At 41.3% G+C, this 144,179-nt stretch overlaps 2 protein-coding genes and 3 non-coding genes across 5 annotated transcripts; 4 read left to right on the forward strand and 1 right to left on the reverse strand.

The window, feature by feature from the left end:
• The first annotated feature begins 9,728 nt into the window (after nt 1-9,728).
• trnat-ugu (transfer RNA threonine (anticodon UGU)) lies at nt 9,729-9,800 on the forward strand. The gene has a single exon. It is a non-coding gene; the product is annotated as a tRNA-Thr (tRNA).
• An 889-nt stretch (nt 9,801-10,689) lies between these two features.
• Nucleotides 10,690-10,761, forward strand: trnat-ugu (transfer RNA threonine (anticodon UGU)). The gene has a single exon. It is a non-coding gene; the product is annotated as a tRNA-Thr (tRNA).
• Nucleotides 10,762-11,193: 432 nt separating this feature from the next.
• On the forward strand, nt 11,194-11,265 carry trnat-cgu (transfer RNA threonine (anticodon CGU)). The gene has a single exon. It is a non-coding gene; the product is annotated as a tRNA-Thr (tRNA).
• Nucleotides 11,266-16,096: 4,831 nt separating this feature from the next.
• On the forward strand, nt 16,097-84,441 carry slc25a26 (solute carrier family 25 member 26). Its single transcript, XM_022219518.2, has 10 exons — nt 16,097-16,261; nt 18,264-18,420; nt 20,870-20,988; nt 29,884-29,988; nt 32,047-32,094; nt 58,451-58,495; nt 62,713-62,782; nt 68,589-68,653; nt 75,179-75,252; nt 84,017-84,441. Exons 1-10 carry the CDS (start codon nt 16,229-16,231, stop codon nt 84,138-84,140), a joined length of 840 nt encoding a protein of 279 aa, XP_022075210.1. The 5' UTR covers nt 16,097-16,228; the 3' UTR covers nt 84,141-84,441.
• Nucleotides 84,442-91,646: 7,205 nt separating this feature from the next.
• Nucleotides 91,647-129,004, reverse strand: lrig1 (leucine-rich repeats and immunoglobulin-like domains 1). The gene is given in 19 exon segments (XM_022219508.2): nt 91,647-93,622; nt 94,185-94,295; nt 94,298-94,471; nt 94,702-94,836; nt 95,742-96,176; nt 97,692-97,973; nt 98,885-99,238; nt 99,533-99,696; nt 99,898-99,969; nt 100,424-100,495; nt 102,293-102,373; nt 104,528-104,671; nt 106,364-106,507; nt 107,013-107,156; nt 108,245-108,388; nt 108,697-108,834; nt 116,036-116,110; nt 117,002-117,073; nt 127,993-129,004. Coding segments are annotated over 19 exon segments (3,147 nt in total). The 5' UTR covers nt 128,196-129,004; the 3' UTR covers nt 91,647-93,419.
• Nucleotides 129,005-144,179: the final 15,175 nt, after the last annotated feature.

The raw sequence follows: 144,179 nt of genomic DNA on the forward strand, positions 1-144,179 counted from the left end.
CTTCAATTTCCTCTTTGCCCGTCATACTGAGAATTTCTAAATCACAGCCTTTGTGTGGTGTTGATATTTGTTGTGTCTGTAAATGTAACCTCTTTAATGTAGGTGACCATACATATGCAACTCTTTAAAAAAATATGCGTTACACTGGAGAGTATTTTTTAAACTTCTTTCAATCTTACGGTGAACAATGAGGCCATATCGTTAGCAGATGTGTTCGGTAGCGTGGTCATTAAGCTTCAAGAACTCTGCAGTTCTTTTGATATTGTTTGCTGTGCTTTTCACGGCAAATGATGCATCTTTTATTTCTTTTTCTTTATTCATTTAAAATTGGCAATGTCTTCAGATTCTGTTGATGCTGGACTGACTTCAAGGACTGTGCTTTTGAGCTTTTTGCTCAGATTTTTGTTGGCGTGGGATGTTAGTGATTTTCTGTCTGTTGTGTGTTTTAGATTGATAACAGCTGATAATGAGTTTGATGAAAAGCAATGGGAACCTGTAGATGCCTGGCTGTGTCTTTACACTTCCTTGTAAACTCATTAATTGTATGTCTTGCATACCAGGAAGAAAACCCAAACTACCTAACAGTGCAAAGAACTTCGCATGATTTTGACCGGTATTGCATTAAAAAGGGAAAGGTTGCAACATTTACATTCCCATAGAGCTTACTTTGATTTCAGTAGTTGTTTGAGATTAAAGGCACTGTTTAATCCCTGTGAAGTGGATGTTTTTTTTTTCTGACTGATTTAACTTGGAGATATAAAGCAGTGTTCAACAGGAGGTTGCTATCTAATGAGGTCTCCTTTTTCCAGGAGCTGCATGAATGTTGATGGAGTGATTTAAAAGAAGCTCACCTTAATGATTGGGTGGATTAAAGATTGCAGAAAAGCAGCCGTGATCACAGATTCCTATAAGGTAAGACGTTTTGACTCGGCCTGGAGATGTACAGGAAAGCAAAGTGTCAGGAGGGCGACAAGGCTTCTATTGGGTTGTTCCTAGTGGGCTGCCAGTTCAGCTCCTAAACAGGTCAAAGATGGGTTCTACATTACCATAAATGTAGAAAGCATGTCTACATTAATACATGGAAAACAAAAGAATCTCCAGTGGCAGGTTTAACGCAACCAGATTGCATAAGATTTGTGTATAACTGAGAGGGTGTCAGGTAGAGACACTAACATTTGTTAATTTATGTCAATAAATTCTTTTCAAAGAGAACAAAGACAGTCCCACCAGTTGTGTTATGTCACCCAACACTACTCTGTGTCACCCATTATATATCATAACGGATCTCGAAATCATAAAAAAATGTTTTAAAAAATTCAAGAATGTGTTCTACAAATGAAGGCTGCCCTGTCTCAGTTATATTGATGGAGGCAATTACTGCAAAGATGCACAGTGAAATTAGCATGTTAATTGGTTATTATCACACAATCCAGTACACTGGTCCCAAAAGACTTTCCTGCTGTCGTGGGCTTGATGGGAGCACTCCCATGCGTTGAAGAGCGAAAAGACACAATACATAATGCTTGACAGCTGATAAATTGAAAGAAGATGAATTATACATGCAGGGATAATGGATGGTATTTTGACTTTATGACACTGTGTCAGTTAAATTAGGCATGTTTTACTGTAATGGATGAATCGTGTTTGCTTTTGTTTGCTTAATGTCATTATGCAATTATCTCTAAAATTGTGAAATAAAATGTGTTTTTGAGTGCATTTTTGTCTATTTTCTACCCCCATTAGCTATTGTATGTTAACAGTAGCTTCTCATCCTCCCCATTAATATTTTCAATAATTTCAATGCACATCAATCCCATCGTACTCAGAAAAAGACTCAAAACATGATCTCACTTCAAATCAATCAAATCTAATGAAATATATTATCCAGGTTTCACACAAAGGGAATTTCCACACAGCATTAAACCACTAGGTGGCACTCTGACACTGCAGTAGAGCAGCCCAAGCTGTCCAGATGTTATTCAAATCCAAAGGTTAGCTTTTCCCTTAGTGCTCACTCTCTGCTATTTAAAGGTCATCATTTGCAAGCAGAGGACAATCTGATGTAGCATTTATGTTGCTGAATCATAATCATCGTCTGCAACAGGGCGAGGAGATGATCACTATCACAGTTTGGATGAGGCTCTAATTTTCAGACACTCGCAAAGTTCTCCGATGTAACCTGAAGATGAACGTGGTGAAAAGAGAAGGCCATGCTAATGTTAAAGTGTCATCTTTAATAGATCTCCCTTATGGGTTTTCTCAGCAGCATTTACATCAACAATTAGAACATTTTCATATTACTAAAAGTGTCAAATTGGAGCCATTGTATCAGCTCATGAAGGGATGAATCAAATGTCAGCGTGACAGAGGCCTTATGATACAGATCCATATTTCTATTATGCTCCAGATAGGAGTGGATTGACAAGCATGTTTGTGCATATTTTACTGTAATGCAGCTCCTCCATCTTCATTGACCCACAGAGGAGGCAATAGGGATGCCTCCATGGAATATGGACACACACACATACACGCACATATACGCTATCCCAGGCCTCCTCTCCTATTTGACGTGCATGTCCTCGATCGATCTGTACAAAGCGAACAGTTCTGTACACGCGTTTGCCACGACAGCCACTCCAAGACTTCTCATTCTGGCTGAGACGGGGGACAAGGTTATTGATCCATCTGCGGCTATACCTGAAGGGCATGACTGCCAGCGAAAATGAAATCTACTTGTTCACGTCTGCTCCCTGTGCTGCTGAGCATGTAACACAGTGTGGCCGATTAGCACTTCAACTGCGTACATGACACTGTCCATCGCAGGGGAAGTTTCAGCCCTTTTTAGTCAGAGGAACAATGATAGGGAGAACATCAAAACTGCAGATCCTGACAGTGTGTTAGGTTTATTAGCTGAACTAGAAGGAAGAAGAACAAACTTTTAGTGTGCTCTACCTGCATCGGGAAGCTTGTAGAATGAGAAGTGGATTGAAACAGCAATCAGGCTTCTTGCTACAGGGAAGCAGTTGTTTGACATTTGCACTCACGGGGAAAAAGCAACCGGTCTTCAAACTGAGCATCATTCCTCATCAGAGAAAACTCATTGGACGGGCATTGGATTTCCCAGAAGGGGTTGTTCTTTTTTTTTTCTTCACAAGTATCATGTGGTGAAATGGTGCAAAAGGCACTTACATTACAAGGACAGCATTGCACCCCAGTGCTTCTCCGAGTGGTGTCCCATGGCTCAGTGTTGCTCATTGTGACTGATGGGGAAATGACCTCCACCAGATCTTAATTTTTCAGCAATCTATACATGTATGTTCCACCTTCCGGCCTCAGGGGGGAGTAATGAGTTTATAATGTTTGAATGTATCAGATTGAAGAAGACAAGCAATTAGAAAGTTACATATAATTGTTTAAGTCTTTCCAAACTGGTTTTTGTTGTTTTAGTTTTCCATTGACGGCATGCATGAGAAAGCTGTGCATTGTTGCACTATTGGACTTTACGGAGAGCTAAACTATTGGAATTGGCATCGGCCACTAGAGGACAGTCAGGCTCGGCAGGGAAATCTGCCACTTAGGCTAAAAAGACAGAACAGCATTAGTGAAGTCAGCGGGGTGTGTGGAGCTTACACAATATTCTGTAATGGGAAAGGAGCAAAGTATGCAAAATAGGGATCGCTGAAGAAAATGTTGTTTTACTGGTTTAAAATTGTTGGTAGATGAGAACTAGCAACAAAATTCCCCAGTATGTAATCCATACTGTACGGTAGAAGTGCATCCTTCAGTAGAAAATGCAAAAGGCAGCAATAGGCTGAATTATAAAGAAGTGAAACTTGGTGAAGTGATTTATCAAACAGTACAGGATGCTACAAACAAAGCTCCCATGATTCATTTTGCAGCTTTGTGTGAAGTACTGCAGTTTGGATGCTCTCACTTTCTGCTTCTTCAGTGCTTAGGTCATGACAAATGCAGGTGTCATCTGTGACTAGGAGCCAGAGCAGCAAAAGGCCAGTCAGTTAATACCAGCAGAAGGAGAAAGTCAGCCACACTAGTTGTGATAAATAGATACTGTAGCTCCTTTGAGATAATTTTGTGGTAGATGCTTTCTGTGAGGAGACTAGCTGCACATTTCCCCTCCTTTTACACCAGTCAGCACATTTCTAGAAAGAAGCTTCAACCTGCTGGCTTGTTTTGTTTTTGTTTTTTTAAATCTGAGATCACATTTGATTTGATTTATAAATTGTAGGCATTTACAAACATCCATCCAAAATCACACAGTCAAGAAACCAACCAATCTAAACGATCATAATTTGCACAAAGTGTAATCATGAAAATATTTCAAACTTGCATAGATCTTTTTTTTTCTATTTTTTGTATTACTGATTAATACCTCTACAAGCTTTTGCTTTTACACAGGCATATTTTTAAACAAAACATCCTGGTGTAATACCTCATATGGAAATATTTATGTATAGTACCTGACACAGTGCTGTGAGAATAGGTGTGTTTATGTGAGCCTATGTTATATATGAGGAACCAAGTAGGTTAGGCACAAAAGTTAAAGTCCCTCTTCAGTCATTGATTTAAATCCTAAAAACTCATCTCCACCCACTCCTCTGCAGCCCATATTGAAGTAACTCATACATGCATGTTGGATTCAGAAACAGATTCTGCATCATCGTCGTCATCATCATCATCATCATCATCATCATCATCATCATCATAATAATAATAATAATTCCACCTTTGTTCACCAAATTTTATAAAAGAAGTAAAATCTGTTTTTTTCTGTGCATGGTTATGTTGTTCAGTAAAACGTGTACAGTCTGGGGTCTCACATTAGTTTTAGAGTTAAATAAAAGTCTTAATGAAGGGTAGGGTCATTCATTTCTACAAAATTTTAAGTTTACTTAAAATTTTACTTTAAGTATGCCACTCCAGAACAAGAGACTTGAGGGTTTTTTCTTTATCACATACATCAGGACACATAGCGTCCTGATAGTTTACACCTCTGCCACTGTACACTAAAAGCAATTCTTGTGTCTAAAAATGTGAAAACAGAGCACAAAGTGTCACCAGAAATGCACAAAAAATAACTAAAACACTGCAACAAGTACATAACCTTGAGGCAAGGAATAAATACAGTATCCTTCAGTGGAACTGTCTGTTTAACAGTCTGAGTGTGAGTAGAAGCTCTGACACAGTCCTCCAGTCTGAGTATGAAATGTGGCAGGAACTAATGCAATTAGAAAGGGCTTAACTCCTAAACCAATAATGATTGAAGTCATTACAATCAATGTGTCAATGGTAACCTTGTACATGAATGCCGTGTTTAAAAATACAAGCGGCAAAACAGAAAATAATACAGTAATATATTGTCCCTAAAGTGTCAAAATCAGAATTTCATCTATGACCTATAACAGAATGTGAATGAGGTCCTGACAAGTGATGCCTCTATTGTGGCTACTAGACATCTACAACATGATACATCTCCTGACCAATTGAAGGCCATCACAGCTCACTCTGCGTGACAGCCCTTTGCTCAGCTCACCTGCACTTACTGACACCCTGACACGGGGGATTCACGAGTGTGCATCGTGGTAAAATTGATCACAAGAATCCATATCAACCAGCAAAAGCCATTGCAAAAGCAGAAGAGAAGGCATCAAGAGTTCTTCGCCTTGTCTGTGATCTATCTATCTTTAGGCAGAAGCTGGGCGAGGGATCAATATGCTACAGGCGGCTCATATTTCACTGGCGGCCCAGCAGGGATGAGGGAGCGGACGGGGGGAGAAAATCGGAAGGGAAAGATGGGATGATGACACGGCTTTGCAAGGCTCTTGGGGGTCAATCCCGAGAGCAGATAGCAGAAACAGGTGATGTGGATGCAACCGAAGGTGAGAAAAGGGAGAGAGAAGTTTGCTTGTGACGTAGGAGTCAATAGTGCCGTGCAGGCTTAGGCGCAACATGGACGGCGGCACAGCCTGACAGCTTGTCGATTCAGTGAATTTATAATGAATGTTCTTTTATTCTCCGCTTTCTCTCTAACCTTTCTCTTCTCCTTTACTCCCTTTATCTCACCTCCCTCCTTCCGCTCCCCTTGTCACCTCCCTCCTCGCTTGGTTTTGAGTATGGCCAAACCCCACACCCACCCCCCACCCTGTCACAGACTCATGTAGCCTATCATCCTGAGGGTAAACACGAAGAGTTATATGAAAGGTGCTTAGTCGCATTTCCTTCTACCCCTGCTGTTGTGGTGTCCTAATGATGCAAATGTTAGGCCGGCTAATGAGCAGGAGCTATGTTTAGGCTGAAGTTTGCCGCGCTGCTCGACCACCCTGTCTCATGAATAATAGCGCCGTGTCAGAGTCAAGATGTGTGTTCCTCTCAGCTCACAAATAACGGACCATTACAGATGGTGCTTTCTGGAGTTACGCACATGAGAAAAAAAATGACAAAGGTTGGTCTGTAACTGTGTCCAAAGGAAAAAAATCGGCATTAAAAATGAAAATTCATTTAAACTATTAAAATGTAAGCAATCTGTCATGCCCTAAACACACATACACACACATTAGCAGGCAGAATAAAAAGTGTATGAAAACTTCACATGGAACTCTGAACACCCTCTCACCTGCGCAAGTCACATAACCTTTTGACTCCGAGTTCATTCCGGCTGTCACCTAGACATGCCTCTAAAGGGGAGCGAAACCAATAGATGTTGGCTCTGTGTTATTACAATAAACCTCATGGCTGCTTGCATTTCTCTCCCTCCCCTCCTCGTAGCTTAATCCTCCGTGCTTTTGCCCTTCAGTTTTTCAAAGACAGCCTGCAGGCTAGAATTGCCCTTTGCTGACTTGTGGCTGACAGGGAATAAGTTCCCCTCTCGTCTCCTCCCTTTTATCTCTGAGATCATACTCTGAGTGGGTCAAGATCAATGGTGCTCCCTGCAAATCTGCCCAGACTCTAGGTGCTTCTCATTGACCTTACACAGGGGTAACTGAGCACTCCTTCTCTCATTCAGTTGGCTTTCGCATTCAGTTCTATGGATAAATTCACCTGCTTTCATCAAAAAGTCACGGACCGTACCGGTGTAGAGTTGTTCTGGTCTAATACCAAGTTCTTCTTGACCTCAAAGTGTAAGCTGTGTTCCAGACATGTATCTAGTTGAAGCCATTCAGGAACACGTGAGGTGAAGTGGGGAAGTAGCTTGCAAGTGTTAAAATGTAAACTTTTCATCACTAGCTAAGAAATAAAGTGGTCAGAAGCAAGAGTCAGCCAACTTAAGCGCTTAAAACAAAACTCCACAAGAATGTTTCAGGGGGGAAAAAACCTACTGAGAAACTTATCCAAAGTGGTGAAGTCTAAAAAACTTAACCATACAGTTTAAATGCCACCTGGAGGTTTGGTGACAATGTATTAAGATTTAAAGGCAAACAGGAGCTGTAGCAGAAATGACAAAAATCCCAATAACCAAGGACATGCTGTGACAGAGTGATAAATGGCTTTACATGATGGAACTGACAGGACTCTGGACAATGCGAACATCTCGACAACAATGCGAAGAAAAAAAAATCAATTTCAGGTATGGCATGGAATTAATGTGCTGTATTGACTATGCTGACAGACAACTTAAGTCTGCCTCAGGGATGGGCTGTAATGTAAAATCAGCAGCACAATGAATGACCAATGCATTCGCTCTACAGAGTAAAAACATGGTTATACAACACAAGTAAAAGAAACCACAGCAAAAAAGAAATCTTTACCCTGAACTCTGCCTTATAAAGCTTTGCAGTGAGACAATAAAAGAGCCAGAAGCAGAGTCTATGTGATGCTATTGCCGTCCTCAGGCTTAATACAGATCAAGACAGCAGTCCAGTCTAGATCCAGCTGGGGCTCACAGCCAACGGGATCCCTGTGAGACCCGCTTCAACAAGATGGATGACGGGCATCGAGCATCAAACTGGGCGCACTCAGCCCAGACATCATTGGGTCCGGGCTGAATAAAAAGGTGGTGGCCCCTCGCCTGCTCTTCCCTAATAGGAGGCGCTGCCTGGCTGACAGCAGCCCATAAATAACCGAGTCGGTGCGTCACTGGAAAAGAACAAACTCACCTGAGCACACCCACTCAAAGGCATCACGAGGGATGAGGTGAGACGCAGGAATATAAGGCCAGTTGTGGCATGACAACAGGGATGTGTGAAGGTAGGTCACATAGACACATTGCATTGTTATTCTTTTATACATTATGGTGGTCTAATAAAAGCTGTTACACCTTCACACTATCATAGGTTACTTTAAATTAGCTGTCCTGCCCTCTGGTGTTGTCAGTGATGAGATTGAAGTGTTATAGGGAGCTCAGGATGAAGCCCTTTTTTTCTTATCAATACAAAGACCTATTCACTTGTGTGAGTCTCACTCAGGTGAGTCCCATGAAGTTTATGAAGACAAGAGGTCTGACGATGAGGGATCCATCAATCCATCCATTCTCTATACACCGCTTTATCCTCACTTGGGGGAACATGCAAACTCCATGCAGAAAGATCCCTGGCCCAGACGATGAGGGATGTTTTGAGAAAAAAGCATTTAGACTTTGAATTATGCAGACAAAAAAATCCCAGTCTTACCATGAACCAGCCTGCTAGCCAGAACACTGGAAGGGGACTGACAAATGGACAGTTCATTACATGACAGACTGAGCTTCATAACTGCTGGGATTACATTAAAAGACAGCAGTGGAAAATAACTATATGTTTTAGAATCTTACTGAACTATAGTTTGAGTTACTTGTACTATACTTGAGTATTTCCATTTTCATAGCTGTTTTACACTGACTGAAGTCCCAAAATGCAGCCGGATAATAACCCATTTGAACCGATAGATACTACATCTACATCATTGCACCTTCATTACCTCCGCCAAGGAGGTTATGTGACACCTGTCGTTTGTGTGTCTGTCTGTCTGTTAGCAAGATAACTCAAAAACGCCTGCTCAGATTCAGATGAAATTTTGAGGGGATGTAGACTATAGTAAGAGGAAGAGCTGATTTAATTTTGGTGGCAATCTGGAAAGGATCCTGGATTCTGGATCACTTTGAATTTTTTTAGTATGTTTTAGTATGTGGTCCAAAATATGACAAAAACATCATAGGTTAGTATGTCGTCCAACAAATTGGAACAAGGTGTCCAGATGGCTCAACTGGTTAAGAAGGTGATTTGTAAACAGAACTGTGTCAGAGATTCAGGTTCAATTCCAGCTCATGAGCCTCTACTGCATTGGATTCCTGTTTTCCTCTCTGTGGGAATGTCAATATCCTTGGCGGAGGTCTGCGCTCTCTGAGTGCTTTTCTAGTTTTGGAATGCAATGTTCTTGTGGTGGCCAAATGGTAAGGTGTTGGTCTTGTAAATCAAAAAGCATGGGTTTGATCCCCGTCCATGCCTTTATTTGAAGCCCCAAAATGCAACTGTATTTAGAACCCATTTGAAGGGGGTTTGGATCTACATAACTATCAGTTCATTTGGAAGTGCATTAATTTTTCACGGATTTTTGGAAACACGGTTAGTTACATATCACAAAGACCATCTTTGGAAGAATACAAGGCCGTCAAACTTTCACATTAACAGTTCCATCTCGTTGTTCCAAGCAAACTAAAACAATACGAAACTAGGCAATGAACCCTTTGTAACCTTTCTGGGGTAGGTGATCCATACTAAATGGCATCTGTTTGTGAAGGCATGGTGGCCAAATGGTAAGGCGTTGGTCTTGTAAACCAAAGATCATGGGTTCAATCCCCATCCATGCCTTCATGTTAAAAAATATTGTAACTATTTGAACCTCAAGCTCCACCAGACAAATGAAGACATTCACTCCATTGAGTACTCGATGTACCATTGTAGCAGGAAATTTAACCAAGCCTAAGCTTAGAAACATAATACTAGCTGTTTGACACTGACTCAAGTCCCAAAATGCAGAGATGTTTCACCCCATTTGAATTGGATTCAAACTACATCTGCATTAAAGGCATTAGAGGAGATTTAATTTCCTATGACTGTGAACATAGCATGCGCATGCGCACATACAACCTCTCCCTCTCCCCCCTCTTAACATTTACGAAGAAACGCCCCCCTCCAGAAACTTGCGTAGCACTCGTGAAGTTGTCTTTTACGGCTGGGTCCCCCTGGATCTTTATCTGCCATTATGTAAAAAACGATGAGCAAAACAAGTCACCAGCTAACTACAAAGCTGTACCAAAGCAACACATACAGAAAACACGTAAGTCCAAGGCGTACGTAATCTACGTAACTAGGCCTGAGCCGGAAGATTTTTGATCGACAGGAAAGGGAGCAAACCAAACGCCTCGGTCCGAGCGCAATGATTGGCTGATGCTTTTCAGGTCCTGCCATGTCCACAGTTATTTATTTATTTATTTTTATTCTTTTAGAGACCATACATACAAGTCCACTAAAGGTCAGTATATTCATTTTATGTGAATCAGACAAATTAAACAACAAAAAAAAACATCCTCCATAATGCCTTTAATACATCTTCCTTTTGAAATGCATTAACTTTTCATTGATTTGTGCTTAATGGAAACACAGTTAACTACATATCACAATGACCATCTTTGAGAAGAACACAAGGCCGTCAACCTTTGGGGTAGGTCATCCATACTAAATAGCATCTGTTTGTGAAGGCGTGGTGGCCAAGTGGTAAGGCGTTGGTCTTGTAAACCAAAGATCATGGGTTCAACCCCCATCCATGCCTTCATGTTAAAAATGAACTTGTAACTAATTGAACCTAAAACTCCACAAGACAAAGGAAAACATTCACTCCATTGAGTACTTGATGTACCATTGTAGCAGGAAATTTAACCAAGTTTAGAAACATAACACTAGCTGCTTGACTCAAGTCCCAAAATGCAGAGATGTTTCACCCCATTGGAATTGGATTCTATCTGCTTTATGTCTTCCTCTTGAAATGCATTAACTTTTCACTGATTTGTGCTTAATGGAAACACAGTTAACTACCTATCACAATGACCATCTTTGAGAAGAACACAAGGCCGTCAAACTTTACTTTCACATTAACAGTTCCATCTCATTCCAAGCAAACTAAAACGATACTGAACGACACAATGAACCGTTTGTAACCTGACCTGGGGTTGGTCATCCATACTAAATGGCAACAATTCGTGAAGGCGTGGTGGCCAAGTGGTAAGGCGTTGGTCTCGTAAACCAAAGGTCATGGGTTCAACCCTCATCCATGCTTTCATGTTCATTAAACATCCTTACTGCTTGAACCTGAAATTACACCAGACATATTGAGTACTTGAGAATTCCTCAGAGAAGTTGTGATTCCACTGGGAATTGAATCCAGGACCTTCTGCACGCGGGCCACGTATAGTTAAGCTTAACTTTTCCCATTCATTCTCTATGGTAGTTCCTTACAGTACGGATGTAATATATTTTTGGCCACTATGGAGATTTGGGGGGCGCTGTTTCACCCTTTTTGGTAGCGCTTAAAAGCCCCCTCTTCTTACTGTATGATTGCCAGTCTGCAGCATGTAATCGTGTAGTCTGTTGATTTTAACTCTGAGCATGACTGGAATTGATTTCGGCGATCTACATGACTTTAAGTTACTGTAATTGTGTCGGGTTTTTGTGTGTATTTTGTAAGATTTGTAACAGTTTTTAAAACAGAAATGTGACTTTTACTAGGGGGATGGATATTGTACTCAATGACATTTGCCATCTTAAAAATGTGAAAAATAGTAGCTTAACTGAGCAATATTTTCCCTGAACTAGTGTTACCAAATGACCAAATGAGTTAAGCTTTAATATTAGATTTACATTTGAGAGACTCAATGCTGAAACAATACTTGATATGAAAAAACACAGGTTGATACTCAATATCTGATTAATCTTAAGAAATGTTCTCAATTTTTGTATAATTTACAGTAAATTAAACACATTGAGTGTAAAAAATACATTTACAGTTTTACTGAGGCAGTATCTATTAGGGCATTATTTTTGTATGTGGATATGCAATTTTATGTCTTCAAATGGAATATTTGAAATAATGTGATTAAATTTACTGTAACAGGACAAACTACTACCCTTTGGTATTTTTTGGGCCAGATAATATTATTATTATTATTATTATTTTTACCTTATAATACTTAATTTTGAATTAAATGTATTTAAGTATTTAAATTAAACTATTTAAAACACAGGAAAGTTTAAATATTCTCAGTACTGTAGGGAAACTTTTATAAAGAAAGCCTTACCATTACTTGTGTGGCTTTAAGTAGAGCCAAGTTGTCTTTTTACACAGAATAAAAGCATAACAATAACCATACTTTTACATAACCACAATAGTTTTTGTACTCTTTCCACCCCTGGTATTATTGATTTTGGGACAGCAAAAATATTTTCCTGTGTCTAAGAGTGTAAACAAACTTTGCAAACCACACGTTAATTTTGATATACTCTTATAGAATTAATGTCATATTTGTATTTTGTTTTAGCTGTATGTTATGCTTTCTAATTGTAGACCCCTGCATATAATAATCAGGCCTTGGCAAAAAAATACTCTGCCATCTTCGGAATTTGTCCCAATTTAGTGTTTTCTTGTTTATAACTTTACTGCATGCTTGTGCTTTACTGTGTACATAGGAAAATGAAGAAAGGGGTCATCATTTTTCCTGGAAAGATGCTTGTGTCCTTCAGGAGGGGCTCATCAATTTAATAATATCACTAATAACTTTTTAGTGTGACTCAGCATTCAGCTACTTTTATGCTTTTTTTTTTTTTGACCATTTCGTCATTTTAACTCTTTATACTCTTGATTTTTTCCATTTCCAGCAATTATCATATTATTTAAAATTACCATTTATTATCACTTATCATCAAATAGCATTCCTCAGATTTCTTTTTGCTCTTGTTAATCTTTTATTTTTATCTATTTTGTAACCCTGTTTTGAAAAGTGCTGTATAAATAAAGTTTATTATTATGATAAAGTTTATTCAGAGTTTCACCAGTTTTTTTAACAAGAGATCTAATATTGTTGTGAGAATCTATTAAATTATCACACAGCAGAATGTTATTTTAAATTAGATCAATTTAATAAACAGAATACTTGAAAACATGTTAAATGTCAGCCACAGTGGTGGGAAGGCAGCACAGCAGATGGTAATAATGACTGTCATTCTTCAGCTCAGTGTCTTTTTTTAAGCATGTTTGAACAGCCTTGGTTGTCCTTTACTTTATCCTCAGGAAGGGTCGGGCCACCAGTTGACTTGAAACAATTCACAGATCTCTGCTCAACATGTAGATAACCTGCAACAACAGATAATATTCCACAATAATATTTTACAGTATATTGCAATCGTAAAATTACACCAATGTACAAAATGCATAATTACATATGTTTTCAATGTATTCTTAAAAGTGAGCAGGATTATAAAAAACACGTTATATTTACTCTCTGTACTGTAATTAAGTAGCATTTTGTGTAGTTATGAGTATTTTTGTAAAATCAGTACCTTTGCTTAGATTTCAGTAATTTCTATGGGAAACATAAAACTTTACAATTTTTAACATAGAGTCTGAGCGCTGTTTAAATGATAAATCATGTTATTGATCAATAAACTTATTAAAAATTATACACAAAGAGTGGAATGGCTATAATACTAAAAATGTTAAAACTCAACACTGGTGTGACTTAGTAAATAAACAACAGAATGTTGCAAAAGAATTTTATCACATATTCAATTTGACTGTTTATTTACAAAAGCACCCTAATTTACAAATGCAAAGCAATGATGGCACATTTTGTGCACTATTTTAAGCATGAATTAACCTGTATTTTCTTCTTTAAACCTTATTCATATCATGATTAATGAATTATATGGTAACAGAATTACTTGGCAGTAGTTATAACATAATTTAAGCACAATATATACCTTCATATGCCTTATTTATTTTGAGGTGCAAATATTTTTGCATGACTTTGTGCAGTTACAGATTAATAGTGCTTAAATGGTTTTACTCAGATCAATTCAGCATTTGTACACACAGTAATTACCGTAAATGTTGAACACAAACATTGATCATGATGTGATTTGAACTGGTTTCGATCCCACGCCTGGCGGACGGCATCTGACTCTCTAAATTCTCTGCTACGGGTATACGTGGCTGGCCTCCGCGTGTAAAGCAGATGTGATGACCACTACACTATGGAACCCCTGCAACTTTTTAGCTCGCCAACCGTCCGGGGCCTCAGAAGTCTGGCTCTGTAGAACAGGATTGCACTGGACATGATGTTCACCAGTCCTGAATGTTTTGCCATGTTTTGCAACTGATTGCGGTACTTAGATTTCCGATATTTTAGATAACATGACACATGTTGTTTCATACCTCAACAATCTACTGCACAAAGAGAGGAGACTCCCACACTCATGAAGGATATCTGGAGGTCGTCGCTGTTTAGACGCTGTAAAACTTCAATAATAACCCCTTCGATACCTTTGTTGACTATAGTAATGGTGTTTGCTTTTCTAATGTATTGTGCTAGCCATTGTGCTAAGGCTATGCTTATTTTTTTGGTTAATTCTACTTTTGGCTAATATGTACAATTGCCACTTCTGAGAGATGGTGTTTATGACTGAACTCCATCATTTTTTTAGAGATTATGTGTGAGCCATTCAGCTAGCATTACTTGTTTTCTCCTAGTATTTACTGACCAATTGCTGAAATCATGTTAAAATCACAGCTAGCTAACAACTGTATATTGCTCTACTACTAATAATAATCAGTTGTATTAGTCTTGACTGGTGGTTATGTTTCCATTTAAAATCTCTGATGGTGTTACTTTTATTGTCAGAAATTGTATCTTGTGTAAGCTTTAAGTGCTCACAAAGAGGAAAAATATGATGGAAATTTCTAATTAAATCAAAATGTAGATGTCACTACATAACATCATGCTCATGTGGTGCCTATAAGACATAGGGTAAACTGGGGTAAGGTGCTGCCTTGACATACAGAATTTCTGATGCAGTTTTTATGGTACTGTTAAAGTAAGGGCAGCATCAAAATTTTATTTTTTCCCCCCAAAGAAGTAACAAAGCTGAATTGATCAAAATGATTTACTTAGTAAAATTTCCCACTCTGGGCTTTTTCCTTCACCACCCAGGGAAAATTTCTCTTTTAAAGATGCAACATTTAGTTTCATAATAACAGAATTGTAATTACCAAAGGATTCACTTGTCCATGGCCTGCTTAATCTGTCCATTTGCTTTGCCTCAGGCGAAGACAAAAATATGGCAATAAAGAGCTTGTTTGGAGGCCCTGAATGTTCAAGCTATCAGTCAGAGACACTAACCAACTTGTATCCTGTTTTCCTTGGCTGTAAAAGAAAAAATTGTATTCTTTTCCTTTCACTCCTTCCTCTCAGCTCATTTCTGAACAACTGGTGTGAGTCCATCTGCAGTTGCTAAATTAAACTTACAGAAAGACACACTTTTTGAGTTTGGGCTTTATTCAAAGCTGAAAAGTTTGCAAAAAAAGTATTATACTGTTTAATTCACATTTTTACAAGTTATTCAGATTTTTTTTGTCCTATTATTCATCCTTATGAAAGGGCAAGATGGCTTTGAAAACAGCTAAAAATCAGAATCAACCACAAATAAAACATTTCATTATCATCATCAGCAACATGCCAAATTCAACAGGCACAAAAGCTTTGTGGCACGAGAGACAGTTCTATATACTCTATTGATTGACTAGGCTGTGCAAACAAACTCAATATAAGAAACTCACAAGAAGAAAATAAGCTAGAACTAATTAAATATATAGTTTTTATAAATTCATCTATATATTTAGTAAATCTAATAAATGCATTTGCTGATAGTTATAGAGATCTTTATGTAAACTGTTCACATTAAAAATTTGCATATTTATGCCACTATAGCACATTCTCTCCTTAGTAATTTATTCGTTCTGTGCTGTTCTTTGTAGAAGCAAACAGTGGTGACATGGGTAAAATTGAATGAACCACATTTAGAGCGACGTACGTCATTGGCATGCGTCGTGACGTCGCGCGGAAGTAGTTCGGCAAAGATGGCTGCGTCCTTGACAGGCGTGTTTTGGTTTCAGTGAAGTGTCAAACATGCACAGCAGTTGCTGTTTTACGGGTTACAAGACTGTCAAGGATTGATTTTGAGAGCGGAATATGGACAGACGAGAGTTCGTCGCGTCTCTGATGGTGAGATGAGCATTTTCGAGAGTCGAGCTTTAGATAACTGAGCATCATCTGATGTACCTGCAACAAACTGACACCGGAGCAGTTCTTTGTAGCTTAAACAAATTTGCATGCAAAATATATTAGACGAGTTAAAACACTAGTAACCTGCTGCATAAGTCCATAACAAACGGGGATTCTTACTCGAACATCTTTTGAATGTAACCTGATACACTGCACCATTTTCAAATTATTTCAGAGTAAAGATGAATATGAAATGTCTTCCAAGTAAGGTCATCCCACTTTCTTTGTAGTGCTACAGCAATAGTTCTCGGGTTTACAGCTACAATCATATATAAAGATTTGTCTTGGAAATAACCGTTTTCATAAATTGAAGTTATTAGTAATTTAAGTGACCGACCCTGTAGTCCAATAGAAGAGATGCATGTGCTGGAGAGGAAAACAAACTTCACCCATGAAGTCCCATAACACAATAACCCAAATAAATAGTCACTGTGCAATCTTTTATTGTTACTTGGCTGCCTGCTGTCATATTTTAATAGTTACTTTACTGTTTAGAGACATTTCTGTATAGGAGCATACACGATAATGTAACTGCTGCAAATATCCTGTTGTGAGATTGTTAAACGGAAAAAAATCAGTGATAAAACATTTCATGTGGTTTCAAAATAGTTTGACTTCAGTAAACAAATTCGAATTTTACAAACAGTAAAATAATATCCCATGCTGTGATCAACTTTATCATATTATTTAAATAAACATATACATTTGCAGCAAAAAATAAAATCTTTGTACCAAATTTAGAATAACACCTTTACTTAATACCTTTGCTTATGTTTTTTCCTTTTAAAGAAAACTTTCAAATAAAGACTTTTAATTAAAAATGTTTGTTCTTCGGTTTTGATTGGATACTAGTGTGATGTGCAGCCAGTCAAACGCTTCTTTCAGACACGGGACATGGAACATTGCAGACTTCATCAACACTTCTTTTTGCCATTTCCAACACTAATGATCAAATACAAATTCACTATAAACCAAAATTTGGCACAGGCGTGAATAATATTGGATTTTAACTGTAAGTAAAGTTGCCCTGTCTTGACAAGGTGCAACAATGACACATAACACAAATGCATCAGTAGTGGTATAATGTACAAATAATATAGTACAATGAAATACAATATGGGCTGCACAGTGGCGTAGTGGTTAGCACTTTCGCCTTGCAGCAAGAAGATCCCTGGTTCGAATCCCCAGGGTGGGCCTGGGATCTTTCTGCATGGAGTTTGCATGTTCTCTCTGTGCATGTGTGGGTTTTCTCCGGGTACTGCGGCTTCCTCCCACAGTCCAAAAATATGCTGAGGTTAATTGGTTACTCTAAATTGCCCGTAGGTGTGAATGTGAGTGTGATTGTTTGTCTGTATATGTAGCCCTGCGACAGACTGGCGACCAGTCCAGGGTGTCCCTTGCCTTCGAGTCAGCTGGGATAGGCTCCAGCACCCCCTGCGACCCTAGTGAGGATAAAGCGGTGTATAGAGAGAGATGGATGGGAATAAAATATTGAAAATAATGTTTAATACTGAGGCATACAGTATACTAATAATGGTAATATAGAATAATGGTGGTATTTATAGTATTGACACTTTTTGTACTTTTTCTGTCTACCTACCTTAGAACAAATAGCACATATTTAAAGATAGTAACTAACTGGTGAGCTCAGTGGAGCAGTTACCTGCTAAAGAGTATATTTTTTGCTTTAGGAGTTGGTAGAGACCAAAACAAAAGAGCAGGTTGAATATTAGATTTAGTCTAGTGGGCGGAGCTAATTTTTATATTTGTAAATAATCAACTTTTTTCTGCATATAAAGCTAATATTACAGTGTTTTGGTGTTATATTTACGTCTCTGTTAATGCACATTTAAGGGGGAAAAACACTGAATACATATTTCACCGCTAAGGTTAAAGGGTGTGTATTTCAACATTGTGTCTCACAAAGTGACTGTCTCTGCAGGCAGGAGGCTGTGCGGGGATGTGTGTTGATCTGACCCTGTTCCCCCTGGACACCATTAAGACCAGACTGCAGAGTCAGCAGGGCTTCTACAAGGCTGGGGGCTTTAGGGGCATCTATGCTGGGGTCCCATCTGCTGCTGTTGGCTCCTTCCCCAATGGTGAGGCCTTCATTGTCATAGCTGAATTTAGGTTCACTCATTCACTGTTATTTGTGATGGACATTCACTCAGAGGCACATACCAAACAGGTATAGGTCATTCAGCCAGGACCTAACCTTGTGCTGTTCTCATTATAATAATGACTGAGGTAGGTGAACAGTGCTTATCACATATTTGTGGATTTTTTGCTGCTTTGTGGCTGTGGGTTGTATAGATCAATTTGGTAATTAACAACTTCATTTTTTTTGTTCATTTTTTGTGCCTTTAAGTTTTCACCTTGTATTCTTTCTATGTATCTGGAGTTGCTGACTTTTCAACATTTCTGAACAAGCAAACACTTCCTCTTTAGAAGAGTGTCTACAGATTAAAAAGCTATACTCAAACAAATCAAATGTAAAATCGACAAACCACAAATATGTAATATTCATAATTAAAAGAAACAAAGCAGATAGGTCACATGGAATGAAGGGAATCAGCGGTTCCAGATGAGATGCTTTTAAATTAAAACGACCTTAGGGAGTGACCAGTGTAACCTCTTATTTAAACCCTCTGACATCGGGGGTCTATTTGCTATTGAAATATGTGTTTTCATCAAGATCTTAAGAGCTCTCTAAAAGCTTCACAAAAAAGACTGTAAATGGCAGTGGATTTAAAAAGAGCTTTATTATTTATGTCATCTGGAAAATCATCTACAAGTGGCACAAATTTCAACTAACTGCAATTTTGTTGAGGACTAGTTGCTTCAGGAAATTCAACTAAAGAGCAGATTGTTTGATGCAAAAGAAGTCTCCAAGACCTGCACATTTCATCACAGTATTTGAAGGTAACTCCCACGACTCCTGTGTCACAGAGCATGTGTCGACAATCAGAAATCTCAAATACGACCTGAGTGGAAGGTGTACCAGGAGAAAGCCTTTGCTATAATTATGAAAGAAAGAAAGAATTTTGATTAAGGGATTAATAGTAGCTTATGAGGCCAAGTGTGTATTTGCTATATCACATCTACAGGTGTTTTTGCTGAATAGATAACTAACAAAGCTTTATAGTGTTGTTCAAATATACCACCTGTAGGAGATGTTTCACAAAGGATCACATGTTAACTTGTTCAAATGTGCCAAAAAAGCAACCAATGATCATGGCATGTTTTTATTTCTATATCTAACTCTTCAGACATTTCAAGCAAAGTTCTGTTCTCTATTTGTCTCACGGGTGGATCATGCTACTCTTTTTTCTTTCCCACTTTTGAGATTTGAGGTCTGCTTTATAGCAGACACAATGAGTCGATTAATAGCATGGATTAAATGAGTTGTTAATCAGACAACTGAAGAAGAAAAAAATGCCAAATATTCCCCTTCTCTAGCATCTTAAATGTGATGATTTGCAATTTTTAATGTTTGTTAAGAACATTTTTAGACATTTTAATACTCGGAACCGTAAAATAACTGATGCTTTGACGCTTGTCCTCAAATGGTTTAAATGAAGCTGCCTTACCAGGACCTGCTTTGTGCTTTAAAATCCTATTTAAATATGCCTTTTATATATATTTTTTTATATACTGTGATTGTTTTCTGAATGCCTTTTCTGTTTTGTTTTGTTCTGTTTTGCTTTGTTTTATGTAAAGCAAATTGATTTGCCTTGTAGTTGAAATGTCCTATATATATATAAAAAATAAACAACTTGGGTTGCCTTATGACTTGCCTCTGCAAAATCTTTTCAGCAGCTTATTACTATCTGTATTTTAGTGTTTTCCACTGGCAGATAGTGTTTTACTAATGGTCAGCTTATCTAGAAGTAGCAGATCACCAGCAGGTTGGAAACAAATGTGGTTACCACACAGCATTTAATCAAAAAGCTAACATTTTGAATTGTTCTGTTTGCTAATGCACCATTCTGTCTCCCATTTCTCCTGCATTTCTAAACAGGCCTTTGAATCAAAAACAAGTAATAAGACTAATAAATACAAGAATATTTTAAAAACGTCACTTTGAATTGAAGCAGCTTTATTTGAGTACTGCAGAGCAGAAATAGAAGCACTGGTATTTGATAGTTACTAGAACATTTAGTCAACAGATGGGTAAACCTTTTGAATTAATGAGTCAGTATGCGTATGTCCACAGCCTTTTACAAGAGCATATCAGAGAGAATGGAAAAGATGAGATGCTGGAGCCATATGTTGGTTCTTAAAATGTAGTCCTGTCATTTTTTTATTGTTGGTTTTTTGGACACTGACAAGAAGAATTTATTTAACTTGTGGGAGGAAGAGAGAACTGAACTCTTTCCATGTGAGACATTTTTAACTTTCTTAGCCTTTACATGTGTTGTAAATGCAGACACACATCCACACACACTCACCTCAGCTTCTCCCCTGTCAGCGGTAGTGAGGGATATTAATTGCCCTATGCTGGTTGACTAATGGGCCTTAAATGGCTGTGGTTCTGCTTGGTTTCAGCCGCTGCTTTCTTTGTCACCTACGATTGCACAAAGTCCCTCCTCAGTGCCGGCGGAGTGCTCGCAGCACCACATGTGGCACCTGTCACTCACATGCTGGCCGCCTCCCTGGGAGAAATAGTAAGTCCTGCAATCCCTTTCATTCTCCTGTCTTTTGCCTCCTCTCATGTGGATTTCTACCCCTTTTCCACTCTGCCAGCACACTTTTAAATCGTTTTCATTTGTTTATGCCTAACTTATTCCCAGTCCTTCCCTCTTTAGAAGGCCAGCTGTGTTACGCGCTTGTTGTTGCTCGTCTGTGTTCCTGCCCTTGTTGTTTCTTTCCCATCGCTGTATGTCCCAAATGAACACCACCAGCATGTCCGATAATGTTGTTGCCTTTTTTAGATTTCACTACTATTCCAGGGGGCGGTTGGGGTGGGGGGTGGGCGGGGGTGATGGTGAGTTTGTGGTTTTGGCTGTAGGCCTCGGGGTCCATCTGGGTGAGTTAAGAGGGCTTCCTCAGAACGGTCCCAGGCTTTCCCCCACCAGCTGGGTAAATAAGATCTCATTACTGCCTATTGACTCATCTGCTTTCCCAGCTCAGACCCCCAGACTCTGCCAATCTAGTCTGGGGAATTCGGGCTTGAAACCAGTGAGCAGCAGTGCAATTTCCTCAGCCCGTCCTCTCCCGGTCGCTCACAGGGAACCACTGCATTCAATCCGCATGGGGGCCGCGGGTATTCACACTGGCATTGAGGGGGTACAGAGGAAAGAGGGATGCCCCCCTGCTATACCCCAGGATGTCTGTGAAATTCTAGGGCTTTAGTATTCATGGCTTTTGGATGGATGTAATTTAGCCAAGTTTTGCATGTTTATGAAATGAGATTATTTCTCTTTGGCAGGGTGTTCACCCTACTTGAGTTTATCTGTGTCTCTGACCCTCATAGTGTTCGAAAGACGACGCCGTGTCACTCTCAGATTCACATTTCAGGGGAATTGCATCTCGTTTCTGTCGTCTAAGTTGTTGCCATCAATATAGCAGTTATTGCAAATACTAGGTGTAGTTCTTAACAATTGGTATTAGAGATGTTATTTTTTTTAACCTAATAAACATACTGACCAATAATCAGAAAATGAGGCACAAAATGTGTTGTACGTTAGCTGTAGTATGTGGTTGTACTGTTTAATGAGATGGAATACTGGCTTATTTACTGTGTTTAATACTGCAGCGACCTGACAATTCGGTTGCTCAGACTATGGGTAGTTCTGTGTCGGCAAGCAGATAGTTTTTGGAGGGTTTCGCTAGCAACGGTCACCATGACAGACACTCCTGTGGTGGTTACTGACTTCATTCAGAGCAGGCGGAGCACAGCAAAAACAGTCTCCCTATAGCTGAATTGCTAACATAATCAAGCTGATGTTATGGCAATTACTATGTGTTCATGGTTAAAAATGTCTTGTTCAGCATATGAAAGAATGTCTACTGAGTTTTATTAATTTTAATGACTGTTTATTGATTGGCAACGACTGTCGGATAAAAAGATTATGAAATATTTCCATCGCTAATTAGATATTTTTTCAGCTTCTTGTCTGCATCACAGTCAGACGAAGGTGAAAGGTGAAGCAAAGGTCATGACTACTTTTAACCCCATTCTGGATTTGGGCACATCAAAGGCACAAATCCACAGAGTGGGGCTGAGCAGAGCAGGGGCGGTATCTCACCGCATTCTGGCAACTGAATTCGTCTTGTTCAAAGACAGTAATCTTCCGGCTTAGCCATGAAAGGCCTACCCTAGTGCTGCCCTGAGTTGCATGCGAGGTCTAAACGCCTGCACTGTGATGCAATAGCTGCCACATAAGACTCTGTGTCTCCTCAGTCACTGCTAATGACTTTTAATTAAAAGTTTTAGCGCGCTGAGGGTCCACACATTTAACAGTTAGTTGATTGTCTAAGCCACATGTATGCCTCAAATGCAAAGTTTTGCTTCTTATATCTGTTTATTATCATGTGTTTCTGTTACTGATGCTGGGGGACACACTTCTGCATCAGAGCAGCATCTTGTTTTAGCACTCAATAACTTCTTTTAGCACCATCCTGCAACAACCCTACAGCCTGCTTGCAACCCTTATGTTAACATTTTTAAAAAAAATTTCGATCAATAGGACAAACCGCTGCGTGCTTAGTTTTTCTGTTTTGTGTGTGCTTTTTTTAATACTACACTATATTGGACAAGTTTGTGACAGAAATTAAGGTTGCACAGCACAGTATACCGTTTCAGCTTTGATGTTGCTATATATACGTATGCAACAGTGCAATGTGAGGTCAGACAAGTTAACTCCATCACATCAGTCTGTGACTTTCTGCTGCTTGATACGAGAAGAAAACTCCCATTGTTCTCTTTCTCTGTGACTAATCTACAAGAGAAATCTGTTTGAGACAATGTCGTTTCCCCAGATTTATGGGTTCTTAGATACACTGAGTATTGAAAAAAAAAATAAAATTTTTTTAACAAGGTACGCAGTTTGTTGACATGCATTCTGTACATGTGCACAGCAGAATGTTTGAGGAACAGAGAGAAAAACTGAAAAGGAGGATTTAGTTGCTAAACAGAAGTGCAATATCAGTTGTATGGAAATATTTTGTCCCTGACTCAAAAGCAGGTACTTTGTCGGCAATGTCTCGTATGACTCATTTATTTTACCATTTCAAATGGCACCAGAGAGCTCAGAATGGCGAGCATAAAGCTAGACCTGAATGTCATCCAAAGCAAATCAGCTATTTTGAATGTCATTTGCCATATGAGAAAGGTTCCAACATTTTTTTTCCAACTTTGTTCAAATATTTTTTTTATTTTCTATGCAGATTTTCCCTCCATTACAAAATCAACCCAATCACTCTAGAACGATTTATTCTTTCCAAATAGAGATAATCACATCATCTGGTGAAATTTCCTGTATTTTCTCTTCACAGATAAACTAGATATGAAATGTCTATGTTTTTCCAATGGCGTCCAACCTTAATTTGAAATAAGGATGATCCAAAACAGAACACAAAGCAACATATAACTGTACTCAGCTGGTCAGTTAACTTGAAGCTTCTGTTATTCATAAGATTTCAACTTTATGGATTCCTTTTTAAAATGGTTGTGGCACACTTGGTAAGTTGAGGGGATGTCAGACTCCATCATGAGTTGACTGCTCAGTCTGGTGTGTATATCTAGATTTGCTCCACCATCACTCATCTTATAGGGTGTTTATACAGGAGGCACAGCAGATGTTTTTTCTTAAATGGTCCAATTTTTAAAAATTTAATCAGTCCTACCAGCTACACAAGCTACAGTTCACAATGGTACTGCATCTGTTCTGTCAGATGCATCGAAAACACCTCTAATGTGTCGATACACCGTCAACCTCTGTCATGTGTTATTGAGGAAGGCAAAAGTCTCACCTGCTGTATGCTCACATAGCTTAACCTATCTCCTACTGCACGTTTTTCTACTTTGTCACTACAAGAGCTGTTTTTATACAGTGGTATTTGGTCCAATAAGTTGAACCTTAAAATTGCATTTGACAACAAAATGTTCCATTTATTTATTCAGAAAGGATAGAACAAACACACCTGTGAGGAAAAATGTTCCACAAAAGACATTTGTTATGTTTTAAATGTTGAAATAACATTTAGTTCATAATGAAGACAAAGTATTTGGGCATCCGATACTGGCTCCAATGAAGCCTGTGTTACAATGTGTTAGTATTTAGTTTATCGTCCTTTGCCTGACAACATCTGGGCCTGGAGTCGGTTTCAGTGTAATAGCTGTGCTGAAAGTTTTCTTCATGTTTCAACCAGCAAATCTTTCAGTTCATTTGCACCAAAGTACGGATGAGTGGATTTATTCCTCTATGATATCCCGTAGGTGCTCTGTGGGATTGAGGTCAGGCTTCGCTGATTTTCTCCTCAGAAAAGTATCCTTTCAATAGGCAGCAGTTAGGCTTGGGATCATTGTCCTGAAAAAGATCTGCTCTTGTTGCTTGAATATTTTCGTGGCTGAATGAATGTGTGCTCATTGGAGTTCACGGCTCCATCAGAAGCCCCAAACTTTGACTCTCCAACCTCCACTCTTCACTGTACCCTGGTTGGAGTTCCTGGTTTGGCTTTCACTTCTACCATAAGATCCACGTTGGTTGAATTTGGACTCATCAGAAAACAGCATCCAAAAGTTGGTGTCTGTCTGCTTCTTTTTCAGATGTAAACCGATCTAATTATTTGAGTCCATGGATGGTTTCCCCTGTATCATTTAACTTCTATACCCATAATCCTGTTTCTATTAGTCTCATCTGAATCTGTTCATATTCTGTGAATTTTAAGAGGATCTTTGTCCCTATTTATTTCCTGTTTTTCTTGATCTTTCTCACAGTTATGAGAGCTGGTGTGCTGCTGGTTTTCCTGAGGGTTTTTCTACTCTCTGTTCTCTGTCACAAGTTCTCCATTTTTGGACTTTTACTCAAAATACCCAACAGAGAAGAAGAGAAGAGTTTTTTTCCCCCCTAAAGTTTCGACAGGGAGAAATTGTTCTAATACGTTCTTGTGGTCATTTAGAGGGGCATATCGATGCTTTAAAAAAGTCACCACCTGATTTATTATTTTGAAATTTTAGTGGAAACTATACTCAATGCATTAATCAATCAATCAAATACCAGTTTATCTAACATTTTAGTAAAAAGCTTCATGAAAGTTTGCTGATATTTTTTTATTTTAGTGGCGACGGTCTCCTTTAAACCACACAGACACAAATCCTGACAACTGTTCTGTCTATCTATCACCGCTTTCCAAATCTAATTGACTGAAACAACTTAGAATCAACGCAAACTCAAGTAGATTTTCACACCAGTGTGTTTTCGTTCTGTTTGGCAGGATAGTGCAGTGTAGCTTGTTTTCAATGTTTTTGTTGCTCTTGCCCCCGCTTGATTTCTTCATATGGGGAGCAGCTGGGTTTGGTCAGGTTTTGGCACACAGGACCTTAAAAAATAGCTTGTTATTTGGTCCTTGTCTGACATCCCCACTCCACCCCTTCATCAAGCCATGATTCTTTCCCCCAGGAGTCCACTTAGTTGTGTTTTACCAACTGTTTCCACAACATTCACAGCAGAAGCTTCATGGCACTTATTGCTTTGCTAATTTCATCTCCAAGCCTCCCTCTGAGAATGATGCGCTTGACTTGGCACTGAGTTACTAGATGTGGACTTAAGTGAAAGTCTCTTATGGACATACCACAGGGAGTTGTGGCTCAGATTTTATTCTGTGCAAAGAATGAAATGAAAATTGAAAGGAGTAGAGAATGCTTGAATCCAAGCAATTTTTTCCTTGATTGCAAGGAGAGGATTGTTTTAATATATAAAGCAACAACAAGACTTATCACAGAATACACTTAATGTGATAGACTTGTGATTATTGTGTTTTTTTTAAATTATAAATGAAGAGTTCACAATATAATAAAGTTCCTTCAATAGATTTCTGGATCACAGGTGGTGAAAAAAACGTGCTTTGGTTGAAGACAGGAACTTCCTACAGCTGTTGCATTCTGCTCTTCATATGTCAAAGCTAATCTCATTTCTGCATTAACCTACTTAACACCTGGCTTCACTTGTAAACAAAAGCAGGACAGATGGAGAAAGAGGACAGAAAGGAGGACAGTCTGAAGTTACAGAGAGAAAGAACGAGGGAGGGTCGAGACAATGAGAGAAATCCCCTCCGCCAGAGGTGTGCTGGTGTTTGTGCGACTGCAGTGGTGGGACGCTCCCATAAAGAATGTGTAAGCTGATGGCGTCTGTCAGGCTCTAGCAGGCTGTTATCCAGCCATTAGATCAGATTTATCTTCATTCCCATTCGCTCGACGTCTGCCCTGAAAGCTCATTTGTCAAGGCCAGGCAGCGGGCTTCTCTCGCATCTACAACCGTCCTGCCCCCCTCCCTTCTTGCCGCCACACGTCTGTGGGAGGATGTACTGGAAAATACAGTGTGACATGACAAGATAGGGGGGCAGCGGAGAGGAGGGAGCACAAGGGAGGAGTTTTTGGGGGGAGAAACTGGCAGCCACTTAACTTGGCGCTGAGAAATAATCCATGCATCGCCTTCGAGAAGCGCCACGCTCTGTGATTTATTGGCTGTTGTTTCAGAGTTGGAGACATGCAGTGTCCTCATCTCTTCCCTTTTTCTTCATGACCCTTTTCTCCCCTCTCTTCCTTCATTCCTTCTTCCTCCTTCCTTATTTCAGTCTTCATGGTGCTGAAATGCATTGCAAGTATTGCGGGTATTAGCCGACGTCATACATACAGAGAAGTTAGCCTTTGAGGCCTTTTGGCACAAATATTTGTCCATATGCATCTGTCTTTTTAGACAATTTGTTTGTGGCTTTTTGAACTGTAATAACAAGGCAAAAGTTCTATCTGATTGTCGTCAAAGAATGAAGTTACCCTACAGTCATCCGCTCAAGAAATTGGTCGTTTTCCTCAGTTGTTTGTGTGACTGTGTTTAAGTGGTGTCTTGTGTCTTGGTCATGTTTTCAGTATATTTTGATGACAAATAAATCCAAATAATTGAAGTCCTTAACAGTTATTACAGCGTGTATGTTCTTCTAACCTGTGACTGTTGCTGTTCTGCTAATCACAGTCCTGACTGACCACTGTGTCCCGATGGCCTTCAGCTGTAAAAGACTGATAGAGCCAAAGAAAGGAGGACGGAGGGATTTAATGACTCAGTCTGTTGCTTGATTTGCTGGCTATGCCAATAATGTGCCGTGAGTCTCTGCTGATTTCCCATTCCTTACTGTGGTTCCTCCATGATTTAATGCCGGCTCCTTTACCTTGTTGTTTGGTGGCCGATGCTGTTGACTGAAATCACGTTCTGTCGTTTGGGTTAATAGCAAGATGCCAAGGGAGGCTGAAAGGCTTCAATCAGAGGCAGGCAGCTTCCTAATGAAGGCTGTTTGACGAATCCAGCAGCTTGTAAATAAAGATAAATGGAAGCAGGAATTTAAAAGACTGCCAGTGGATTTATAATAAGTTTACAAGCCAAAAGAAAGCATTGGCAATGAAGGGCGAGCAAAGGAGGTGAAGAACCAGATGCCAGCCTTCCTGCAGCTCTCCCCTGAACATGAGCTAGCAAGATATAAATGAATTCTTTCTTTCTTTCTCATGTCATTCTTTACATTTCTTGATCCTCTGCTGTATCACATTGTGTCTCCAGTGATTCAAAATCACGCTTTCCCCCTTTTTGCTGCAGTTTCCACCTCTCTGAAAAGCCCTCAGAGGCTGCACACTTGATCTTTTATCTACTCAGTATCATTCCACCACCCCTAGGTGCACAAATGACTCCCAAATAAACAATGTCCCTAATTTATTTGGTATAATCTCTGTCTCATTCTGGCTTCCCCGCTGCAGTGACAGCAGAGGAAAGGCCGTCTTAACTCCAAGCCTCCCATCCAATTACATCAGTAATTACTTGTCATAGCCACTTTCTTCCCATTTAGCTGCCTTATTCTTGTCCTTTGGAGAATTGGTTTGGGGGTAAACATGATGTACAGTGTATTATAAATGGTAACTTGACCAAAGGGGAGGGCAAATGAGATCTCAGAGATGTGGCCAGTTTAGTTATCATGAAGAGGGGGAAGTGTGGCCACATGGTGGTAGTGTTGCACCATGATTAGGCTGCAGCTACACTACTGTCATACTCATGTGAAATACCAGTAAGAATTGCACAGAATTCTTCATAGAGGCTCATTCAAGTCGTTTGTTTTTGCTCTTATGTACAAAGATTGAGGTTTATCTGCTCACTGTGTACTGAAAAGAGGAAGATCTCCATTGCCCTGGAGGAAAAGTGACACTGTGAAGGTCAAAACAAAGTTGAGAAATGGACCAAATACTAAGCAGTTGTCAAGAGGATTTAGATACGGCTGGAAAACTTTGCCTGTTCAGTCACACACATTCTACTCCAGCTCAGGCTGTGATTTTACTTCCAGCGCTGCTGATGTCTCCTTTCTCCTTTTGCGCTCCCCACTGATGCATATTCTTGCTCACAAGCTGCCCTTGGTGTCAGACTGAGGAGATAACAGAGAGGACAAGTGTCCAACAGAAGTGAACTCTCTAACAGCTGGCTGGGTGTCTTTCTCCCCCCTCACAGCGAAACAGCCTTATGTTGTCTCCCAAATGCTAAATCAGTATGGATAGCTGAGTGGAGAGGGAGCAAAACAGAAAAAGGATGCATTTCATCTTTATTGCAGTGCCTCTATCACTTTTTCTGTCTTTGCCTCCCTCCCCACTTGACGCTGCCGTGGCGAGGGTGGCACCGGCAGCCTGGCATCTGTGTGACTGAGGGGAGTCGCAGCGGGAAGGCGGCTCACCAATCGCTCTGTAAGATTGCTTGCCGTTAGCCGGTATTTCCACTCTGATGCAGGATAAATGGGAAATCAAGTCGCCAGGTGGGCAGCTGTGCCTGCGTGCCTGCCTGCCTTTAGGACGATGGGAGTTATGAAGCATAAATATTCATGTCTATCTTCACTAGCTGTTGGCAGTCCATATTCCTGTTGACATATGGTGGATGGGTTGGAACTTGAGCAGGGAGTGTGGTTAGTGAGGTGTGGATCTGGATCTTTAGGTGTGTTTGATGAAAGCTTGTTGTTTGGACACAGACATACAGTCAACCTGGTGACATTTTGCGGTGACATGGCAACTGTTGCTCTGGTGTCGTGTCCGTTGTGTGTACGGGTTTGTAAATTGGCTAAACTGCACACTCACTAAAGCAGTTCTCAGCCTGCCAAGTTGATCTAATTGCTCCCCTCATATCATGGCCACCTGCCGCATAGCAAAGACATACACAAGGTGATATCATGTACAACAAAAGGGCACTGAGGGGAGTGGTGCATGTGTGTGCAAAGGGGTGGAGTATTTAAGGGATGGATATTTAAAACCCTTTGCAAATTCAGGAAACAACTTGACACAATATGTTTTTTTTTTTAACTTGTCGTTTTTAATCCCGTAGGTGGCGTGTCTGATCCGGGTGCCCACAGAGGTGGTCAAACAGAGGACCCAAGCCTCTCCCTCATCCACCACCTACAACATGTTGCTGGCAACACTCAGAGAAGAGGTATCTAGCGATCAAAGGCTTCCTTAAGGATCATTTTATTTCATTCATTTTAATATATTTTTAGTGGTTTTTGGCCATCATTCATTTTGGTATTAGTACTGCTGTGCTCACTGGCTTAATTACTGAGAGAGAAGAAGTTTGCAGAGAAGTCGTCTCATCAGGGCAAGTCAGATGATCAAAGAGGCTTTAAACATACCAATCCTGAACCCAAAATGCTAAAGGGGTGTGCTTGGAAGGAACTAGTTCATGCACATTAATTGTGGTCACTCCTGAAAGTAACAGTGTTTGTAGGTGTTCCAAAAGGTTGCGTTCCAAGGTTTAGAGAGTTTGTATTTGTCGATAAAGCGCACTCTGTTCACACATGCTGTTTTTCACTAGATTGAAACTAGACAGAAAGTTGAAGTTTACATACATGTCTTCTCACATTTATTTGCTACTATGTAGTGAGGACTTTCAAATGTGTAAGTTCTTTGAGAGAAGCAAAAAAAACAGTCAAATTCTTTGTATTTGAACACATGCTTGACTAGTAAAGCTGAGTCTGACCAAACACAAAATTTTAAACATGATAGACAAGGACTCAAATATTGATGTTGCTGCAAAGAAGTCACAAAGTCTAAATTGTGGCTGCTTCTCACACATCTTCTTGACAGCACAGAAGATCTATATAGTCACCACAGTTTCACAGTGGGTCTCTCAGGATTAGTGCCACCAGCTCAGTATCTGACCAAATGTAAAATATGGTAACAAGCTCAAGTTCCCCACTTTGAGACAAAAAAAAAAGGGATAGGAAAGTCTTTTATTGCGGAATATTATGACATTCATTGCTTCATTTTAGCCCACTAGATGTTTAGGTAAAATTCTGTCAGGTTTAGCATATTAAGCATTTAGTTGTAGCCGGAAATGTGTTTAGTAACACCTTTAAACTGAGTCAAAATCTCATCAGTTTATTAAGTTCAAGCAGACATTATGCCAGATATGAAGACATTCCATGAAGGCGTTCAATAGTTATCATCAAATAGACTGTATATAAAAGATGGATGTAGCAACTGTGGCATTGCCAGTTGGGTTGTAGGGTATTGTTTTGAGGGCTCAAGTTTGTCTTTTGACTCATCTTGGTCGTTGGAAACCAGACCCCTCTAAAACAAGTTGGATTACTCAAGACCACTTTGCATGATAATACAGTAATAGCCTGTCAGTCACAAGGTAGCCCTGCTCTAAAACATAATGTATTTTTTCTTCTATTCTGCTCTCAAGGGAGAAGCAGGATGACTTTGTTCATAGACTTCTATACAGTTGGACTTCTGTATATACCCTTGGCTGTTAGAAAGAATGCAGGTTTAAATGTTGACACTTTATTTTTCAGTAACAAATACTACGTCCATCTTTTTTTTTTATAAAGACTGTGGTTCACAAGAGAATGAGATGGAAAAATGAGGGAAATATTTGTGTAAAGAATGAACAAAGAGAATCTGAGAACTTTCTTAACTGCACCGCTCTTAATCGTTAATGACCGCGTTCAATGTGTGTTAGCGCTGGATTGTCACTTTCATTGAGTTTTATAAATTGTCAGGTGCAGTTGCATCGGTTCCAAATTTACAAAGGTGTGTTTACAGAAGGTTTGAAGATGAGCGTCAGCAACTTCTTTAGTCGAAGCATACCTACATCCCCTGTCAAAAGTTCTGAGACGGGTTCTAATTTATTTGAATGAGAAAGTGTCTCAAAACTTTTGACAGGGGGTGTATATACATTTACCCAAATCCAGCTCTCAGCAGTTACATTGGTGTGCAAAATATCATCAACAGCAATGAAGACCAAAACTATAAGAGCTTGTAGTAAACTTTGCTTTAGCAGATGAATCATGCTAATGTTTCTTCTGCCCATTAGTGTAAAAATATTGAACATTGCAACTTAGGAAATAATCATGCGGTTTGCTTTTATTGTTTCAAAATGATTTTATTTCTTACATGCAACATTTCTTTATTTGTTGAGTTTATTCCAATCAGATTATGTCAAATCAAGAGTGTGTTTCTGATAAATGTTTTTGTTTTCTCTGAGCAGGGGGTTCGAGGCTTGTACAGAGGATACGGCAGCACAGTTCTCAGAGAGGTAGGATGTTTTCTTCTCCCTCTATTACGCACTTATGCCTTTCTACCTCTCATCCACTAGTAAAGTCGCAAACAATAACCCTGTTTCAAAGCAGTTTGTGTTCTTGTTTTGTTTGTCTTTGGTAAAGTTTGGTTTCGGGTAATTGCAAAATACATTGTATAGATCATCCTGAAATCAATTTCACTTTTTTGTACTTAAAACAGTCACTCAGCTCTTTGAAGAAGCCTTGCTTAGTGAATTTTTTTGATAGGTTGGACGGATATTGAGGCTTCCCAATCTTCTGACTGAAGACATTTTAATTTCTCTTGGGCTTTATAGAATTTGGAAATATTGATTTACAGGGTTTTTTTCCCCTCACTTTCATCCCAGTCAATTACTTGCTTGAGATGCTCTCGTTTATTTTAGAAGTACATCTGATTAATTAATGCAATTAGTTGCATTATAAATGCACAACAAAACAAGGATAAATGAGCGCAGGGCTGCTCTCCCTCGAAGCCCACTCACCTTTTTGTAATGAAAAAGCCGCTCTAGTTCTTTGATTCATGATCCTCTGTTTAATTGTACCTGCGGTGCATAATAACACAAAATAATTGTGGTGAACGCTGTATGGATCTCTCACTTTTAGCTCCCCCCTTACCTGCTAAGTTTCAATAGAACTGGAAAAGAAAATGAGAGCGGGAGACGGAGGGGGAGAAAGAAGTATATGAAGGTGACACTTGTCTTTTTTTGGGGGAGGTGGGTGAGGGCGTAATCTAGTCCCCTCTGCTGTGCTAGCCTGTACTTATTTTCTGCCTCACTAAACTGATGTTATTCACGCAAATTCCATCTGGACAGCCAGGGAAAAAAAGGACAACAAGACACTGTGATTTCTCCGAGGGGCTCTGAATAAATGAATACATTTGGAGGCTGGCGCATGGCCTGTGTGCATACTAACACTGGCAGATGAAACGCAACGGTGGCGGCGGGGATTTGGGGCGTAGGAACGGCAAAGGATGCTTCGTGGTGATTGGCTTTGACGTGTGTCAGGAAGGTAATTCATTTTCTCTCGGCCTCCTTCGCTATCTGCCTATCTCTCTCCTTTGGCCAAGAGACCCTGTCAAGATAAGTTTGTTTATGTGGTATGGCATGGCGCCTCCTCCCTTCGCTGGCCCGCTAATTGGGGTCCTTTCTGTGCTATATATTCATTAGGCAGCCTTCACAAGGCATTTCTGATGGGCATGATATCACATTTGCGCAAGACGTGTAAAGATCCACTCAGATCGACTTAGAAGGTGGAGTAAAGGAGTAGAGGTGTCGCTGCTTCTGTGATCTGGCTCTCATTATTACACCAGCCTGCATCCAGATCACTGAACCTGTTGTTTCTGCGTGTTATAAAAGGCTATTTACACAGCAAACCCCAACAAGACCCCACATTTTACTTCAAACCTAGGTTTATTTCTTTTTCTCTTGCACAGCAAGTTTTCTGCTCAGTTAGCTTCTCTTGAGTTGCCACTGATTTGTGTATGAATGATTCAGAGAAAATACAATTCTTCTATTTCCCACATATAAGCTGATGATGTCTTGGTGTCATTTTATTGAAACACACAAGGTTTTCTTTTTAGTCCAAACAATACTCTGATTAAACATCATCATCTTGTGATGGTCGTCCTTGTGTCAGCATTCCCCATGCATCTCCTTTTGGACCACGCCATCTTTTACCACTAGATGGCGGGCCAAGATTGGTACTGCCCTATAAAGCTTGTTCCTGACTTTCTTTCAATTCACTCTTCTCATTCTCTGTATTTATCCCCCCCTTCTGTCTTCCTCCCTCTCTGCTCCCCCATCATTACCAATCCAGCTTTATAACATTTATGCACAGCAGTTACAGAGGGTTTTTTTTTATGGCAAACCCTTTATTTTTCCCGATCTAAAGCGATGTACGGTGATCTCAGATTTGATCTAAACTGCTGCAATCTGACTTCCAGTAATGAGCCCGAGATGGGTTTTTAGATTGTAGTTTAGTAATGTGCTGGTATGAGAGCTATGAGTGACAGGTGTAAGTGAAGCTGAGAGCGTTGCCTCAGCCACCTGGAAAAGCCTCTAACTGATTTTAACCTGCAGCCACTCTCTCTATATGTATATGTCTCACATTTTTGATTATTTTTTTTGTTGATACTCTGTTCGGTCTAAAAGTCAGTTAATCTGAATCCACTTTTGTCTAGGCTTTAAATTGGGAAGCACAGACACGGAGAGGTAAATGAACCTTAAGTGAGAGTTAAGTCCAATGCTGGGATGTCCTCCATTTACTGGGGTTATACATAGTTTTCTCTGAATCAGCCTCTAAGTCCTCGCACCTACAGCTGGGACCTGGAAACCCGAGGTACAGGATCTGGCAGCAGGGCTTATGAAACACCTCTCCATCCAGATTCCTCCCTACCACACCTCTGTTTCCTCTTTATCCATAGCCTCTTCAATCCCTCGCTGATCCTCTCTCTGCTTCCTCCATCAGGGAGTTTGGCTGCAAGGAAAGACTTGCTAACTTGGCTTTTAACTGGCACCAACGGACCAAGTGACATTGCTCCAATGCCGACATTTCTGCAGCTGTGGCTTGTTTTACAACTGATTTTAGGGCTTTGGAGTTGGAGTTTTGAAGATCAGCGTGTGACTTTGAGCTACAGATGGGTGACAAATGAGAAAAGATGAGAAAATAATAAATCATTTAGTGTTCTAGTTTGATGTTTTCCTCAAGCCTCCAGTCCAGCTTCAAAAGTAGTTTAATTTACTGTAATAGAACATATTTCCTCATTTATTACGTAAATTTGATTAAATGGGCGCTGAATCTTCTAAATTGTGTAAAACATTGACCATTCAGCCCTTTTTCATCTTTGGAAAGAAGAAGAATAATCTAGAGAGTAGGTAGAGATTGTACTGTTGCTGGCAAAAAACCTTTGCGCAGTCACTTTATTGTGACCAGACGCACATTGAAACGCACTACATTACAGGGAGTTTTCACCTAACAGTCTCTCTTGGACAGAGTGCACAATGGTGTAAATACTGAAGTAGGCAACAAGCATGCTCCTAGTGCACCCTTCTTCGTCTGGTTTTGAAAACTTTGGCTTTTACATCCTGAAAACTGCAAAATTCTTGAGCATATACCCAAAGATTGGATCATCTAAGACTGCTGGCTGTTGCAGAATATGATGTTCATGGAGAAATTATAAATAGACACCTACCTGTGATTGGAACAGCATGTGTAACACAGATCCCATTGCTGATGTAACGTTTTAAAGTGGTCTACGTAGGAAAATTACTGCTCCCACATTGTGGAAAACAACCTTAAAAACATTAAATTTAAAGCAGGGAATTATTCTATTCCTTGCTTTCTGATTTGTAATTATATTTCCAATTATAAACCTAAATTACAAACCTCAAACCGTAGCTGCAAATTAATGCGATTGGTGACTGTAATGCACCCCGTGCAAACAGTCTAAGTTATAAGTGTCCAGAGCAGTGAGGGGTTTCTGCTTCCTCTGCTGGGATGCTGAGGTTAATTCTGTCTCAACAGGAATGCAGCAGAGGAGAGGTGACCCCTGCATGGCCCTTTTTTTTTGGAAATTTGCCACTTTTCACCGTCTGTGATGCAGGTTCAAAAAGAAGACGTGAGGGGAATCACTCTAATATCCTGTCTGTGTGCGCACTGATCCACAGAGGCTCATGTTTATACACCCTCATATGACTAAGAGAGAGCAGAGAGAAGGAAAGGAGGAAGGGCAGGGGAAGCAAAGGTTGTTTATTTTCCTCTACCTATGTAAAGGCAGGATTTGTGTGACACGTGTAAAGGAGTGAAGGCTTCCTGCTGCTTTGTGTTTCGGAGTTGTATCCTGTCAGAGCAACTCCCATTAGTCTCTCTGAGCCAGACTGCAAACCAGCTTCGCAGGATGACTTCAGCACCTTAAAAAAGTTAACAAGATTGGATTAAATGAAATGGAAAATGCCACAAGACTGCACAGGGTGGGAAAAAAAGAAATTAAACCAAGAAAAATATGAACCTGTCACTTGAAAATGAAATATAATGCCTGCCAGCTAGATGACTGTGTTCACCTGTGCTGTGTCTTTTTCTTGTTTCATTTTGTCCTGTTTGTATGAGCCACTTTAAATTTATAACTGTATTTACACAATTGTAAAATAAGATCTTTATCAGCTTTTCCAAGGTAGGAAAATAACTGCCAGTGAAATGCAGTTGAGCATTGTTAATTTTAAAGATAGAAGTGAATGTTTTGAAGAATGTGAGCTACTTGTGCTACCGTATCTGTTTACTCAGTGAGGCTGAGAAAACCTGTTGACCTCTGTGGATTTGATACTTGACCTGTAGAGGTGTGTGTGTGTGTGTGTGTGTGTGTGTGTGTGTGTGTGTGTGTGTGTGTGTGTGTGTGTGTGTGTGTGTGTGTGTGTGTGTGTGTGTGTGTGTGTGTGTGTGTGTGTGTGTGTGTGTGTGCGCGCTCCTGAACCGCAAAAGACTGTCCATCTTGGTGTTTAGAATGTGGCATAGCACATGGTTAGAAGTGGCATTGAATTTTCAGATTGCACATACGGTATATCATATACAAATACAGATGTACACAGGGACATAGTTAAAGGAAAAAACTTGTGTTTGGGTCAAGTTAAAGCAGACTAACGATCCAATTGCTTCATGTTTTGACATAGAAATTGAGTTAAAAACCTCTAAATACATAAATAGAGTTAGATACACCATGTAGGAACATGCCTCAGAACATTTCTTTCATGTCTTTTTGCCAATTTTTGTGTAAAATGTTCTTCCTCTGCAAGGCTGCAAGAGAAGCCACATCTTTCTCAGCGTGCGTTGAAAGTTTCAAGAGGCTGTAGTGTTAACTCTCAGCCGCTGTGCTATCTGATAAATCCTAGTGAGAGGTAAATTTACCTTGTGCTGCAAGTATATCAGGCAGTTGGTGTTATATTTGTATCTGGGCTATGATTAGTGTTAGAGTGTGTGCATAAAAAAAGACAAAAAAAACATGAGAAGTGAGGGAAAAATGCTGAAAGGTGTGAGTGGAAGGTACGGCTCAGCTTAAGTTCACATCGGTGGTTAAAGCTCAAACAGACCACCATGAAAGAACCAACCCAAACAGCATGTGTGAGATTTGTTATTATGGCTGATTTGAAAGATAAGTAATCTGCAGGCAGTTGGCTTTGTAAGCCCACTTCTAACTTTCATCTGCCAACTAAAAGAAACAAGGGAAATTGATAGTATGAGCTTAAACCTTTTGGTTAAAATATTTTATATTCAAAATGACAAATGACAACCTTTGCCTATGATGAAAGAAATTCGGAGGCAGCTAAAGAGAAGCGTATTTGTCTGTTCATATTCTGATCTTGAGATCAGAACTCTATTAGCTTCTTTCTTCACTGTCCACCTGCTTGAGTTATGGAATATAATTTTAAATGCTGCCTCCGCCTGAGTTGTTTGCAGGTCAAGTCGACCCTTGTTAGATGACTGATGATCTTCTTAAACTACCTCTTCATCACTGGAGGATTCCTATCACTTTATCACAGATGCCACTCCAGGGATTAATGGTTTTTACTCCCACTGCTACGATGGATGACGAATGAAGAGGACAATTTTCAGAGTGACTGGCTGCACCTGTCATTCACATTAGTTTAGTTGTGAGAATACAATCATATCTGCACATTTCTCTTTTTCTGTGCCTCCTCATACATCCCTGCTGGCATGAATCCACCGTATAGCAGCCTCCTTCATACGTTCAGACCCTCCGAGGTACACACTGGCAACGGGACATCTGCTGCAAATCTGACTAAACCTCAGTAACCTTCCTTAGATCAACATGTGGTCGTATTGATGAGTTCTGCAGTTGGAGGAGCTTAAAGAGTAAGCTGCCATTCTGTTGGACCCCCACGTGTGCCTTTTTGCTCAGTGCGGACTTGGCCGGGCGACAGCGCAGGACTTTCTGTGCTTCCCCTGTTCAGGATGATGCATTGGAAGCCCGTGCCACTGAGACCCATGGATCACACACTTACGTTGAGTACGTTTGTCCCCGTTGAACACTTCAATCCACTCAAAAATCCATCATTGTGGCCATAATTCACAATGCAGGGATTCTCTGTGCATTTCTGTGTTTTTGTGTGAGAGACTTATGACTGAATTCTATTGCCAGACATTTTTCCAGGAAAGAGAGACAGTTGTTTTTGACAGCTATAGTTTTTATTTCCTCTCTCTTCCACCGTGGATGTGTGAGTGCCGAAGACGTGGCCACAGTGGCCTTGTTAGTCTGCGTGTCTCTCCTGGTCTCTGGGCTATGTTTGCTTCCCGCAACTTTGTGCATGTTTGTCTCAATCCAAGCAGAAAACCTTTGGTGCGCCACATGTGCTTCTAATAACACACAGCCCCGACGGCCTGGCAAGGGACTGAGGGTGTGTGTGTGTGTGTGTGTGTGTGTGTGTGTGTGTGTGTGTGTGTGTGTGTGTGTGTGTGTGTGTGTGTGTGTGTGTGTGTGTGTGTGTGTGTGTGTGTGTGTGTGTATACATGTGTGTGTTGGGTTGGGTGGGGGTCTAGAATGGAAGGAAAAGGGACAGCAATGTTTTGGATGTCATGTGGAAGGAAATAAGTGTCAAGAATATGCTCCTGTATGTTGGTGCCAGTACACAGGATTGAGAGTGATGTATTATTCCCCTGACAGTCATACTTGGGATGCAGATTTAGTTTGAATTGGACGCCTATTCCACTTGAGTTTAGCAGGTTTTAACGAGACATAATACCCTAACTGCCCCGTTACTGTACTACCCATCTCAGTCAATTAGCCCATTTTAACGTCGCTGTATTAGAAAATAAACTTGAACATGAGTTAACCTTTTAGTCAGAACCACTCTGAATAGATAGATTATAACAGTAATATCTTATATTTATTGTATTCTGGAGTGACAGGAGAGAGTGAGATTGGAAGGAGTGGAAGGAGGATAAATCAGTGCTGCGCTGAAGCCAGACATAAGGAAGCACCCAGTAATTAGAGGTTAACCTACCTCTTTTTTACAGCACCGCTACTCTCACATGAGAACCAGTGATGCACATCCTTTTCTCTCCTACTTTCCAAAGCCAGGCATGTCTCATTTCTTCGGATTTGCAGTAACATCTAATTGAAAATGATGATAACTGATGACCCCTTGGGAAATCAATCGGCTTTTGGAATGTAAATCACATTAAACCCAGACAGTGATTTTTCAGTCACATTACTGTCTGCATGGTTGTTTTCTAGTTTTTCTCTTGTGTAAGTGCCCTTTTTCTCTGACCGTCATATTAGGCTCTCCAGAAGCAGAACCTGCTCCCCCCAGCCCGCCATATGCTTGCCCCTGTTCCCCCATCCACAGCCATCGTCTCGCTGACAGCGGTGCTTACGGCCCGAAAGCATCTGGAACAAACCACCTAAATGTCAAGGGTCATGCCGTGATGTCACTGCTTAATGTCCATTGGAAAAAGAGAAATATAAAGTGTCACCTACACCAAAAGCATTTACCTCACTCAACCCCAGCTGAGGTTAGGAGTTCAAACCAATTCATAATTCAACACTCATCTACCTTCATCGTAAGCTGAAGTAGTTTCTTATGTGAACCAGGTTTATTTTTCTTGCTACAATCACTAAAACAATGTAAAGTTCATGAAAGATTTGACTTTTTTGCCTTTGCCAAAATAAATTGTTGAATAACCACTTTGGACCAAACTAAAATAATTTATCTCATTAATGGTCTGTCATTAGAAATACACTGCATGTTTGGCTGAATAGAGTAATGACCAAGACAGGAACTTCAAAGTAAAGACATTGAAGTTACTGTAAGACTCAGGGTTAAATCAAACATCACTGAGCTTTTACTCTTGTGCCATCATCAGGTCAAAAGTTTGTCCAGTACTTATGGTTTATGGACAAATACCTGCAAAACTGAGAACAGCATCAGTTGTCTTTTCTGTTTAGTGCTAATAAGAAACACACTAAACTAAAAATGATGATGGTTAACATCATTGCATCACTATTAACTTGTCATTTTGAGCATTTGTGCCTGATTGTGATTTAAAAATGGGGGGCTAAATGTTGAAAGTCAAAGAGGATCTGGGGTTCTCACCCCTGACAAACAAAATGAAAACAAATTTTCATTATTTCTACACTGTCTAAACTTTTGCATTCAGTCAGGAATTAGCTCCCTGCACTAGTCAAGACTAATGTGATGGAGTGTGCTATGAAACTAAAAATCTTAAGAGAATAACGTACAAATGGGTGGATCAGGCCAGAAAACGATTATTAGACAAATGGCTATTTCATTTGCCAACAACATTGTGTAAGTTTAGCCAAAACTGAAAAACTATTTTTCATTACTGGATCTCAGTATTGAAGTACTTTCATCCATGATTTATTGTTTGACGTACTAACCTAAAAACCTACTATTGGGAATTGCAAGGAGCATTTCAAGATGATCTGCATGGCATGAGAAGAGTAATTCTCCCACACTTATTGGTTTTTGGACCACTTTTGAAGCTTGAAATTTGGTGGTCGCCTTTTGAAATCAGACATGACGAACCAGATTTGGATCTGACTGTTCAACCTGACAACGTGACACATGGTGATACTGTAGTGACCTGTCAATCACAGGTAGCCCCTTCCCAGAACATTACAAACTTTTTAAATGTTTTACTCAAAATGACGCCATGATTTACAAAATAAACATCATGCTGCACTCAGAAGTATTGAAACTAGGCCCTAAACTAACAAGGAAAAAGTTAACTAAGGTAACAAATCAAGTGAGTAGTAGGGTAATTTTCTCATAGACTACTATGCAGTCTGGTATCTTTTTGCAACCTGAGGAGTCGCCCCCTTTTGGACTTTAAAAAGAATACAGGTTTAAAGCATTTGTGCATTGGCTTCCATTTTCAGACCCAAAAGATGCAATGATCTTTTGTTGCAGTTTGTCAGCAAAAAAATACAATTTAAGCTTCTCGTGTCTCTGTTAGATTCTGCTGAAAAAACCTACTCTCTCAGTGACAAGCTGAATGATACAGTAAAGCAGTTTAGTTGTCTTATCCATAAAGGGTCAGTACTTTCATTTTCACTAATGATAGTGCAGCTTGCCATTATGTTGTGCTGCCTTTTGTCAAGCCCGTAAACGGATTGATCAGGCCCGTACATGGTCTTGTTTGACTGACTCATCTGTCTGCAAGTTTTTTTTCAGGCTAGTTGTGTCACTGCCAGTATACACTTTTCTTACCATGGGGATTCTGTTATTTCCAGCTGTGCTGCTGCTGTGCTTATCTGATTCCCAGCTGATAAGATGTGCTTCCACGTGTGTGTGAGTGAGGAACAGGGAAAGCAACATTTCAGTTGGCCTTCAGGCAGTGGTTGGTCAGCTGGAATGACTCTAGTCTGTGTTTTATTGCTGTGGGCATTGCTCCCAGAGAACATGCTGCTTGTGTGTATGTACCTCAACCATGTGGGTTTCATACAGATGTGTGAATGTGCCATGCTGGACATATTAAAGTGAGCAGTCTTATTCTGGACCTTCCTGCCTGCTTTACTCTAGATTGCTCTTTTTCCTTTGAAATCTAGCTGTCACACCATTACTGAGGCTGCCTTTAATGCTGTGTTCAAACTACACAGTATCAGCCTGGTTAAAGGCCAACCCATCGTCAAACGGTTTCTGACCTTAAAATGATGGTTTTATCCTGTGTTGTGTATGACAGAGGGTATCCACCGATGCTGCATCATGATCATACTGTGATGGCAATACAATACTGCAGCTAGCCAAACTACTGTCTGCTTTCCATAATACCCTTGTTTCATTGGAAATGCAGTTACAGGAAACTAGTCAGCATATAAATGTTTTGGTTGGCAAATGTACGACCACAACTGTGTATATACAGTTAAAACACCTGAACTTCTTCCTTCATGACAGGTTTTGCTGCCCTGCTAACTGTCATAATAAACCCAGGAGCATTGTTTGTCAGTTTCACTTCCATGACTTCCTACATTTATCTTGTGCACTCTAGTTTTAATTTTGATCAGAGAAAGGGCATGTATATAAAAGACTCATACTGCCCCTCATTATGTATGTTTTTCTTTATGAAATAAAAAAAAATCTGAATAGTTTTATCTCTAAAAACCTTATATCATGCTTTTGGGATTTTCCATGTCTGTCATTCAGTTATATAGCTGTTTTTTGTGCAGATCTCTATAAGATCTAATATACGTATAGAGCAAAAGGTAGTTGCTACAGGGACTTCTTATCTTCCACAGAAATCACATGTCCTTGAAATCCAGACTTTTCTTGTATTACATATTTACATCATCATGTAACACATTTGCATAACACCAGCCTACCGCCTAATTTGGCCCTATGAACTGACAATGAGCAGACATTATATCCTCACTGGAGCCGCTTGCTCGATCTATGTCTCTGCCTTTTCTCATATATCTGGTGTTACAGTTACAGACCAATCAGAGTAGACTGGAGTTAAATCAGCAGGGGTTAAAATTGAGGATTTTAAACAGAGAGAAGAGCTACTGCACCAATGTACAATATCAGAGAACTGTATTTTAAACTTTAAAACATGTAGAAACACATTCTAGTCAACCACTAAAATAAGATTATACACCTGTAAATGTGCACAATATGGGCGCTTTAATGGAATGTATGCTGGGCAGCATATATAGCACATGTCTGCATAACTAACAGAGTTTCTAAATACAGTGCTATTCAAAATTTTGGACCACTACTGTAAGATTTTTCTTTATTTCAGCTGCTCGGCCGGAAAGGAAAGCTCTCGATGTGTAACAGTCGATGTATATTCCAATGCTCACCTTTTGTCATGACTCTGGGTACTGATCAAAATATTGAGTTTGCAGATACAAGCAGCTGAAATGAGTTTCCCTTGTAGGGTGGCAGGGCTCAGTCTTTGAGATATGATGAGGAGTTCAGACATCAGGAGGGAGTTCAGAATAGAGCTGCTGTTCTGTTTCATCAAAAGTAGTCAGCTGGTGTAGTTCAGGCATCTGATTATGATGCATCCTGGACCTTTTTTTATGAGACTTTCTGGGCATGTCCAACAGAGAGGTAGACCTAGAACTCACTGGAATGATTACGTATCTCATCTGGCCTAGGAATGTCTTGAGATCCCTAAGGAGAAGCTGGAACATAAGACATCTGAAATGCTCTGCTTAGCCTGCTGCCACTGAGACACAACCCTGGATGAGCACAAAAACATGGTTGTATCAATTATTGGATGATTTGCTGGTAAGAAACTGTGGATTGACTCGCTCAATAGCTTCCAGCCAGCTGTGCAACTGGTTTAATTCTGCAGAACCGTCGCCCTCCTATTCTGTGCCTCAGTCTTCATCACCAACATGTTTTCTCTCCGTCCGTTCTCCCACGTCTCCCTCCCAGCTTTAGATGATCCTGAGGCAGCCATACATCTCTCTTCCTGTCAACAGCTAATTGGTTGACCCTCAGGGCTTCCTGTATCCACCACATCACCATTCACTGGCGAATATGCACTCTGCCATTGATACCATCCATCAGTGGCTATGACAGATCAAACTGTCATGTTTTAACCCAGTGCTCCTCCAATATCTCACTGGTCTGACTCTGTATATATATATAACTGTTGGATTAAATGCAGCACATTAGCTCTATGATATGTTCAAATACCAGCTTGACAATGATATATGACAGTTTGTTTGCCTTAACATCCATAATGCATGCTTATATGAATCCAGCTACTGTTTGAATGAGTAAATTCTCAATATTTATGTCTTGCATGTTTTACTTTGGACATGGCATCACAGTGTTTCATTAGCAGCAGGCTTGACTGCACATCTTCCTCTTAAAGACTATAGAGGAAAAGCATCAGGTGTCTCCTGATAAAGTTTGTGTGCTTTGCCTTTGTGTCTTGGCCTGTTCTGCTGTATCACGCGTACAATTTGAAGCAACAAGCTACACGAAGCTGCACACAGGTGGGAGGAAGAAAAAAGTCTCCAGCACAACATAAATATTATTCAGTCTTTCTGGGAAGCATTTCTCTCATGTCGATGGAATTGCTGTCTTGAATCTTTGCCAGCGCACTGTTTTCTCCCCCACCACCTCCACCTTCAGGCTTTTCCTTTCCTCCCTCTCTCTCTTGCTCTCTCCCCCTCCACCTTAGAACAAGTCTTAATTTGTCAGGAATATTGCTGCACTGTGCCGAGATTCGGCAGGCCGTGGCGGCTTATGGGAACCGGGGCCAGCTGCGATGCGATTGGCTCACAGGAGATGTGCCGGCGCTCAAGACTCTCCCTAGTTTGGCTTGTTTAAACATACGCACACACTCCACACTGCCCTTGGCATTCAAAACTGTCAGGTGGAATTCTTCAGCAAGTGCAGTCACACTCTAGTTTTTACAGCACAGAGGAGCTGGAAAGGTTGAGATGAGTGATTGCACGTCGCTTAAGGCTGAACACTCCTCATAGTTACACAGTATAGGCCTTAAAGGGACATGTTGTTCATGCTGCAGGATGCGCACAACTGCCCGCCCTCCAACATTCCCTAATCTGTGACAAATTTAGGTTTTGTGGGGCTGCGCTCGGCGCAAGGGGAATCATCTTTTGTGCGCGCTGTAGGTTTAGCTTGGATAGGCACATGATTTGTGCGAAGTGTGCCTCAAGGGAGCATCAAGACAGGTGTGTGTGTGTGTGTGTGTGTGTGTGTGTGTGTGTGTGTGTGTGTGTGTGTGTGTGTGTGTGTGTGTGTGTGTGTGTGTGTGTGTGTGTGTGTGTGTGTGTGTGTGTGCATCAAGTGAGACAGCATGAAGGTCTGTTTTCTGTAATCGGGAGAGCAGGCTTTAGCTTCCACTATCCAGCACTATACAACCACCAAGAGAGAAGTAATCCAACCTTCTCTCTCTCTCTCTCTCTCTCTCTCTCTCTCTCTCTCTCTCTCTCTCTCTCTCTCTCCCTCTCCCTCCCCAGCACTCTCAGTTTCCTCCTCCTTCCCTTTCTCCCCCTCGAGGCCCCTCTGATGAAGTGAGAGGCCAAACACAGGCCCAGAGTGCCGGATCAGGCTCCCTCTATCGATTGACTTTTTTTAAAATGTGTTTGTTTATTTATTTAAAAGACCTGAACCCCTTCGTCCCTGAGGTGTACTTAGGTGCCCCTGTGTGCGCATACACACACACACACACACACACGCACACACACTGGAGTGTACACATACAATTTCCTCCTATGCTTCTGTGTTTAGACAGGGGTTTTTGCAGCGTCACAGTGTCGTCACTGCAGTAACTAGGTGTGACATTAATTCAGATGTTTAACTTGCACAACTTGGACCCTGTGTTTTTCATACGTGACATAAAGCCTGACCATAATAGGAAAATAATTAACAGCCTAAACATGATTTGAACAGGGATGTTGTTGGAAATTTCAATAAAATTCACTCTCTACCATTTGGATGATAATAGCGTTGGATGATGATGATAATCATCAAGCATTTTATAGTATACACTCACCAGCCACTTTATTAGGGACACCTGTGAACCCTAATGTAATCCAATACAACAGCACTGCTATAACTTCTACTTTAACGAATCTTCTACATTTTCAGTTTTTATTCTCATTTATTTTCATGGGGTGAACCAGCTGTCACACACACTGGTAAATGTAATGTAGTCTAATACACCTCCACCCTCTGTGAGCTCCCAGATTAACATAAAGTCAAGTTTTGACCTTTCTGACAGCATCAACAAAATTTTGAAATGTAGATGCCTCGTGAAAAGTATGATTGATGGCAGAGCTGTTGCACTGGATCGCATTAGATTTCACATGCGTACCTGTCAGGGGAATTGTTTTCCAATGATTCCATCTATGTTTTAGTTTTTTCTTGTACAAATTCTGATTTTAGATTGTTCAAAAGGTCCCCCCCCCCCCCCCCCCACACACACACACACACACACACACACACACACACACACACAAACACAATTTTATTAATGAAATTGTTTCAATACAGTGTTCAAATTGTAAAAAAAACAATATGATGAAGTTACAATGATGACAGTCAGGGTGCAAAAAAAAATGATTTAAGAACATATAAAACAATGCATTAAAAACAGATTATACTCTATTTTTTATTAAATGAAGCTGTACCACTGAATTGTGTCCATACAATACTTTTTGTTTTGTATATGCTGTAGAGAAAAAAAAGCATCTTGAATGATACTTGTACATTATAATAATTATATTTGCAGTAAAGTTTCTTGTTGAGTCTTTGCATTGGAAACATAGAACATCTTTTTTGACAGGTTGTAAACAAGTTAGTACAATGGACATCAGAAAAGTTTCTTTTTTGAAGTGCATATTTGGGCTTTTGTGTAATTTATAAGTGAAATACAGATTTACCTTTGGAAAATATAAACACATTTTTTCATGTATTCATTTATTTATTTGCACACATTTGCCACATTGTGAGATATATAAGGATAAAACAAACAAAAAAACCCTAAATATATATTAACTTGATCTCCTGGTCACAGCTGGAGTTTTTCAGGAAATAATTGCTGCCCCCCACTCACTGTTTTCTCAGTGTTGCAACATGCATCCATGCCGCATATCAGTCATACTTCATCAGAACAGCATTAACCAGCAACATGCCTGGGTGTATTTGTTTTTTTTAAGATTCCCACACTGGCTGGCATGAACTCCCTTGTTGTGCAGTTTCTAGTGATTGTTTTTGTACTTTTTGTTTTCGCTGTGCCTTTGCGTGCATGTTTCGTCTTAATATATTCCTCCGAACTGTCCAACAGGTCTGGCTTCTTCATGCTCAGTGACTTTTGAGGCTGTGGTTGAAACGCTTGGCACAGTAACATGTCGAAGTGTCCAACACCACCTGCCTTTCTGACATGATTAATGCCTTTATCGACTTTCGACATATTAAAATCCGATCGCTGTCTGTTTGTTATCAGCGTGTCACCGCAGTCGGTTCCTCGTCATACTTTCATGACACACAGCAGATGGAATGTGGGTGTGTCTGGATGTTAGTGTGAGAAGTGTGTGTGTGTGTGTGTGTTTGTGCTTGTGCTTATATGACTTTGGAAAGTGAATCCAGCTTGCAGCCCTGTTGCATTAGCAGGTAATAAATGTGGACTTAGACTGTGGGCTTTACTCTGCCTGCCGAGCCCGTATGTTTGGGTTTTTCGTACATGTGTGTGTGAGTTTCTTGGTCTTCACTTGGCCCAGAGTGATTCTTCACTTTGACAAAGGCTGCTGCTGATTGCTTCACCATCTGACACCCATCTGCTTTCTTTTAAAAGAACTCCTTTCCTTTCCTTTCCTTTCCTTTCCTTTCCTTTCCTTTCCTTTCCTTTCCTTTCCTTTCCTTTTCACTACTTCTTAAAATGACTACTTTAACACTTGGAAGGAGCCATTGTTTGTTTTATTTTGCTTATGAACTGAACACATCTTTTGAAATGGTACATTTGGTAAATTCCAAATCCACAGGTTTAGGAGTAGGAGGAGGCCAAATGGATTTGGAATGGTCATTCAATATCAAGTGGTAACAGAGGATCCAGTAAACTTCTCTGGCTCGTGAATCATTTGCTCATTTGCTCCACATCTGGTGTCAAGAATGGAGCAGAATGTTGTGGGATTCAGGATTGCACCACAGTGTCTTGACTGAGTTTAGAATGCGAGCAGCGGTTATTTGTGTCTGGGATTTCATAATGTAACAGTGAAATCTGTGAGGGCGTCTTTTACTCTCATAATTGTCATTGTATCGACAGTAAATAATGTCTTCAAACCAATACTGGCTTTTTGAAACCATATAATGCAAAATTTGACGTTTTAGAATCGCGAACTTAACCGACCATGCCTGTAGCTCTGAGTGCTTCAGAGAAAACACATGCAGGGAGGACGTGCAAACTGTATCTAGAAATCCCCCCAAGGAGCCCAGCAGGATTGATACCAGAATTTTCTTACTGTGAGATGACTTGATGCCAGTGTTACTGATGATTTGGATCATGCCGTGATGCAGCCCTGCTAGTTGTTTTTTTCTGCAGTGAATTATCCATTTTACAGATGAATGTTCCTCAGAAACAATTCCTAAGTCACTGCATTTAGGGACTACTGTTGCTGCAACCTTCACTTAGCTTTTATCCTATAGCAGGATGATAATAAAGTGCATTCAGACCATTCTATAATGTAGAATAGGCTGGCTGAACAAGCCTGCTGTCAGATGTGCATGGTCCCCAAGCGATGAATTCTCTAACTTTGATGACCCCTGACTTTTCTTGTGTTTCTACCAGGAAAGTTGTTTGTGGTTAGAAAGTGGAGCATCCCAACAATCTCTGAATAAATTGTAAAAACTTTGGTAATCCTTTCACCTAGCAGCATCCTGGCATGCAAAAGATGAAGTCCTTTCGATTTGCATGCTAACATGCTAAACTTAGATGGTGGTCATGGTAAAGCCTATTGAATGGTTGTTATTGTGAAAACATTTAGTTCAGTACTGCTCCATAGAGTGACTATGATGTTTGTTTGTTGGTTTATGTCTGTGTTACCAGGGTCAGCTTTCTAGTATCATACTGTGAAACCCGTCTGCATTTTAGAATTTAAAATGCTAGTTAAATGGTCAACCAAATATTATTCTTTTATTGCTGATTTTAATAATTCTTTGGTCACTGTAAGTCTCTAGTGCACCTTTAATGATAAATGGAAGGTACAAAGTAGCTGTACATCATTTTTATAGCAGCGTATTATGCTAAATATCAGACATGCTGAGACAAGTTGTTACATTTGTTTGGATAGCAGCAGAATTTTGGCTTCCAGTGAAGTTGGCTTTGGAATGAAATTCCACAGTTTTTATATGTCCATATGGTGTTTTTTTTTTTTTTTTTTTGTATTCTAGAATACATATCATGAGTGATATAAGCAGTCAGCGCCACGGCTGAGCATTTCTACCTTGAAACTGCTCTATGCTGATGACAGTTTTAAATAAAGAGATTCAGACAGCAGTGTTTTATACTTAACAAACCTGAGGACACTTTTCCATCAACTTTTTGGGGTGGGTCTTTCTTTCTTAGAGGAGATACTAAGAAGGAGAGACTAGTTCGGTTTTCATTTGCAAAGCTGGCCAAAGAGATATTGTGAGTCTGTATCTAACATTAACATCATTAAAGTATTCAAGTTCAAGGTTCATGCCATCTATTACCATTATTACCATTAAAATAATCAGCTCTTTTTCTTAAGAATCAGTTTGCAATAATTCCAATTTTATCACTTGACATTGTGTAGCTTAGAGTAGTTTTACAGTGTGTGAGTAGAAATGCTTGAGCAAGCGAGCCGTAGAAGTCTTAGTTAAAATAGAGGCTGGGAGCAATTTATATATTCACAAATCCACATATAAAAGTTATCGAGTTTCATGTGAGCCATTTTAAGACGGGTTGAGATTATTTTCATGGAAAAAACTTCTAAATCTATAATTTTGATATACAGAGATGAGTTTTTAGGGATTTATTCAATCCACGGGAAGGAGTGTAAAGTACAAAAGTGCTGAAAATTTACCGGTGAGGTACTGTTTTGGAAAAGGAATCGAGTGGGGAAAAAATGAATAATGTCTCTCGTCTGTTGTTTTGGCCATCAATACACTTGTCTGCTTGTCTCTTATTATCCATCTCCCTTCCCATTTCTCTCCTTCTAAATGCTCATCAGTATGCAGAGGCTGCAGTATGACCTATTAAAAGTCATTTGTCAAATTGCAGCCAACTGGCCTGCCTGCAATCAGGCTCAATGTGAATATATTTTGACATGTGTTTTTCCTGCCCTCCGCTGAGTGCCTAAGGACCTGTGACAGCCTGGAGCCTCTCTGAATACTAATAAAGTTAGTGCTAATACAGTTGGCAAGGACGCATACACTTAGACACACACACACAAACAGGAGCACTGTCAGCAGAATGACACAGCAGACACAATCTCCATATTCCTATAATATCATACCTGACAGTCACAGCAAGTGGCACTGTCACCTTTGATCACTCGCAAAATGCACCAGCCAGCGAACACATAATGCCGCTCTTCATACACACAAACACACACCAGCGGAAATACGATTAAGCGCGCCAACATATTCATAGAAAAATGCTAAGGCGCACACATGCAGGATAGCAGGTTGGTGTGTGTTTCCCAGCAGTGGAATCCTCTCCCTGGAGGACGCTGGGATGACACAGATGTTTGTGGAGCAGATGCTGCTGGAGTACAATATTTGTCTTTGTGGTTTCAGAAGTTGTTGAGCTGTAGTTTGACTTAATTTAGTCAAAAATGGGTGTACAATTGCAAATATAGCTCAAAACCTCAGAGGTGAACCATTGTTATTTACTTTGGAGTGCAGCAAGGCAGCATGACACGTGGAGGAGGTACACTAAGGCTGATGCAAACAGTGAAGAGGAAAATGGAATTTTGACAGCCAGATGAAATAAAGGGCCATATAGACATACATAAAAAAAAACTAATTTCCAAGACCTGGTGAGACATTTCAGGCAATGCAGTGTGAAACAGGTGAAATTAACTGCAGAGTCTGGTCTAATTTATTCAATAATCCTTCCAACAGTTGTCAAGACATTTCAATGTCAGCTGCAAATGTCAGCTGCCTTATGGTAGCACTAGAGGAAAAGTCAGGAAAACTCCAAAAGTCAGTATGATTTATACTCTGGGCACCATGAACATGTATACAAAATTCCATTTAACAGTTAAAATATTTTAGTGTAGACCAAAGTGTATTCGACATTGCTATCCCCAGATTCGCACTTCTAGCACGACAAGAAAACTCAGAAGTTCTTCAGTTACTCCATAGCTCTAGAAATGACTGCCTCGGCTCCTTCAGTGTGTTCTGCTTGTGTGTGTGCTTTTTGTCAGGATTTTTATGTCAAGTGACAGGCCATGTTCGCAGACCTCAACAACGTGTTAAATGCACTGGGTGTGTTCATCTCCCTGGTTATCGTTATGATTCGGTTGTTGCTCAGGCAGCCATAGAAATCCATTGATTGGCTCAAGCTGGAACTGAGTGAGCTAGCAAAGTTTTGGCAGGCAGAGAAAAACCTCAGTCATTTTCAATGGACACGAACATCGCTGCTGCTCTGCCTGAAGGAAAGCGTTTTCTCCTGCAAACTGATCCCTTAAATACCAGCTGCGTGTTTAATCGGTGAAATAATACACTGAAACAAGATAGCAACATGCTGTCTGTTATTGCAAGTGAATATTTTGATGATAAAATACACTGTAAAAATAATTCTGTTGAAAAAATATTTACATTGATTCTGTACAACTGTAGTTTTCCAAGAATGTAAAAAGTGTGAAAATAATACCATGTATCTGTATGATTATTATATTGTTTTCTGATATAAATGTAGCAAAATAGTCTAATTTTCTGGTCACCCATTTTTAAAAATCCAAAATGCTGTTTTTAATACTACAGATTTTTGATGTGAACGTTGTTCATATGGAGTCACAGGAGTGCCATAATATAAGAGAAATCTGTTAAAAAAAATAAGGAAATAAATGTGTAAATATGAAGAAGAATAAAATAAATAAAGAAATGTGTTTAAAAATAGGGAAATAAATGTATAAATATAAAGAGGAATAAATATAAGAATGAATAAATGAAAATATTGAAATATAAAGGTGTATTTTGTTTTTGCTTTTCCCTTTTCTCTTTGTTTTTTTTTTCCTTTAGTTTTTCCATTTTGTCATTGCTTTTTCCATTTTGCCTTTGCTTTTACTTGATGGACTGAGCTGTCAATCAAATTGCTTTGGGCGGGACTTTCTGTCTAGGATGAGTAGTCATGTTTGGCCTGAGTTCAGTTTGTTAACTAACATTTTTTCTGGGATTTTCCAAGCAATTATTTTTAATCTAAAATAAGAAAGAGCACTTTTAAAATGTATTCACTGTGTTTCAATTCCTGATAAACTTTTTTTCTTTAAATAACAATAAATATCTGTTAAAAAAACAAAAAACAAACAAACAATGTTTTATGCTGATTTAAATGCAGTGGCAAAATAGTGGGATTTTACAGTACAAATATTGTAAATAAACTAAATACCATTCAGAAAAATACTGATTTTTGATGTGGTCATCATGTATAGTTTTAGCTAGTATTTTATGGTTAACATGTACAGTAGGTATGTACTTTTTTGTGATTTTATTACTTTTTGTCTATATTTAACAAAACTGGGAAAATCTGTAGCATAACAGTAAAAATGTTTTTAAAAATTGCTGCCAAAAACTGTTTAAAAAAACATTCATCCTTTACAGTGTAGTGGGATTTTGTTTGTCGGTGGCCTGATGATGTTGACATTCTTCTCCATAATTTAAAGGAATTTATGAAGTTCTGTCTTTGCTAGGGTTACTTTAACTGCTCTGGACTGAAGGGCCACCATCCACACACACACACTCACACACACACACACACACACACACACACACACACACACACACACACACACACACACACACACACACACACACACACACACACACACACACACACAGTGAGTTCAGCTTGGCATCGCAGCATTAAATAGGCCGTGGTAGCTGAGGCATTATATGAGGCAGAGGGATGAGAAGGAGTCAGCAGTGAGCAGCATCCAGCAGTGTGGAGTTTCTGCTGCTAGTTCCTTCATGCTAGCGTAGCGTGGAATCACCCTGGCTGTCTGCATGGCTGTGTGCTAGTCTAGCATGACATCGCTAAGGTCCCGAAGTGCCGTCAACACTCGAGGCAGGACCCCGCTGTAACTGGAGAATATCAAAACCATGCGCTTTCCCCCACTGGTGAACAGTTAGAGAAAGTGTCCCCTCTTGTCACGAGGCTCGACACCTGCAACCGTTTACAACCAGGTGGCCTTTTACAGCGTCCTGGAGCAGCACACTGAGCCCTCAGGATTAGACTTCAGCTAATGATTATTTTCATCATAGATTCAGTTGACATTTGTTTTCTGGAGTTTCAACTGTATTTCAAATTTTCAACAGTTTCATCAGAGTCACAATGGGCATTTATGTGTTTTACTATCATTCCATTGGAGGCCGTCAAAAATCACTGTTGAAAAAGGCACATTCCCCTCATTGAATAATACAGAGGAAAGAAACTTAACATTTCAATTCCTTCTGTGTCTGACAATGTTTTTGTATGTTATCTAAATTTAAAGTTGATGAAAGAGCTGCTTAAAGAATTGCTCTACATTACTGGTGTGCTGTGTGCGTGTGTTGTTTTTTTTTGAAGGAACATCAAGTGGGTGTTGGAGCTTGTCATAGAATCACTCATCAGGCCAAATACAGTGATTTTAGTTGTGGCTTTGGACTCAGCAAAACAGAGAGAAGAAGGATATGAGCAACACTGAGTCAGTCAGGTGCTATGATGGTGCACATATCTGTCTCCAAGGTTACCCCACCTCAAAAACAAGCCAAAAAAAATCTCCACCGATAAAGGGGATTGCAGCTGAGTTGTCCATTGCACAGTTTGTTCAGCTTAACCGAAATCAGGTTCCTTTTTGATTGTTCACAGTGTAATAATGCAATATCTGTCTATGGAACTAACAGAGAAGGCAGAAACATTTGTCCAGGCCCCTTCCCTTCTTCTACCACTTCTCATTCTGTCGCTTCATTTCTCATTCAGCTGGGAGATTTATTACATCTCCACCATCAGGTTAAGGCATTACATCGGTAGATTAGAGCTTGTTGATGCGAGATGAGCGGAGAGCGTTTTAGCGCTGGAAAAAATAGCAGCGGAGTGATTAGCTCACATATCCCCCACCCTGCGAAACTGATTTCATAACTCAAATAAACAAACGCACACAGCTGGATTCTGCTGTACGTCACCTCATGTCAGGTTCATATGTGTTTCCAATGTGTGTTTGTGTGTTTGGTCTTAGCCCTCCCTTAACTATAAATGGCTTATCAATTTTAATCAGATCTCATATGGTTTTCAGATGTTTCATCTCTGTCTTGCAACACACACACACACACACACACACACACACACACACACACACACACACACACACACACACACACCTTGCTCTGTGCCAAGGGTGTCAAACCAAGTCATAAATCACTGGTGGATCATTCTTTCCAGATCCTCTTCTGAACCCATCTGTCTTTCTCTTTCTCTCCCTTAGCACTTATTTAAAAGAAAAAAGATCCTCTCTGCACTTTCTTGCACAAAGAGCGAATCAAATTCTTGTTTTTATTTTTTATTTCTTGAAATTACACCAGTGTGCCCTTTATTTAACTGCCTCTTTCAGCATCAAATCAAACCTAGATACGACAAGACTTTGACAGAGATTGTGAAATGATAATTAAATTTATGTCAAGGCCCTGTTTTTTGAAAGGGGGGTTATCCAGTACTGCAGAGATGACCTAGTTAGCTGCCACTGTACCTGCACTGCATTCATGATTAAGTGACACTAAAATTCCAACTTTGCTGTATCTCGTGTGCAGAAGTAGTCCAAAAGTTGCAAAGTATAAATATGACGTGAACTAGGACATGTATTGACTTTATTAACCTTCAGTTTACTTTAGCTCACATCAGTACAATATGTTCTGCTTACATTTAGCAGTAGTATTCATAACCACAACACCCCCCCCCCTCCCCTCCCCTCCTCTCTCTCTTTGTCTCTGTCTTTCTCTTTTTCCTTCCTGGAAGAGCAGAACTCATCAGGGTGGTAATAAAAGACAGGTGCACTTTTATAACACTCTGCTTTCAAGGGGGCTGGAAACCAGACTTACAGTATGTCAAATAAAGTTTTTAGATAATCTCCAAGGACTGAGAGAATGTGCTTCTGTCTGCCCAGATAGACCAGATGGGCAAACATTTCTGTCTGTCCACGTCCCAGACCCGCTTTATCAAGCAACAACCAAGTTCTGCAAGCAGCGTTTGAAGGTTTGAATGCTCTAATGGAAGCTACGAATGTTCGAGTAACGGCACCAACATGGCGTTACTTTCAAAGAGATGGTGCATGCTGTCGGATTACCACAAGCCAAACAGCAAGTGTGGTGAAACTGTGGCTTCGATTAAACTCCCTCCCAGACAAGCTGCACACATCACGATGCATAGTTTTTCCTATTATAATATTTTTGTAGTCTGCAGGTGTCTACTTGGAAGACTTCTGTACACATGTGCGCAGTAGGTCGTCTCTACACATACACATGTACACTGCTTCCAAACACGTGAACTCTTGCCCTTGTTGCAGATTTTGGGAAGCACCCAAACGTGTCCGGAGTTCTACTTTCTGTATCCATTCAGTACGAGAGAGTCTGTGAGGGTCCACGTGATGTAAATGTCGCCATCTTCCGAGTGGTCTGACTTTATATTACTTTTGGAGTCCACTTGGAGCACTCTGTTCCATAAATGTGCAGCTTGTATCTACATGCACAGACTACAGCCCTTGTGGCATTGTCACCACACGAAATGTCCCCTAAATTTAAGAATCCTCAGCACGGCTTTGAGCCCAACCATCAGCTTAACTTCAAATCTGGTACAATATCTCACCTGCTGTACCGATGAATCAAACAGAATTAATTTTTTTTTCTCCCACCCAGTCCCCTCCCTTAACCTGCAACATAGTCTTGCTCTATTGCTTTAGCTTCATTCATGCTATTGCTTTAGCTACCTTCCAGCAGTTCATTCACTATCTTTCCCTGCATCTAGGGTTTTTTTTCTCTAAACCTGTCTTGAGCTTTGCACATGTTCTCTTCCTGTCAGTAGTGTGGTGGAATGTCACAGAGAGCCATAACATCTGCCCATCCCTCTGCGTTGTATAAGTTTAGGCCTTTTATCTGTTTCTTCTTCCTTTTACCTTGCTATCTGCTCTTGAGTACTCATGTGACGTTGTAGTGCTTCCCGAATTTCTTAAATTTTGTCCCCCTCAAAAGGGAAACTGGAGAAAAGAGAGTTTGTCAACCTGAATGAATTCTATCCAAATGAACATATATACTTTACCTAAAAATTACTAATATATATATGGATATATGTATATGTCATGGTAGAGACTGCGATTTGGTAGAATTGGAGTTTCTACCAGTAGAGATTGCGATTGGAGTCTCTACCAGTAGAATTGGAGTTTCTACCAGTAGAGATTACAATCGCAATCTCTACTGGTAGAAACTCCAATTCTACCAAATCGCAGTCTCTACCATGACATATATATAGACATGTATCAGTGTGAGTATATATATGTGTGTGTGCATGTGCATAGAAAAGACCTTTGAGCTTGTATTGTGACAAAGGAGATCTTTTAAACCTGAAAAAATGCAGGGAAAAAGACAAAAAATATACTGGTTGTTTACATGTGCTGAATGGTTTGCACAGATGCTCACATGCACTGGTAGATTACGGAATTTTCGTTACACAGACTTTAGCAGCGTGACCATGGATGTTGAAACTAGAACTGTCACTTCATGGTTTCTACAGGACTGATACAGATTTACAGCAGACGCACACATAATTCTATTTATGCTGCGATAAGTATACATTGGTCTTCCGTGTACATGGTGACGTTGATCCGAATATCAAACACAAACACCGGAACTCCTGTAGATATTTCTTAGAAGCTGTGACTGTGACTTTGTACTTTATACATAATATAGCAGCTGGGTACAGATTTGGCTGTGGCACAGAGTCTACGTGATTATTCTGAGGTTTGCTGAGCACTTTCTGCAGACATACATTTTAAGGAAATGTCCTGCTGTGTTTGAGCACCGTTGACGGGAGGCACCAACAAATCAAAGCCCTTCCAAAATCTGGCAGCAGCTACTTAAATTACAGCTGTTTTAATGATGAACTGTAAAAGTGTGGATGGCAGTAAAATTTCCTCATGCAGTCTGTTCTTAAAGCCAGCATTTGTTTCAAACATCATTTGTCTTCCTACCAAATATGCAGTCAGTTTGTGTACAGTCGGCACAGTTACAGATTTTAGGCTGCTCGCAAATAACTTGGATAGATGATGAAATTTACATCTTGTGTAATCTTGCGGAGAAGTAGACATAAAAAGCATCAATGGACCGTAACTTTAGAGAGTCAGTTATTAATGATTAGTACATTCATATTCGACTTACTTTACAATGTTTACATTAGTACTGTGCTGGTTGTTATGGATAGATTTTAACTGGATTTGTATGATAGGATAGCAGACTTTCTGTGCACAAATATTTCATTTTTGACTGTAGTGTGGAAGCTGTTTACAGTAAAGTCATGAAAAGTTTTCATTTAAGACAAAAAATATTTCCTAATATGTTGTCTTACTACGCATTAGACTCGATAATTGCCTTTTATCAGTTCACTAAGATGTGCTCAGTAGAATTTACACTGGCTTTGTGTCTTTCTGTTTATTTTTTTAAAAAGCCTTTAATAAAACCACAAAGATGTTTTAAAGCTCTCCAACACTTTAAGTTAATCCACTTTGGACAGAGTGTTTATATGAGGTCAGTTCTTTTGTACTAAGTGCTTAATAAGCTCATTAGGACGCGTAACACAGTTTGTGCATTGTTTTAAGCCCTGGCTGACTCAGAGTTGGATCGTTTCAGATTTTACAAATATACTAACGTCGTCTGAACGTGTTGGAGTGGGCGGCGCAGACGGAAGAATGGTCCTCTTGTTGCTGTGATCAAAGACTGATGACACAACTCAGTGTGGCTTTATTTATTTCTCTCTTTGCTCTTGTTTTTTTTCCCTCTCTTCCTTCCTGTCCTGCGCTGCCGATCCTGCAGCGCTCGATGACAGGAGACGTGTGTGTCCGCGATGTGCATAAGAGAATATACATGTCTGTGTGAAGTAGTGTCTTTGTGTGTGTTTATGGAAAGTGTGCCCATTTCTGTGCATGTGTCTGCATGCTGCTGTGTGTGTGTGTGTGTGTGTGTGTGTGTGTGTGTGTGTGTGTGTGTGTGTGTGTGTGTGTGTGGTCTGACTGTGTCATTCGCCCCTCGCCTTGGCGCTGCCATCGATTTCCTCCCGCTGTAACTTCCTGCCTGAGCCGATTTAGTGTTTCCAGCAGCAACACACACACACACACACACCACCCTAGATCCTCCCTCCATCCCTCTATTTCCAACTTTGCTTCATCTATCCATCCATCTATCCATTCAGATCTGCCAGACCACAGCCCGTCTCATTCATTAATCATCAGCAGTGAGAAGGAACAAGGGAGCAGTCAGACGAGTGAGAGGAAATAGAGAAAGGTGGCAGGAATGACAAGTGCAAGAGATTGGAGGTTAAAGATGAAACTTAAACCTCCAGGAAAATCAAAAACTAATGCTGACATAATCCTGATGATTCAAACTTTGTCTGCTTCCCTTTCAGATCCCCTTCTCGCTGGTGCAGTTTCCACTCTGGGAATACTTAAAGGTATGCGTCTGCTTCATAGCAGTTCATCCAGCTTAGTTTGTTCCCTCCGTGTTTTTATTGTTCATCTATTTTATCCCTCCACTTTCCACCACCTCTCAGTGCTATCATTTACGGTGATTATTCTCAGTGATAAATCTGTAGTAAAGTCACAACGCTACGCTTACGCTCTGACACATTTACAGCAGGCTCACCCTCTGCATTCCCCTGTATCATTGTGGCAGGCGAAAATGGGACTTTACATCCCGCTTTAATGGGTTGTCATGACCACCATCAAACCAGCCTTCAATTTATCATGAACTCTGAGCATATCCAGTCCTTTATATCTCTCGTCCAGCTTTTTTTCTGCTCTCTTCTATTTCTCTCCTTGCTCTCTCTCTCTCTCTTTTCGTTGCGGTGTCCTGAACACATAAAAAGTCGTTTCTCTTTGAAAAGACGGCGTTTTGTTGGAGTGACATCATGTCTCAAGGGTGCGAGAGGTGGACAGTGAAACATTCCATCAATGTTGGGAGCTAACGGCCGAGCTAAGGCGAACAATACGCCGCACAGCTGTGTGCGCATGTATGTATGTGCGTTTGCGGGAGTTAGAGTTTGTCGTTCACAAGTGTCTCTTTGTCCCTCAGTCAAAGGCCTTCTCTCTCCAGGCCATCTGGACACGTCCGTTGGCGGAGAGCTGAACTGCTGGAATCTGGACCTTCCTTTCTCTCCTCTCCTAAGAACTAACGAGGCATTACGTTCTCTTAAAACGTCAGATAAGCCGTGAGGGCAAAAACCAAAAAAGCAGCTACTACGTGCGAGCAAACGGCTTTTTACTGCCATTCCTTTAGAGTGACCACCATGATGTTCAGAGGCTTTCTCAAACAAAAATAATGTGATTTAGTTTGAAAAATGCCAGAGTGAAGGAATTTGAGAGAGTGCATGTGTGTGGTATGATCTCCCATCTGCTTTGTGGGATTGTAATGTGCTGCGTTATGGCCTTTTTTATTTCACACCGAGCCAACACAGCTGTCAGAGAGAGGAACAGAGAAGGGAAAAAGAAGAAAATCCAACCAACCCAGAGGCTGCAGGCCTTTAAGGAGAGGAGTAAGCAGCTGAATATTTTTGTAGAGTGCAGTAATTTCAGCTGGTCCTTGAAATTCTGGATGTCACGGAGAGGCATATTCCAAGCAGAAGAAGTTGGGGATTTTTTTCTAAATGATGAGAGAATTTACACACTGGTCACTGCACAGAGATTTACAGCCTTTCTGCACCACACTTTGATATCCATGTGAATAATTCTTGCAATTTTTTCACACGTTAATTTCACAACATTGTGGTTTCCACTCGTCCACTTGTTTTCCAACTGTCGAACAAAAGTCACAGTTTACTCCATCTGTTCTGACCTCAAAAATAACATGAGAAAAGCAGGAGGGTGTAACACTTTAAAGTTATGATTGAACACCAACAGAGACCCACAAAAAATCCAGGGAATTTTGAGTCAAAGGCATGATGGGAACTCAAGTGAGACACACTTGCAATCCCTCCACACAGACCCAGCGCCTCCTTCCTGTGGGAAGTCGTCCAGGTGCAAAACCTGACCCTGACACAAGGGTTCACAGGTCATGAAGTTTGTTTTCCCAGGTTTACTCCTTATTATTTATTCATGAAATGGAGAATAAGGGAGGGGAAGAGTCAGAAAAAGAGAGAAACGGAGGAATCCCCCAGCGTGAGGCCTTTGATGTGGAAAACAAAATCTCCTTTTTAATCTGCCCTCTAATGGAATACACATGACACATCCTGAGCTCATGCACACTGTCTGCCGTTCCTTTTTTCTTCTTCTCTGTTTACTTGTTTGTGTTTTTTTTGCGACGTCCACATGTGTGTGGGATCGAAGGAGAATGAGATAACATGCAACAGATTAAACTCGCGAGAGGGGGGGGGATGGACAAAGAAAATATTAGTAATCACTCCATGCTGTTGCTCAATTGCTCTCCCTGAGAAGTAATCATACCTCGCAGCGCCCGAGGCAGCCCAGCTGTCCACGCGCATTTTATACAGAGACTAACCTTGCATAGTCGGCCTCCTCATCCCTTCGCCAAAACTATCGGGGGGAGAGAAAGAGACAGCCTCCCTTCCCATCCTGAGTTCAATCTCAAAACAAAAACATCAGGTGGTTTCACTCAGTAGCCACTTGTGTTTGACCTGGCAGCCCTGTGTTGTTAGGGTTTTTAGGCACAGCAAAAAGTTTGGAAATGCATTTGTCTTGATCAACTATATAATGTAAACTACTAGTACTGCTATAAGCTGGGTGCTATTGATAGAATTCTGTGCTTCTGTGTTTTCACAGGAGGTGGTGCACTCTGAGCAGCTTTACCTGTAAAACTGTAAAATAGTTTGTCTGTATGAAAATATTTTGTATTGATTAGTCTTTCAGAGTCTTTTAGAATGCATGTTCGAGGCACAAATGATTGCAAAATCAAGTATTTCATTCTACGTCTTGCCATTAAAGTAAAGCTTGTCAAATACAACAATGTTAGATTATATTGCAAAAAAGTTCTAGAATAGTTTCATTCATCTTTCACACACAGTGTATCCTAATAACTTTTGTGGTCCCCTGACTTTGAACTGAATTTTACTTCTGTTCAATCTCAAAGACCTTGAAAACTAATCATGACGGCTTCATTTTAGTGTTTAATGCAAATTAGCAGTTGGGAGAGGCAAAAATATCAGTTTGGCAGTAAATCACGTCCTCTTGCAATGCATTTTTGACACACCAGTGGCTAACATTGACATTTTTATTAAAACATGCTGCCAGTTTGACTGACCAGAGTCTCTACTGAAAAACTCCACATGATGGCACTTATCAAATGAATGTGGGTAAAGTAAGCAAAGTTAGTTAACTTGCTGTAAGGAAAACGAAACATACAAGATGAAAATGGCAGGCAGTGCACAAATAAGACCATGAATGAATACACAATTCCTGCTTTACATCTTTCTAGTGGTATTTTATCTTGTTCTGATACACTTGTATCATGAGGTATTGTGGACTGAACAGTGGAGTAGTGGTTAGCACTTTAGCCTTGAAGATCCCTGATTCAAATCCCGGCCTGGGATCTTTCTGCATGGTGTTTGCATGTTCTCCATGTGCATGTGTGGGTTTTCTCCGGGCACTCCGGCTTCCTCCCACAGTCCAAAAATATGCTGAGGTTAATTGATTACTCTAAATTGTCCGTAGGTGTGAATGTGAGTGTGATTGTGTGTCTGTACATGTAACCCTGTGACAGACTGGTGACCTGTCCAGGGTGTCCCCTGCCTTCGCCCGAGTCAGCTGGGATAGGCTCCAGCACCCCCCGCGACCCTAGTGAGAATAAAGCGGTGTATAGAGAGAGAATGGATGGATGGATGGATCATTTCTAAGCACAACATGTTATGATTGTTTTGTATCTTGACTGTTCACTGTTCAACACACCAACATGAACACAATAATGACTACTCCTTGCCATGTGTTCTCCAGTGAGAAAGCTCCTGTTGTCGAGGTGAGAATGGTACAGACGAGGGAATGAAGGAGGAGACGCACAATGAGCACATTTTAACACGATTCATTTCTTTTTTAGGCTGCCTTCAAGTGGCTCTGTCTTGACAGAACATCTCGCTATTGAAACTCTGGTGTAGAGCACATATTTATGAACCTGCTGATTAAATTGTATGTTCTCATGAAACAAAGTATAAACCTGAACATGTATAGTAATGTGTTGGTAAGTGTAGCTAATATACAAATGTGTGATGACCTACTGTACTTCAGCATGGCTTCTTGACAAAATGAGTGAATATTTAGCCTGATATAGTCGGGGAGCTGCAGAGTATTCTCTTGCCTCCCTCTTGTCCCAGTTCTTGGGAAACAAGTAGTATGACATCACTGGGGAGAAAAAGCAACACAAAAATAGCCAGATAGCCCATTTCCCAGCCGTGGGTTCTGAGCCTCAGACCAGACCAAGGTTCACAATGTGTTTTCAATGTGTCTGATATCTGCACTAACTACAGTCTTCCCTCTCTTCTTCTTTGTCTCTCTCCTTCTTTCTCCATTTTTCTTGCTCTTTAATCATCCTCCTCTATCGACAACCCTTTCTTTCTTTCTTTCTTTCTTTCTTTCTTTCTTTCTTTCTTTCTTCTTTCTTTCTTTCTTTCTTTCTTTCTTTCTTTCTTTCTTTCTTTCTCTCTCGACATTTCTGTCTTTCTCCCAGAGTCTGTGGTCGTGGAGGCAAGGTCACACGCTCTACTCTTGGCAGGCTGCAGTGTGCGGAGCTTTTGCAGGTGCAGAGGATTATATGCTGCTTTGGGAAAGAGGCGGAGAGGGAGGAGGGGGAAAACAGGGGTGTGAGTGGGAGTGAAGGAGGAATGGATGGCTAGATGGATGGATAGATGGTGGATCGGTGAGTAGATGGCCAGGAGGGCAGGACGAGTTTACCCAAAGCTGCATTCTTGTAAGATTCCACAAAGGTGAGCGCTGCAGGCAAATCCCATCCTCACCTGCACACCAGATCTGCTGGAGCCGGAGAGAAAATGAGAACGAGCAATTCCGAGTCTTTCTCTTAAACAGCAAACAGCATTTAACCGGCAATCCTCGGCGCAGTGATCCTCCACTGTTTTCTCGACAGAAGAGTCTCATTATCACAGTTCTCAAGCTCTTCAGCTCAGTGAACATCGTAGCAGACTTTATGGTTCTGTCTTCGCCTGGATGGGTATCAGGGGGATAGACAGACAACCGGGGAGAAAGAGTGGAGGGATGAGAGGGGCCAGTTTCTGGGTTTTGGGCCCCTGCAGCTGTGCGACCTCCTGAGCACTGGAGCCTGAAGCGGTTTAAGAAAGAAGGGAGAGAGAAAGGAACAGGAAAGGAGTGGAAGAGGGGAAGGGAATGGACTGAAAACAAGATGACTAAGGAAATGGGAAAGACAGCAACAAGAGAGAATTAAATCAGACTATGAAACACAAGAGCAATGTACTAGATCAAAGCCAGAGGTTTGAGTTAAAGCAGTCATTATCAGTCTTTAAAATTAGGATTTTGAGGATAGTTGATTTTATGTTTTAGTTTGAGATGGTTTCACCCCTTATATCATTTTTATTGTGGATAGGTGTAATGTTTAGCTTTCATTAATACTTGATTATTATTATCAATTATAAACTGCATGTGGGGTAAAACATCATCATAATGGTATATTCCAGAATGTCCAAAAGTGCTTCTTCTGTTTAGGAAAGAAACAGTTGTTCAAGATTTTTACTTAATCTGGAATGATGCCTTGGTCAGATTGAAAACTGCCCAGACGAGTGACAGGCTGAATGACTGGGTAGTGACTAAGATTTAGGAGATATATTATACATGTGTCAGCAAATTCTACACATTCTATAATAATTCAAACCACTTTTTCCAGCGTTAGCACATCTAAAATGTGGTATTCCTAAATCTATTTTCTACCAGTAGCTACCATAGACTGTATATATAAAATTAAGTCTCTGGGTCTTAAAACTAAAGCCAGTGCAGGAAATGGCTTAAACCTACATTTTTGCTAATGGCCAGCAGAGGGTGGCTCCTCTGTTAGCCAAAAGGAGCCTAATTGTACAGAAGTCTATGAGAAAGTGACCTGACTTCTCACTCTATTTGTTCCTGTGTAAACATTTTCCTTTTGCATTTATGATCTCAGTTGCTAGTTTGAAGTCTCCTTCAATACAACATGACATTCATTTTTGAAATTATGGTCCTTCACTCATCACGTTTGGGTTTAAAAAACAAAAACCATGACAGCTAAATTACAAACTCAGGGCTTCAAAACAGTAGTTTACAAACTAGTAGGTGATGTCACTGTGACTGCATCCATCTTTCCTGTATAGTGATAATTACTGTAAGACAACAGTGTGTTTATTTCATAAGAAGCATTTCATTCTACCAGGAACTGTCCTGGACCTTCTAGTTTTTAAAGCCTTAAGGAAGGCACAACACGTATTTTTTTAATTACATACGTCTGATTCAACTTCTTCTCAGACCTCCGTGGCTGTCTAACTTTGTAGTGATATTGGAACGAGACAAGTTATAGCATTTCTCACACCAGTCGTTAAGAATGCTCATGATGAAGTGTGACTCGCAAAGAAACTGCATAAGAGCATGCAAGACAGCTGGACAAAAATCTGCAGTCTAGACTGATGGTTTCCGGCAGTCTTCCCCGATGGCTTAACCTCCAACACTGTGATGGTGTGAAGGGGGGTGTTATTCTGTAAACAGACTAAACCTTGATCGTGCAAAATCCGACTAAGCATATAAAAATCCCACCAATTACACAAAAAAATGAAAAATTTCTTCAAAGACATCATGTTCTTGATATAACGGTGGTGCCTGGCTCTAAAAATTCCAGCCACCTTAAAGTAATGAAGTTATTGTGACCCATATTTTCGTTTTGTTAGAGCTGGTTGGGATCAAACCAGACAAAAATCTAACCATACATTGTGCACTGCTGACAGATTCAGTCAACCATCTTATTACTGAATCATCACGTTTAGTACCATCAGATGATTCCCAGCAAAGCGCCTACCAGTTTCAGCCTTTGATCTAATCAGCTTGAATCTGTGAAGATATGTACATGTCCACAGTTTGCAGTTTCATCACTTTGTCTCTCTTTTTAGATGCCTTTGTCATGTAGTGTGATAATGTATTTCACAAGTTATTTTATTTTGTAGAACTGCCTCCGGGTGTTGTTGTTTGTGCTTTGTGATTATGTACAATGGCTCCAGGAACAATACGTTTTCCTGCGTAAAGAAAAAAAACATTAAATAATTTGATACAGAGACAACACAGATGTAAAAGTAAGGAAATGTCAATGCCCTAACAGGAAAAACAGCAACACTGCAAACAAGTACAAATCTATGGTGTATTTGTAATTGAGACAATAGAAAAAAATGTGATGGATATTTGTCTCATATTCTACACAATCACTGAAACCAGAGAGAATATTATAGGCCCAGGGACACAAAGCAATACAACACGCCCAGTATCCAGAATGTAGCACTGAATGAAGAATGTGTCTTGTGTTTTTCCACCCAGTCTTCACCTTTTTTTGCGATGAAAATGTAAAACCGCAATCTAATACACTTTTCAGGAAAAGAACAGTCCATGGAGCACTTGTTGGACAGTTCTGTCTTTCAGTCCATAACTCTTACAAAGCTACAACTGCCAGACAGGACAGGAAGATTGAGGTTGACTGCTCTGGGGGTGATATTGAGATTTGGATGAAGGTGAAGGTGAAGGATAGGAAAGGGGATAAGGACACGGCACCCCAAGGAGCTGAGACATGGCCCTGTGCCACCCCACCTGGAGTACAAGAAAGTGAGAAAAGGATACAAAATAGGTTGGAGACTGAGACATGCATAGAGAAAAAACATAAAAGAGATAAGGATGATATGGGAATGCATGTCCTTTTGGAAAGGTTTGGTTTTCCCTTCTGACAGAAGCTGCATTTAACCTATTTTTTTTAGAGATAGAGAGGCTTAAACTCTGTGATAATCATGATGAGAATACACGTAACTATACAAAAAAAATGCTTAAGAATGATTTTATTGGAAAAACAGACCCCAAAGTCAAAACTCAATGCGACAAAAATGAATACACTGAATAACTAACTACCTAAGCAAGGCTGACCCATGAAAACCAGAACTTCCCCAGTTTTAGACTACAGGGCTATGTCTGCATCATGGCTCCCCATGATAGAGAAATTGTCAGAGCAACGGAAAATTTTGATTGTGACACTTTGAAAAGATGAAAAAGAATACAGGAAGATCAATGACCAACAAAAAGTTTGGAGATAGAAGGGCGACAGTGATCAGGTGGTACAGAACAAGCCGTAGTAGCACAACCTACACTGACACCATAGAGATCGTTTGACTTGCGCAATCCAGTTCTGAATAAAAGATGTCAAGTGCTTCAGACTGGGATCAGAGGTTATTGATGGAAATTGCAGTTTTTGTGACAGGTCAGACAGAGTGAAGGACGTATAAACAGCCTCTATGAATGGTGTCTAACCAAAAAAAAACAAAACCTTGCTTTCACTTTGGCTAAAAAATGCAAGATGAAACTTTGCTGAAGAACATGAAAAGAAGCCTGATAATTATAGGTGTACATTCTTTGGTCAGACCTGGATCAATTTCAGTTGACCCAGATGGAGTCCAGCATGTTTGATATTGAACCTGGCCAGAACTACGACAACCAGTGAATGCACAGTCCTGACAGTGAAGAACTGAGGTGGGATTGTAACGATATGGGGCTGCATGATTGCAAAACGTATTGGGAAGACGACATCTATGGATGGTCCAATGAATGCCTGTGGATATCCTGAAGCACTGGCCTACAAGATGACTCCCAGTCTGAAGACGTTTAATGAAAGATGAATATTCCAGCGTGATAAAATTCACTGCAAAAATCACATGAGTGATTTTTGCAGTGAAAGGAAAAGATGAGCTGATAAAACAAGTTGTCTGAGTTACATCCAATAAACACCTTTGAGGTAGTTTAAAGAGAAGAGCTGAAAGAATGTCACTGAAGAATAGCAGAACATTCCTGAAGAAATTTGTTCAACACTGGTGTCCTCCATACCCAGGAGGATTGATTCATGCCTACAAAGTACTGAAAATACAAGTATCAATAATGGCAGATGTACTGACTTTTGTTGCATTGAGTTCCAGTTGTGGAGCCTTGATTTTTTTTAATGTACTGAATCACAGTAAAACAATTACTGTGTGGTGATACAATTTTGAATCTTTTGACTTTAAAGTGATGTTACGCAGGGGTGTACTCACTTTTATTGTTTGCTACATACAGATGTGTAATATTTACATATTTGGCTCACACCAGTCAGGCAGCCTGAATATCTAGCATATGGAGAAAATTGATTATTTGGGGAAAAACCGGGCAATATGAGACAAGTAGAGGGGGATGGGTTGAGGAGGGATGAAGTAGTGAGGGGAGTGGAGGTACAGGAGGCCGTGGGTCCAGGGTGGGAGTCAAGTTCACATCCCTCTGTGACCAAGCTGCTATCCAAGAGGGATCCTCAGGTTTCAGTCACTTCCCCTTACATTGCGCTTCACACTCTCTCCTTCACTCATACATAATCTGCTTGACACTGGAAATGCTCACACAGTTTAATCATCCAAATATCTCCAGCAGTACCCCGCACTGACTTACGGCAGACTTGACCCCACATGAACCTCCTAGTGAAAAAAACTGCCGAGCCCGAGATTAGATTACATCAGCGACTCATTTGCGTCTTCCATCACATAGCTTTTTCCCAGCCAAATTTAGAGCCACTTGAACGCTCCAATATTTATTAGAATACTTCTTCCTTGTGCTGCTATCCAAGGAGATTATAAACCACGCTACAGTTAGAAGGCCGTTTCTTTTTATACTTGAAGTTGTCCACCTGAAAAGGCCAAAAAACAAACTATTTTAAGTTTGCTTTAATAATCAGCATGAAAACATAACTGTGTTGCACCACACGGATCTTAATGCTTTCTCCTCAGCTCACTTACAGTCACATTGCTCCTCAGCGGGCCATATGGAGATGTTTACTGAGAACAGTTGCTATGTTTGTGGCAGTGACACACACTGCAGCTCAGTGGGGACACAACTGGATTGCGCTGCTCATCCAGCTTCCAGCTTGGAGGGAAGTTGTGGTGTATGTGCATACTTGTGTCTATCCAAATGTGTCTTTGCTGTACATGCATGTCTATGCCTGTGTGTTGGAAAAAGCTGTGTGTGTGTGTGTGTGTGTGTAGCTAATGGGAAGGCGTGGGTTGAACGAGGCAGTAGGAGGGGGGCGGTGGGAATAGAAGTGTGTCTGTCTGGTTTTTGTGGTCAAATAATGGGGGAGGGTCTGTGACAGGGAATATTATCATTTTTATAAACTTAATGGAGCTGAGGGCCAAGAGTTCCACTGTTTCTTGCTGAATTAATACGTTACTGTAACTGCGGTTAAGTAATTGCAATTTTTTATGGGGATATTTTTAATATTCAGAGGCTCTTCTGAGAGCACAGAAAAGGGAGTTTTATATTTGCGCTTTGCTAAATGTGTGTCTCTTCTAGGCGCGGTTGCGGCGTTTGTTACAACTCCTCTTGACGTGGCGAAGACCAGGATCATGCTCGCAAAGGTACACACACTCAAACACAGCCGCAGAGTGCACCACCTCCTTTGGCAGCGACTTTTAAACACTGCTGTCAGGTGATACCTCGCAGGCAGGGGAGCTGAGCGAATTTCAACAGTGTCAGCATGCAGGGACGGAGCAGGGCGAGGTTGCACTGGGACAGTAGTGAGAGACACGATGCACATCCATCACCTGGTCTGGAACATGGACCGTGTCGGGAAGACATGTTTGTGAGCATGGTTAGTGTTAGAGCGAGGACTTGTTGCTGCTCCGGAGAAATTTCCATCTCAAGGCTGCTTGTCACTGAGAGGTGAAGCAGAAGCAGCCAGAGTCCCTCCTGTTCACTCTGCTGCTCCGTCCATCTTCTGTGTCATGATATTCCTCCTCTTCCTCCCTCCTTCCACCACCTTTTTCTCTTCTGGTTCGCTCTGACTGTACGCCTGGCTTGCCTCACTACGTCCTGTGTGTGTTTAAAGGGTAGTGAGTTCAGAGTTACCCCATTCAGCCCCCCCACAGACACACACAGGCTGTCCTTGGAGAAGACACAGTGTTCCATTTGCGCACCCCCCCATCCTAACTAATGAGATACTGGAATTAACAAAACACTCCGGCAGTCTTGATCTCTTGCGAGAAGCTGTTGGCTGTAGGTAAGAGCACGGTACAAAAGCTTCCTGTAAACATTATCTGAAACGCAGCTGCTGTAATTTAACCATCAGCAAATGACTTGGCCTGTGCTGAGGTTCTGTTATAACTTTATAAGGCCAAGTTTTTGGTTCCCTTAAGGCACCACAGGTGAGCTTAGAAGAGGGCTTTATTTCATCCAGCCAGAATAAAACTTATGGATTCACTTGGTATTGAGCAGGCTGGAGGTGGTTTTTAAGTTCTCTCTACTTTTAGCCTACAGGTGGTCATGTCGACAATCTCTCCACAGTTCCTTTTGTTATTAGTATCTTTGTTATGGTACTTCACATTCAAACTATAAAACGCTACTTCTTTTTGCATATTTTGAAATAACCAAAGTGCATTTTCCCATTCTTTGTGTTGAATAACTTAGCACTTTGTAATAATTATAGTTTGTCAGGGTTTGTTAAGGGTTCTGTTTTTATACAAATATCCTAGCTGACCATGTTAATTTGTCAAACTGAAAAGTATTAACTTCACTTTCTATTCTTCCTATTTGGTCCACATGGTATGAAATTCTTGCTGCAGCTGAAATTATTTTCTCCATTAACCCTCTGAACCCCAAAACTGATTGCCAGGTTTGAAAGGCATGCTGTCTTTTAAAGAATTGTGAAAATCATTCAGCAGAGCCCAAATCTGTAAATACAGAGGTCCAGCAGCTCTTGAACTACTCATCTGTGACATACTGTCTCATCAGGAGGCTTAACTAATTCTAAGCCGAAAATAATTATATTTCATCAAAATCACTGTTTTTCTACACACTTCATGTAAAAAGTTGTCCAAAAATGATTTTTTTTACACTAAACCGATTCTGTAAAAAAAAAAAAAAGTGCTGTTTCTTGGCAGAACTGGGAAATTTTTAATAATTTGGCTACAACAGTCACACGACAATAAATCAGAGACCGTTCAGTTGAACTGCAAGTAGTGTTTACACAGAGCAGATAGGCAACAAGTGTCAAAGCAAATTAGTAATGTAGTTAGATTAAAATGTTGTACATGTTGATTTTCTTTTACAAATTTTGTATTGTAAAAATTGTAATTTATTATTATTGTTGTTGTTTTTGTAGCCTTCTACCTATGGTATGCCACACAAATGACATTTTTAAGTTCTCTCTACTTTTAGCCTTTCTTGTGCTGTTCTTGAGAAAACAGCACAAGAAAATAAACATGACAGGAGCACAGAAACTGGTTCAATTTCAGAGGGCAAAAAATGAATCATTAAGTGTCAGAAAATAGTGAAAATCAGATCAACAAATGATTTGGACCCAACCAAATCTTCAAAACCAAGATATTTAAAATCATACTGTGTTTCTGCTTTATATAGTTTTATTTAAGCACTTTAAAAAATATATAAATATATATGTGTGTATATATATATATATGTATATATATATATATATATATATATATATATACACACACGTGGACAAAATTGTTGGTACCCCTCAGTTAAAGAAGGAAAAACCCACAATTCTCACTGAAATCACTTGAAACTCACAAAAGTAACAATAAATAAAAATTTATTGAAAATTAAATAATTAAAAACAGCCATTACTTTTGAATTGTTGATTAACATAATTATTTAAAAAAACAAACTAATGAAACAGGCCTGGACAAAAATGATGGTACCTCTATAAAAGATTGAAAACTATTTGACCAGAGTGACATGATTAACTCAGGTGTGTCATTTAATTGACATCACAGGTGTTTCCAAACTCATAATCAGTCAGTCTGCCTATTTAAAGGGAGACAAGTAGTCACCCTGCTGTTTGGTGAAAAGGTGTGTACCACACTGAACATGGACAACAGAAAGCGAAGGAGAGAATTGTCCCAGGACATCCGAAAAAAAATTATAGACAAACATCTTAAAGGTAAAGGCTATAAGACCATCTCTAAACAGCTTGAAGTTCCTGTGACAACAGTGGCTCATATTATTCAGAAGTTCAAGACCCACGGGACAGTAGCCAACCTCCCTGGACGTGGCCGCAAGAGGAAAATTGATGACAAATTGAAGAGACGGATCGTTGGAATTGTATCCAAAGAGCCCAGAGCAACCTCCAAAGAAATTAAAGGTGAACTGCAAGGCCAAGGTACATCAGTGTCAGATCGCACCATTCGTCGTTGTTTGAGCCAAAGTGGACTTCATGGGAGACGACCAAGGAGGACACCACTGCTGAAAAAAACTCATAAAAAAGCCAGACTGGAATTTGCAAAAATGCATGTTGACAAGCCACAAAGCTTCTGGGAGAATGTCCTTTGGACAGATGAGACCAAACTGGAGCTTTTTGGTAAGGCACATCAACTCTATGTTCATAGACTCAAAAACCAAGCATACGAAGAAAAGAACACTGTCCCTACGGTGAAACATGGAGGAGGCTCAGTAATGTTTTGGGGCTGCTTTGCTGCATCTGGCACAGGGTGTCTTGAAAGTGTGCAAGGTACGATGAAATCTGAAGACTATCAAGGCATTCTGGAGAGAAATGTGCTGCCTAGTGTCAGAAAGCTTGGTCTCAGTCGCAGGTCATGGGTCTTCCAACAGGACAACCATCCAAAACACACAGCCAAAAACACCCAAGAATGGCTGAGAGAAAAGCGTTGGACTATTCTAAAGTGGCCTTCTATGAGCCCAGATCTGAATCCCATTGAACATATGTGGAAGGAGCTGAAACATGCCATTTGGAGAAGACACCCATCAAACCTGAGACAACTGGAGCTGTTTGCTCATGAGGAGTGGGCCAAAATACCTGTTGACAGCTGCAGAACGCTCATTGACAAATACAGAAATGGTTTAATTGCAGTGATTGCCTCAAAAGGTTGTGCAACAAAATATTAAGTTATGGGTACCATCATTTTTGTCCAGCCCTGTTTCATTAGTTTGTTTTTTTAAATGATTATGTTAATCAACAATTCAAAAGTGATGGCTGATTTTGATTATTTAATTTTCAATAAATTTTTATTTATTGTTACTTTTGTGAGTTTCAAGTGATTTCAGTGAGAATTGTGGGTTTTCCTTCTTTAACTGAGGGGTACCAACAATTTTGTCCACGTGTGTATATATGATGGCATAAAAGAAAAAAAATGAAATGAGTTTTGGTTTAATTACAGAAAAATATATCATCTACACTACTGAAGGTTAGCCGCAGCAAGACGGAGTATCTGTGTGTGAATGAGAGGGACCCAAGTGGAAGAGTGAGGTTACAGGGAGAAGAGATCAAGAAGGTGGAGGATTTTAAGTACTTAGGGTCAACAGTCCGGAGCAATGGAGAGTGTGGAAAAGAGGTGAAGAAGCGTGTACAGGCAGGCTGGAACGGCTGGAGAAAAGTGTCAGGTGTGATGTGTGATAGAAGAGTTTCAGCTAAAATGAAAGGAAAAGTTCACAAAACTGTGGTGAGACCAGCCATGTTGTTTGGTCTGGAGACAGTGTCTCTGAGGAAAAGACAGGAGGCAGAGCTGGAGGTAGCAGAACTGAAGATGCTGAGGTTCTCTTTGGGAGTGACCAGGACGGATAGGATCAGGAATGAGGACATCAGAGGGACAGCACATGTTAGAGCCTTTGAAGATAAAGTCAGAGAGGCCAGACTGAGATGGTTCGGACATGTCCAGAGGAGAGAGAGTGAATATATTGGTAGAAGGATGCTGAGTTTCCCACTGCCAGGCAGGAGGCCTAGAGGAAGACCAAAGAGGAGGTTTATGGATGTGGTTAAAGAGGACATGAAGGTAGTTGGTGTGAGAGAAGAGGATGCAGAAGACAGGGTTAGATGGAGGCAATTGATTCGCTGTGGTGACCCCTGAAGGGAAAAGCCGAAAGGAAAAGAAGAAGAAGAAGATATCATCTACACTACTGACCAAAAGTTTGGAAGCAACTTCAAGTTTCTGGTCTTGAAAAGCAGTATGAATTCTATGGATTTTGGGTTGTACTGACTGCGTGATTAAACTTTGTTTTCATTGATATGCACCTTTTTCCTCAGTTTACCTTCAGGTATACACTGATGTTACCAGGCAATTGCTGAATAAACGTAAATAAAAGAAGGGCTTAGTTTTAGTGTTGAGAAGATTTGCAAGAGTCATGACTTCAGTGCAAAAATAAAAAACAAATCATAGTTCGCATTATTAACTTTAGCTCTTTGTCTTTTGAGAGTTTGCATAAAATAATCCCAGTAAATCTCAACTGTGTCCATATCTCTGACACACTGGCACAGAAATGGCTGGAAAGAAACAGTAGAGTAAAGAAACAAGACTACACATACAATTACCTGATCATTTTAGTCAACATTTATTCTGATGAGTGATTCTTTATATAATAATTATGTTTATTTTGTTTCAAAGTATACCAATGAAACTATGATTTATTTTTTTGTACAAATTTGATCTTGCTTCCAAACTTTTGGCCTCTAGTGTAAACATGTGACTAAAACAAGTTGCACCGTTCACCAGCAGTGCCTTATTTTTCAAGGTAACTACATTTCTTGACAAATTCGAGTGGGACGACAGTTTCATTCTCCTAACACTCATAACAGTGAAGGATGACAAGTCCAGGCAGGAGAGCTGAAGAGACAGAGACAGGGCTGGTGTTGATGGGTATGGACACTTTGGATTGGATGACGAGGAGGAAATATGGGTGTTGGAACTTGTCACATCAGTTTCCTTCCCACAGCTCGCAGAATGAAAGACTGGTGTTGTACAGTAGGCAGCCTGGCGCAGATGAAACCGAAGCGGGCGGACGTCCAGGACACAGCTGGACGTGTTATAGCCCCTCCAGGGCAGGACTCCTGCCACACCGCCCTGCTGCAGCGGTGGCAACATGCCTGGCTCACCACAGCGCTGCCGCACGCCTCCTACACTGCTACTGTACAACACTGCTCTTCTCCTCGAGTTGGAATGATTCCTGCCTGTGCATCACACCACTGCCGTCAACACAGGAGTCAGTGTCAGGATGCTGTTTTCTGATCGCACATTTAATTGTATAAGGAAAATACATGGTATGCCCACACTTTTTGAGTTAAGATAGCGAAACAGCCAATGTAACTCTGATAAAACTCCCAGAACAAACTGCATGAAGATATTTTTGTCAACAGAAGTTAGACAGGGACCGTGTGTCTGTGTGTGTTTTGGACACCCTGTTCTTCCGTTCCTTCGTTCCACCATTTCACAGCGGTAAAGGAAAAGAAAACTTGTCAGACCAGGAGCGGGGAGAGAGTCATTTCTCAGCCACCTGTCTCCAACAGAAACATAAGGAATAGGGGTGTTTTTCACATGAAGGAGGCAAAAAAAAAAGGAAGCGTGAATCCTTCCGCCTGTTCCAGCAGATCTTGGAGTCTTCATTTACAGCGGATGGCTCAAACTGTTTCCTACATGTTTTGTGGAACTGGAGCACAGACACATATTCCCTCTGCGTGGACTCCTGTTCATTTTAGTCTCCCCTCCACTGCCTCTTTTCTTTTTCGTCTCTGTTTTACCACCTCCCACCCTCACTTAACCCACACTGGCCTTGTGCTGCGGCTCTCAAATCCCTCTGCCACTCCACAGTGACGGATTAAAAACTCTCCGGCCGGCTAATCCATATTGTGTAAATACAACCACTGGACTGATGGGTGCTGGAGGGAGACAAGGGGAACTTGTTGAGTGTGTTTTTGGGTGGGCAGAATTGCTGGATGTGTTTCTGAGCGGGTGGGTGTTGGAGGTGACACCTGCGCTGACACAGCTGTCCATGAGCAGAAAGAGAGACGGAGGGGGGAGGCTGGGGGAGGCTCAGCTGAGAAAGACTAAACAGGGTGTCTGTCTGAGGAGCAGGAAGCAAAGGAGACAATATATCCATCACTGTGCCTCTATTTTCTCTCTCTCTCCCTCCAGGCCGGGTCGACCACAGCGAGTGGCAACATCCCGCTGGTTCTCTACGACGTGTGGAAGAGTCGAGGCCTTCCAGGGTGAGTGTGTGTGTGTATAGTCATTCTGGTGAAATGTTCAGAGGCCACAGTGATTGTTTGAAACCGCATGGCCTCTTTACACAAACCATTTTATCCCCGGCCATTTAAAAACCTCTTACTTTACATGATTTGATTTCACTCGGCCCGATCCCTCACGTAATCAAGTTTGATGATAGAGCGGTTACTCTGGGGAACGCAAATTTACAGCCGCAGCTGAAAAATGAGATGTATAAAAGCTTTTCCTGCCGACTTGCTGTGCCATCCTATTGATTAAGGTGCTGCGAGGGCCAAGCGGAAGGGTTTATTTGAGTGTTTTGATGTGTTTATGATGTGCACTGGACAAAAGGCCAGGTCTAATGGGGCCGCAGAGGGCTGCCAGCACTAAAACAAACCCTCAGTCTCTGTGAATAATCGGCCTGCTTGTGTACAAGCTGCCATCATTTAGCCGGGATGCACCTCGGCCTAATGCTCACAGCAGATTTGGTTTGGGGTCGGGCCAGCTCCCCATCTCTGTCTCACAAACACACTTTCAAATACAAACCACTGTTTTTTTGTTTGTTTGCAGAAGCCGCAGTGCTGTAATCTAATCAGTGAGAAATTACATTACAGCTTTGTGTCTAACACGAGCCAAGGGTGATTCCCTCCGAAACATCTGTAAGAGTTTTGTCTTCATTTTTAATAAAGATCATGATTTAGACTACAACACAATCTCAATAAGGTGATAGTTGGCAGACCCCTGTGGAAAAATCCATGACTACGAGTCCCACTCTGCCTGCAGTAACTAAGAAGTAATGCACAGGAGAAAAGCAGCACCCACCTCTGCACCACATGGCAACCTTTGATGTTTTCTCCTCTTTTTTCTCTCCGTCTTTATCTCATCCAACTTTCAGCAGGGTCTCAGCCGTATGTCTCTGTGAGCCAGGAGAACAAAAGTGCAACAACGTGACAAACTTCTTTTCTTTTCCCTGGTGCTGATGTAATCAGAGAAGGTGAAAAAGGAGAAGAAAGAGAGTAGCTAAGAGAACAAGACGAATGAAATGGAGAGACAAAGGAGAGTGTGTAAAAAGTAAAAGGCGGGGGCCTGTTGTTCCGCAGGCCAAAGGCCCGGTGGTTGCACTGGTGCATGCCTGATACAAATTGCTCGGGCTTTAAAGCTGTAATTATGGTAATAGGCCCAATTGCAATGCAGTGAAGCTCTAAAGTGCTTCCATGTGTGTGCCATGCCCCAGAGACCCTGGGTTAGCACAGAGCGGTTCAACTCACACCGGCCTCCCCCACTAACCTGCAGAATCACCAAACTGCACCAGAGTCATGTCAAAACAAAGCCTAATGGGCAACATGTCCCCGAGGCGCTCCACTTTGCTCCTTACACACACCAGAATGGAAGAGAAGGCAAACAAATAACACGTTTGAACCCCATACACACAACAAAGTGAAGCCTGAGGAAGTTTGTGGTAAACCTCGGTTGGACTTTTACGATTTCGGGAGTCTTTGTTCTTCAGCCCAAGAAATTAAGTTGAACTATTTCAGCACTTTCCACCAATTGAAATACACATTTTACTTCATGAAAGTGTGATTTTAAGAGTCATGTCGTGTGGGAGGCAGCTTTAACTGAATTTGCAAACTCAATATACAGTGATGAGAAAGTCTCCTGTCAGCCTGTCTGCTTCAATTCAACTCAGTTCAATTCAATTTATTTATGTCACTCCAATTTACAACACAAGTCATCTTAGGGCACTTCACATAGTAATTCCAAGACCTTACAAAATTATATTAGAAAGCAACTAAGGCTTGTCCTTTGAGCTTGTCACTGTTTTGACTTGTAGAAATTTTGAGGGTCTGGAAAAGAAGCCCTTCTGTTTTATAATTTAATCAAATCTTGTCCTTTCTGTTACTCGTCCTTTAGCCGTGCAGTCAAACCTTTTTTTTCCTCAAGGGAGCAATGAAACCGAGTTTAAGAAGCACACACATACCTATGCCTCCTATAAATAATTTGAAAACATTATATGCATTGAGAAAACTGATGGGACATTGAGTAGCTTTGGCACAGGCTGTAGTTTCACTGTACTGCAGGTGGAGAGAACCCATTTTTATTGGAATTCAATTTTAGTCACTTCTGCCTTCAGCCGTGTAATACAGATGTCAGACGACAGAGGTAAATCATCCGAAACGTTTGTCCAGTAGACTTGATCCTGCTACTTGAATAAACTCGAGATCCACAGAGCAGCAGGAACCTGAAATATGTTTTCCTCCTTTCAACCAAAACTTTGAGCTCATTTATAAAATTAAAAACACAGTGAAAAGATGCTAAAAGAAGTTGTATTACTCTCAATAAACCTCTCTGTCCCAAACCTGTTAGTCTTTATTGAAAACAGAAACCTTTTGAAATAAGTGACAAAAAAGGCTTCTAAGTGGCTAAAAGTTCTCATATAGCAGGTAGGTGCGGCCATTTTCAGCCGATGGCAAAGCCAGTTCATGCTTTCTGCATCCATGTGCCCGCAACGGTACGTATGATGTAAATTTAGTCATTCGCTAAACTTCACAGGGGTCCTCAGGCATCCACTTGTAGTCCAAAATGTATGATAATGTAGACTTTACTCACCTCAAGACTGGAAAGCAAATAGTACTTCAAACAAAAGCTTGTTTTGTGGAGAAGATTCAACACCGTCCACATGTTTACAGTGCATCATTAATGAAGCTGTAATTGATGCAGTTGTTGCTTTGGTCTTTAGATGTTCTTTGATTTGTAGCCTACATGATTTCTTTTGATGGTATCCAACACAGCAGGAAGTTCTAATTTCTCCAGAAACCCTGTGTTTTGTGCTTAGAACACCAGGAATAATCACTGACAGTTGATTTAGCCCGGTCTTTAACTGCTACAGGCAGATTTTCAGAAACATCCACAGGAGCTCTGTTAGTTTCTGTGAGGTACAGTGCAACTGTGGCTGTAGCATAAATAGAACCACATTTGTGTCCACTAACTGCTTTCAAAATCTATGTCAAGCATAGACTGTATATATAATGAACGTAGCATCTGGCTCCAGAATTGAAGCCAACCCGGAAGTGTCAAAAACTTGCAATATCACGCCGTCTGCTAGGGTTGGCTCCAAAAAGCTTTTTCTCCATAGACCCCAATTCATTTTTGGAAAAAATAAAATTTGATAGACTGATTTTCTACAGCTCAGGATTTTTTTCCCCTTAGTTTTCATGGTCAAAATGAGAGATCAGGTGGCCGATCTTAAAATAAATCAATACTGAATTTTAAATAAATCGTTAAAGTTGACGGAGCCAGGGGGCGTGGCTATACTTGATAGACAGCAACAGAAGCCTCTGCGGTAAAACGTGGGCGGGATAAGAGAGTCCTCAGCCAATCCAGTCCAGTCTGTTTGATGACGCTTTTTACGTCACTGGCTCCAAAAAATCCAAAACGGCGACCAGGAAGTAGCAAAATCCGAGCTTCATTTTCTCGGCGTTGAAACCAACGGGTGACGTCACGGTTAGTTCACGCCTGATGTCAAGTCTGTAATTGATATCGTACATTTAAAGCAAATCCAAGTGCTTTTCTGTGGAAAAATGAGATTGGTGTTACAAAGTCACCTAACAAGTTCAGATATTCAAGCTGAGACCCTGATCTGGTCTTTATTTATGAATTTCCCTAAATAATTTAAATATTAAGAACTAAACCCTACAAAAATAAAATAAAATGCAACCTTGCCTCACCTAGACCCTGCAATATTATCAGTTATGGAGTGCAGCCTGACTAATTTAGCACTAACGTCATGACCCTACAAAAATATACATGAAAACCCAATAAATCCAAGGATTTCCTAGATTCCCTGTGAGAAAACGATTTATTGCATTATTTTGTGTTGTATATTTTTTGTTATTTAGTTCTGATTTATGTTATTGCCAGTCATGTGGAAACCATGAATCGGCCTTTTGTCGAACAGAAACAGATAGCACCCTTTGTTTAAGGCTAATTTTAGTGCTGGATTTGGTGCACTAGTGACTATTTATGGCAGTAAGACAGCATATATGGGAATGATTTGAAATATACTGCACTGTCTGTGTTTTAAGTAATAAAGGAACATGTCATCCAGTGCCACATTGCGGCACACATGATGTCTTATACGTTTTTGGACTACAGTGGCGCTGTGTGATACTGGAAGTAGTTGTGAATAGGATCGGTTCATGAATAATTACATTTTTTTCATGGTATTTTCTGCAAAATTTTGTCTGTTTTTAGACCACAGAGAGGCTGATTGGACTACTGTTGAGAAAAGGTGTCTTGCTTGCAAAGATTGGTAATGCTCTCTGTTTCTGAGTTTTTCCAAGCTACTAAAGGTTTCATGTTTTAGGGAAAGTGCTTTAACATCTGTGTTTTTGTCTTAACTTTTACTCATCCACTTTTTGCCCCAGAAATTCAAGTAGAGCCAACCCCTACTGAGGGAATGTATGAAGCACCAAACAAATGGGTCTTTCTCAGTTGTGTTGGAAACCCTCACAGGTTACAGTTGGGGTTTTTCTTTTAAATGAATCCTTTGAATGAGTGAAGACCATTTCTTATGACTTGATCGTAAACAAGCGCCAAAAATGTGCTCTCTTACACCTACTCTTCTTCATCAGCACCAACATGTTTCTAAACTGCAGCCAAGACATTTTCTCTGAGCTCACCACCATTTGATTTGAATCTATATTTAGCCTGATTCCTCAGGAGAGGTGATTGGACCACAATAAGGGGATGACAGCTCTCAGTGGCCGGCCAGGCTGTGATGTCAGAGTGAGTCAGGGCACCCGGGGGAGCTGAGGGGAATATTTGAGCTCTGGCCACAGTCTACAGGTGGGTCTGATCCCAGACAGGAAATGTAACACTAACAGAGAGCTGAGACACAACAAGAGCGTTGAGTTTAAGTGAATTCATTCGTCACATGGCTAAGACTGAGCAGAATAAATCAGGACCTGTTGTGCTGTTGTTCTTTTGTCTCTTCACTTCAAAAATCACACTTCCATGAGGTCTTTAACTCTTGCAGCCTCTTCTATGATTCACACTTTTACCATTCCCATCCATGGACAGCTAACCCTTCAACAATCTAGTCTGGAGCTTTCAGAAGTTCCCTCACATGTCTGGCACCTTGTATAGTTTCACAGTTGACACAATGACAACATGAGCAGTGAGTCCTTAGTGACTCAAATATTAAATTTCCTGTCAAGGAGCTGCACTCAAGTGTCCAGATGTCATTGCTTAATGTAGGGCACTGAAAGGAAACAGACTTTAGTACATGACGGAGCCTGGACAGAAACTGTTGTAGGAAAAAGTGGACAAAAATATATTAATCCTTGTACTCGTTACAAGTTGTCCTCAGAGATTTCAAATAAATCTCGTCGTCTTCAGCAGATAGTTTGCTCTGTTGTCGTCAGTTTTTCTGAGCATAAAGAAGTCTTGCTTATGTAGGTTTAAATGGTGAGCTTCAAATTTTATCTTTGACTTTCGTGCTCAAACTTGTGAGGTTCTATTGGTGAAACGTTGAGCTAAATTCTAAAATAATGTGCTAAATGCACACAATGACAGTACTAAAGTTCTGATGCTTCTTTAATTCAAACATATGCTAATATTTACTGATTTTCCACTTCATGTCATTAGCTTTGGTGGTATTGAAGGTCACTGCAGGTCGTGAAATTCTAAAGTGATTGTAGCAGTTTTTGAATGTGTGTACCAAAATTAATAGCACTCGGTCCAAAAATGTGCTCTCATGGTGGCGCTAAAGGAAAAGCCAAAAGGATTCCCAGTGTCATTAGAAGACGTCATGCTGAAACCAGGAATGTCCAGACAAAATTTATGTCAATCCTTTTACTTAGTGTTGAGGTATTTTACTGGATATGTGAAAATTTTGACACCTTAACCTTACAGATTGTACTTTTTTTTTTACTATGCTTCTGTTTGCCGAAATAATTGCTAGTGAATTTGGAGTAAACCTTTGACAGAGCAAATTAACTAGTGTTGTGAGAGCTAGCCAGTGTACGCTACGTTACACATGGTTGTAATAAAGTACAGGAAGTCGGAAACAAAACCAGTCGTTTGCCTCTGGCCGCAAAACAATGAAGAAATATGCAAAATTTTGGCCAACTACAAGAGAAAAAAGGCCAACTACAAGAGAAAAAAGGACGAAGTCTTCAGGAATTGTTTTCAGTTGGGCAAGTTGTAGTTATTGTCAGCCATGTTTCATGCTTTCTGGTGATGGAGGCCATAAAAGAAATGGAAACAGCTCAGTCATATGACATGAATGTTCACCAGGTCAGAACTTAATAGAATAAGAAAGCCAAAACCAACTGAAGCAATCATCATGGCGTATTCTTCAAATGTTGCTACTTCTATTAACTTTTCTTCAAAATGTGCATCACGATACATTATATAAACACAGCTTATCAAAATTAAAAATCTCACACAATTGACCAGTCAGAGTTGAGAGCACTTTCCCTGTTCTTGCGAATGTTGTCCCTCATGTATTTGCGTTCAAGCAGCTTCTTCAGAAACTGATGAAAACCAAATGAAATGATGCAATATTTTAGACGTTTTATACAAACACAAGTGGACAGAAACACAGGAGCTCACACACCAGCACGTCCACACAGATGATGGATGCAGACAGACATTTTGCGTGCGTAGACGGTTTTATGACGCGTTCTTTTCAAACACACACACACACGGGCACGAGTCCACAAACACACAATACTCTTTATCCATTACATCTGGCCTGGAGCGGGCCAGACCATGTGAGTGTGGGGGCGTATTGGCAGACAGGAGGTGTTGGTAGGCAAATACACAACGAGAGAAAGACAGACCGCGAGAGAGAGAAGTGGGGAAAATAAAAGAGAGAAGGAGAAAGACAGAAGACGGGACAAAGTGAGCATGTGTCTGAGAAGTGGATGACGCAGCAAGAAAAGGAGACGGAGGAGAAATCCCCGAACAACTGAGCCAGCTGAGGGGGCCGACGCTGGACGGAGAGACAGAGAAATGGACGGATGGACGGACAGCAGAGGGACATGTGTGGATGTCATCTGGCCATCAGTCATGCACAGAGTGAGAGGAGAGGGGGGTGAGAGCTCCAGGGAGGACCCAGGGTGGGGGCCTGAAGCCTAATCCCAAAAACAGCTGTGTGTAGCGGGGAGGGAGGGTTGGTTCTTGGGAGACGGGTGCTCTCTCATGGCCCATCACATCCTCTGACCCCTGCAACGTCAACAGCTTCTTGTTGGGCCTCAGTCGCTGTAACCCGGGCCCCCTGCTCTTGCTCTGTTTTAAAGTGGCTCTACCATGTTTGACCCGCTCCCATGGACCTCTTGCACCCCCAACACAAGGCTCAAGCTTCTACGAAGGCGCCGCAAATCACTCACAGATACTGTTGATTGGCGGAGCGACACGTGATCCAGCCTGAGCTGCCATCGGCTCTCTTAACTGCTCTTCTTATAATTAAAGCTGCAGCAGGAAAACGTTAGAGAAATGAGCACATATTTCCGAGTATAAGAAAATCTAGTCCACCCTAAAAAGAGGCTCAGGTGTTTCCATGTGTCAGACTCCCGAGCGTGCCGTGTAAATGTAGTAGTCAGTGAACACAGGCTGAAATGTCTCAAAAATATGCAGAGCAAAATGCAACTTGCTGTTTGAAATCACTTAAAATCAGTTTCAAGTGGATAGTTTTTCTTCTTATTAAACTTTTTATTGCTTTTTGGACGAATCTTGCCTTTTTTGGATGGATTTGGGTATTGGAAAGCTGAGAAAGAGAGGGAGATGGTAGATGACATGCAACAAAGGCTCATGCCCAGAACTGAAACACGAACATAGCTTACAGCAAGATTACCTCGATGTTTGCTTTTGTTAAGCTGCTAAGTACATTTCCATCCACCTGTTTTTCATTTTCCAATAAAAACCTGAACGTCAGATTTCGTTGGGGAAGAAAACACATTGAAACAAAGTTTTTCTCCTAGGCTGATGGGGAAAAGACTGGTGTATCAAAAGTGAAATGGAAGCCACCATGATGGAAATCCAGCAAATGGTCTCCTGTTATTGTTCTTGTCACATTTTTACTCTAAAATCTATTTTTTTGCAGCATAATGCAGCTATAGTAGTCTAATGGCACCTGTCTGCCTTGGTGAACCAGCTCTTTATTCACATATGAACAGTTGATAAAAAAAAATTCTACATTTCATGCTGCATTGTGATTTACACTCACTTTCAGATTTTTTTCACAACTGTCAGTTATTTTTTATTATTGGTATGGCATGAATTGTAATTATCTTATCTTTTTGAAATTATTGTCGTCTGTAAAATATCTGACAGTGGTGAAAACTCTGCCTCATGAATTCCTAGAAGTCTGAAGTTGCTCATTTTGTTGCACCATTAACCTAAAAGATATGTTGATCATTATCAAATGATTGATGATACATTATTTGCAAATTGATGAAGCTGCTTCAAGACTAATTGCAGTAACAAAATTACAGCAAGATTTAATTTAGTGCTGACTAAATTGGATTATTCGTTGTTACAGTTCGCAAACCCAAAACTGATAAGAAACCAGAGCAAGAACAATGCAGAGTGTTGATTTCTTCACCTCACTGTGCCATCCTTGTTTGTTCCACGTCACTGTGCCCTTTGCAGGAACTGCTATAGAGTTAGTTCAGAAAAGTGCTGTGCTTACATTTCCTTGAATTATGAAAAATGAAATAAGTTTATAGGACTACGTATTTATGATCTGCCCTTCTCTGTCCACAGTCTGTTTGCAGGCAGCATTCCGCGGATGGCCTTCATCAGCATTGGCGGTTTTATCTTCCTGGGAGCCTATGAGAAGATCCGACGCACTTTGTTGTCGCAGAAAATCCACTCTGACTGTCCTTAGCCTTGACGTGATGGAAGAACAGTGAGGAAAGTGTGTCTGGAAGCAGCACCTTCTGGATGAGCCATGCTGCTAGGCCCTAATGAGCAATTACCACTGGATGCTAACAGGAGGAGTCATTAATGACTGTATTACCCAGAGTGCTGCATTCCTGCCCGTTAGTGCTCTGAGTTCAGCAGACTTCTGTGGCAGCATCAGCAATTTGTTCAAGTGAAGCCTTTCTGAGACAAGATCTGCACCAACTAGCATCTGTATTTTTTAATGTATGTGTGAGTGAACGAGTATTAAAGGATGTCTGTTTGTATGCTGTGAGTGAGGTTTGGTGATTTCTTTGGCTCCCAGGGGCACTCAACGGGTTCCACTCCTTCATGGTTTAATGATCATTTTATTGTTTCATCTATATTTTCTTCTCTCCATTAAGCCAAGCCACCTGTGGAAAAGACCCACCAGGGAGACGGTAATATCTCACTATTGTTAGACTCCTGCAGGAGGACAGCTCAGCTCATCCACCTGCTGAAGTTTTTTTTTTCTGAAGACGTCTCCAACAACAGAACACCTTGTTAAATTAATAATGCTTTAGCTGTATCAAGAGTCTCAAGGGGTCTTACTTGGAGTTTTTTTTTTTTTTTTAAATGACGGTTCAAGATTTAGCTGTCATGGCTTTGTTGTGAAAAATTTAACTGGAAAAGCTTCTCCTATGTTGATGGTGATAACCAAATTTCAGTGTTTCTCTCCTGTTCCCAGAGGCAGATCCAGATTAATTTTAGTGGGGGGCACAGGGGAGTACAACAGAAATTTTGGGGGGCCACCAAAAATTGTAAGAAAAAATGAAAGCTGCTACCGACCCTTTCGCTTTTACAAAGTATTTTTCATGTGTTTTTTTTTTTTTGCTCTTTAACCCAGTAGGAAAGCTGTCTATGACCTTTTCATTTTGAACTGTTAACATTCAAACTATGATGGACTTGTTTCCTCGATTATATGAAATACAACATCATTAGCTGCAGCATCTACCTGTTAAGCTCAATGACAGAATCCTGAGGGCAATTAAGTGATAAATATTGTGCAAGAACAGCACTATATACAACCCTGTCAATTTCCACTTCTTAGAATGTTTACTGACAATTATCACACCTAAAATAAGAAATAATATTCTGTACTTTTAGCAACTAGTTCTCAACTGTAAACCAGAAACATCATAGGGTTCTATATACTAAATCAAAATGAGTACTACCCAATACACAGTGAACAACAACAATCTGTACCCTTGATCTGTGGTAAAATAATCTGAAATGTTCTGTGCAGTAATGTAAATTTTAGCAGTAAGTAGCACTCTATACATTTAATCGTAAAGCTGAGAACAATAATAAACAAATATTCCATATTCTTAAGTCATTTAATAGTGCACAGCTCAGCAAACATCATAGTGTTCTGCATAGAAATCACAAAAAGCTGCTCTCAATAATCTTTCACAGTGAGCAGATGTTCTTGTGTTGCAGGTCCATGATCCAGACGTGGACATCAAACAGGCCGGGGGGGGTCTGACACCGTGTACTTCCTAGAGTACCTCCTCTTTTTGCATTCTTCATATGGGATGGAAATAAAGTAACGTTGGTTTAACACGTCCATCAAAGACCTGCAGGTGTAAAGCAGGAAGCCCTCCACAATGAGGATGAGAGTCTCCTCCTCCTCCTTGTGGTCATCGTACTGCTTAAAGCCATCTTCACCAACTTCAGTCTGATCTTGGGGCTTGAAGAAGTCATCCTGATGGACCACGCAGCAGTTGGGCAGGTTCTTGATCAGGCGGTTGGTGAGGCTGGTTTTCCCTCCATTGGTTACACCGCCGATGCCGATGATGTATTTCATGTTCTCGGATTGGTCAAAGCTCGAAAAAAGGGTCAAAAACGTCAAGAGAAACCGGGTCGGGAGTGATCGGACGTGGAAGAAAACTGAAAAGGAGAAGGTTGCAGCAGGAAACGTCAACTACTCGAGTCCTCCATGGCCCTTGAGTTTAGTGAGTAAGGTAAGAGCAGAAAGGGAGCTGACACTCGGACGCGGTTCTTCTACCCAGAGAGGACTTCTTCCTGTTGTCGCTCCTCCGCATACTACCCTAGTTGAGGTTTTAGGTGGAATATTCATTTTAACCAGCCCCTCAGGTCTCTGAGGATTTTGGATGGAATACTCAGTTAAACCAACATTTTAGGTGCATGTCCAGAGATTTTTGGTGGAATGTTCCTTTAAGGTGGATGTGTGAGGACCTTGTCGGTGGAATACTTCCTGAAACCAACCTTTTAGGTCAACATTCAAAGATTTAAGGTGGAATATTCCTTTAAACCAACCTAAATTTCATGTTTTGATCATTATCAAGTGAGAAACCTCAATCCAGACTTCTCATAAAGACGTTTGAGATTTATGCTGCTGTTATTTGTTTAGTCCAGACTAAATGACAGAAATCCACAACTGCAATTTTATTTCAGGACTCGGTTATTAAATGTCAAAACAATCCATGTGACTCTAAAAACTCAACAGCTTTACAAACTCTAAGATTAAACTCTCAACAAGGATCAAAAATAAGTTGGATTTCTACATGAGAGCTTTAATTCTTCTTCATCTACTTCCTGAAAAGTTTGGTCAATAAAAAAGACAAAAACTAACATTTTCAGCTGAACTAAAGACAGACATTGTGATTTTTCTGCTCACAAGTTGTGTTGTTGTAAACTTACTCTTTCAAATAAATACCCACCTAACCCCCTGGAAACCAGTGTTTGTCCTGTTTTTGTGTCATAATGTTTTTTGAGCAACACACCGTACTATGATGTTTTTACAATGATGGTTCTACTATGAAACCAGTTTGACATGTTCAGGCGTTCTATGTGTGAAAACTCAGAGATTTCAGGTATCAGAAGGTGGTTTTCAACTTTCTTTGTTAACTTTCTGCTTCAACTTTAAACTAAATTTACTTCACTAAGTCAGCCCTCTGGACTTCCAGTAAGCTGTGTTCCTATTGGCTGTCCAGGTGGCTGCTTGGTGTTATCAGGAACACCTGAACAGCTCAGTGTCTTCCTGCTTTATGTCTGCAGTCAAACATTTCCTCTGCTTCTCTTCACTGAACCGGGTTTGGCTCCGTTGCTTTAGTTTGTTTTTTAGGCGTTGGCTTGCAGCTTCCAGCAGTAAAATCACCTTTAATGTGTTTCTTGGTGAGTTTTAGGGCTTTGTACTGGATAGTTGTCTTGGTACATGTGGTTCTTTAGCCACAGTTAGCACAGGGTGCTAATGTGTGCAGTGATTAGTGGATTTGGTGCAGCTGAGTTGTCTTTATCTTGGCTGTAGTGAGTCTTTAGAGGTTAAAGACATAAACTACATTAAACAAGTGTTTGACACTAACGTGTCTATGTCCCCCGCCGCAGATATGGATTTGAAAGTCAAAGTCAACAAATGCTCGGTGTGACCTTGAAAATTATGCGAAGGTCACCCAAATTGACTGGTGTCGGGGTATCATCCTAATACATGTTGACATCAAGTTTGATGAAGATCCGACAATTCCTTCATGAGATATCGCGCAGACAAGGATGTGGGACATACGCGAATACTTGGTCCCCCTCTTCGCGCGTTTGCGCGGTGGGGCACAAAAAAAGCTACAGATCAGATAAATAAAAATAAATTTGTCATCCCTTTGACATCGTAGTTTCTGTTCCTAATAAAGTGACCACATGGGTGGAGCCAAGACGGAGTCTGGGTGGAGAGTTGGAGGGGTGGCGGCCTCCCCCCTCAACTCCCCCGCCACCCACCACACCTTCCCCCGCCCAACCAGTTTTTCGAAAATCCGAGTTTCGCCAGGTTTTCCCGAGTTTCTCGAGTTTCCACGAGGTTGGAGGCAGAACAAGTTGTCATGAGGAGGTGTTGAAGTCGGTGAGGATGGAGTAACTTTTTACAGCGACTGGAAGGAAGACGACTAGAAGAGCAGGGGCCTCATTTATAAAGCTTGCGTACGCACAAAAGAGGGCTAGAAAGTGGCGTACGCCACTTTCTACGCAAAGGTTGTGATTTATAAAAACAAACTTGGCGTGAGACCTTGATGCTTGATGCTTGCTTACGCACAAAACAGGGCTAGAAAGTGGCGTAAATCACAACCTTTGCGTAGAAAGTGGCGTACGCTGTGTTGGTTGTGATTTCTAAAAGCAAACTTGGCGTGAGAATATGCGCACCGGTGCGCCAACTTTGATGCTTGCTTAAGCACATTTTGGAGACAGAGGGAAAGGCAGTGCCGGAGGGTGAAGTGGTGAATTGAAACCAGATTGATCTCAAACCTGTATTGTTATCACATATTAGACTTATAGAGCCGGATAATCACAAACCCTCATTGTTGTAGATATTCATATAGTGCGCCATTCCTACGACTGTATTTGCAGAATTATGTTCGTATATCAAACTTCCATCTTCAAATGATATAATAGAGCGGTGAGCAGCACTGATTGATTACTAATTTGGAAAAGGCATGTGACAATCAGTACAATCGCTGATCAAGCGGATAAATAGCGGGTGACAGCCGTGCGTAATGTGGCACGATGGATGCGCTGGCATTGCTGGAAGATCACGTTAAGAATGGAGAGAGATTTTAGGGTTCACGGGGGCAATTCAGATTCCCTAGAGCAGTACTCTTGGATCTATGTGCTGACCTGGGCCGTCTAGACCCACCCGCTGAAGCCATCCCGGTACAGACACAGGAGCTGACGACTCGGGGGTTTCTAACACCGGCTCCTTCCAGCGTTAAGTGGCCGACAGGTATCTGTTTTATATGAAGAATATATGAGGTTACATTTGTTGTCTAAATCCTATCTGGGTCTGATATACAGTTAAATGATGTCCTTTAGGTCTGGGATATCACAACCATCCCTCAGCAATAATGCCAGCTGTTTTGGATGACATTATAAACTTGACCAATCAATACATCAGGTTTCCTTACACTGTGGGTGAACAGGTAAGGAAACGGCAATTTGCAGCAATGTCCGGTTTCCCAAATGTAATCGGCGTAACTGACTGCACTCATGCTGCTGTAAGGGCTCTGAGTGAAAATGAATTTGTCTATGTGAACCGAAAAATGTACATTCAATCAGTGTACAAATTATTTGTCCATTGGACATGATCATAACAAATTTAGTGGCAGGGTGGCCTGGGTCACACACGATTCATTCATCCTGACGCACAGCAGTGAAAAGACTGCCGGCCGGCGCTGCGTGAAATGCCGTGGATCAGCAGCTTATTTATATACAGATACATTCATGAGTTACTTTGCATTGACCATTCATGGTAAAATGTGGGTGTGTTGTGGGCTGAATGTGAGGCGGATCCACCTGTGCAATCTTCCAGCTGGTGTGTGATTTATCAAGAAATTGCGTGCAGCTTGTAAACTTTTATAAATCAGGAGCGTCGGAAATCAGAGCATCAGTATTGTAAATTTCCAACGAAAATTTTGGGGGGGGCACACAGGGTGGCCAATCAGATCATGGCCGGGGGGGGGGGGGGGGGGGGGGGCACTGTCCCCTTGTGCCCCCAGGGAAGATCCACCACTGCCTGTTCCTCGCACAGTTTGCTGTGCACATTGTGAGTCGGCATGCCAATAAACTTCATGTCTTTTAAACAAAGTAAAAAAAAAGAAAAACACAAAGAAAGAAAGAAAGTGGAGTACATTATGCTAGACTTCTCTTGCAGATCAAATGTGGGAAATGACAGCTATGGGACATTTCTTTTTGTGTCAAGTAAAGCAAAAAATTGTAGCTATAATTGAGTTCCCTTGTTTTACGTCACATTGCTTTTCCTACAATGTGACTTTTATGGACATGTGGTGTTGACGCTGAAACATTATATCCTGCAGCCCTAACTTGGAGCTATTGTCAAATAGAGTACGTAAAATGTAATTCTTTCATCTCATTGTGTGAAAGTGCAGGTTTGCCAATGTAACTTTTTAATGCACTTTTTCTAAATACTGCAGCTCCTCTTTCTGAGACTCACCAACAGACCAGTGATGATGCATAAATGGCTTTGCGTTTCCAAGAACATGATACTGAATGTCTTTCTCTGGGTAATGAATTGTAGGAGCCTTCAAGAAACTGAGTGTATCTTCCAACAGCTTGATGACAACTTGGACCATCGTGTGCTGCTTTTGACCCATGCTGCATTCATTTTATTGATCCAGTATATTTCATTTTCTCTCAGTTTCTCTCATTTGTTTTGATGCTCGTCTCCTGTCTGCTTTAAGTAACTGTTGGTTTCAGCTGAGTTAATAAAGGCTTCTCAGATTTTTTTCTTTTTAAAGTATTGGTTAGTTTAGATAGCTCAGTTTTTTTTAAAAAGTGAGACAAGTAAAAAATCACAATTACAAGCTTAGATTTGGCAATTTTCCTGATGGAACCACATGTCACATGATTCTTCCAAAGGAGTTGGAAAGCTTCTGATGATTCTTATCATTTCTGGCCGAAGAATAGTTTTGAATTTTGCACTGGAAAAGAATAACATGCCTTTCAAGCCCACCAGCACATTAACATATTGTAAAATAGTGTCATTAAATGGTTAATAGTCTAAAATTCACACACTTTTCTTTGTAATGGTGTTTGGCCACACAAGTTTTTTTTTTTTTTTAACTAGATCAACGAATCCTGAGATGTAACACATTTAATTCTGTTTTTGATCTTTTTTATTAAAGCTTTGATTCCCAGATCCTTGACCACACAACAGTTTGTGACAGCGCCATGAGGTTCTCTGGGTTTCATTTTGTACTGGATACGTCTGAGATGAGTTCTGCACTGTTATCCAAGACTTGTTACAAAATTAACAGATGACTCCTCTACATCTTATTGAAGGATTATCTAACTGGCATATGGAAGAACAGTTAAGCTCAGTATCAGTGTGCTTTCAGTCTTCTTGTTTTCAGCGAGTTAGCGCTGCTGTCCTTCAGTACGGAGGTAAAAGCGAACACTTGGTAAATCCTGGCGGGGGCAGAGGAAGACGGATGGCCTCACAGGTGGGACTGTTTGTCACGCTGCTTGTCACTAGGCTGTTGAACAACAATGGCCACATGTGATTGGTGGAGGCCACAGTGAGGGGCATGTCAATCATTCAGTGACAAACATCCATCTGGAATGCACATTCTGACCCTCCAGTCAGCCCCGACTCAATAGCAAATATTTTAAACAGCCTGCAGAAGGAAAAAATATGCCTGCTGTCTTTGGAGCTCTAAGGAGCCAGGAGACATTCCTGGTTGGAAGATTAGCTTTGTGTGCGCCACTATGTGTGCGTTTGTGGACCAGGCACAAGCTCCTTCGCTGCTTTGAAGATCAAGGTCTCTGGATTTCATGTCTTTGTGCATGCTCCATTGGAATTGATGGCTTCTCCATAACCGCCGTGACATGAAAACATCGCTAAACGCTAACTCAGCTGTTTGTGATACTGTCATGACAAATCATCTGTTCTTTGTGTTTTTTGTATAAGTGATAAAAACAGGCCCAACACTGGTAGTAATAGCAAAATGTGATTTTATTAGACACTTCAATGCCATGTTAGACACTTCACTGTTTTAGCTTTGACATCGGTACAACGGTTTCAGACAGTTTGTTTCAATAAATTACTCAGAACGGCACCTCACTCCCTGTTGTCCCTTTTACACTGGGGTGGCTTTTCCAGCAGGATCTCTGATTGGTCTTGCTGGTATAAGCATCTCTGATAGGTGCTATCAGGTGTAACCAGAGGAGCGTGTCCTCCAGCTTACCTTGATAAGGCCACTGGTTACAGAACACAGTTCAGATTGAGGGGAAAAAACACATTCATACATGAGACAATGTAACTTCTTTGACTGATTTCTGACCCAGTGTATCCAGGGACTGTGACAGTGTAAGGGAGTGTGCGACTGCATTAATCCTCTAAGTTTGGTTAGAGCACATTTCATAAGCTTCCCAAGTGTTCACAGCATGAAGCTGCACCTTTAGTTACCTCAAACATGAAACATTACTGAACTGCAGTGACGATGAGGTGGAATACTGGCCATTTGGATGCATATTACAGCAGTAACACAATGATAATATCATTCTCCCTCTTTCTTAAATTCATAGCATCGGAATTGTAGAATTAAACATTCAGTCAATTATATGTCAACGCTCTGGGGCACGCATTGATTATGAATGTGGCAGGTGTCACACAGATTATTACTGGCTTCCAAACAACAGCTGTGAGCAGCAGTTTGACCACAATCAGTTGCCGACTTGTGCCAAAGTCACTTTCTGGGACAAATTAAGAGCCCAAGTTAAATAAGAGAAGCATTTATCCGAACTAGATCGGAGCAGATTTGCAGTAATGTGTAGTATTGTGAAACTGGTGGAAGAGCCTTAATGGTACAGTATGTACTGTTGACTTTGCGTGTCAAAATATGTGGAATGTCTCCTCACACTGAGGAGGTTCCTGCATTCCTATTAGCAGATCATGCACACAATCTGCTTGTTCATGAAGCGACTATAAAAAGTGCTTTAACTGACCGTCCACAAATATCCCACCTCGCACCATCCTACGTACCAAAATAATTTACATCAAAGCTCTTCCTTCATACAATGCATGTGAATTGTGTTTCTGTAAGGCCATAGCTGGCAGCGTTTATCGGAGAACAAAAAAAAACATTCAAGTGCAATCAAGTGTTTTGTTTGCTATAAAAAGTGTACCAGTATCTGTCACAAAAATGTCTCTTGATATATGCAATTACAAGTTTGAGTTTTCTTTGATCATGCAATAAGGCACCGCAGCTGAATGTTGGTAAAAGCTGAAAAAGGCTGTTTTTTTTAAGAAAAATAAAAATACCATCACTCCTTTCTTTGTCATGCACATATATTCAAACACTCTTTTGTAAAAGTTATATAATATATAATATAGGAAAACTCTTATTTACAGACAAAAGTCCCAAGGTATATTTCTCTTTTTTCTCCCCTGAACATACATATACTGTACAAGATTCCCTACATTTACATGCTTCAAATGCAAGTCACATTTTTGGAGCTAAATTTTTTATTGGTCACCTCCCAGAGGAAGATTTTAAACTATGTACAGCTGATACGCTCAGATGGGATGCCACCCACACAAGCTCCACCTTCAAACTCCGGATGCCCCCTACCTTTTACCCCTCCTGGTGTTCCCTGTCAGTCCAAATCCAGGAGGCTCAGGACTGTTCGCCTCGATTTGAGGTAGCAGTTTATTTCCCAGTGCAAACAAAAAGTAAAAGTCCACATTTTGGGCTGGATTGAGTGTCTGCTAGTCGCTGGCTCTCCTTAGAGGGGCGCTCTCATTCTGAGAGGCTCTGAGGGTGTGTCCATTGGACAGCAGAGTCTGCCTGAGCTCAGGCTCACAGTCAGTGTCGAGGCGTCCGTGGCTTGTGATGCCGGCCAGCTTCACCGGCTTGTGGAAGGAGTCTTCTTGTGATGGAGAGCTCGCCGACGTCTGTCCCGCTCTGTTCACTGTCAAACAGAGGAAAAGAAGGTGGCAGAATGTGAGACAGGAAAAGTGAACGGCGTCACGTGTACAAAGACAAAAAATGCGTTCAGCTCAAGGATGTGGAGGCAGAGGAATGTGTGTGTCGAGCTGCGTTGAAACGTGGAGGTGAGAATTGGGATTCAGAGGCCAATTTCGCTGGTATAACTCCTCACTGAAGCTGAATCTCAGGACAGGCCTGGACATGCACTTGGACGAGTTTGGCAGCAGAAAGAACTCTGCTGCTTTTCAGTGTTTTTAGAGAGATATCCTGAGGGGCTCTGGGCATGCAACGATAACACACTGTCAGATGCTGGTAGGAGACAATCTATCGGCAATCACGTTCAGAAGAATTTACTTTGACATGGGCTCCTAAACTACTGACAGTTTCTCATGGCATCACCTATTAGAAGTCATATTCATGTGGGATAGGGCAGGGCTTTCGGATGTGTACTGGATTTATGGCTACAGGCTGTTGACGTGTGTTCTGGCCATGAGGGCTATTCTTGTATGCATTAACAGTAGATTTAAACCAATGAATCACTTTACCTTTTCTGTCGTTCTGGTTCAGCTGTATCGTGTTGTGGTTTTTCGGTAACGTGGATCCTTGAATGTCCTTTCGGATCCCGTTGGGGGTTCCATTGCAAAGTGGGGTGATGTGTGACCCTGCTTCATGCTGCTCCCCTGGGTAACAGTGCGAGTAGAGTGGGGAACAAAGTGCTGCTGGTACTCCATGCCTCCAGCAGGACCAAACCCGTGGCTCAGGTAGTCGGGATCTTTGGAGTAGCTGTTGCCGTTCTCCATACAATCTGTGCACACCACTGCACCATCGAAACCTGCAGGCAGGCAGAGGGAGAGAAAAATAAATGATTGGGAAGCAAAAAAGTCAACAACTGTATGTCAACACTGAGGTTAGAGTGTCTGCTGCAATTATTTCTGATACTGAGCAGGTCTCCAAGACAGCAGTGCTCCTTTCATCATTACGCAACCCACAGAGGGAAGTGGGAGAAACTGCTGGGCAGCGCAAACATTTGGAAGACCAAGCAGAGAGGGAACTGTCAGGTACCTGTGGTGTCTCCAACATGTCCGCTGGGCTGAGGTCCACCGCCGGCCTCCACACGGATGCACACGTCCTGCCGCTCCGACAGCGTGCCCTGAGAGGAGAGATAGCTGGGCACGTCTGGAGGAACAATGGTTTCATCTGGGAGAGACAAAAGAGTCAAAGCACAACTGTGAATTCTGTGACACAGGAGCTCAAATAATCAGTTTCTCTACTGGAAAGCTACAACAAATATCCAGTTGGATAATCAGACAGTCATGGAAAAGTGGCAAATATGCACAGGGTAATACAATCTGCTGTTAATATTTTTTGTTTACTTTAAATGAAATATTTTTGGTTTTAGTCAATGGTTGGAAAAATATTTTTTTCAAAGAATTCGCTTTGAGCAGAACTAGAGATGGGAATTTTTCGAAACAGTTATGTAAAAAATGACAAGTAAACCAATAATAAATTCTAAAAATTGTTAGCTGAAGTTTTGAAGCACATTACTTTTTGAGTCGTATTGTTCTCAAATATGTTGACATAACCTTGTAGTTGAACACGTTTCTAGTTTTAAGTTTTGTACAAATCGACAGCTTCCTTATAAGACATTGAGGATGTGTTCCAGTATCTATACTACCATAATATATGGATGCCACAAATAGATCTAATATGTCCCAGTACAAGGCATGTCAAATTTAGTATTTCATTACTACCAAGATGTCCAACCATATCTAGTCAGATTTTGCAGTATGCAAGCCAGGATACTTTTCTTGCAGATCTGACCAGTTCTGTCGCAAGAATCAAAGAGTTTGGCACGAGTATAAACAAGTTTGAGCTGCCGAGAACACACAGGAATCAGCTCATTTCACAACACAGACTGTGATAGATATATATGAGGCAGGCGTATTATGGCAAAGTTGTATCTCCCAGCTGTACGCATACTGAAACACTGCATACTTAGTAAGGCAAACTGGAACATGTAATTGAAGTGAAAAGACCAAGTATATAATTCGAAACAGTACATTTTTGCCTACAACAGAAGGACAGAGTAGATCCCAGCTCACCTGTGTTTGTCACACTACACTCCTCACTCTTTTTCCTGGTCTGGTAGATGATGCACACCCACACCAGCGACGTCACCACAATACTCGTAACCACGGCGATGACAATGATGCCGATAGTGACCGTGCTCGGACCCGCCGGCGGGGTGCAGGGGTTCCTGCGCTGAGTGACCACCAGCTGGCTGTGAGCGCGCTCTGTGCCCAGGGTGTTGGACATGAGGCAGGTGTAGCGGCCGGCGTCCTCCAGCGAGGCAGAACCGATGACCAGCAGCTGGTTTCCTGGAGTGAAGTGGTGTCTGTCGGAGGGGCGCAGCAGTTGGTCGTTGCGCAGCCAGGTGATGCGCGGAGGCGGGCTGCCGAGGGCTTTACACTGCAGGGCCACCGTGTCCCCGACCACCACGCTGCGATCCTCCAGGTCCTGGGCCAGGTGGGGCGTTTCTATGGAAGATAGGGGTTCTCATAAAAAGCCTGAAGGCTGCAGGATTCCTGAGGTCAGTGATTTGTATTATTCCATTGTTATTCTACAGCATCGAAAGGTTTAGGTTTCTGTACTCAAGTTGCTGCTTCAGCTCTGTTTGTTCACAGTATCGATTACAGACTGTGGGATCCTGGTGATTCAGTTGGCTGGACCGAGCACAAACTGACGTACTGAGTTTGATGTCCAACCGCTGAAATCTTATCTCACGATGACACTCTCATTCAGCAGTGATATTTATACATCTGAGGTCATATCTGTAATGCTGACAAATTCTGAAATCTGTCATCTTTACACTTTTTTTTGTCATTGCAGCACACATACAAGGTTTCTCTCGGGACAGAACAATGTTTTCTGTGTTTCCCCGGCAACTTCACATTCTGGTGAGCGGAGCACACTGAACTGAGTGAGAGTGTGTGTGTGAAGGCTGGCCTCTCCTCTCAGACTGAGCACTTCCCCTCACAGTGGGACATACACAGATTAAGAGATCTCACTTAACCCACTTCAGTCGCCCTTCTCTCTTCTATCAATACTTTCTCCCTCTCTCTACTACCCCCTCAACTCTCTTTCTTTTCTCTAAATCCCCCTCGCTTACCTTCCCCCAACACACTCCACCATTCCAGTTCTGCTTTGGCTCCCATTTTTCGCCCCCACCACTGTTATCCAGACAGGGGCCCCTCGACTGCAGCCCCCCCCCACCCCACCACCCACCACCCTCCGCCTCTCTCCTTCCACTCTGTCTCTCAAACCCAAACATCACAGATTCAGCACTCAGGCATGGCTGCTTGCTTCAATATCTTAGATTGCTGAGTGGATTAGCACTCCACTTGAACTGCTGAGAAATCTCTCGCAAGCCACATAACTAAATGTGTCACCAAGCAAAATCCACCAGTGTGACCATGTTAAATATAGAAGTGGTTGCTTATGAGCTCTTTTGGGGGAATTTAAGGGTTGTAACTAAAGAGGCACCACCCTCTTCTTTTTTTTTCTTTGGCTCTGTCCAACAAGGGGTTGCTTTGCTCAAAGACAAAGGACAAAGATGATCTATGTGCTGAGAGAGAAGCTCTGTTTTGTTTGATTTAACAGTGTAAAACAGCCAATAAACTGGGAGCACTGAGGCCTGCAGTGAAGCAGCCATGACTGTCCCTCCCACTGAGCGAGGAGAAGGGGGTGGGAATGCCAAACAAACACCCCTCTATGAGTCCCCCTCGCTCCCCTACCATCCCCCCTTTGACCCCTATCTGTGACCTCTGGCCCCTGACCTGCAGCAAGGCCACAGCTGCCGAGAAAAGAAAAATATAAAGCTTCTCATTCTACAGCTCGGACTGACCAATTCCCAGCTGAGTGCCCAGCTATTTACAAGAGTTCATTTTTGAAGATGTGGGAATATGACCAACACTGTGTTACGCTGAGCGCAAGTCAAAAAAGGGGCAAAGTCTGCAGAACTAAGTTACAAGAAACAACTTTGCAGCTCTTACCCAGCACAGTGAGGGTGGCGTTGGCGGAGACAGTGCCTGCTGTGTTTTTGGCCGTGCAGCTGTACACGCCCATGTCTTCCGGTTTGACGTCCATGATGAAGAACACGTCGTCGTCGGGCATGACGTGCATTCGGCGCTCACGGGCAGCAGGGAAATCAGTGCCACCGTCCTTCTGCCAGGCAATCTGAGGTGCCGGGTGACCTTCTGCAGTGCACTCCAGTCTGGCGGTGTGGCCGGTTCGAATGGTGCTGTCTCTGGGAGTTTTCACGAAAGACGGGAGAACTGTGGAAGCAGAATACACAAATTTCATCACCATCAAAACGACACAATGCTCTTTAACTTCTATATATTCCAAGTAGGTCAACAGTCCACTTCAGTTTTTCGGCACTTGCCTCATTTACAAACATACAGTTCTACATCTTCACACCAGCAAGCTGATAGGCGCAGTACTTTAAGGAATAACTCTGACAGCAGTTGCTAAGGATTGCAGAGCTTCTTCCAACCACATTTCCCAGCTGCTGCTGGCATTCAAATCAAGGAACTTCCGGTCAGAAGCCCACATCTCTAACTCCTATAGGAAAACTTGACTTTTTGGCAGTTTCAGCTTCTTTACATCCATGTGTATGCCAAGACAACAGGCAGGAAAATTATTCTGTGTCTGAGAGCGAAGAAGAAACTACACGTAGAAGCAGACTTTGGCAGGGGAATCTTAACCATGAATAAATACTCTCCATTTGCAGAAAAGCAGAGTGATAGTGTGCATAAGAGATGACCCTGTTAGCACTGACATGCAGCTAAATCAATTTGTTCCAAATACCATCCAGAGAGAGATGGAGGCCGAGCAAGACAAAACTTTACTTGAGTGAAAGAGAAGAACTCAGCATGGCCACTGATTTCTATCGCTCCCTTATCAAAACATAAACATGGTGGAAATGGTGTAATGACACACATTTAGCAGATTTAGGAGATATCTCCTGTCCATCTTGCCTTATCCAGATAATGGATCACTGATATTCTTCAGTTTTTCTCTGTTCTAATTCATTCATTCATTCATTCATTAATCATGTCCTTTTTTTAACAACCACAATGATCTTGTTCCAAAATACTAATATAGATCATCTTAATGAAGATGTCATTACATTTGCCTTTTACTGATTGTCTGATATCTGATTTCAAGAAACCAAACAACATACCATTGACAATGATACGGGCCTTGCTGGAGTAGGTGGAACCGAAATGGTTGGTGATGATGCACTGGTAACGTCCCTCATGGGCAAAAGTGACGTGCCGCAGGTGCAGAATTGTGGTGTATTCCATCACGCCTCCCCCTGCCCCGGGCGAATCAGATGTAGCACCCTGGTGGTGAGCTCGTACATGGGCATAGTTCTCCATCTCAGCTTGACGAAGCAGCTCCTGGTCCTTACGCCAGGCAAAGGTCATGGGGGAAGAGCTGCTGCTGGCTGCCGTGCAGGTGAGACGGACGTCACTTCCAAGGACCGTCACTGTGGGTTCAGGCTGCACTGTGATCTGAGGTTTGGGCAGGTCATCTGAAGGTGTGGAGAGATAGAAAGGCAAAAACGTAAGGAGGGAAGACAGTGGAGAAAGTCAAACATCACAAATGCTCCTCAGTAGGTGTCTGCTTGCTATGCATACATGGATATGAAAACAAAACATATGGAACCATTACCATTTCTAAGTGCAAACGCAGAGCCTGAGACTAAAACACTGCATAAATATGTGCAACTATGTAAATAACAGAAGCGCGCCAAGCTGTGCCTCGAACGCCTCTTACTCAACACAGCCGCCCACATAAACACAGAATATGCACACACAGCACTCACCGCACACAAAGCTGTTCGACGGAGCCTCAAAGATGCTGGTGCCCTTTAGGCTCTCCGGGTGGGCACAGGTGGCATTGACACCGGCCTGCAAACCATGTGTCACCAACCACTCAGGCAGCCAGTGGAGCTGGCAGTCACAGAGGAAACTGTTACTCTGGATGAGACTGGAGGAGAGAAAAAGGGAGCATGTGAAGTATATTACACATCTATAGCAGCTTCAACTGAATATGCATTTCTGAGAGTGTGTGTAGATGCCAAAAGTAAAGAGGGAGTCGAGATGTATGTCTGTCTGCTGCAGGCTGCTTCTATAAGCACGTTTGCACATTCATTTTGAGTATGTATGCAAATGCATCAATACAACTTACAGGCTTTTGAGGTTCCTCATCTTACTGAAGGCATCAGGCTGGATGGAGCGAATAGCATTCTCCCCCAAGTTCCTGTCGAGACATAACACACAGCTTAATGACTTCACACAAACTGTAGTCATATCTATGCACAGAATCTAACATACATCTGACTTTTAACTACGGTGGAAATATCCAGGTCTGTAGGTACAAGGGTACAAGCCAGATTTTCCGTCACTCCCTGCCCTCATTCGACAAAAGCCTGTGAAAGAGCTTATAGGAATTCCATTTCTTCTACGGACTTCACCATATGCTCAATAACTTTGTTCCTGCGCAGAGGCAGGAAAAAAAGGCCAAAGTTGAGATTGCGCTAGGCTAACAAGAGAGAAGCAGCTGGGCACTCGCAAAAGCCCCTGTCTTCTCCTTTTACAAAGACGCTATTAAATTGCTAGCAACCTCCGCTGCCAGCTAGTTTTGGCAACCCCACCCCCCTCACCCCCTCTCCCTTACACTCAACCCCTCTCTCCCTCTCTTGTGGGATACTCACAGGTGTTCCAGGGTCTCCAGGCCAGAGAAGGCTTTCTTGGCCACCGATTTGATCTTGTTTCCAAACAGAGTCCTGCCGTTTCCAAACATGAAAGGTGTCGATAGATGAAGAGAGGAGGGGGAGAGGAAGGGGTGGGGGGTGAGAAGAGAGAGCAAGACGGGGAGAGAAGCACAATTAGCGAGGCTGAATCTGATAAGAGTAAGGGGATTTAGGTATTGGAAATCTGAACTGTGTGGAGATTAAGCCAGGAGGAAGGGTGAGCAAGAGTGAATGGGTTGAGGCGGGTGGGTGGTTGGTTGGAGGGGGGTTACCTGGGCTCTCCGCTGCTCTTCAAAGACCACTTTTATCTTTATTAGAATTTAATAGCAATGACCAGGCTCTGCTGTGTGCGTGTGTGTGTCTGTGCACGTGTAGTTTTTTTTCTTTTTTCCCCCAGCAGAGCTTGTAAGGACAAACTTGCAATCATTCGAGTCTGTGTCGGTGCCTGTCAAGCCAAAAAGTGAGTTGCTTTTCTCTGTGATTTGGGGTTCTAATCCTTCCCTCCACCCTCTCCCCACTACTACCTCCTCTCCGTTCACACCACAGGAAGAGGACATACGGCTGGCTGACTCACAATGAAGACCCCAGTGTTTAAACTCATCCACATGTACCCACAAACAAATGGCTGTCTTGTCACAGGGATGATGAGTAGGCTACTTTGTCATTTATGCAACTCTTGTTCTGAAGGAATTTAATTACACTGCCAACACAAATAAAACTGCATGAAATCTAAAACGTATTTTTGTGCCATAAGAAGTACCTCTGCATTCAGAAGCTGCATTTAGGGAACCAGTATGTGTGGTGGACACTTTGATGTACCCTTCTTTCTGCATCTCTTTTTTCCCATGACTCTTTTTGCCAGCTTTGGGATGTAGCGGGCTGCTTCCGCCAACGCTGTGACAAAAGTGTCAGGGTCAGAGGGCTGGGCGTGTGAGGCGTTTGATGTTTGATGACTGAATGCAGCCTTCAATTTCACCCTTCCTGAGTTCCTAACAACAGAGACTGGGAATGAGGGAACGAGAAGAGCGGAGGCATGGAGGAGAAATAGAAATAAGCCTATTGGGGAGCGATCCCCTGCCAGCCTGAAGAAAAGCCCTTTCTCTACTTCTTTCTCTCTTCCTTTCTTTCCGCGGTGCTCACACTGGGAACCATCTTGGCTGGACATCATCTTTTCATCCAGCAGGTTGATGATTGCTGCTCATTGCCAGAAACTTCACGCCCGCTGCAATTTCTCAACTCGCTAACTTTCAACATTGAACTTTTTACTAGCTGCCTGAGAACATAAATAATCATGAAAAACTGATAAAAAGGATTCGCCTTGTCTCCTTTTTGAACCATTATCTGCTAAAAGAATCCAGTTTGCTCATAAAGCTTCAGGGAAACGATGAAATCATAAGATGAAAGCTCGATTAAACTGGAGATTCAAGTGGGCTTCCACAGGATGACAGGAGCAAAAAAAAAACAACAAAAAAACTAAATGTTTCATGAACAAACCTTGTAATAACAAGAAGAGGGGCCTTATAAGCCATTGCTCAGTGTGAGCACTTCCTTTCCAAGTTAAGTGTGGGGTCCTGAGGGGACAGATGTTTTAAGCTTCTGAACTCTGTGGCCTTAAATTGGACTGGCTAAACTAACCTGGCAACAAGGGACGTGACGGGACTCAGAGGGAAACTTCTAGATGCAAGAAAGATGAAAAAAATGTCTGTGTTTCAAGAAGAGCAGAGAGAATCCCAGAAACAGTGGCAAGCCAGGACAGAGAGATGAAAAGGAGGGGTTGATAGAGCAAGAGAGGAGGGGGGAATGGAAGAAAGAAAGAGGGGAGACACTCACAGCTTGTTGAGGCTGTCCAATCCAGAGAAGGCCCCGTTGGTGTCCTCTATTGTGCCCGAGATGTCGTTATGGTCCAGCTCCCTGTGGAGAATGAGAGAAAAGAAGGGGATAAGAAAGCTGGAAGGTGGGAGGAGAGGAGCAGGGACAGGGTCTGCCAGCGCTGAAGCGTTTCACAGCCCTGGCAGAGGCTGCTCTGGAAGTCACGGGTTACCCCTTCGCCCATGCTCCCTCCCACCATCATCAACCTCCCCTCTTTGCACCTGGCCTTAAGAGCCTCTTTGCTGCTCTGCTCTGCCAACCAAGCACATTCTTTCGTTGGAGGGGTGGAGATGGAGTGTGCATGTGATCGTGCGTGCATGTGCATTGGTGTGTCGAGGCAAAAACCAGCGCAGGCAAACATGTATAATTCATGACGGCATGGAGTGACTGGCAAGAACACAATGCCTTGTGAAAGGCCAGACACTTGGGACTGTGCATCTGATGTTGGTAGGTATGGTACAGCCAAGAGTCTTAATGGGGTTAGCAGCCAAGCTTAGCCATGGTCAGGCAAACGAAGGAAAGAAAAGAGAAAAAGGGCTTCATTTATAGTTGGGGGTTTCCAAACACTTGTTGAATGCATCTGCATCCTCCTAGAAGGTCTAAACAACTACATCTTTAGTTGAAGTCATAGCTGCAGAGGAGCCATCACTCCACCCTTCTGCATCAAAACTACACGAAAATCAGAGTCGGAGAACTCTTCTGAACCATGAAAAGGCTTTATTCCAAAGTGGAGAAAGGCCTTTGAGGTTGACGGTCAGCCACACCCTCCACAACAACAGTCTCCACTCCTCCTCCTTTTGCTTTCCAAGCATCTCTTATCCCCCTCTGGTTCTTTTCAGTCTCCACTGGCCGCTGTCTTAGTGAGACTGGACTGGGACTGCCAATTTCCAACTCTTTCTGGCTGACTGCATGTGAATGGCTATTGCCTTGTTAAAGCAAGGCCAGTGGTGGGGGTTGTGGAGCAGAGTGACCAGGCATGGAGAAGGGGGCCCCGATGAGCCAAAGACCCCCGTGGCCGAATTAGAGGGCAGGCTGGCTTGTTTGGAGCTTTCACACCCTGATGCAGGCTCCAGCCCCATGCCAGCACAACCAGCAGCGCAGGCCCAATTAAAGCTCTCCCGGCTCCTTTTCAGGGCTCAGCCTATGCCTGTCCTCCCCTCCACTGATTAGATTAGGCCTGCCTCAAAGACACAGAGAGCAGGAGTGATACAAGAAAGTAGAGAGGAAAAAAATTAAAATCAAGAGAGAGATTATGTGTTGTTGTGGGATAACATGGGGAGATGACAGAATACACTTTGGACAGCAGGGCATCAACTGTGCTTTGACAGGACACAGTCAAAGGAAATAAAGTGAGCAATTAAAGACAAGAAAGAAAAACATGAGAGAAAGACTGAGATATGGCAGTCAAAGCTCTGTGTCCCACCCTCAACTTTCCTCTGTAGCTAGTTATCTAGCATCCAGTGTGCCAGCAGAGAGAGGCCTTGTGCGCCTTGGCTTGTCACCCTGCTGTGAGAAAGAGCTTGTCTAGTGAGTTCTGGCACAACTCTCCTGTCTGGCTCTCTCACTGGGAAGTGGAGTAGCCAAAAGGACCTTGGTTTAGAACCAAGACCCCCAAGTCTTTCTGCTGGATTTATCCACTGACTTTGTCCTTTTAGTTCTCTCCTTTTCTTTCTTTGGTCTTTTTTTGTGCAGAAGGTGAACCAGGGGATAAAGAAACCTCTGCCTTTATCCATGGCTTCTAAAAGCGAGGAAGGATCTCAAGGGAGCTGAATGATACAGAACACTTTCAGAACCAAGTTTGCTAGGAACCAGTGTTTGGAGACAAAAAAACCCAAAACAAAACAACAATTGGAACAAAGTGAGAAAAGGCACAAAAAAGTGAGAAGTTGCTACAGAAACTAAGACAATAGACACCTCGTAAAAGTAAAAAAGAAAATCATGAATAGACATGAATGCAAATGAGATCAAACCCATGTTGAAAGGTAAACAACCCCCACTCTCTAAAGTCAACTGAAGGGACTATGTAAGCCTAAATATCAAATGTCACACAGGCAAAACCAATATTAAGCATCTCAACTTTCACTGCTCCCAAGTGGCACATCTCAGCCTCATTGTCAGCAGGGGCAAAACCATAATGACTGGGTTGTCGGGGGTCGTTTAGGGCTTGGCAATGGTGGATGGGGGTGGTGTACTTACAGGACGCGTACAGCCTTGAGGCCTCTGAAGGCTCCCTCGTTGATGTGGCTGATGGAGTTGTGGCCCAGCCGGAGGGTGTGGAGGTCCCCCAGCACAGCCAGACTCCCCTCATCCAGACGAGTCAAGTTGTTGTACGACAGATTCCTGGAGAGAGAAAGAGGCAAAGACAGACAGAAACGAGGACAGAGGCAGACACAGAGATGGAGAGAGAGAGAGAGGAAAAATAAAAGAGGGTAGACAGAAAAATATTCTGTGTGAGGTCTGGAAGGAGATGATATGCTGGCAGAATGCTGAGGCAGCTCGCGACATCATCATACTTAAATTTCATGGCTGATTCAATGTCTATTTGCCACTCTGTGATGCGTTTTTCCATTGTGACTTTTTCCTCACCAAAAGATGTTAACAGAGAATGGGTTTAGCAGACCTCTGAGCTCAACTGAAGTCTGAATCGTTTGAAAGGAAAGAAAGGAAATGCTTGGTTGGATCTTTACATGTCTACAACCTTCATTTATAAGCTTATTTGAGTATGTGGTAAACCCCAGAGGATTATACTATCATTCATGGAGTGCAGTCCTCAAAATCTTACTTGTTGCTATATCTGGCTTTTGAAACTTTTTCTTTATCTTAAAGCCTGGAGACGTGATGATTTTTACTTGTTTTAGGAGTACTATCAAGATAATTTAATTGAGAAACAAGTCAAAACGAAGGCTCAAAACTTGTTTAAATGACTTGTAAGGGTGGTTTTTTATGGCTTGTACATAATACCTCCTGGTAAGTCCTGATTACAAATGATAATAAATCCTATAATGGTATCTTTCAAACAGTGTTCAAAGGCAGTATTGTGCATTTTATTGCCCTCTCTGTGGCCCTCTGTGTCTGTCTCTGTGGCCAGGCTTCAGGCTTGCTTGACCAGTCATGTGTGCAGAGATTCTCCCTGATGACCAGCTCAGCCTGGCGCATTGGGAATGCAATAACAGGCTCTCATAAAGACGAGTCACTCACTTCTATCAGTCGTAGGGGTCATCATAACTCTAGATAATAAAATCATATAAGCGGTGACTGGTACAGTGCTGGGAGGCAGATTAACAAACAGTGCCAGGAGCAATCGGTCATTCATAAGAAGTGCACACAGGAAACAGCATCGAGATGCACAGAGCAAACAAGCATGATCACCATCTACCTCTTTATCCCTTCTGACTGTTACACATAAACAAACACAGGCGCCACAGATAGCACGGGCTACCTCGTAGTTAGCAACGCCTCAGCTGAGCGAAGCACGTTAAAGCAGCATTACGACAGTCATGTCAACAGTACAGGAAAGACTCTCAGATAATAACTTGGTAGACAAAGGCAGTGAAGGTGATCCTTCAGTGTAATTACCACAACACAATCAGCAGAGGATTACACGGCAGTTTACCAAACCTCTGCGTTTCAGAACAGCGTACAAAAACTCTTGTCGAAGGGCTTGAGTGCTGTTGAGCCCAGCTCTAATTATGGGATAAACAGGCTTATCCTGAGAATAGCGTAGCGCATTGAGTGTTAAGGCAAAATGTCATTTAACCCTGAGGAAAGCAGACGCATGATATGGGTAGAGGGAGGGAGAGTCGGTTCTCAGGCTTTAAGACAAGCGGTTTATATCACTGGAAACAGACATAAAGGTAAACCAATTTACAGCTAAACTTGAATCTATGGTTGTTTATACAAAGTTTAAAATATCCAACTTTATTTTTAGGCTGAACTTTTTCATTGAATTTGTGCATTGAATTTCTATTTGCTTCAACAGAGTGGCACACAATGTGTTTGGGTGTTCTGGCTAAGTTAAATGCTGGCACTCACAGTTCCCTGAGCTTCTGGCAGAACTTCCATCCATCAGGATTGATGCGGGATATGGAGTTGTTACTGAGGAATAGTTGCTGAAGGGAGGTCAGTCCATACAGAGAGCCACTGTTTACCTCTGTCAGGCTGTTGTAATCCAGGTGGCTGAAAAAAACGTTTTTGCAGTGAGAATTTGTTGACACAACAGTTTTCCATATGTCAGTGGTATTATTGCATCCTGGAATGGCTAAATTTGCAGCAGTATTTGTGTAAATTGCAATGCAATTTGTGGCCATTACTCTGTTATTAAGTATGTAATTTGAGTAATTTTGGAAAAAAAAATCTGCGTCGGCAAGAGAAAAGTGTGATTTTTGTGATTGTGAGCAAGTTCCAGGAAGGGTAATTTTCTTTGGTTGGTGTGTATTCCTGTAATAGTAAGCAACTGGGACAAATAGGATTAGCCTGTCAGGTAATGCTTGCTCCAAGCACTCCAACCTCCATGTACAACCCAAATTACATAAATATGATAACTGATGATGATGTGACATGTTGTACATAACAACTAAGTGGCCAAAGCTATACATGTTGGATTATAAGTCCCTCACACGTGAACTTGCATATGTCCAACTTAATGCAAATGATTATCTTTATGTCTTAAATAGTTACATACAGAACTTTCATCTTGGCCAGGTCCCAGAAGGCTCCATCAGTCAGTTTGTTGATACTGTTTCTTTGCAGCTTGAGCACCTCTAGGCTAGACAAACCCTGGAAGGTTAGACCCTCCACTTGACGAATACGGTTCCTGTTCAGCTCACTGTAGGGCAGATGGAAAAGACACACAAAAAAAAATGCAGCAACTCATCATGAGAGAAAATCTGTAAGGCACTGTACAATGATGTCCAGGTAAAGCAAGCGGAAAACATACGTCTTTCCTTTGACTCAGAAAGGTTTTGCCCCCTTTCTACATGAGCATCCATCACAACCAAATCAAAACCATATAATCCTGCAGCTTGCAGGGATTCCTCAGTGGTGTCCTTTATGCTGGTGGCAAGATGCCAGGGCTCTATACCACAGACTTTAGCTTACAAGCAAGGGTCGAGCTATGAATATTTGTATTAACAATGATACAGTCAAGAAGGGCTGTAGAGAAAATGTAATATAAGATGTATAGAAAGTGCACTCGTTCTCTCCTTTGTATATAATGCCGAAGACGCCTGCACATGTAACAATGAATCTGTTCAGCTGCTATGTGTGTGTGAAGGCTGTAAAAGCCCTCAGGTTGGCAAAGATAAACATCCACAGAGGTTCTTTTATGTCTAATGCGCATCACCACTAGCATGTGCAGATACAGTGTCACCGAGGCCACCTGTCCAACAAAAGGCACCTGGGGAAACCACTGGAGCCACAATGGGGGGAGACTCCCATTACGTGAGTCTCTTTGCTCTCCAGAATAGAGGCGTTGAGCTACAAATGGGTCGACCTCACTGTTATGCTGGGGGGTGGAAGTTTGACAAAGATAATGGAGCATGGTGTGGGGAATGAACTAACCACTTTGGGGATATGGAAGAAGGCCATAAATCACTAATAATAGGGCCCGGGTGTTTACCTAGTCAGACCTTATCCACCCTTAGAGGTATAGCTCACACTAATAGCGTTCCAAATGTTAAACACACAGAGCTCGATCAACAGACAGTAGAAACTCCTACTTATTCAAACTCTTAATTCTTTGCTATTCTGTAATGTCTCTAAAGGCTATAACTGGGAAACTCATTCATTTTCAGCCTTAACATAAATGTCAGAAGTATAATGGTTTTGCAGGGCGAACTGCTCTGACAGATCAAAACACAACCTTGTCAGCACACTAACTATGTTGTTAAACTGATAAAATCCAGTGGTACTCACAGCTGGGTGAGCCTCGGGAGCTGGAAGGCTTTAACGGGGATCTGGCTGATGCGGTTTCGACTCACTCTCAGGACCTGCAGAGTTGAGCCCAGATGGTCCAGAGCTCCGACCTCCAACACACTGATCTTGTTGTTACCCAGGTACCTGAACACAGACAAACCACGTTAAAAGATTTATAACAAACTTCAAACATGTTTATTAATGGCCAAGTTTCTCTGTCTCTCGAGTTATTGCAGATATTTCTTGTATGCTGTAATCAGTATTTCCTCATATGTTTTCACTAAAAAATGCAACTGTAGTATTGATATACAAGACAAGTATTGTTTTGTTTGTATTCCTATAAATACCAATGACTGAAAATCAAACCTTTAGAGTGAAAGTTTTTAGAATGTTTTAAAGAACCCCTCAAAGGTGTGTCACGTGCCACAGCAATGCTCCGAGACTGTACTTACAGGTCTCGTATTTGGAGTCCTGCAGGGAAGCACTGCCCTCGTAGCTCAGTGATGTCATTATTGCTCAGGTCCAACGTTTCCACAGAAAGCAGCTCTCTGGTTCGCCTGCCATCAATATTACGGATCTTATTATGATGTCTGAAAAAATAAAAAAAACACACGAAAGACATTAGGGGTGGTTGACAATTCTAGACGGTCTAGAAAGTTTACGCCATCACCTTGCTAAACTTAAGTGTACTATTCCCATCAACCCAGACAGGACACTCTATTCACCCAGGCTTCTTTAAGCCCACTCAGGCACACAAAGAGAAGAGTACACAGAACAAAGTGGTCTTCATCCACCACAAAATGCGTACTTTCAGGATTTCCACACAGGGGCTGCCTTCTTTAAACAATTCCAAGGACAAAGAAACAGTCACAAAATCTTTTAGACAGATGAGGCCTTGGTGATCAACCAGAGCCACTTGAAGGGAGTACTTCAGTGTGTGATGGAATAGAGAGAAGACTGTGATTCTCAGGAAGGTCTGGTCACTATCAAGGCTTTAATATACACAAGGACACAGGAGGAGGCACAAATGACAACAGAAAATCAAAACTTGAAAAGATGCCACAAAAATCGTGGCTGCTGATGTGTCTGAACCCAGAAAAGGAAAAAGCATGCACCCTGCCTTGCTTAAAGTTTCTTCTAGAGAAGCAGGAGAAAATAGGAGGTTCTGCATAAGGAAACATTCTAAATCAGCTATGTTTTGTCAGGCCATGTTGTCCTGGTTGAGCCAGAAGCCCAAGAGAAGACCGAACCGATCCGAGTTTTGACTTCAGCCCTGTTTAGGGGTCTTGTGTGGAATGGAGGGTCACTCACTCCACCCTATCCTGTACTCCTCAACATCTGTAGTGGGTTACTTTGAGGACCAGGACTCACACCACACAGTGCAGATGATCGAGAAAGAGAATGAATGATAATAGAAGAATGCTGTCCCAGTTATCACCCTTTAGTCATGAGGAGAACTGGATTATGGGAAATGCTGCTTGATAGCCATTTGTGTGTCTATGTATATGTGAGCGTGTCAGGAGACTGAAGGCCCACGTTATCCGAGTATACATGAAAGTCTTTGCTGGGTGACACATTTGACACATGACTGGGTGCTAACTAGGGATGGGAATTTCATTTAGTATCACTTTCATTGCCCTGACTCGTCTAAAAGAAAACTAAAGCAAACAAGTTATAAAGGACGGAAACAAGATGGAGATCAAACAGTACATCTATTTGCTACTTAACGTATCTTTAAAAAACAATGTGAACGCAGGTATACACAGAGAGAAACAGGCCAACTGTGATTGCTTTATATAATGAGGGCTCAACCCTTTAACATCCAAGTGAAATCTTACATGACAGAGCAAGAGAAACTGCAGCTTTAAAATCCATTGTGTTTGACATTGACTAGTATGGTAACTGTCAAAATTTACTGTCCAAAACTAACCAGTTAAAAACTGACACTGATAAGCTCTCGATGTACAAGGTACAGCAACGGAATGGGCAGGCACTGTTGTTTCGCACTGAAGCCAGAGCTGAATCGCTGTCTGTGTGAAAGGGAGGCGGCATGATGACAACCACGCACTGTTGTGTTACACATCACGCCTCTGGTTAGCTGGTCAGCTATGTGAAAGCTCAGACAGGAGCACCCTTACACCAGCTTATTTGGTTGAGTGTGGATGAGGAAGCAACAGCACCGTAACGAAGGGGTGTTCTTGACAGATAGCATGATCTCTGTTAAAAAGGACTATATTAATCATCCTACTCTTTCTCTCACATTTATGCCCTACTGAGATGTGTGTATAATACAGGATTACTCATACATCCAATATGTGTCAAATTTAGGCCTCAGCTCTCTCCATGTGCCCATGCGTACACTCCCCTCATCTTCCTTGCTGGTTTCATCTGTTGTGCTTTTCGATTCAGTTTCAGGCAAGCCAGTTAAACATTGGTTTTAGGCCTGTGTGATAAAATGATCGATAGATTCAATCAGAAAAATCTGATACAAACTGCCATGAAAGCACGTAACAAAAAAAAAAATAAGGTTGGTTGGATGAACAAACCCAAAGTATGGGGGCTTCTTTGCTTAATGTTTATCAAGGTGAGATGATTCCTTTTTTCTTATTTTTATTTAAGTGTGTAAATGTGACATTGTTATGTGCTTTAAATTGTCATTCAACCAATGTAATTATTACATGTTAAATGCTAAATTTGTTAAATCCAAATTGGCCTTTAAAAATGAACTCAGCTAAAATAAAACACTTCATTGGGATACATTTGAGAGCTATATCGCTCAGTCTTAATTGGTATCATTACTTTGAATTCCACCTCTGACAAGCAACAATGCGACAAACTCATGCAGCATCCGGACTGCATCCAAGCCAGCAAAAGGGGAAGGGTCACCTGACCTTGGGTTGACCCATTCAGATTTACCACCAGCAATCTTTCCAAATCTGATGTCAAGCACTGCGACCACGTCAAGCCAATTTGATGAAGTCAATGTCTTTGCAGTTGGAAGACAATTACTTGTCCAGCACTGGGGATTAGCAGACTGGCCCGTATTACGTGCACAAATATCTTTAAATCAGTTCCCATGATTTCATTACATTATTATCTATAATAATGACATACTTCAGGATGGTGTGTATGTGTGCGTGAGTGTGTGTTTGACAGAAACCGCAAGAGACAGCAGGTGTTGTACCAGTCAAACTCATCAAAACAAGGTCAGCTCCTTCCCTTCTAGCCTTCAGTCAGTGGATGAACACACAACACAAATACACACTCAAACACACACACACACACAATCATTTATTGGTGTCTGAGAGGAGGAGGGGTCACACACCACAGTGGCCCACCTGAATAAACAGTGGCAGAAATGGTTAAAGATGAGCACACATGCGCAAACACACACTCACACACACAACACAAATAACAAACGCACACATGGGACAGAGCAACAGACAGTGGCTACAGTGAGCAAAAGGAGCAAAGGAGGGTGGGAAGGAATGGGGGAGGAGAAAAGTAAGGGGGGAGAGAATTAAGGGGTGAGGTGGGGTCAACAGCTGGTGACCTTCGCTGGGAAAAACAGATCAGTCTCAAACTGGTGGGAGAAGTTGACCTCTCTCACTCTTTCTCTCGCTCCGTTCTTCTTCCGCCACTCAAACCCAAATCCACCCGCCTTCCCCCTTCCTCCCCCTTTCCTCCCACAGCCAGGGCCCAGCTGCCTGTGAGAGACAGATAAAACCTCAGCGCTTGATGTGTTTGAAGTCCACACATACAATAGTAGCGTTTATAAAAACTGATTATCATACGGCCAGTGACATTTCTGATAAAGAGGAGTTCGGTTCACTCTTGTTCTCTTTGATGTCGAAAGGCCGTATTCGCCTTGATTCTACTTAATTCCAAATCTCATTACCCTGCCCCATTGACCATCTGATTATCATGAGCCCGGCTCATTTTGACACTTCTTTTGATGTATGGAAAGTGCATCAGGGGTTTACACTAGCATGCCCACTCTCCCATTTCCAGTGTCATCTTTGAGGTTGATTGTTTGGCCTGTCCCTTCCCGTTTGAAGCTGGCGGTCGGGACAAAAGGAGAATTATTTCAAAATCAGATCATCCAGCGGGCCATATGATTTTTATCCCAAGCTGTTTTAAAGGGACCCTTTGATGTTTGCTGGGGAAGCGAGGAGCACAATGGGAAAGTTTGTGCTGCTCTGCTGTCACTCTGACACTGTGTTTTTAAAACTTTTTGTTGCATTTTTTTTGTCATCCTGCTGCGGCATTGTGGGAGTCTGCGGGATGTCAGTGAGCTCGTCAAGTGCATTGTGGGACAGTGGAAGCCTGGCATATGGTCTTTGGATGGTTCATCAGAAGCCACAATGTGCTCAGATGATTTGTTTTAGTGTTAAACTATACTCTTCACAAGATGCACCTCAAAGCTTTGCCAGAGTAATTCATGAAATTCTATTCAATTGACAGTGAACAAAAACTTTAAACTGGGCAATCATCTTGTCAGGTCTATCTGTGCCTAATGAATTCAATAAGAGCTGCAGCAAGCAAAACAAGCTGCCAGACACATCAATAAAAACCAAAAACGAGTGAGTGACAGGAGGTGTAAAAAGGAAAAAGAAAGGAAATGAGTCACCTCTCAACCAAGCAAGAGTTTAAGACAGACAAAAAATCCAGCCAACTCACTCATTTCTTTTTAGTCTATGCTATTTTAGAAATAAGCTTTCTGTACTTCATTACAATTCTGTACACTGTACGCCCACAGAAGCAAGCCAGCAAGCTCTTTGTAAATGCAAACCGATGTGATAATATTACGATGAATGACACACCTATCATGGCAAAAGTGAATCATCAACAATCTTGACACCCTTTTTAAATATACTATATACATACAAAATGTTTGCTAAAATGTATTCCTAGTGCAAAGATATAAACATTTTAACCTCCTTACAACAGAAGGGTGTAGCTTTTTTGTTTTTGTATCCATGCCAATGAAGCATTGCTTTCTTCACCTTCCAGTATGATAAATATGTATGTGGGAGGATAATCAAGGCATGCAAAACAAAAACACGCCATATATTTTAGTTTTACAGCTACTACCATTTCCCTGGGCGTCATTTGCGTCACATCAAAGTAATGTAAGTTTTTCCTGCATACAGGAAAAAAGGTTTTAGCCAGTGACAAATGAATATCACCATCACTCAATCAATAGGAATTAAGACTTGTTGTTGATAGAGGTTTCATTGACTCAAACATAATAGATAGTTTCATCATGAAATGGTGAGAAATAACATGAAAATGCATGCATTTCTTTCAAATGGAGCAACAGAGACATATTGCTTTTACTGTGCGTGGACTGAGCATGTTAACTGCCATGTGTAGTTACCCTAAAAAGGCCCATTCTGGACCAGGAAAAGCTCAGGAAACGCACACTTAATCGAACAATTTGAGAGCCAGAAATCCTGGAAAATGCCCATTTCACTAATTAGTGCAAACTTTGTCTGCAGGTAAATAATTGATACACTCAAAAACTTAGAGACGGTCAGACGGTAGCAACCACACATAAAAGGTGTTCGGCTTTGAGGAAAGGTTACTGCTGGATGAGCGGCTGAAGAAAGATACTCTGCCCGTTTGCTTGCGCATGTGTATAAGTGAGCCGCTGCCTCACACAAATTTGTAGTCAGACGACATTCCAGACAATCTCCAACCAATGGCACAGGGACACTGGCCTGCAGTCTGTACTGCTGCCTCTGCCAGGGCACACACACACACAAATACACACTCTCGAAGGCTTGGTGGTTGGCAAGTTCGACACAGTGCGTAGGACTTACATTTGGGAATAACCCTGAACCTGAGTTCACCTCTGGCTTCCTTTTTCCTTCATTTGACTCTCCGTACCCTCCTACTACCTCCTCCACTACTTCTCTTTAACCATTCCTCTTTCGACATGTGGTGATGTCATCCTGATCCGACACTATTCACATCCCTCATCTCTTACTCCCTCCCTGTTTTCTCATCCTTCCTCCCCTGCTCACCGTCACCCATTTTACTGTAAGCCATGTGACTGACAGCTGCAGCTGCAAGTGCTTCAGCGGGCCTTCACTTCAGCTGCGTGGCTTTGTAAAAATCTGACCCTCCCTCCAGCCTCCACTCCCATCAGGACTACAGGCCTTCACCCAGCAACAGGCTTCAAGTCAGGCCAAAAAAAGACACCCTGATCATTTGGAGGGCCTGCGACTAGACACTGTTTGAGCAAGCAAAGGTGAACTTGCTCCAGCCTGTTTTGTATCCTAAGCAAACAGGAGACTGTGTTAAACCTTACAGGTCCAGACTGACAAAAAGCCCAATAAAGCACAACAACAGTAGCACAAACTTGTGGGAATAAGGCATATTTTAATAAGCAGATGTCAGAGTTGCTCAATCAAACCTAAATTCCCCATTCTTACTAACTGTCCACAACTTAGAAGAAATATGCTTACCACATTAGTGCATCATGATAAATTCTGAGAAGCAGGCAGATGACACAAAGGGAGAGGCCAACGTGTGACTCCCACAGAGCTCACCACTGAAAATGATATGTTGATGACCAACATGACAGGAACTAGCAGCTGTACACTTTACTACCACGCAGTCGGCCGCCATCCCAGCAAGGTGTGAAAGAAAATACAGAGTGAAGTTGATGGTTAGCACTAGACTAGCTTAAGGGGCTTTAATTTTCTTGTTTAAGGTTAACTGAAATGTAAGAATGCTCCCTGGTCACATAAGGAAAAAAAAACAACAACTATGGCACGCTGAAAAACAACAGCACTAACAGATGATACTGGCAGAATATCGTCATGATTCTACTTAGTCCTGTGTATGTGTGCGTCGAATAACACCAAGAGTCAATGAGAACTTTCTTGTCATAAGAATAGTAACACGCTTGAATATCTGGTTGATTTTATTTGCTCTAACGTCAGAAAGCCTTTTAATGCAATGTGTTTATTTTATGTGCCAGACATTCCTTTACACATTCTTGAGCGTTGCGGTAACAGAAAATTGTTGTTGTACTGAGATAACATATAAAATTTAACAGTGTTTAACTTAGACGAGGTCTGGCTCATGTACGAATTATGTTGAAGTAACAGCACCTCAATTAGTTTCTTTCCCTAGAAAAGCATTACTAACTTTGTATTACTATAATCATACATGACACTTCTGTGGATTTCCCTTAAACCTTGCATTCAGTAGCTAGAATAGCATCAACAAACAGCCACTTTCACACCCTGAGTTTGCTTCAACTGCATAAAAATTAGGCTGCTGAGTGCACGTTTGTGACATATACAAGCATGCACACGCCCTTCCCAAATACAGCAGTAAATCTCTAGCGAGATGCCAGTGTAGGCAGTCTCCACAGGCACAGTTTCACAACTGAGAGCAACCAAGTTGGAACTATATAAGAGCTGACACTCCAAACAGCCAGCAACATTCACAGTAGACAAGACCACATGGCCAGCTAATACGACTAGTCAGTTACTCAACCACATGCTAATCACTGAAGACAGAACGCCATACTGACGCCAACAGAGCTCAAGTGGGGAGAGGATTTTTGATCTTGTTTCATGCAGCTGAGACACATCATTTTTAACTTCACATTAATGCAGTACTACTTCTGAGTTGCAAAAGCATATACATCTTCAACAGATGTCAACAGCCTATTTCAAGAGCAATTTAAAGAGGCCTCTGACCTCCGAATACAGTAACGGAGAGTCAGATAATTCTGGTATCATGTTAAGCAGTAAGTGGAGCAGTACTCACAGGTAGAGGGATACAATCTTGGAAGCAGCCCGTCCTAAATCTGGTATGGAGGTCAGCTCATTGTGGTCCAGCCGACTGAAAGTGACAAACACACAAAGTAGTAGGTAAGAGAACAAAACTGTCCTGAAAAAAAGGCACAGTGATTTTATGTTGGTACGAGGACTTTAATTGAGGATTTTTTTCAAGTAGTACAGACAGTTAATACAAAAAAAGGTGTACAAAATAGAAATGTTGCATTCATGACACTGAAAACAAACGAAAACACAAATTCTTACTTTATGTGTCAAATTTAGCTTTAGAAAGGCAACCAGTGTGGTTGGGGTTGCTCTATATGCTCTTTCAGGCCAAGCAATATTCAATCAAACCGTGTATAAATCAAAAAAGATTTCAAATACAACTTGTCACGTCTGCTGCAGACTAAGTGGCAAGTCATCCTTTTAAAAACCAAAAATAACATAGGGGTAAAACAGATGTCCAGGAGCGTATGACTGGCCGGCTGGCCTGCCAAAGATGTCACCAGTGTGTGTATCACCAGTTAGCTCGTGTGTGTGTGTGTGTGTGTGTGTGTGTGTGTGTCTTATGTGACACAAAGCCAAGCCCTCTCCTCACCATATAAAATATTTACAAGGCCAGTGTTGGCCACAGTATCGGGTGGTGGAGGGGAGGCTTAATATAGAAAACCACCACTTAATTCTCAATTGGACTTAGTTCAAGGCAACACATATGAGGATGCTGCTAGGAAGTAGAATGGCAATCATGGACATCAGTCAGAATTAAGTCATTGATGAAAATGTTTCACTACTGACACTTGTGGACTGAAGTAAAAAACACTAAGTCTTTTTAAAGAGAAAGAGACTTGAACGCGCCATACTTGGAGTAGTCCAGAAGAAAGTGTTCAGGGGTTGCTGGCGACTACTTCAGTGGAAATCATGTCTATGGGAGCGTATTCTGTTGGTGACTACTTACAGCTCTCTCAAGTTGGGAAGATTGGCAAAGGCTTCAACACTGATGGCAGTCAGCTTGTTGTGGCCAAGATTTCTGAAAACAGACAAGATATGAATACAAAGGTTAGTTAAATCAAACAAGAGACGACAAACCTGAACTAAATATCAGCAATGCAACCGTATTTTTTCATATCTTTTATTGTATCGTTCATTGCCATTTTCACTAGTTTAAATAAGTATCCTGATCAATAGAAACAATTATGTCTCCCATTTGACAAACAGCCTCATCCGTCCACATTAAGTATGCCTGAAAACACTGCAGTACATAAATTCAGGCAGCCTTCAAGGAGGACCCAGATCAATATTATCGATGGAGTGTCTCTCTCCTGGCTCACTTTCCAAACATAGTCCACAGGCCATTCATCTGCAGCAGTCAATTTGCACTTTAGGCTAACAGTGTATTTAATAGCTGGCACTTGACTTGTACAGAGACTTATTAGAGAGTGATTTGTCCAGTGATATAGCGATACTGCTGTCAGAGAGCGAGGGAAAAGGTGGGGGTATGGGTATGGTGGGTGCATCGAACACACATCTGCATTTCAGATTGAGATTCCCAGACCACATGAATTGAGTTGATTTCACGCATAAACAAGTGCTATCTCTGTCGCACACACACACCTCCTGCCTAGCTGGCATGCAGCCTGCCTGTTGGCAGACAGGAGGCTGCACTGAGAGCGGTGTTTGTGTTTGTGTGGTGGGGTTAGGCTAGGCAAGACAAAGGGAGCCCACAGCTCCGAGCCGCCTGCCTCCCGCCCCTCCATCCCTCTGTCCAGACGTGAGAGACGGCCCAGGAATGTTTCACAGGCCTGCCGAGAGATGGCTACTTGTTCCCAGAGACTGGGGACACTTTTACCTGATGTAACACATTCCTCATTCTCTTGTCCCACTGTGGCCTTAAAAGACCGCTGCAGGGAGCGAACAAGGGGGAAGTTTGGCAGCTAAACTGTGTGGCAGAGGCAGTTAATTCATGCCATACATATTTTAAAAGAAATCTTATGTGTGGACGCTGGGTTAATTCCACAGAAAAATACAGTTACTTTTACACTGCGCTTTTTACAATTCATGCCTATCAATCTCAATCGCCATCTCACTTGACAGATTTCCCTTTCTTGTCTCCTGTGCTCAATTGCAGATAATAGCAGTCTCCTTCCCCAATTCTCTCTGCGTGTATATGTGTGTGTGTGTATATGTGTGATGAGATAATAGCAGAGCATGTGTCTACCCTCAAGGCACAGGCTTGACAAGGAGGTGGGCATGCACGTCTCTGTCATGATCATTTACTCGGGCACCTCCCTTTGTGGCTCAGATCGCTAAATTGTTGTCCCCTGCAACAGGAGGCAATTACCTTGTTATGGTGAAGCAAAAAAAAAAAAAAAGAAAAAGTCACACAGCATTCCCATTGACTACCTCTGCCTGGAGGTATGTATAATTAACCAACACACACACACAGATACATACAGCTTAGACAAGATGAACTTGAAAGAGTGCCGTCATCTGGAAGAGCAATCAGTGTTTCTCGACTGCTTTTGGCACAAAACAGGTTAAGGAATTTAACTAGTCAGCCTGGCAATACAAGCTAATAAAAATGTCTTCAGGAACTTCACCACCAAAGAACTTTGTTAGCTTTTAAAGGTGGAGGAAATTAATTATGCACATATTCAAGCTGAAAATACAGAAAAGGATAAAAGAAAACAAAGGGTTGACCAAAAATAAAAAAATTAAAAAAGGAACAAGTCACATTTGAAAGCCAAACCTGCCGTACTGGTGCTAAAGGCCACAGCAACAAACAAAACTGGTCCTTTGTGTGTGTACGTGAGCGTGCATGTACCTTTTCCTTAAGTCACCTATGGTGTTTACACAACGCAGTCTTTTTCTCTCCACTTCATTCAGACAGATTTATTTTCCTGCCTATCAGATGAGATAAGTTTCACAGTGTTTTAACACCTACTGTAGGAGGCGATGGTGATAAGGCTGGCTTCCCTCCCTCTCAAACTCCTTCCCCCTCCCTTTTGTGGAGGGGAGAGAAGGAGTGGGCGGGTGGAGGAGGACGCGACTCCAGCGCTAAGCATGGTTAATGCTTTCCACAAAGTGACCTTAGACTCTTACCGTTTCTGGAAGAATATGCTTTGTCGGTATCAGAGGCATAGAAGTCATTTGAGTTTTTCATTATTTCACAAGCAGAGATATGCAGATGCCAACACCAACAGAAGAAAACATATTCAGAAGAATAAGAACTATACAGATATCCTGTAAAATGTTTAACTGGGTTTATCCTTCCATAAGCTTCTGTCATATAATTCAACTAGCTGGAAAAGGAAGTATATTTAAGATGGCAAACACTACTAAGTCATTTAGTTCTCAAAACATTTGAATGCTTCAAAGGCTGCATTCCATTGTATGGTACAACTAGTTTATAATGGGCAGGACTGTTTGACATTAGTCAGCAGGATCAAAATCAAAAGTGCTCTCAGCCAGGTACTTAACCAAAGAAACTGTGGGATAATAAAGCTGCATGTTGAGCCAAAGGCAAATTTTCCCACTGAATTCAAGCTGTTCTGACTGGTGCACTGCAAGCCAGGTGAACAATCAAATATAGGAAACAGGACACGTTTAACAGTCATCATCTAGTCTACACTGTAGCTTCGTCTGTGCCCTGGCAAACTGCAGGCCATCATTAAGCACAAAGGTCAACATAACCTGCTTTCTGTCAGCAGAACTGGAGAGACATGAAACAAGAGGGCAGCTGGAGCGAGGGCTCATCTGGGATAAAGAGGCACAGTCACACTCCCACCTTCTAACCCCACCAAGCTGCCTCAGTCCAACGCCTCCCCACACAGTACCAAAAAACACTGAAATATTGGGACTAATCAGGAGGGGAAAAAACTAAAGCACAGACTGAACAGTGGTTTAATCAGTTTTGTGTTTAATCAGTTAATCAATAGGAAATATATGTTCTAAGTCATCACAAAAGCATTAAAATTGTTGAGTCAAATATAAAAAACATGCTAAACTAAAATAATTGCTACATTTTATGGAAAATTGTTATTAGTAGCAGGCCCCTTTATCACATAAGTCAACTGACGTCATCATAAGTTAGCCAAAAATTCCAAGGTTACAAGAAAAATCTGAACATTTGTTTCAATGTTTGCCAAACTGGAGAAGAGCTCATCAAAAGACAGAGCGATAAACTCATTAAAGGCCAGCAACAGTCTGAGGAAGAAAAGTAGGGCTCAGTGCCGGCAGCAGGCCGTCATTGCTGGACCATGTAGCTGATTTGACATATAAAACTCATTAAAAGGCTTTAAAAAATAGCTGTGTTAAGGGTGCTGTGGGAGTAGAGGAAAGCTGGGAGTACTGGAGTGATGTCATCGCATATGACACTATGCTTGTAAGTCAGCGAATAGTCTCTGTGTGGGAGAGTGGAGATGTGGGAAGCAAAGAAGTGAGCAGAGACTTACACATACAGAGATACATCATCATTATCTTTCCCATTTCTATCACAGACAAATGCAGTGTGAACTTTGCTCGCTGAAAGTGTGAAGTGATGTCAGTGATGAGCCTTCTGCGGTCCAGCTGTGAGACAAAGGCCCTTTAATGTGGTCGATTTCAGAGCATCATAAAACTGGTCAAATAATAACCTGTGTCAGAAAGCCAGACACACACACATACACACGGCTCTTCCCGTCATTAAGGGCCAGTTTATAGCCCAGCAACTGCAGTGAGAGTGTACACAAAGCTAACACCAGCTCCAGGCCACCATTTTACACAGAAGTCACACAGGGAAGGAGAAAGGGAGCCAATATCTTATCAACTTTGACAAGGTTAAAAGCATAAGCCGGCCAACAAGACTCGCTATAACAATGATAACTCTGATTCATTAAAATGTGTGTGAAGAAAGGCCAGTAAATGTAAGATCATGCAAGAGCAGTAAGGACTAAGGTGCAGGATCAGAGAAATGCGGCGCTGATGGGGTCAGCATATTTTACCATTTGCATTACAGATTCCCACCGCCCCCACATGCACAGCTCAACAAAGACGCTGCTCCAGCCTTTGAAATCGGTCAGGCTAGGAGCGTGACTCAGTTTCTGAAGTTTTTTCCAAGGCGGGAAGGCGGGCCACATCTTGGGGCCATGTGCCGCGGCGTTCTCTACGCTCCACGTTGGGGCTGAAGCAGGAGATGGAGCAGTGTACTCCAAACAAACAGCGACAAGGTTGGGAAAAGAGTCTACACTGGCCTGAGGCACCGCTTGAACCCATGACGAGGCCCAGTGAGCTCGGACACTCCAGATGAGAAGCGCTCATGCTGTCCAAATTGCATACATGTATGTGCAAACCTGGTCCATACGCACACAGGATAATGGTTCTGCATTAAACACTGGGTTTTAACGTGATAACAATGTAATTTGTTAGAAATGGCGCCAGACTAGTTCATTGTGAGTACAGGGAAATGAGTGTCCCCAATTAATCTGAAAGAACAACAAACACAGTATGTCTTTTCCGTGGGGCTATTGTTGCAGTACTATGCAGGCAGCTGACCTTGTGCTCTTAACTTCAAAGTGAAGAAAAAGACAGACAGTTATTCATTTGTCAAATTTTTCCCCTAGTTATGTGTATTTTACTAGCAGCACAATAATTACTCATGATTAGAAAAATAATTGCACATGAATGTGAGGTTGTCTAGACATTGAAGGTCTGATGCTCCTTTCTGCTACATGAGAAAGCAATGAGACTGGGGCGGTGGGGTTGAAAAAGAGAAGTCTGGCCCAACTTAGCACTCCAATCTCCCCTTTTGTCTCGAAGGACTGCCTGTTTTCTGGGTAGAAGCTGCTTCATTTGCTCAGTACCTCTTGCTCTCTGTCCAAGTCACGCTTTTTTCTAACATCTTCTCCAGATTTCCAAACTCTTACCAGATGTAGAGAATTCACAGATGATTCATTGATCGAGCCCACTTTGTAGACACTGACTTCAGGGGAGAGGGAAAGAGGAAAAAAAATAACTTGGCGCCCTAAAGTGTCTTCACAAAAGGGCCATCTATTCTGCTGACTGAATTCCTGCAGAATGACTGTGGCAGCAGCTGTTTGATTGTCATTAAAGCCAGTGTGGGGCCATGAGCTCATTCCGTATCTTCATGTTAATGCCAGACTTTATCTGCTCTTATAAGTGAAAGGGCCCAACCTTAACTGTTTCTCCCCAATTTATCCACAGCTAATGTGCTGCTTGAATGACTGCAACTGAATCAATGTTATTATCAGAAGACAATTGCCTAAAAAAAGGAAAAAGAAAAAACTAGATTACCATTTTAAACTTTTATATAAGAACTTTTATTCATGTGAATTCTAAGACACTGATAAGGAAGGAGAAAGTGAAGAGTAGCTGATAAAAATCTGTGCCAATGATAATATCATCTTAAACCCTTCCAAAAGCTCAAGTTGGGACACGAAAAAATCTGCCAAAGAACGTGCGAGTCACAGGGCTATCAAAACTATGACAATAAACAAACTTGGTATAATCACTCCCAATACCACAAGATTACAAGGCTGCGTGGTGAGAAATGCCCTAGAAACCACAAGGGGCTCAGTCGTGCTGAGTGCTGCTGCTGTATCTCTGACCTAACTGCTGAAATAATCATGTGTTGATCATCAGGAGATGAAACCCGTCTACAGCGTAGTGTTCATACATCAGTCAGTCCTTATATCAAGTTCAAACTTACTAGCGATACAAATTTGTTACAAAAACACTGAACCAAGGGCAAGCATGTGTGTAAAATTACTTACACACTTATTAAAAGGTTACATAAAGCAAAACACTACCTAAAAATAAAGTGTGTGCGCGTGTGTGTCTGACAATATGTGACATTCAAGCAGACAGTCCTGTAATGTTTGATTTCCTCTGAGCTCCTTCTGTGCGTTACAACATGTGCAACAGTGGTTGAGGTTTCTGACCACTGACAGGACTTTCACCAACTAGTGGAACCAGCCCGAAGGCAGCAGCAGCAGACCGTGACATTAACAAAACACTTCCATGCAGTGGGTGGAAAAAATCCCCCCGCCTCCCCTCATATTCCCCCCAGGCCAGGTGATCTGCAGCCACAGCCGTACCCCCCCCCCACACACACACACACACACACACACACTGAACAGTCCACAACCGGCCAGCTGAGCTCCCAGTCCCTGTCAGGAAACCACCAACACAAACCCAACTTCCTGAGGGCAGAAGCCAAAACCAACTGTTGGGGGTGGTGTTTACCAATAAGGCATTAACTGTGAGGTTTAAGGCTACGGCTTGGGGTTGAGTCGCAGCAGAACGTTTGGTGTAGACTAAGCAGGGTTGCCAGCACATTTAAAAACTTGGGAAAGCACTTCGGAAATGCTGGATCACAAAGAGGATCATTCAAGATCAGGGTTCTTTTTCGCTTTTTAACTGAAACAGCAGCAGTAAACTGATAATACAAGGGCTCAATACTGACAAATGGAAATAAAGACAAGCACCGTAAAGAATTGCAGCTTTCTGCAGCAGGAAGAAACTAATGAAAAAAAGGTCAAAGCCCATAAAAAATGTAGCTTTATATAACAGTAAAAAGGACTTTGCAATGTCATTTGAGAAAAGACGGAGAGGCGATGGCAAACAGACTCCCTGTATTTGCCTTATCTCTATCCAACAACGGCAATCATGGCCAAAATTAGTAATGCTCATGCTTTTATTTACTCACAAAATCCCATTACGCCTGTGGCACAGTGGGCAAAAATGCTTTTTATACACATTACTGCAGCTGCAAATAAGATAAGACACCACTCCTGAGAGAGAACATATGACTGTGTGAGAGCAAACTTGCTTTGAATGTTGTTAGGCTATTCATCAATCAGAAAGAATAGACAGGCATCTGAGACTGGTGGTCAGTTTGCTAAATGTTAGGAGCACTGATGAGAAACAGCAAAGTATACGTCTGACAGCTAAATTCATGGTCACAGCATCTTTGCAGAAGCTAGAAGTGTTCACTGTAAGAACCCCAGTGCTTGACGACAGAGCTGGGGCAAATAATTGATAAAGCAGTTTACTGTAAATAATATCTTTGCAATGCATAATAAATTAACACAGATATAAGAATGTAACACTTATTTTTCATTTAGTCAATCACACACTGCCTCTACAACCGTAGCCCCCTCAGTCCTTGTCCAACCAGGATGTGCTAACATGTTTGTTTCCCTCAATCCTCATCAAGGATGTTTTCTCACACAGGACCATAAAAATCACGGTCCTGAAGGGAGACTATTTTGACAACTGGAAAGCATTAGTGCTTTTTTTTCTTTTCTTCACCAAAAACTGTGGTCTTTGTTTGCGCCTCAGAGGACTTGGGACTGCTACTGATGGACGCTCAGCAGACCAACACCCGCCCTCTGACTACCTATCTTCCCTGGACAAATGTTCATCATTTCTTCCAAAATTATTACAAAGCTTAAATGAAAGTGACTAAAGAGAGGAGAGGGGGCATAATGAAGGTGTTACACTCCCTTCTGAAAATGAATTATAGCATGTTGTAGTTCATCCGTAAAGCTGAGTAATAAAGGCAGATAAAACTACAGTTGCAAACTGGTGATTGTACTCTCTTTTGGGGAAAAAAATCAGCATTAACAAGACATCACGCTAGACAAAGTGTCTGTTTTGTTTGTGACAAATGTATACATACATATTTTGCAAAAGTGAAGGTGATTTGGCTGCAGTCATTATTTCGGCAACCCAGCATCTACGCTTTGTTTTCGCAAACAAATGAGTAAAAACAATCAAACTGTGGCAAAATTAGTGAGCACACATAGTATTTTAGCCCCTAAGGAAAACAAACAACGTCACCGTTGTGTTACTTTTGTAGAGGTTAATTTGCAAGAAATTGTTTCTTGCATTGCAAATTAACAGCTCCTCCTGTGACAGTTACACATACAGTAAAAAACATTTAGAGAAACAGCTTGTGATTATAAAACAATACAAATTGAACATTTTGGATTTGCAGTTTCATGACAAAGAGTAAAAGTGCTGCCAGCACCATTAGCCACCTGCTTAAAAAACTAAATCTGTAGCTTTCCTACACCTTGGTCAGACTCTGATAACTCTCTGGAAGAATGAAGTCCTTCTGTGAACTGCTGTATAATTGCAAGCCCTGAGGTTCATTACTGTAATCCCAATTTAAGAGCCTGTACAAAGCTAATTGCAACAGCTACATGACAGCTCAATCACTCTTCACCCACACAAATGGGTGGGAAATCATCATTTGTTCTGTGTTGGATTTATTCGCTCTGCTTGAAATTGATCTTAGTTTTAATGACAGCAAAGAAAAGCACAGAGTTTAAAGTTTACAACTAACTCGCAGCTTCTTGCTTACTAACACCTGTAGCCAGACATACTTTAGCCATTTATTTAACAGTTAAATTCTACAGGTGTTCTTTTTTCCCCTTTCAGATTGTCCAACAATCCAAATCTGTGTTTTACATAGAAAAGAGAGGGCACAACGCTGGTCTATTTGTCCTGAATTTATTGACACCAAGCAACACTGTGCTTCCTAACATCACAACTGCTGCTCTGTCCCTGTGGTAAACATAACAGAAGCAAATGATTACACACTGATTTTCCTTGGCTCAGATGCCTGAAGGTCAAGATGTACAAACACACTTTGTTTAAAGCCAAATCACTGTGCACAGATACTCTCAGCTGTATTGACAGGCTAAAACAGTTTTTGTTGCATTTTGCCACAAGCCTTGTTCTACCGACATGTCTTTTGAAACAACACTAGTTTCCTTTTCATTTGTGCATACCATGTAGCGCACATGCACTACAACTTTGAGACCGCAACACATTTTTTAAAAAATCCTGCCACTCAAGCAGACAGAGTTTAAACAAACTAGTTCATAGTGGGATCAAAAATGAAACTGTCCATGCTCGACTCTTTGGGTTTACAGTAATCATCTACTCATTTACAGACCCCGGAGGAATAGAGCTGGTTTCCTTTGAGTTGCCTGCCAACATCCAGTGACTATCTCAAGTGGTGTGGAAATGTGCAACCTAGGTGTTTTAAAAGATAATTCAAAGCCATAAAGCCATTCCCTTTGAAAACAACAAGATTGCGGGTCCTTAAATCTTGACCGATAAGGTTTGGACGAGATAACAGAAGTAGGCTTGGAGCGACGCAGGGCTCACGCAGGACCCTATCTTTGCACAAACCAAAAGGTTTAGAGCAGCTGTTTCAGATGGGACACTTGCCCCACAATAGATATCCACTGTCCATGAAGACAGCAGAGGCAGTGTGTGTCCGTGTACATGCATGATAAACAGCGCCTGCACTTGGCTAAGATGTGCTTCAGGGCAATGAGGCTACCCGGGCACAAATGTCCTTATTCATGTTTTTAGAAGACTTTTTAAAAGTTGCATTCCTGACTTCACAGGGAAAGATAAACTGCCCCATGCAGGAACCTGGGAGCCAGAGGAGTCTTTGGGCCTTTGGTCTTAAACCCTGAGTTCCCAGCAACACACACACGCTGAAAAACATGTAACAAGATGCCTAACTGTTACTGAGCATTGTCATTTACCACTGGCTATAGTGGCTCCAATACACAGCAGCGAGAGCCAGAATCTCAATTGCAAGGATAGAGGGTAGTGTTGTTTATGAGTAGATAGTGTCATTCAGCTCAGTAAGTGCTGAAGTTCCCAAAACACTGAGGGATGCTTCATAAAAATGTCCCAAATTGGCTCATTTCCTAAATGAGCTGGCAGACAGGGTTTCGCCTGTTGTCAGTCGTACCCTGGGGAATGGATTCATTTACAAAAAAATTGAATTTGTGAGCGATGGCGAGCAACACAGAAAGAGGAATTAGAACAATACCTGTCACAATCTGATTTAATAATGCAGAGGTTTATTTGTTATGACATGTTCGAGTATATTTGTTTGCTCTGCCTGAGAGGACTATTTGTTCAGTCTAACACTAGAAACATGAATACATTTTATTCTTAACTAAATTAGTATGTACTCGTCTTGTACTTGTGTGACAGAAAGTGTGAAAAATTGGACTGAAAAGAATAACATGCTGTGAACTGTAATACTGAATTACATTTCTGAAAGTATTTCAGTTTTGAAGGGCATCAACTTAAAAATGAAGGCATATTACACAAGAAAGTACACGAATACAAACAAATGAATCTGAAGTTATTGAGGGTAACACCTATCTGAACAAGAAAAGCATTGATTTCAAACTCAATGCGCCCTGAAAGCAAAGCATTCCCCCCTCATCAGAACTGGAATACTTTTAATTGCATGTGCACCTCCTTCTGCAGTTATAAAACACCTGTTTACTTCTTGCAACCACAAGCCACCCAGCTTAATTAAATATTATTCAATATTATCATTAGATAATACCGAAATACACAACAAATCTAAATTCAAACAGGCTTTCATTTTGACTGTTGAGAAAGATCATGAGAATGTTTAATTCATGAATTGCATAAACAATCCTAATCAAGTTACAACATGATGTCTGGGGACTGCCTCAGAGAGAAGTGCTGGTGGTTTGTTGTTCCATTAGTGTGCAGATTGGGCTGCAGGGACCTCCGGGAGGCTTTAATGGGGCAACAGGGTCTCCCCAGCAAAAAAAATAAATAAATAGGGAGAAATTCACATTCATTAGGAATTCACTTAAAGTTATAAAGGATGCACAGCCGCTGTGACAGCTGAACCCACTCCCCCTGTTAAGAATTGACAGACAATTAAGCAACTCAAATCAGAACCACAAAAATCTCCTCTGACTGGATTCCTGGAGAGAAAGCCATATCAACGAGGCTTGGTTCCTCACAATTCCCCTCACAAACAAAGTTTTAAAGTTTCAGTTGTTGTACACTTTCTCTACAAACATCGTTATCCCGTTATGGACTGGTCAATAAATAGGCTACTGGGGGGCAACTAAGCGCTTTACTTACAAGGAAACAGTCCGGACTGGAAGGTCCAGAGGCGTAGCCGTCAGCTCCAGGTTGCTACAGTCCACTGAATCTCCACTGCAGGTACAGTTCTGTGCACAGGGCAAATCTGAACCCAATCCATAACTGATCATCAGTTCGAGCGACAAAATTAAATAAAAAATACACCGACACTCATATCCAAATCGTCCCAGGGACGCCGCCATTTTGTATCCAGTTTTAATAGCGCGGCCGCTGAGCTTGTCTCCTGGTGTCCCGCAAAGTGGAATAATTAACGTAGCTTCGAAAAGACGAGAAGCTTGTTATAAAACATTAATTGTCTTGTTGTAACACGGAGGTTAGTGGAAACAGCTTTGTAGGAGTGAAACGTTTTCCGACCCACCAACGTTCATTTCTGTCACAAGTCTCCTCGCCAACTTTCTCCTCTGGTGTCCGACGCGGGCTACAAATCAAAGGTAAATCACAGATTAACCACCATATCTCGACAGAGGCGAACTTACACGTCGCTTTAAACTTAGGTTTAAGTTTCGGGATTGTGTCCATAAAAGGCTAAAAAACTTTCTGGCGACACGTTTGAAACCATGCAAAATGTTAAAGGACACTGCGCCCGGACGGCTCTTAAAAATAACAAGCAGCGAAACAGCGGCTAAAATGTTAGCAAAACTTAGCAAACAGAAAAAAAAAGAAAGACGTGTAACGGTGTTGTTAAATTGTCCACAGCTAACTTGTGAATTAGTTTGGAGCCGCTTGGGTAAGTGCCGAAAACTCCAGCGTTGGTGTGTGAAGCCCGAGAGCTGCGTATCGTCCAAAACCCGAGCAGCACTTGAACCGCAGCCGCAGAGTACATCCAACTTTCATCCGAAGCAGCTCCACCGACAGCTTATCAGGTGCAGTCTGCGGTCACAAAATCTCGACGATCCGATTAATAGCAAAATAGAGTCCCCCCTCCTTCCGACCGTGCACCACCATCATGAGTTTTTCCCTTTCCTGAGTTACTTTTTCTTTTTTTTCTTTCTTTTTTTTTTTTAACTCGCTCCGTAGTCCCACGTTGGAAGCACAACAGCGATTCCAAGGGTTCCTCCCATCGCTCGCTCTGATTGGCTGCTGCGGTTTAAGGGCTGCACCTGATTGGTCGCTCAGGGTCCTCCGCGCGTCGCAGAGTTGGAGAGCCTTTTGAGCGGCTGTCAGTCAGCGGCCGCCGGCTCCGCCCATGTTTCCCACCCCGGGGTGTGAAACCGCACCACCTCCTCTCACTCTCACTGCTTCTTAAAGAGACAATCGCCCAGATCAAGCTCTGTAATCGCATTATAGCAAGCCATAATAACATAATTGGTTTGAATGCCCTAACAATTCCGTTTAAAATGTTTGTGTCAGTGGGGCTGACATCAAGATTAACATGTAAAAGAAGGAGTAATAAACAGTATGCTTCCTTCAGTGTTCACACAGGGCATCTGGAGGAGAAAACAAGCAAATGGTTACTTTATTATTCTATCACTTATTATACAGCAATCAGTAGCCCTTGTGTTTGTCAGTGCATGTCTATCAACTGATTTTAACTTCACTCAAAATCTTTAGCTGTTCAGCAGATATCATGCAGCAGCAACAGACAGTTCAGCTTTTTCCAGCCTCACTGAAATATTTATTTAGTTCACATGTTTTAAAGTGTGTGCGTGTGTGGTGCATGTCAAAAGGCTGCAGCTGCTTTATATCTTCTCTTGATGTGAGCCTAAATTCATGTCAAAAAGCTCTGTCAAATAAGATAAAATTCCAACCAGATACGCGAGTTCGGTTGATGGTGTGCATTTGATGGACAGTAAAGGCATCTGCTGACATCTGTTTCTTAATTATAATTATTTTCTTTTTAAGTAACTCAAAATGAAACAAAAATATCTGAGTGTTACTAATTAAAGACTCCACTGTATTTTAGAGGGAAATACTGTGCTTCGCAGATCAAGTTTTGTCATACAAAGCACACGTTTAACCTCTCAGCAGAAGTGTTGGAACGGCAATTCAGATCTGTTTCTTGAGTAAAAGTAACAATACCACAGTGTAGAAGCACTCTGTTCAAAGTCCTGCATTCAGAATTTTGCCTAAGTAAAAGAAAAGAATTAAAACCTACTTACAAGTACCAGAATTTGGCTACTCATTATGCAAAATTGCCCATTGCAGAAAAAAATATTACTGAATTATAATTTTTGATTCTCTCTAAATATAAGTTTGCAGCGGGTAAAGGTACTGCAGGGTATATAAATACAAGATATAATTTTAAGAAATAACAAGAAAAAACTACATAGAAACCACAACTATTGTAGGTCCATAAATATGTGTAATGTCTAACAAAGTTTTTAATAAAAGAAAAAAAATGTATTTTGACACAGATAATGTCAAACTGTAGTAACTATAGCTGTCAGATAGATATAGTGGAATCAAAATTATTTTATTTGCCTCCACAATGCAGTGTAGTAAAAGTATAAAATGGAATTATTACCTTTAGTTGCACTTGGATACAGTTCTTAACAAAATGCCCTTAGGTACTTTCCACCACTGTCAGCACGCATAAAATAGTTTAAATTGACCATGTGTTGAAAATACCATCACCCCATGTTAGCAATAATACTACAGCTTGTGTTATTGATTCATTCAATAATTTTCAAGTAACAGAATGTATGCTTTCATAAGACACTTAAACAGATGCATTCAAATGAATGATTTTGCTTTTGAATACTTTGGTACATTTTGCTAATTATACTTTTCTCAACTCAAATTTTAAGTCCAGGACTTTAAACTGTGCTTTAAAGTGTCTCGAAGCAGTTTTACTTAAGTAAAGAACATTTTTCTTCCCCATTGTAAACACTGTGCGAAAAACTGCAAATGTTTTGCGCAGGTGTGTTTGAGCACGTGCATATGCAATTGTGTGCTAACTAGGTGTGTATAATTGTATGAGCAAACACACTTGTACATGTGTGTATCTGTTTGTTTTGTGCATCAGGAATGATCTTTTTACCATCTGAGCATGCCCTGTAACGGCCACACGATAGCATAAAATTCCTCCCAAATGTTGAAATGATGTTTGCCTGTTGTCTCCAAAAAATGCACATCTGTTATAAATCAGTGGTCCCGTCAGCCTGCTGGCCCCATGAACACTTTTTCTCATCACATTTTTTTCTTGGCACTGACAGATTGTATTGATTGACTTTGTCAGAGCCATTGTGATCGCTTTGCGTTGGGAGAAGGCCCAGCTTTCATTGCTATTAATCACAGCAGCGAGGACACAGATATTCACACCTGCAGCACCGCAGGCAGTTTAGTGGCGCAGTTCCTTGTTCCCTTTCCAGTGAATAGACGAAGGTTTCACATTGCATCATGTGTGTGTGAGTCAGCACGGTAGCCTACAGGTGAGGCCTCTGGCTCTTGGAAGCAAGGAAAATATCTGAGAAATGAGACCCTGTAAAAACATGAATTCACTGGTGGTGGAAAACTGAGTAATGGAGGAAAACCAATTTCTACGATGTGTCCTATACATCCGATTTACTTTGAGACATGTGAGTTACTTGGAGCTTTTTAATAAAATGTAAATGTTTTAAAAGGAGTCTTTTCTTATTGTTTCTCAGATCTAAATAACATATAAGCCTGATAGAAAAAAAATGCAATTATCAATGAGTGATCTATTCAAGCTTGGGTAGGCTGTATTTTTTGGCATTATTGGACAAAACCTTTCAACGTATTGCAGTTCAAGTGTGAGAAAACTAGGCTTCTGCACCTCCTCTTGAGTCCGTTTTCAGGGTTTAGACACAGGAAGCTGTATACTTTCATATTCTGGCCTCTTTTTTTTGCTTTTCTAGATTTCTGTCTGTTGCATCTTTAAGTTGACATGAATATGTTTAAACAATATATAAAGGAAACTTGACATAAAGCTTGCTGTAGCTGTGTTATGTAATCAAATTTCAGTAACTGCTTGCTTTGATATAAACATATAAAATGTTAAGCCACAGTATATCTAATAAGCATGTTTATCTGCATTCAGTAATGAATTATATCTTCTTTCAACATATAATAAAAATTAAGATTACCATTTACCCTACTCATAAAGCAATACAACTATTAAATTTCCAAGTTTTATTGGATTCACAGCTTCATTATGACACTGAAACACTGTTTCATTTTCACTTCATTATTTCAGATCAGTTATTTTCAGGCATTCTGTGTCCTGTACGCACCTTTGACGCAAGTGACAGGTTCGCCCACACAGCAGTCCAAAGTATGCTCAGCCCTGTATTTTGATGCTCCTTCAACAGAAAGGGTATGTAGACCAGGTACTTTGGAGGTCTATTTTTAGTGGACTGTTGACACATCTTTTAATGTGATTTATTTGGTGGGTGGCCTGCTCTAGGTGACTTGGCACACAAATAACTTTACTAATGCAGCAGGCAAATACCAGGTTCAAATTTTTGATCAGTACACTCTGCTCACAAGAAATATCTGTACATCAACGCTGAAGTTTTTTAGCTTGCCATCTTAATCCAGCTTCTTGTTGTTCGCTGTGCCATTGGATAGATAGATAGATAGATAGATAGATAGATAGATAGATAGATAGATAGATAGATAGTAGCTCACATGGAACAATGGAGGATAAAGGAACAATGTACAGTGTGCAATTGTTGTGCTGGTCAAAGAATTAGCAATAAGGTGCCTAAAATGCTGGAATGTACAAACATGTGCAAAAACTGTTAGTATTTTGCAATAAGATACAAATTGATTGTCTTTAAAATCAAATAAAGCATTATTAGAGTACAGAAAACAACATAATAGAGTATTATAGAGTACAAAAAGGTGCAATGTGAAAATATAACTGATAATTAAGGGCGTATGGGTGCATGGTTCCAGGATTATTGGTTTGTTGTTTTGCTTTGCATTAAACTAACAGCCACAGAAAGAATTTTCCTTGTAAGGAAGGCATTAACAGCTTTTGCTACCGTAGTGGCTACACTATTCATACTCACCCCATGACCACTCGGCCCTGTGTGCCGCTGTGTGAAGCTGTGACTGATGAGAATAGTGGACGTGAGTCTGTCATGAGAGTGCATTATAAAGAGGATAATGACTGCACCAGATGAGCCCTCGTCTTCTCCCCACATGTATGTTTTTAACAGCATCCATATTGGTGTTCGTACAGCTGGAATAGAATGAAACTGTCAATGCAGACATGTCTGAAGATCTCAGTTCGGGTATGAGAAAAGTGCAAGCAGTAGCCTCGTAGGTGTGTGTGATAAGTCAACTACATATTGTTCCCATTTTGCCTTTTTTTTTTCAATGCTGGAGGGGTGCTGTGATGGTGAGAGGCCTGGAGCGATTCATCACGCTCGTCTTACTGGAATCTTCAAAGATAACAAACCATCTGCTGCGGCTATTCATCAACTATAAAACGGAGAGGCGTGAAACCCGGCCAACTCATCATACTGGGAGTGGATGGCTAACGGGTGTTGCAGGAGTGTGGAGATGCCTTGCTAATAGGAAGCAGAAACAGTTTGGGCATTTATGTCAATACCAGGCTGTCTGCTAAGTGGCGTGATACGTGACCTACAAGGCGGTAGACATGAGTGAAGAGGGGAAGGGGAAAGCAAGACAGATGTAGAGAAAGAGAAAATATTAGAGGACAGCATGCAGTATGATAGCCCTGATATGGAGGAGATGCACTTACAAATCCATTTGTCTAACATATGATGGACCAAAGGCTCTGATTTATCTACTGTAGGGTTTCATCTGAATTAGGGATGATCTTTGATTATTTATTATTAATTTACTACCATTAATAAATGAATGTTTTTAAAGTGTATGAACAGACAGAGTAGAGGTTGTTTAGCTTTTTTTGGCCTCTGTCTATTCAGTGGAATGGAGTTGCAGGTGTGCGTGCTGGCTGTTGCTCCATTTTCTATGTTGATCAAGGCAAATTCTTTCATGTTTGTTTTACGGTTAGAGTGGTTTGTGTACACTGACCCTGAGGTGAAATTAAAATTCAGTTTTATGATTGCACTTACATTTTCTTTACATTGTAGTTTGCTAATCACGACACTGCCTGCTGGTTTGGGACCACATTATACACAAAGCACAAGCAAACTAATAAAACTACTCCACCAATTTCACAATACATCCAGTATTTAGAATGCAGTGGGAAACCCCAACCAAATACTGAAACATGCTGCAAATACATAAAACAGAAAGGCTGCAGGCTCAATGACAGATATCTGGAGTGATATCTGAATCATGCGATCAGTATGTTTAAACAAACACGTTCATTCCCTAACACCTCGATCTGGTATAGTTGACCTCAGTAACTTTATAAGTCATGATATCAGCAATAAGTTGATTATCACTTTTTGGTTTCCCATGGAAAATATATATTTTTCTGTCTTTGGTAGTTTTTTATTTTGTATTTGCAGCTGCTTTTTCCTAACTGCTGCTTGTATTTTGTGTTTTGCTGTGCAGCTGAGCTTTTAGGGCCACCACATCCAAGTGATATTACGTATTTCTTTAGTGTAAAAGTATTCTACTGGTGGAAGATAAAGTGGACATAAATAAATATTTCCTGGGCTGATAAGGTTAGCGCAACAGGACATGTGTTCTACCTAAACAGGTGATTTTCTGCAGCTGGACTAGATGCTGTTGTCAAGAGATGCCTGTAATGCATTTTATGTTTGCTTGGTAATTGATCAGCCGTTGAAGGCTATACAGCCTTCTTTGTTGATACAAGAAAAATGGATTAGACTTTGTTTAAAAGCACTCGCATGCTGAGTCATCAAAGTCAAGTCCTGATGTGGTGCAACAAGTTAAAACATCATATGTGTTATCATATTTTAGCTTATTTTTCTTTAACTTATTGCTCAGATACATATTGAACAAGGATTTACAGGGATTAGCCAAAAAAATTAAATATATTTCCTGAAATTTGCATCCCTTATCAGAATTAGGCAACAGATATTTCACCTAGGTAATAAAAGAAATGGTTAATATACGGTGAGAATAGCCTTAAACAAAAAGATGTCTTAATAAAGAGGGCTCGACTGCAGTGTGACTGTTACTATATGATCTGCAGGTGTCCAAACACCACTGGCTATCCTTCAGGTTTTTTTTTCCTTTCTATATTGAAAGTGTGTTAACATTTACAGTTTTTCATCAATGTTTGTCTAATGAGGAGAGTGAATCAGGCTGTACCATGCCAAGTTCCTGTCAGATGGTAAGATTCACAGCTTGGCGGCCCAACGGCAAGCGATGAAAGACAAACCATACCACCTTCCTAACCTGTTCCATCACGAGGTAGGCGTGGTCAGAGGCGCTCACCCTGTCTGTTATGCTTAGACTTCAAGCCACAGTGTCAGCCACTATGAAGGTATGCATTGTTGAAAGTAGGGCCAAGATGGCAGTTAGTTTCCACGTCCTTTCAGCAGGTGTTTGCTTGTGTCTACATTGCTCACATCCTCACCCTGCGAAAGACAAAGTTGAAGCCGTACCTTGTTGGTTTACAGCTTCTATGACAGGCAGGGTGGGGAAAGGTGACTCTTGTGTATTTGGTTGTTTTAGCAGACCTTGTCAATAGAATATTTCATAAAAGAAGCGATGGCCTGGAACAGTTTTTGTTCTGTCTGAGGAGAGGAATGCGCTTGTTTCACTCTTTGAAAGGTGATTTCTGTGTCACAAGACTGCAGCAGCCAAACAGCTTTTTGTCTGCCAGCACTTTTTGTTTCTGTGTTTTTAGTGTGAATGCATTTGCACCGAAAAGGGATCTCAGTCTCTCCTTTGTCTTTGTCTCACTCTTGCTCTCTCATCAGGGTCTGAAGGGGATTAAACACAGCTTTTGTTGCATAGAATCTAATTATCACCGTTAGAATTATTGAACTCAGTGCCCTTTATGTACTCCCCCTGTGCGTGTTGCATTCTTAAAACATGCATTATAAAGCCATTTTATGCCTCTCTGTTTCACCCTGAACTCTGAAGATTACGGTATTTAAACCCCATGAAATTTAAAATCACTGGGTCTACCTTTGACCTGTCCCATTTCATGGTTGGATACGCGTAGGCCCGGTGTTGTAGACATCCACTGAGGGGTTTAATTAGCTAGCTAAATCAGAATGGTCCGCAAGTCTAAATTCAATTAGGTCTTCAAACACACTCAATGGCACCGCAGGCCAGAGGTGGAAAATTCAATTTATTTGAAGTAACTCAATACCCATTTACTGGTGAACCATATGGCCTCCCCCTTGGTGTGTGTTGTATATGTTTACGAGCAATTCATTCTGCATCATTACATTATCTTAAGTGTATCATTAACTGTGGTGAAATGGCCATTAGACAGCGTGTTAACTGATGCTACAAAGAGCATGTGTTTACCAGCCACTGGGAAAGGTGGAAAGGTTCAGAGAAATGTCTTTTTTTTTTGGCCACATGGACACAAAACTTTTCCCTTCTGAGGCACGCAAATTGCAGTAATTCAGTAAAACCACAGTTGACTGCATTTGCACTAGTTAATAAAACTTTTAATCGCCCAGCTCTACCTCTAAATATTCTAAAGCGGGCCTATACAGCACCAACGCACTTATAAAGCAAAGCCACCCAGTAGGATAATGAACACAAGACTGGCATTCCATCAGTGGAGAGAATGAACCCATATTAATCAAACCTTTTTCTTTTCCTTTCACAAACCTGCTTCTCTCTCCACTCACAGCACAGTGGCCAACTCATTAGCGGAGGCTTTGGGAATGCTTGTATAGCTATGTGGAGTACAAAGAGAGAAAAGGCTGATCCCTCCTTTTTTTCTGTGCTCCCTCGCTCCTGACAAAGTATAGCTCTGGTGAATAGCGGAGGCAAAGGCAGAGTTGAATGGAGCTGGAGGAGTGGGGCTCGCTCATGCAGAGAGCTCCCAGCCCCTCTATACCTGCCCTGGAGAAAAGAGTGGCCAGCTGCTGCTGCTGAGCCTTTTTCCCCTGACTTCAATAGAGACCTTGTGAAAAGGAGCCCGGACAGGGTTGCTGAATACCGAGAGAGAGAGTGAGGAATGGAAGTTGGGGAGGGAAGGAAGGAAGAAAATAAGGGGAGTTTTGCGTGGGGGAGTAATTGGGAGCACGGTAGGTACGGAGTTTGCATAAGCCCATCGTTATGCTCCCGCTGTGCATGGAGCTCTTGGGGTTGGTCTGTGACAGAGAAGAAGAGCAGCTTGGTTTAATCAATCATAATGGAAATTAGCATGTTATAATGAAGCGGCTGGAGAAGTCTATTATTTGGGAAGTTCAAAGGGGAGATTGACTTTGGAGCTGGGATTTGGAGATGCTGGCCAAATCGAGCTTGGCAGGGCCGCCGCTAAAAGCTCAGAGAGAATATAAGAGCTTTAAAGAGCTTTCAAATGCATGCTTGGGACAGTAACATTGATATTCACACAGCAGGTCCCCAACGTCTGTCATCCCAGTGGTTTTCTGGAGGTTTTTGTAGGTATCCTATATCTTGGATACTATTGGTACTGTTTTGGAATCATTTTAGCTGCCTCCATCTCCATCCTCTCCCTCTCCTCCTACTCTGTGTCTTGGTCTTTGTAGCTTAAATACTTTTGCTGCACTGCTGTAGCTACAGCTGCAAAACTTATGTCAGCTTGTTTTCTTCCCCTGTGCACAACTCATTCCTCCCTCCTGCCTTCCATCATCAATATCCACATCCCTCCTTATACCTTTGTGCTGCTGTTTCACCTCCTTCTGTTTACTGTACCTCTTTTTTTTGATGCCAGTTTCTTGCTACTTCCCCCTTGCCTGCCCCCAGGCCTCTGCTGCTGCTAATAGGATAATGGCTGCCATGTTATGCACACTTAAAACCCACAGAGCAGCACTGGGGGCTGTGTGCATACATGTGTGTGAATGTGTGTGCGACTGCCTTCCCTGTCAAGCTGTGGGGAATGCAGGATGTGTTTAAAAGTATGTAAAATTACTTTGCAGGGATTGCAGAGGGAGGGATTTTGAACATTTCTAGCCTTTATATTCAGACGTCCACAGGGAAACATTCTAAAGAACAGAGAGACAAAGTTTTCACCAATTTCCACTCAGACTTTATTAAGCTGCCTTTCAGACATGTGCTTGTTTCTAGTAATGTCACAGCATCTGAATGTATCGGCATTATGTCTGAATGAACACCCCGGTCACTTTTCTGTAAATGTTACAGTGGGAATCAAGTCAGCCATTCAAGCATTTCTGTATCGCAAAACGGCACAAGTCTGAACCGCGTTTGGTTGCATTGATAGATGGGCATGCACAGGTTACACACTTCAAGTTGTTTGAAGCAATTTGACTTTTTTTTTCACTTTTCAGCACCAATATTTTTTCCAGAAACATCCAGAGAGACCACCAAAGACATAAATTTACTGTCGAAAGTCATAAAGTACCTTTCTCATTCACTATTTCCAACATTTTCACGTTTATTTTAAGCTAGAACTTTCATAAAAATGCTCAGCTCTACTTTTCTGGACAGACTCTAACAGGCCATAAAATGAGAATCACCAACAATGAATCTAATCCAGGTTTTGACAAAATGTTAACAGGAGCTTAAGTTAAGTTCGTTATTTGGCTTTCCCTTGAGTTTGTTACACACAGATTTAGTGTTTTGTTTATTAGTGCATTTTTATGCTTTGTGTCACTTGATGTACTTGTGAATCTTGCACACAGCACAAATATTGCAGCGTACCATGGCTCTCTCATCGTTATGATGGGTATATTTTTGCTCAAGTTCTTAACAGGATTTTATCAAAATTTCTCCGGGTTATGTCTTGACTGAGTTATGTTTTAAAATTGTGACATTGAATTGTATTACATGGTTAGTTAGTTAGAAGCAACTGCTAGAAGTTTTGAACACGAAATGTGAGAAATTGGTGACACTCTTACGAGCTGGAGTCTCTTAGTACTGAAGAATGAGGCTGTTAGATAGTGATTTATAGTGCATTGAAAATATGTTCCATTTATTTGCATCTGTTTATTGGGAAATGAGTGGACAGTAACAAAAGGCCTTTTAGAGCTTTTCCTGACTTCCAGCCAGATTTTGAAGGTGCTGTTCAACCTACCTAACAGATGTTTGCTGCTTCTGATGTACGTCCAACTGAGCCTTGAGGCCTGCAAGCCTTGTGTCTTCCTCGTCGACACATGCTCACTAGCGAGGCATGGATATGAGAGCAAGAGAGTGAGTGAAAGGTAGAGTGTTTTCTCCCCCGTAAAAGAGCGAACGCTGGAGATAAAGTCAAATGAAAGCAGTGCCAGAAACTGTCAGGGTTCTGCATCCAGCTGGAAAAGTTCTCAGAGGACACTAATAACATTTTAGCATGCACCTCCACTTTATTCTTCAGGACGAGGACTGGTGGAATGCTGTAGTTTGGAAATCAAACGAAACGTACTGAACTCATTTGTGCACGAATGAGTACATGCTCTGCTTTACAAACATGTACAGACATAAACACACACAAGTGCTGCACATCGCTGAACATGTCAAATTCAAGGATAGGAAAACTCAATAGTGTGAACTATAAAACTATCAGGCACCCAAACAAAAATAAGAATTACCCATGTGGTGTAAATTAACATTCTTCAGCACCTTGACGAATTTGAAATACTTTGCAAAACAAGATTTCAAAATCTAATTTGCTATGCCATCAAATGTGATTATCTAACATCTAGCATTACACAAGATCTTGACAATGTCTTCCATATGCCAAAATGGAATCCTCTACCGGCTGGTAGCATTTGGCATCGTGCACAAAGCCTGAAAACACCCGTGAATTAGAAGTTTCTTGGTGGTTTTAAGTTGCTCAATCTGCACTGTAACTATGAACATGCAGCAGATGTCTGGATTTGTGGAAGACAAGAGGCATTAAATTCAAGTTAATAATGAGATATGGACATCTGAGACCCATGTTGTAAACATCATTTTATCTCACAGTTGAGGTCATTCAACAGGTTACATTTATTCCTCATTAGCTCATTACAGGCGCTAACAGCAGTGAATTGTCATTCACACTCTTGCATCTTTTCCATCTCAACTTAACTTCTGCAGATCAATTTAACCTTTTGCACTCTAGACATGATGAGGTGATTCGTTTTGCCGGTAAGGTGCTGCTACGTGTCAGAACCGCCTGATGTTCCCCATTCCTACACACACACTCACACACACCCTCCTGTGCTGAATTTGTTGTGCTTATTTAGCGTAGGCACCTCAGGCGGTTGGGGACCAGGAGCGTGACAAGGCAGATGCTCCACAGTTCCGCATGTCTAACTCCAACCAGACTCTCACAATTTCTCTCTGTCTTTTGCTTCATATTCTGCTCTCTTTGTTTGACTTAGTCTGTTTGTATCATATATGATCTATGGTTTGTGCAGACTTAGTAAAGCTCTAAAAATCACTATAAAATCAACTGCAGTAAAACTCTACACCAAACTAAAAAATAACTATGTTTTAAAAACTCCAAACAACCCACACAGCTTTTCCTCATTTTCTGTCATATATATATAATGTTACATTGTCAAATGATCACATTAAAATTGGCCAAAGATTCAAATAATGAGTTAAACGTATGTATAAGTAATCCCTGTGAGCCAAAAGCTCAGGCTTTAGACTGCTCTGCAGGTTTCTGTTGTTTTTTTTCTACAGTGCTGGGAGATACTACACAGTCTTTTGGCAGCAGTGGATTAACACAACGTTACATTTAGTATTTCATGACAACAGTTGATTTCCATTTCAGTCAGCATTTTAGTCCATTACCTACATGCACACCTATTAGGTGAGTACACATGGAAAAACATTTACTTTTGACACAATATGCATTTAATGAACCACTTTGGCTGAGGTGATGTTCACAAGTAGCAGAAGTTTTACCAATCAGAAGAAAGTAGACCTTGAGGTAAAGGGGGCCCTTAAAGAGCACAGAGCTAAATTGGTCTGTTTCAAGCAGCAACTTAACTGAGGGTTTCCATAAAGAGGTCATGTGAGATAAACAAGGATTATTTTTAAGTGTGACTCATGCAGAGTTACTCTTGTGGGGTCCTGACAAAAAAGTGTAATAAGAAATGTCCAAAAATCTAAACATAGGATATTACGCTCATGGTGATGGTAGGGAAAAAGTTACAGGATCACTTAAATCATGCAGATTCAACCTCTAAGGACCATGAAAATTTCTGTACAACCCATGCAGTAGGTACAGCTGAGATGTCCCAGATTAGAACAGAAAGTAGGACCAACCAAATGATATGCTGACATTGCCATCCAAAGAAAAATATGGCTAAAAATCCATTTTCTTTGTTTGCTGTTACCTAGGAAAGCAGATTATTCATTTTATTTGCTCTAGTTTTAAGATCTGCATGTCAGATTTCTGTCCCTGAACCATTAATGTACAGTTTAGAATATGTGCTATCGTTCATTAAGCCAGAAAAGTTTATTTCACCTGTGAATTTATTAAAGAAAAACGCCTTCCAACGTAGAGCTGTTTGTTAATCTGTGAGGGGGTTCTAACACGTACTGCCAGTTTGTCATCATAACTCCACAGGGTTTAATGAAAACTCTGCATCTGGTGACAGTTATATGGGCTCATGTGGGAAAAAACTGTCAGACGGGAGCCTGTGTGTCTCTGCCAAGCTTATCTCTTCGATTTAATTGCTCTTAAGAAGACGATTACTCACATTGTAGTTTGCTCCTCTAAATGCAGGTCAAGAAATCTTCCTGCTATACACAGTGGAATAATCCTAGCACATATTTAAACTATTAAAGCAAATGCCAATTTTGTCTTCATACCGATTGCATGCCTAATGCAGAGCAAGGTGAGAACAGCTTCACTCAAACAACTCTGACCTGCAAAAAAGTTTCTTATTCTTTTTCCAAACAGTCAGCTTAACCTTGCCAAGAAATCTTTGAAGTCTCGGTATCATATGACATAAACAACAGATGCCTCCGATGTTCAAATCTGCCGTTCTGCGGCTGGCTTGAATGAAACAGAAGGTTAATAATGTAATGGAATGTGGAAATTCAATTCAGCGTTTGTCATAGCAGAAACATTTATTCTGCACCTGGGAGAAGTTGTTCACACAACCTTCGCACCTGCATGCCCTTGGCTTGTTCAGGGTGTTTGTGCACACGAGAAGGAAAGAAAAAGCGAGCCACAGAAAATGGCAAAGAGCGGGAGAGAATAAGATTTAGAGGAAAATGGCCGTAAGGGAGATGCAGCTAAGATGAACAAAATCTAAATATGTATCGACGCAGCAAGGATCCAGGCATTTTCTTCCTCATTCCCTCTGGGTGAGGTTGTAAAGTTTCTGTTAAAGTGCGTCCAGGATGTTTTTCAAGGCCTCCCTTCGTTTCTTCGCCCTCTGCGCAGTTGCTTTTTCAATCACCCTCCTGCATGTCAATTGCCTGGTTTCTGTCAACCTGCAAAGCATTAAGTTCATCTTAAACGCTCTACAAGCCAGTGACTCAGAACCAGGAAGACTGTTGTGGTAACAAAGAACAACAACTATGCATTGTATTTTTCGTTCACATTGTTGCGCTTGAAATCTCTCTCCTTCAAGGTGAGAATTTTCAAACAATGAATGGGATAATCTCGAGGATATGACACAGCTGCTGAACTGCAGGTTGCTTAATATTGCATGCTCATAATAGGCGAGATAAATTGCGGCTCTGAAGTGGTTCTGTGCAGTTAGAACAGTGATGTTCATTCACCAGACTCAGCTGCCTCGCACTGCACAGACAGATGGAAAATAAGGCATCATTACTTACTTTTGCTAATTTATCTTTAAACACCTGTATTTAAATGTAATTATCTTTATTGCAGGGCCCAACAAGATGGGACGACATAGGACATCTGTGTGTGTGTGTGTGTGTGTGTGTGTGTGTGTGTGTGTGTGTGTGTGTGTGTGTGTGTGTGTGTGTGTGTGTGTGTGTGTGTGTGTGTGTGTGTGTTGACTTGCACATGTGCTGTTGAGCCTGGGGACTGCTAGAAAATTGAGATGATGTTTAAACTATTTTTCTTGGTCTATACTCTCTCTCACCCAGACACACACACAACAGATGTTTTCATGCATATCTCCTTGTTTTTACAGCTTTGAAATAGTCACGGGCCCTTCTGATAATTCATCTAATGCCCTGTCGTGTTCAGCTTTGGACCATAGCTTCATGCTTGTTAGTGGACTGATCTGCTGTCAAGTAAATGACTGATCCTCTTCGAAACAGTGACAACAGATCAATGTGATATGCTTGAATACGGCAGCTAGAAAAGGAATTTTAACAATCATCTATTCAATAAAAGCATTATATAAAGAAAAAGTCATTTTGCTTTTGTCCTCAGACACTTAAGATTCTCCCACTGAGCAGAAATAATTTTCTTGTATTTGCTTCGCAAAATTCTTCACCAGTCACTGAAATTTTTTGACTACTCTTCCATTTAAAATTCCTTCAGCTGAAACATGTTTGACGGGCCATCTTGCATGCTCTGATTGTTACGATTGTCTTCCACAACATTTCAATGAAACTGGAATCTAGTTTTTTCACTCTTGATATAAAAAAGACTTTAAATTTTTATCAATGACTGCATAGGCAGGCAACCCCAAACCATACCACTTTCACCACCATACTTCACATTAGTATGCGGTTCTTCTCTAGGAAAGCTGTCGTGATTTGTACCAAACACTGTTACTATGGCCAAACACCTCTATGTTTGCATCTTATGTCAAGAGCAGAATATTCCAAACAGCCTGCTCTTTACCTGTATGTTCTTTGGCAAACTCTAGTCTAAATCTAATGTTCTGTTTGGAGAACAAAATCTTTTTCCTGGCACACCTCCATTGCAGGTCAAATTTGTTATGTCTCTTTCTGATTACAGACACATGCACTTAGACATTAGAGAGACTTCTTTTTGCATCAGATCTTGTCTTCTTTGAGCTAAATTTGCTGGAGTTGCCAGTCCTGGACAAACTTGCAGTCACTTAAAATCTACACCACTTGTATGTGATTTTCAGCTATTTTCTGTGTTGATTTTTAATATGAACATCTTATTCATTCTCAACTCAAACTCAAAGGCCTCCACATCTTTTTTTTGAAGGTCTTCAACAACTCTTTACCTCTTTAACATCAACAACAGTCACACACTTAAAATATTCATTCAGTTCAATTTGATGTGTAATTTGCAGTGC

This window comes from Acanthochromis polyacanthus, chromosome 5 (assembly GCF_021347895.1).
Source record: "Acanthochromis polyacanthus isolate Apoly-LR-REF ecotype Palm Island chromosome 5, KAUST_Apoly_ChrSc, whole genome shotgun sequence".
NCBI classification, from domain to species: domain Eukaryota; kingdom Metazoa; phylum Chordata; class Actinopteri; family Pomacentridae; genus Acanthochromis; species Acanthochromis polyacanthus.

What these genes read in the sequence shown, in the direction of transcription:
- slc25a26 (XM_022219518.2), top strand. Translation starts at nt 16,229, where the DNA reads ATGGACAGACGAGAGTTCGTCGCGTCTCTGATG. An exon ending in TGTTGGCTCCTTCCCCAATG is followed by an intron (nt 18,421 to 20,869) that starts GTGAGGCCTTCA and finishes GCTTGGTTTCAG; the next exon opens with CCGCTGCTTTCTTTGTCACC. An exon ending in AAGAGTCGAGGCCTTCCAGG is followed by an intron (nt 75,253 to 84,016) that starts GTGAGTGTGTGT and finishes CTCTGTCCACAG; the next exon opens with TCTGTTTGCAGGCAGCATTC.